We start from the raw sequence: 144179 nt of genomic DNA on the forward strand, positions 1-144179 counted from the left end.
AATATAAATACAAGCAGGCACACACACACACACACACACACACACACACACAGAGAGAGAGAGAGAGAGTGAGAGCGAGAGAGAGAGAGAGAGAGAGAGAGAGAGAGAGAGAGAGAGAGAGAGAGAGAGAGGGAAGCATGTGCATCTCCACCCAAAAGGAAGAAATTTGAAAAGAAATGTTCCTCTTTAGCAAGATTTTTGAACTGTTGATTTTTTTTCTCATATAGCTTTTATTATGTGCAATTTTATTCCTTATGTTTCCAATTTGTTGTGACTTTATCAGGAAAAGATACTGGATTCTTCTAAATCATTGTTTCTGCTTCTACTATTATGATTATATAAATTTTGCTTTCAGTTTGATGGTGTGCTCTATGATGTGAATAATGTTTGTGGAATTCAGTACCTGGAAACAATTCACCTCCCTGGAGAAGAAGACATACTTGGATATGTGGGGTGTGTGTGTGTGTTTGTGTGTGTGTGTGTGTGTGTGTGTGTGTGTGTGTGTGTGTGTGTGTGTATGCACAGAATTTCCCCTCTGAATCTCCAACATCTTAAACATTTTTTATTGGGAGACTTTTTTTTTTTACTATGGATTAAGTCTCTTTATTCATTATTGAACTGGAAAAGCATTCTGTCATCATGGTTCAATTTTTTAAACATTTATATCCATTTACTTTTTTAACGTATGGATATATAGTTGTGGATAAATGTGCTTAGTATCAATTGTAATCTATACTTATTTATTGATTGATATGAAAGAAAAGGTATCATTTAGCATAGGCTTCCCTGCAAAGTAATTAAGTATGTACCTGAAGATGCCTTTGAACTCTGAATTCTCCTGCCTCTCTCCACCTTCCAAGTGCTGGGATTATAGGCACAAGTCACCACATCAGATTGTGTATTTTTTTCTTCTCTTCCTTTTTTTCTTGATTAACAAGGCTAAAAGTTTGTGAAATCTTTATCCTTTGAAATATTAGCTCTTTATTTCATTGATGGTTCGATTGTTCCATTAATCTCCTTTATTTCTGATTTTTTCTAATTTTTAAGATTAATTTATGTTAGCATGAAATTGTCACATGTAAATATAAATGAGTTCTTACAATTTATTTTTATTCATAATCTTTCCCAACTGCTTTCTCCCTTAGCCCCATCCTCTTTTGATCTACTCTCTCTTCCCCAACATAACTTGTATTGTCTTCTGCTCCATGCTTTCTATAGTCCATAACATTTTCATTGATTCCCCAGTCACCTCACTTCATTAAGATATCATCCTCCATCCTCATGAGATCTTGCTACCTTTCTATACAACACACATCAGATTATTAGTCCAGTTACTAAGAGAATGGTTGTTTTCTGATATTCATTTTTTGCATGTCTTTTGCGATTGCAGGCAAATGACCCTAGGTTATTTTTATGTTTGTTGTTGCAGTTGCATGGATGTTTTACTCTTTCATCTTTTATTATTGTGACCTTGATTTGAATTTGTGGCATTTTGACTATGATATATCTTGGAGAGTTTCTTCCCTAGTGATATGTATTTTGGTATTTCAAATTCTTTTTGTGTGTGTTGATTTCTTTCTCTTGAGTTAAGAGTTCTCTGTTTCAGTTTCACTGAATAAATTGTCTATTTTTTGAGATGTTTTATCTTACCTTCATTACTACCCTGTGTATTTATGGGATTGGTCATTCAAATGTTTTCCAGAGTCTTTGAGAGATTTAGTGAAGCTCATTTATTATATTTCCTCAAATTTCTCCTCCCTTCATGATTTTTTTTGACATTTTGTCTTCCCTGTGATTTCTGCAGTATTTCATGTTGAATTTGTTGATTTATTCCCCTCATTTCTTGTTCGTATCATAATTTAATTTTTGCTGCTGAATTTTGGACCATGTTGTTTTATTGTTGTTTTAAATGTGTTTGAATGTTTTCTCTGTGTGTATGTGTGTCTGTGTGTGTTTGTGTGTGTGTTTGCCTTGTACTTTTGAAGGCCAGAAGAATGCATCACATCCACATCACCTGGAAATTGAATTACAGATAATTGTGAGACCATATGTTGGTTATGTGAATTGTACTCAACACATTTTGAAGATAGCCACGTGCTCTTAACACAGAGGCATCTTGCCTGTGCTGCTCCATGTTTTTTATTTTCCCTTCACCTGTTGTTCTTTACAGACACTTTGTTAACATTTTTTGTTTGTTTGTTTTTTGCCTAGGTTCTGGATTTGTTTTCCCACTTTACTTAGCTGACTTTGTGAATCATCTATGCTTTCACTGATCATTTGACTCAGTGGGTAAAAATACCTGATGGTAAGCCCGATGATTTGTGTTTGAGTCTAAAGATCAACTTAGAAAGAGATAATAGACTCCCACAAGTTTTCATCTGACTTCCATATGTATTTTTATGTACACCCCATTACTTACACACATACACATACATACATACAAACACACACATACAAACACACTTAAAAATAATGAACCCTGTGGCTAGTAGAGGAGCAATAGTGTGTAGAGTAGTAGGGTACATGCAATTTGAATAGAACATGGAGGAAACATGGGAATTCTAATTAGGGAGGAAAAAACTAATTACAGAAAAAGGGAGGAAGGTAAAAAAAGATAGTCATAAAGAATCATGTTAATAGCTATCTACATAAAGTAAAGCATACAAATGTGTGTACAAATGTACAAATATAGTTTAAGTTAAATGTTCTCAATGGCCTGACAATGCTTACTGCAAGAAACAAAGAACATCTTTTTAAAAAACCCTCAAACCAAGCACAGGAAGCCCTTGTGTGAAGGAATGCTGAGTAAATGTATCAATTGTCAATCAAGCACTGTTTAGCCAATCAGCTGGGCAGAAGGACAGGAAGTGGAAGGCAGGACTTCCTGGAGAGGAGAAAGGAGTTTGATGGTTGGAGGACAGGAAAAAAGGGACTTGACAGGACCAGCCCAAGGGTCATAGTGGCAAGTGCTTCAAATATATGTATGTTATAAGGTTTAGAGTAGTTTGTTTAGTTTACAAGTAGATTAGAATCAGTTTAGACTCTGTCCGGCAAAGTGCTGGCAGCTTTAAAACACATTTCACTCTTCTTGCGTCAGTTATTTGCTTTGTGTGCTGAACAGATACAAATTACTGTAACACCTTTAGTTGAGTGGTTGGTCATGGTTGTACAAGAGCCCCTAAAACATCAGGAACTATCTGCTGCTACTCTTAGCAACCCTCCAGATTTGTATACTAAGTCCTTGTTGAAGACAGGACTTAAGATATTGAGTTTTTCTTATTCATTTTTTATGGTATTTATTGTTTTTCAAGCCAGATGTAGAATCTTTATAGTACTTCTACTATGGTTGGTCTAGTGATGGTACATCCACTCACTTTTTGCATCTCTGAATGATCCTATTTCTACAGTAATCTTGAAGGATCCTTTTTATTTCCATTTGAAAGTCTTTTTTTACTTTCTGCATTTTATTTTTTTCTCCTTTATTAATTTATTCTTGTTACATCTCAATGGTTATCCCATCCCTTGTATCCTCCCATTCTTCCCTCCCTCCCATTTTCCCCTTATTCCCCTCCCCTATGACTGTTCCTGAGGGGGATTTCCTCCCCCTGTATATGCTCATAGGGTATCAAGTCTCTTCTTGGTGACCTGCTATCCTTCCTCTGAGTGCCACCAGGTCTCCCCCTCCAGGGGACATGGTCAAAGGTGAGGCACCAGAGTATGTGAGAAAGTAATATCCCACTCTCCACTCTACTGTGGAGAGTGTTCTGTCCATTGGCTAGACCTGGGTAGGGGTTTAAGGGACTTTCTGCATTTTAAGCAATATAATATTATGTCCTCTTGAATGATAAGTTGTCCACTAAGAAATCTGCCATTATTCTTGAGAGGTATTAGTTTGACAAGCTACGTTAGTATTGGTGGCATTAAATTCCATAATATAGTCTCTCTACAGGTCCCTCAGGCTGTAGTTTATGACAGTAGCAGGCAGAGTACAGGTATCAGAATGCCCCTTCTCAGTTTTGTAGTATTTTGTACGTAGTGTGGCCATTTATGCTTTGTGAAGCATCCAGTCTTGTAGTGGCTCACACACTGATGCAGGATTGATGGAAGGAGGGATATGGAGTAAATCATCTTATTCTCAGTCATTTAACTGTGAAGAAATAGGAAGGTATGGATCTTGAGTCCCCAGTAGAAACCACCATGGTGTTTTAGACATTGGGGGTAGCACATTATTCTGTTGCCATTAGCCATCTCCTTTTAGTGTAGAGCAATGCATAGACTTGGATTCTGAAGTTAGAGCTGCATTTCTGGGTAATTTTGTGACTAGGGGTACAACTCTTTTTATTTGTGTTACAAGCCTCTGGAAACAATGAAATCTGAGTGCAAGTCAGTGTCGATTCTAAGAGTGATTGTTGGATGTCACTCAGTCTTCACTCTGTAAATTTAAGGTAGGCAACATGAGTTCTTATTCTGAAGCTAAGCCTCTATACATGGTCAAGATACATAGACAACTGGCTTTCCAGCATGTGACAGCTCTACCTAGATTTGCCTGTGTCTGGTATGCACAGGAAAGTGTGAGTCCTTTCTCATCCCTACCTTAAGTTTCTTTCACCCTCTACCTGGAGGCTGAAGTAAGGGTTGTGATTTTTCAGTACTCTTTATTTCTTTGTACTGATATTTTAGGTTTTTATGTATTTTAGCATTCTTCAGTCACCCATGCTGAGTTCCAGTATTTTCCTTCAGCCACTTATCTCAGCTACAGCTTTTTGGTTGTTTCAGTTTCTGTTTATGGAGCAGAGGGCAATATCCAGGTAAATTCTCTTCAGCAGTCTTAGAATCTGACTCATCCTTTTTAACTTGATCCTAGGCATTTCTCAAATGTTCTTGGTTTCTTTCATAATGTTATTGAACTATGATTACGATTTAACTCAGAAGTCTAGGCCTGTATGCCATTAGCATGCACTATTTTCTCATTTGACTAAGGAAGTCATGCTATTATAAATCAGCTGAATATTGATAAGAGAAAATCCATTTTGTTGATGATATTCATTATATATTTTGCATGAAATATCTGTCTTTTTAAAGGGTAAAAACCCATAAATATAAAAAAGGTAAATATAATCATAAAGATTGTTTTTATAAGTTATTTTTAAATGAATGAGTTTAAAAGCACTAGCTGCTCTTCCAATAGACCAGGAGTGGATTCTCAGAACTCACACAGTGGCTCACAACCATTTGAAACTCCAGCTCCAGGAGAACTGATGTCCTCTTCTAGCTTCTGAGGGCACCAAACACACACATGGAGCACACATATGCTTGCATCCAAAACACTCATACACTTAAAAAGTAAGAATTATCGTGAAAAGATTAATGATACCTTCTATGTCAACGCTCAAGTTTAATTTAGGGTCCATGCTGTACAAATTGGTGCCTCCACACCAAAGGCTCTATGTTTGCTTCCATTTACCAAGTGGTTTCCTGAGCTCCACCTACATTTAGTTCCCACACCAGGTCTGCAGCCTTTTATAATAGAACAAGTTTTATACATTTATATGTACTTTTTTTCCCCTCATCTTCATACAATTTTATAGCAGGTTGTGCTACATAGACTGTAGACAAGAATATTCTCTCCAACTCTTATGAAAGCTAATTTCCCTTCCATTTGTAATCAAATGAACCTAGATTTGGTCAAGTATTATAACAATTAGTCATTTGCTAATTACTAGAACACAATAATTATTTCTACTTCTTAAAAATAAATTTTGGGTTCCTTACAAACAACTCAAACTTTTTGGAGATTTTCTTTGCTGAATCATAAAATTCTGCTATATGTACCTGGAACATGGTCAGCCTGGATTCAAATTAGTAGGGGAAAGTGATGTTAGTCTCTCCTCTCTCTCTCTCTCTCTCTCTCTCTCTCTCTCTCTCTCTCTCTCTCTGTGTGTGTGTGTGTGTGTGTGTGTGCGCTCTGCCATTAAATAGTCACAATTGACTTTGTTTTGTTTTGGTTCTAAATCAGCCTCTAGTTACATTTACTTAGCTTCTCAGGCACTACAGGAACCAGCATAGGCCTTAGTATTCTCTCTTAATGTCTAGAGAAGGTTACCAAAACCAAAGAACAAAACACTTGCCCAACAAAGACAAGACCAGACCTTAGCACCTAGAATTATAAACTTCCAAAAGTCAGATGTCTATATGGCAATGTAAAAACAAAATAGATAAAACCAAGGATAAAGTGTCTCCATTAGAGCTCAGTAATCCTACCACAGCAGGCCTTAAGTATTGCCATATAGGAAAACCACAAGAAAAATGACATTAAATAACCTTTATAAATATGATAGAGTTTTAAAGAAGAAATAAGTAAATCTGAAAAAACAAACAAATAGTGGAGGGAAAGTGAATAAAACACTTTAAGACCTGAAGGTAGAAACAGAATCCAAAAAAAAAAAAAAAAAAAAAAAAGTCAAACTAAGAGAAATCTGTAAATGAAAAATTTAGAAACTTAAACAGGAACCTAAGAGGTAGCCTGACCAATAGAATGAAAGAGATGGAAGAGAGAATCCCAGACACTGAAGACAAGATAAAAGAAGTGGATACCTAAAAAAAAAAAGAAAAGAAAATGTTATATCTAAAAAAATTCTTGTACAAAAAAATCCAGAAAAACTAAACTGAGACAATATGAAATGTTAAATATTAGAATTATAGCAACAGAAGAAAGAGGACAGTTGTAGAAAATATTGTCAACAAAGTCATAGAAGAAAAATTCCCTAACCTAAAGAATATGTCTATTAAGCTGCAAGGAGTGAGATTAAAGATGGCGGCACTGATTGCACACTGCTTCTGATTAGTAGGACAACCAGGAGTGCACAGTGACCTAAAGACCAAACTGAGATCTACAAAACACCAGTGCTGCAGATTCCTAGGAGAGAGGGATCCACACTGTGTGGTGTACAAGTGAGTCCATCCCCTGTGGGTACCCAGCTAACCCACAGAAAAATCCCAAGGGAAAGCCCACATTAGCCACCTTCTTGAAAAGGACTATGAGATATCCATGCAGCTTTGGTTTCTCACTGGCCATCTGTCTATTGCTTGCTTGATCTGGAATGGGGAGCAGACAGGCATAGCTAAGTCCTGGCACCAGACACAATCCACATTAGCTGCCTCCTAAGAAACAATGCAATGCACCCTAGTATCTTTGGGCTCTGACCTCTCTCAGCCCCCAGCTGCTTGCCAGCCTATCCCAACTGAGTCACAGAACAGAAAGGCAGAGCCCTGCAATCTCAAGAGGTCCTCTGGAGCTTTTAAGCAACTTTGGGTTCTAACCTCTTTCAGTCCCTCAACTACTTACCAGCCAGGCTCATCTCTGACACAGAGCTGAATCCAGGTTCCATCCACAATCTGCATTAGCTGCCATCCTGTGAGCAGCTTTGGACCTGGGTTGATCTGGCCTGCCTACCTAAAGCATACTGCTCTGACACAGCTAATACACAAAGCAGACATGCTGAACAGAGACCTGCATGGGTCACTATCCTCATTAGCTGCCATCCTGCTACCAGCTTCTGCCTCTGATCTTACCCTGTCCATCTGCAGCTTATTGGTCTGATCCATCTAGGGAACAGAGCAGAGAAGGCAGACCAGAGAGCTGCGTGGGCCACATCCCACATTAGCTGCCATTCAGTGTGCAGCTTTGGGCTCTAATCTCTCTCTGTGAGCCAGAGGTTTACTGGCTTAGCCCAACTGGAGCACAGAGTAGATAAGCAGAGCCCTATCATCTCAAGATGGCTTATAGAACACCCCAGCAGCTTTGGGCTATGGACCCCTCAACTTCCCAGTTGCTTACCAGCCTGGCTCATCTGGGATAAAAAGCAGACCAAGACTCACATTTGCTGCTATCTCAAAAAGGTCTGTGGGACACCTGAGCAGCTTCAAGCTTGAATATCTCACAGCCCTCCTGCTGCTTAATGGCCTAGCTCATCTGGAACAAAGAGCAGATAGGCAGAGCTCTGTAATCTCATGAAGGAGTGTAGGGCTCTTGAGGAGATTTGGGCCTGAAAATCTATCAGGCTACTCCTTTCCTGCCTGAACCAGCTGGGATACAGACAGAGCACCTAGCTGAGAGGATATGGTGCAGTCTCTAACACCCACTGTTCAACATGCTGAATGGGCCTCTGAAGATCCCTAGCAAACAACTTTGGGCTTGGATCTCCTTTACTTACTCCCAACTTGTCTGGCCCATGTGGGACACAGACTGAGATCCCATTGGAGGAACCTCTATGCCTGCTAACACCAGAGACAACCAGATACCTAGAGGGCAGCACAAAAGTCTATCAACAAAACTCAGCTCCATATAACACCACCAGAAACCAGTGATTCTACCATGGCATGCTCTTGAGATATGAGCACCCATGAAGCAAAGGAGGAGACTTTAAATTTGAGGTGATAAAATGGAGAGAAGCCTTGACAGAGGAAAATAAATCCCTCAAAGAACACAGGAAAATACATTCAAACAGAACCAGAATTAAATAAATCCTATAAAGAATTACAGGAAAATACATCCAAAGTGATGAAGGTATTGCATAAATCTGATAAATAATTACAGGAAAATTCTATCAAATAGGGGAAAGAAATGAATAAGACTATTCAAGACCTAAGGAGGGAATTAGGAACAACAAAGAAAACACAAGCTGAGGCAATGATTGAGTTGGAAAATGTAGGGAAGAGAACAAGAATGATGGGTACAAGCAATACCAACTGAATACAAAAGATAGAAGATAGAATCTCAAGTGTGGAAGATATGATCAAAGTCATCAATACATCAATAAAATAAAATGTTAAAACTAAAAATTTCAAGACACAAAACACTCAGGAACTCTGGGATGCTATAAAAATAACAAATCTAAGAATAATAGGGATAGAAGAAGGAGATAGAAGCTCCAAGGCCCAGAAAACATTTTCAACAAAATTGTGGAAGAAAACTTCCCCAACCTAAAGAAAGAAATGCCCATTAACATACAAGAAGCATACAGAACTCCAAATAGATTGGACCAAAGTAGAAAATCCTCCTACCACATAGTAAAATATTAAATGTACAGAACAAAGAAAGAATATTAAAAGCTGCAAGAGAAAAGTTCAAGTCACATATAAAGGCAAACCCATCATATTTCTCTATATGAAAGCTAGAAGGCCAGGACAGAAGTCATACAAACATTAAGAGACCACAGACACCATTCCAGACTAGTATGCTTAGCAAAACTCAATCACCAGAGATGATGAAAACAAGATATTCCATGACAAAACCAAGTTTAATCAGTACCTAACCACAAATCCAGCCCTACAGAAGGTACTAGAAGCAAACCTCAAACCCAAGAAGGATAACTACACACAGGAAAACACAGGAAATAAATAACTCCACACCCACAAATCCAAAGCATAGAAACATACACACTCTGCCACCACCAACATCAAAACAAAAGAAACTAACAAACACTGGTCATTAATATCTCTTAATATCAATGGCCTCAACTCCCCAATAAAAAGACACAGGCTGAGAGAATGGATGCAAAAACAGGATCCATCATTCTGCACCACACAAGAAACACATCTCAGCAATAAAGATAGACATTACCTCAGAGTAAAACGTTGGAAAACTGTGTCCCAAGCAAATGGATCCCAAAAGCAAACTGGAATAGGCATTCTAGTATCCCATAAGATAGACTTTCAACCAAAACTAGTAAAAAGAGAGAGGGAAGGCCACTTCATCCTTATCAAAGGAAAATACACCAAGATGATGTCTCAATTCTGAACATCTATGTCCCAAATGCAGGAGCGCTCACATTCATAAAAGAAACATTAGGAAAGTTTAAATCACACATTGAACCCCATACATTAATAAGGGGAAACTTCACCATCTCTCTCTCTCACTAATAAGCAGATCATCAAGACAGAAAATAAATGGAGAAACAAGGACACTAATAGATATCATTAAACAATTGAACCTAACTGATATCTACAGACCATTTCACCCAGACAAAAAAGAATACATCTTCTTTTCAGCACATCATGGAACCATCTCCAAAATTGACCATATACTTGTCCAAAAGGAAACATCAACAGATACAAGAAAATCAAAATAATCCCTTGGATTAAAGCTGGAACTCAACAACAAAAGAAATAACCGAAACTACAGACTCATGGAAACTGAACAATTCTCTACTCAATGACATCTGGTCAAGGGACAAAAACAAAAACAAAAACAAAGCAAAACACAAACAAACAAAGAGCTAAATTAAAAACTTCCTAGAATACAATGAAACTGAAGGCACAACATACCAAAACTTATGGGGCACAATGAAAGCAATGCTAAGAGAAAACTCAAAGCACTAAGTACCTTTATAAAGAAACAGGAGAGATCTCATACTAGCAATTTAACAGCACACCTGAAAGCTCTAGAACAAAAAGAAGCAGACACACCCAAGAGTAGACTGCTGGACATCATCAAACTCAGAGCTGAAATCAATAAATTGGAAACAAAGAAAACAATTCAAAGAGTCAATGAAACAAAGAGCTGGTTCTTTGAGAAAACAACAAGATTGACAAATCTTTAGCCAAACCAATTAAAAGATAGAGGAAGAGTATTAAAATCAACAAAATCAAAAATGAAAAGGGCGAGATAATGACAGACACTGAGGAAATCCAAAGAATCATCAGAACTTACTTCAAAAGCCTATTTGCCACAAAATTAAAAAACCTAATGAAATGGAAATTTTTCTTGCTAGCTACCAAATACCAAAATTGAATAAAGATCAGGTAAAGAAATTGAATAGTCCTATCATACCTAAGGAAATAGAGGCAGTCATCAAAAGTCTCCCAACAAAAAATTCCAGTACTACATGGATTCAGTGCAAAATTCTACCAGACCTTCAGAGACAAGCTAATACCAATTCGCTGCAAACTATTCTGTAAAATAGAAACAGAAGGAACATTACCAAACTCATTCTCAGGCTACAGTGGAAGAGGTTATAGGTAATACAGATGAGACTTGATAGTCTGAGGTCAGGTGATAGGGAGAGGTGCCCCCCTTTCTGAGGACTAGGGAAAGTAGGGAGAGGGAATGAGTTTGGGTGGCGATATCAAGAGAGCTGAGGGAGGAAGATACAGTCGTGATGTGAAGAATTTAAACTGCAGAACAATCAAGTAAGTTATACTGCTAATCCCACTACATGGGAATAGCTCTGAGACTGGCTGAGACATGAATGTCTAGGCATAGACAATGCTTCTTGTTGGTTACAGAATCCCTGCAACTTATTAGATGCCATTCTTTTTATGGCATGAATGAAGATACAGAAATATTTTTTTCTGCTCATACAAAGAGCAGAAACCCAGCCTTAATTGTTCTGTGCATCATGCACATCTTATGCATTTATAATTTTCACACTGTATAATGGTTGTGAGAAAGTATATGTTTTCAGAACAAAAGAACAAGACATTTACATTAGATCAGACCTGACAGGATTCATTCCTCTCAGCATGCTGGACACTGACATGCTGCATCCTTCATGTTCCAGCACCAAGTGCTTCAGTTGTTTTTCTTTATCAGAACAAGACAGCTCCCAGGACACCTTTGAAGAAAGCTTCCAATCTCAATTGGTCCAGAGTTTCAGTCTGTCCCACACAGGGCAGCCTGGCATTTCTCAACATTTAGATAATGGGCCACAAATGCTATTTCTAGCTCATTTAATCATTTCCCCGATTTTATTTGGGTCCTTACAAAGGTATTATTCACCCAAATCAGCAGGAAGAAACTTTAATAGAACAACAACACCTTTCCTTTAAGGGGGTTGGGTAGGTTTTTCTGTTGCTTTCTTGGGCCATAGAGGGTTATTTTCAATGGGAGTTGGTTATGAGTTATTATCGGTCTTATTTAGAGAGAAAACAAGGTTGGACTCCGGGATGTCTCTCTTTCCCTTTATTTTCCATTCTTAGGTCTAGAGAGGGGTTGAAGGGAATAAAGGGAGAATATAGAAATATATAGGAAACATATAACAAAAAGTAGATAGTGAATCTACTTCTTAACTCTGCATTAATTGTCACTCACAAGGTTATTTTTAATTCACTGGTATAGAATTTTGTCTATAGCTACAAAATAAGTTTAATTATAGATACAGTGGTATAGAATTCAAATGTAAGACTATTCTTCACACACATTATATATTTCTACTGTATTATGCAGTATTGTACCCATGTAACTCAATTATAATTCAAGGATTACTTCCAATACTTGGAAAGTGCTATTGCAGGCTGTTAAGGATAAATAAGTTATGCAAGTTAATTGTTAGTTGATCAAATCATGGTCATATCAATTACTTGTCTATTTTTATCACAAGAATATACAACTGAGGTGAAAAGATAGATATGGACTATAGAAAGATAAGGTAAAACAGATAAAGTCTTCAAAATCCTCAGAGACATACAGAATATGGCATTTAAAATGTTTTTATTACTTTAAAGATTCACTGACAATGAGACAGGTTAACTCCTTGCAACATCCGGAATACCTCAAAGAGGATGATTAGCGTCAAAGAACCTCCTTACGGAGATGGTTTCAGATGTGGCAAACAAGGTCCTCATTTCTACCACAGACAGAATTCTGCCTAAAAAAAAGGGCAAGCTTGGATGCAGGCAGAGTTGACGGCCAAACTGGGCCCAGACAAGGTAATAAAGTCCTCAATAGTTGCTGCCTCACAAATATGTCTGTCTGGTCTACTGGGCCAGAAGGTTGAAGATGATACTCCAATGTTATAGAGAGTTTTGTGCAACTGTTCAGCAAGCAGACTGTTCTGTCATCTTCTCACTGGTGAAGCTGCTCACCTGCACTCCCAGTATACTCAGGTAATCAATTTTATTCCTTCTCAAGTCTCTGATGGGGTTGAAGATCAGATAGTTCCGTTTTACAGTTAAGTTTAGTTGTTTAAGGGTTAAAATATTTTTAGGTCTAGATGAAGGGTTTACGTTGATAATAATGAGGTATGATAGATCTTGATTTAAATTCAGAATTTTAGACTCACTGAGATAAGATGAATGTTACTGTCCATGAAAAGAAAAGGAAGATACAAGGAGAATACAGAACATCAAATTGATTGGACCAGAAAAGAAAGTAGTCTCAACCCATAATAATCAAAGCATTAGTCATGCAGACCGAAGATATATTATTAAGAGCTAGAAGGGAAAAAAGATGAAGTAACAAATAAAGACAAACCTATTTAAATATCACCTGACATCTCATTGAAGATAGAAACCCAGATGGACCTGGGAAGATTTTCTACAAAATCTAAGAGACCACAGATAATCAGCATAGACTATTATACCAAGCAAAACTTTGAATCAAAATAGATGGAGAAAATAAAACCTTCCATGATGCATCCAAATTTAAACATTCTTCATCTACAAATTCATCCCTATAGAAGGTGCTAGAAGAAAAACTCCAACATAAGGAGCTTACCTACATTCAAGTAAACATAGGGAATATATAATCCCAGAAAGCAAGGAGACATGCACAGACACACAGAATCAAACACACATATACACATCACAACAGCAAAATAACAGGAATTAACAAACATTGCTCATTGATATCTCTTAACATCAATTGTCTTAATTCCCTGGTGAAAAGTCAAAGACTAACAGAATGGGTAGGTGTCTAAATAAGATCCATTCTTCTGTTTCACCCAAGAAACATACTTTAACATTAAGGATAAATCAGGAAGAGATGAGGGAGGGGGCAACAATCAGAATGAAAAGTGAGCAAATAAAACATAAAATAAAATTTAAATTAAAAAAGATGGTCCAGTATGAAGTAGACATCATCCCAGTGATGATGCAAAAATGGTACAGCTGTTTCAGGGAAATGAGAATTAAGCTGCCTCAAGATCTAGATTTACCATCTTGGGCATATATCCAAAAGACACTTTATTCTACCACAGAGACACTGGCCTCTTGTACTAAATAAGTGCTGATATTGTTATTGCTGGGCTTTCTCTGATATTTCTTATGGTTTAATTAAAACATGGGGACTTCTATATAGTTTAAAGTGATTGGTCTTTCGTTGGGGTAGTCTCTCAACTAGCTATCTAAACTTGTCCTGACCTATCTTCCATCCCATCTCTCCATTTGGCTCTCACTGTCTGCTTCCATCTCTATCCAGCCCCCTTCTGCTTTTTCCCTCGTCTCTTGCATCTCCTGCCTATCTGAGTGCCCAGAAGTCCCACCTTCATTCTTCTTGCCCCAACTCTAGACTTTCACCTCTTCATTAAACAAAAAGCCACTTTCCAGGCTGAACCAATCAGTAGCATGACAAGGTCAGGTCCACCTTATGGATTTCCCTTTGGCAGGTGAGGAAGGATAAGCATTTACAAATAGAAAATCAGTGATGGGCCACAGAAATGAGAATATAAAAATCCTGCCAGCACTTAACGCTCTACCAGCAAATACAGAATTAATTGCAAAAACAAGGACACACCTTAAGGCCCGTTCCATGTGTTGTAACCCATATGCAACATTATTTGTGTGAAAACGTATCTGGAACTAGATAGAGCAGAGATGTAGGGTTGAAGAGGAGTAAGAAGGGAAGATACAAGCAAAGGATATAAGGGCAAATTTGACCATGTGCCCTGCATGAGTAGGCCTAGCGGCACTCAGAAGAAAGATAGCAGGTTACCAGGAAGAGACTTGATACGCTATGAGCATATACATGGGGAGCAAGTCCCCCTCAGTCACAGTCATAGGAGAGGGGAGTAAGGGGAAAATGGGAGGGAGGGAGGAATGGGAGGATACAAGGGATGGGATAACAATTGAGATGTAATATGAATAAATTAATAAAACGTATTTAAAAAGAATAAAAAGTAGATAATTGAATCTACTAGCCTCAAATATTTTCCATTGGTATTCAAATATTCCACATTGATATCATAGATTGATGGATATTTAAAGTATTATTTATCAATTTTTACTTTATGTATTGTATACGGTATGCTGATGGAAACTTAAACCATATTGTATGTTGGTAGAAATTTAAGATCATTTTGTTTGACATTTATTTAATGTATTACACATGTACAACTTATTTGAAAAGGTGAAAAATAACTGTTATAACTTGTTCAGGATGATTGGTCACTTGTAAATCTTACTAGATACTAAATTTCTTCTTTACAGAATAAGCTTTATTTAGTTTCTTGTATATGTTTTCAAAAGGAATAGATAAGTAATAGATAGAACAGACAAATAGATGGTCTTCAAACACTTCAGAGATCCACAGAATATGGCATTTAATGATAAAGGCCTTGTATGACAGAGAAAAACATACACTCTTGGCAGTAGCACCTCTAGTCTAATTATGCAGGCATCAAGAAACAATAGTGGCAGGTAGCCACTGGACTGAGGAACTGTGCTTATCTCTACTGCTGATGACAGACTGACTGTCCACTATGATCAAGCCTGGTACTGAGAAATTGGCTGCCCAGATTTACAGGCACCGGCTGAGCCAATCCTTCAGGATTTCTGCTTCACAGAACAGTCTGTCAGGTAGTTTTGGGCCTACAGGCTGAAGACTGAATGCTCCAATGATGGAGAGGAACCTGTGACTGTCCAGCCAGTCAGCTATCTCTGTCCTGTCTTTACTCCTGTCTATACTCTTAGAAGTTAGTTGCCTGCACTTCCTTTATAATTAGATGGTATTTCATTCTAGGGCCTCTGATGGGGTTGAAGACTAGACAGCCACAGTGTTATTATTTTTGAAAAACTTTTGACACTAGGATAAGACTCAGTAGGATAGGATAGATATTAGAATAATTTCTCCAAGATTGTCAAATACAAACGGACTTAATAGTCTTCTGTTAAGTGGACATAATAGTAAACTGCCTGCAGCTTATATATTTTTCAGGGCATTTCTTTTATATATATATATATATATATATATATATATATATATATATATATATATGTTTTTAATTAATTTATTTATATTACATATCAGTTGTTATTCCATCCTTTGTACCCTCCCATTCCTCATATCTTTATAGCTATAAATTAGTTCATCACCAAACCACCATTAGAGAAGTTTCCTTTTGCAGAAACTGAAGATTAACACAGAAAGCCACAATCATCATGCAGAGAATAAAAAAGTGAAGCACTTATGTTACACCTATACACCAAGGCTCAAAGCTTGTCATAAAAGAGGGGAGAGAAAGATTTTAAAAGAGAGAGGTATTGTATACCTGCAACAAAATAGTATTTTCTGACAAGGCAATTGTACATCTGAACTCCCTGCAGCTGTGACTGTATGCACAAGGGCCGACCAAGGTCAATCCGGGATGAATGACTGATAGGTAACCCTTTCCTACTCACCTGTTCACATTTCCTCATTAGTTCATGGTTTCTCTGGAATGCCAATTGTTTTTGAGATTTCCTATAAAGCATGAACCAATTAAAATAGATTATTATTAAAACTGGCTGGGTCAGTACAGCTGCCAGTGATGACATGTGTTCATTGCAATTCTACAATGACATATATGGGTTTATGGAACAGGCTTCTACCAGGACATGAAGTTAATGTCAACAACCCATGTCCTGTATGTAGCATGAGTGAGACTAATGACTACAACTATCTATTATTGCACTACATCAATGTGATAGGAACTTGGCAAGTGGAATATATGTGTTGCTAACAATCAAGAACATTTCCTTTCATTCTTCCTTTGCACTTCTTTGCATTCTTCTTTAAAAGTTTCTTTCCTTTTCTTATTTATTTATTTCACAGAGATCTGCCTACCTTTGCCTCCTGACTGCTTGGATTAAACACATGAATCAGAATGCCTGACATTTCTTTCATTATTAACAAAAATATGAATTACACACACACACACACACACACACACACACACACACACACACACACACACACCCCTCTGCACCTTTAAAGTCAATTTATGTTACCATTGTTTCATCAAAAGTCTCTGTAAGTTCTTTATATTTTTATATTTCAATCACTAAATTCACACTGAATTTATAAATATGTTAACATATCTCTCATTTTCCTCTAGTTTAATGTAGTATTTATGTTCATATATTGCTTATTTACAAAATATTTGGAAAATTGTAATTAGTTACTATTTTTGTGAACAATCTTCAAGTGACATACATATAGAAAACAAAGGTTTCTACTTTATAGCTAACATATTTGCTTGCATTAATTAAATCAATGCTGTGATATAAGAAGTTAGAAATGAAGCCGGGCGTGGTGGCGCATGCCTTTAATCCCAGCACTTGGGAGGCAGAGGTAGGCGGATCGCTGTGAGTTCGAGGCCAGCCTGGTCTACAAAGTGAGTCCACGACGGCCAAGGCTACACAGAGAAACCCTGTCTCGAAAAACAAAACAAACAAACAAAAAAGTTAGAAATCCCTTCAAATTAATAAATTTAAAGTAACAACCATAATTAATTGCTTGATATTGGGAACCTACTTTTAAACAAACTATAATTTATTTTAAAACATTCTAACAATTTAAGATCATAATTTTCTGTAAAGATTCATATATAAACAAAAACATTGTCAATATAGAAATGAAAGGTGCTAAGTTTAGCTTTTCAGTCTTTCAGGAAATGACAAAATGTTCAAATTATGAAAGAACTTTACTTTGTGTTCCAGTATGTAATGTTGACACTGTTGAAAATGAATCATTAAATATGAGAAGGTTAAAAAGAAAAATGTTTAACCAACTGTCTTTTCTTAATGTTACATTTAGAAAAGATAACTTGAATATATAGACTACACTTGAATATCCAGCACTTACATAGATGGTGCTTTTGTTGACCACTTGAAATCATAACAGCAATTTTATATTAATATAATTGAGTTTTAGTGATGAGAATGGAATTAAGAGGCATAGGGATTCTAAGTCTATTCATTAACAGGAGAATTTCCTTGTAAACTGAAGATATAGAGTTTATTACACAGCTGAAAACAAGAAAAGGAATTCAACAGGGAATGATTAAAAACCTCTTCTACTCCCCTTAATAATTTCATGAGTTTTTGGTGTGTGAAATATTACACTTACTTATAAAGAAACCAATACATTTAGTTCCCAGAGTTCGCATTTGAAAAAAAATAGAGTACTAAAGAACTCAAAGACCGTTTTCATGTATATTATCCCAATATATGAGGAATGATGCTTGGGATAATTTGTTTTTAAAAATATGTTGCAGTGCCTGGGATGAGCCAGGTATGGGATAAGACTTTTAGACAAACAGTGATGCAGGGAGTTATGGTTGTTCTTGTGGCATTAACCGTCCAATGGAAGGCAAAGATACGGAAAGGGTGTCTTGAAAAATTAGTTAATAATAAATTGGGAAGTTCTCTGCCGGTTCTAGAGGAATCTAGGATACTAGCATCTAACTACATAAAAAATGAGGGGAAAATTTTTAGTGAAGGGACAGTGGAGCCATGAATGGAAGGATGATATAGTGGTTTACATGATGAATAAACACAGTTTCAAACATCTTTGTTTTTGAACATTAAATGCAAACATGTGACTAAAAGCAAGACATTTTATGGGAAATATTTCCATCTTGACAAATAATTTTGCATTGAATTTTACCTGGAAATATTGCAGGAAAAAGGTGTGTGTGTGTGTGTGTGTGTGTGTGTGTGTGTGTGTGTGTGTGTGATCATGTATGCACATATACACATAAGCCTATCCATGCCTGTATTTGTGTTTCAGGCCTGGATAATAAAGTTGGTTCTACTATTGAGGTTACATGGACATAACTAATATTAAAGGAAAAGTCAAGAAATTGGAGAGAATTGATGTGAATTCTAGTGGGGATATTAAGAAAGCAAAAGCCTCCTTTCAATACAGTGGATGCTTATTTCAAACACTTTGTTCTGAAAGGACTGTGTGGTCAGAACATGATGACACTAAGAGAATTGTAAACTGTGGTAAAATGTTTCATTTTTATTGATTAAATTTGCTCACTGGTGTGCTTCTAAACAATTTAGCAAAAGTACTAAGTCAAAAAGAATATATATTTCAAACTTAGTATAAAGTTCAGTATTACATTTCAAGTGTTTACACCATCCTCACGCATTTCCATGAACAAGATGCTGATGTGCTTATGTAGTTGCTTTAAACAAATTATATAGGAATATTTCCTCTTTACTACTTCTGTTTTGGAGTACTCTATTTAAATTCCTTAATATGTAAAACTATATGTATTTAATATATGAATACTGATGATTTTGTTGACAAATATTTGCATTTAAAACTATGACCATTCACTGCATATATTGGTTCCCAAATTTTAGCCAGTTTCTGGCTATTATGAGTAAAGATGCTATAAATGTAGTTAAGCAACCATCCTTGTGGTATTGTGGAGCATATTTTGGATGTATTCCCAGGAATGGTAAAGCTGGGTCTTGAGGTAAAACTCTCCCCAATTTTCAGAGAAAGCACCAAATTAAATTCCAAAGCAATTTTACAAGTTTGCACTCCCACCAGTAATGGAGGAGTATTTCCCTTGATCCACATCCTTGCCAGAATGTGTGTTACTTGAGTTTTTGACCTTAGCCATTCTAATGGGTGTACATTTGAATCTCAGAGTCATTTTGATTTGCATTTACCTGATGCCTAAGGACATCTAACATTTCTTTAAGTACTTCTCAGTTATTAAAAAAATAAGGCTACTGATGTTTTTTAAGTTAATTTTTTATCCAGCTTCTTGGTGAAGGTATTTATCAGATGCAGAAGTTCTCTGGTAAAATTTTGCGGGTCACTTATGAATACTACCATGCATTCTGCTAATAACAATACTTTGACTTTTTCCTTTGCAGTTTTCTCTTAATCTCATTTAGTTATCTTACTGATCTAGCTGGAACTTCAAGTACTATATTGAATAGATACAGAGAGATCATGTGGTTATGGTTTTTTGTGGTTGTTCTTTTTGTTCTTTTTTTCTTTATGTTTGTTTATATGGTGGATTACATTGATGACTTTTCTTCTAATGTTGAAGCATCCTTTCATTTCTGGAATGAAGCCTACTTGATCATTGTGCATGGTGCTCTTGATGTGTTCTTGGATTCATTTTGCAAGTACTTTATTACTTTTTACATCAAAGTTCATAACAAAAAATAGTATAAAATTTTCTTGGTTTTATCTTTGTGTGGTTTAGGTATCAGGCTATCTATAGCCCTATAGAATAAGTTTGGCAATGTTTCTTTGGTTTCTATATTGTGAAATAATTTGAAGAGTATTGGTATTAGCTCTTCATTGAAAGTTGGATAGAATTTTGCACTAAATCTATCTGGCCCACTTTTTTTTTTTCAGTTCAGACACTTTTAATGACTACTTCTATTTTCTTAGGGGTTGTAGGTCTATTTAAATTGTTGACCTGATTTTGAGTTAACTTTGGTAAATGATATTTATCAAGAAAATCATGCATTTTATTTAGATTTTCCAATTTTGTGCAATACAGGTTTTTGAAGTAAGACCCAAGAGTTCTTTGGATTTCCTCCATATCTGTTGTTAGAGCCTCCCTTTTCATTTCTGATTTTAAAGTTGGATACTATCTCTCATCCTTTTGGTTACTTTGTCTATGGGTTTTTCTATCTTATTGATGTTCTCAAAGAACAAGCTCTTGGTTTTGTTTATTCTTTGCATTGTTCTCTTTTTTTCTAATTTATTGATTTCAACCCTGATTTTGAATATTTCCTACTGTCTATTCATCTTTTGTGTGTTTACTTCTTTTTGTTCTAGAGATTTTAGCTGTGCTTTCAAAGTTGTTAGTGTAAGATCTCTTCAATTTCTTTATGAAGGCATTTAGTGTCATGAAGTTTCCTCTTATTATCACTTTCATTGTGAATGCTAAGATTGTATATGTTGTGCTTTAATTTTTCATTGAATTCTAGAAATTCTTTAATTTATTTCTTTATTTCTTCCCTGACCAAGTGGTCCTTGAGTGGAAAGTTGTTTAGTTTTCAAGAGTTTGTAGTCTTTCTGTTGTTTCTGTTGTGGTCTGATCTATAGTGATCTGATAATGATAAAAGGAGTTATTTCAATTTTCTTTTGTCTGTTGAGGTTTGCTTTGTGATCAACTGTATAGTCAATTTTGGATAAATTTCCATGAGGTGCTTAGAAGAATGTATAATCTTTTGTGTTTGTATGGAATGTTTTGTAGAATCTGTTAGGTCCATTTGATTTATAATGTTAGTCAGTTTCAGTATTTCTATATTCAGCTTCTGTCTTGATGACCTCTCCACTGGTTAGAGAGGGATGCTGAAGTCTCCAACTATTATTGTGTGCTTTGGTGTGGTTTAAGCTTTAGTTATGTTTCTTTTCTGAATGTAGGTGTTCTTGCATTTGGGGCATAGATATTCAGAATAGAGATGTCATATGGTGGATTTTTCCTTTGATGCGTATGAGGAGTCCTACCTTATCTCTTTTGATTAATTTTGGTTAAAATTCCATTTTATTAGATATTAGAATGGACATTACAGCTTGCTTCTTGGATGTTTGTTTGGAAAATCATTGTCCAGTCCTTTACTCTGAGGTAATGCTTTTTTTTTTTTTTTTTTGCTGAGGTGTGTTTCTTGTATGCAACAGATTGATGGATTCTGTTTTAGCATCCATTTTGTTATCCTTTTTATTGTATTTTTAATGGGGAGTTGTATCAATTGATGTGGAGTGATATTAATGACCAATGACTAATGTTTGTTAATTTCTATTATTTTGATGTGCCCCAGATGGACCTGAATGTTATGGTCCCATAGGCCTCCTCAGGAAGGCAGGCAGAGTCTTGGACCTGATAATGGATCTCAGGGGACAGAATATATTTCCCCTCTGCTAGCTATGCCCTAGGAGGACTATCCAGGCAGGGAATGTTGGTGAAGGAGTAGTCTAAACTGGATGTAACTGGAACCCTGAAGTCCTCCTCAGGAAGGCAGGCAATGAGGCTAAGGGAACAGTATGTAGCTCACCTCTGCTGGCTGTGCTGGCTGGCTGGATCTGGCAGACAGGAGATTGCTCAAATGTTGTTGGATTTCTCATATTATGCATTCTTTAATTGTTGATGCTGCTTTGGTGTTAAAAAAATCTTAAAATTTCAATGTACACTCAGTTAGAATTTATGAATTAAGTTTAGAAGGCAACAACATAAAATCAGTATACAAACAATACCTTTTTAACAAAGTAACACACGCAAAACAAACAAACAAACAAACAAACAACAAAATGTAAATTAGTGCATGATGGTGGCTTGTGTAATAACTCTCAGGACATCATTCCAACAGTCAGTGAGAAAAGTATAAGTAAATTAATGAAAATGCCCCACTTGTAAGGTTTGTCCTAGCCTGATATAATGAGCAGACCAAAGAGACAGTCCACATATTTGTGTAATGGAAATATATGTTTTAAAATCACAGAGCCAATAACAAACCAATATTTAATGTACATAAAGAATTTAAACAAAGCAACATGGATATATGAGGTAACCCCTCAGGCAACGGTACTTGCCACCAAGGCAAAGGCTTGAGTGGTTTAATATTGAAACATCCCTGAAGCACCTGAATTAGAAGAGATCTAATTTCAGAAAATTGACCTTTCACCTACACACATGTACTATACTATGGTATGGGTATGACCACAAGAGAGGAGAGGGGTCAGCAACAGGCAGAGACAGAGGAATAAGGAGAGGAGACAGTAAGTAGGAAATATAATGATCAAAATAGCATTTATTAAATAAAGATATTACAAATCAGCTTGTATATGGAAAAAGAGCTTAACTAGGTGAAAGAAATGACATTTTAAAAAAAACTGGCATTATCTCACTCTTGTTAGAATAGTTATTATTAAAAAGATGAAGAATAACAATGCTGGCAAAGAAACAGATAAAGCTAACCACCTTTTGCATTGTTAGTGGGGATGCCAGTATAGACATTATAGAAAATAGTATGGAATTTCCTTAAAATGCAATGTTAGCCAAAGTGGTATAGTATTTAGTAATCATTTTCTTGATAACTGTCTGAAGAAATGCTATCACCCTTTTTACAACACTGTTCTTTGAAAGTACAGAACAACAGCGTCGTTGTTCATATCTGTGTATATGAGAGGAGATGTGGCAACTTACATAAAAATTGCTTTGGGCCCAAAGTACATTAAAATTAGTTAAATAAGCCAGAAATTGAAAGATAAATAGTGTAAAATTCCATTTATTTGCAGAATACAAACTCATACATTATACAAACTCATAAAAAACAAAACAGAAGTAGTCTATCATGTGATGGTGATGTAGAGGGAGAAGAAAGGTGGATTTATTTATGTAAGACAAGTCCTACAGCATGGAATCTGGAACTGACAGTGGTGCACTCTGTGCTTAAAATGTGAAACAGTTCACATTTTAACATGAGTGTACTAATAAAGGGTGTCACATGAGCTGTCCCTCAACCAGAGACTAGATAAAGCAAATGTGGTACACTTATTCAATGGAAAGTATTTCAAAAGCTATTTCAAAAAGTGGTATATTGAAATGTGTAGGCAAATGGATGAAAACAAAATTAAAAAGGTCATCCTGAATGAAGTAATCCAGACCCTAAAAGACACAAATGTTATGTACTCACTTAAAAGTGGATATTAGGCATAAAACGTAGGATAATCATGTTACAATCCATAGACCCGAAGAAGCTAAGTACCAAGCCCAATAGAGGATGCTTGAATCTCACTCAGAAGGGGAAGTAAAATGGACATCTGAAGTAAACAGACTAAGAACTGGGTGGAAGAGGAGGTGGGGATGATACCTGGGGTGGGGATCAGGTGTGTGGAAAGCAGGGACTTGGGAGAAAGACCTAGAGAGAGAATGGAAATTAGTGGGAGGTAAACTGTTGCACTAGGAAGGCCCCTGCGAGCCTGTGGTTTTGACCCTAGCTAAGAATTTTGCACACCTTCTGTAGCCAGGTGTGACTTCCAGTGGAGGGAGGGGGACACTAACTCACTCATAAAACCTTCAACCCCAAACTTGTCTTGCCTATGTGTCGGATAACGATGGAGCAGAGACTGAGGGAATGGCAAACCAATGACTCGCCCAACTTGAAACCCACCTCATGGGAGAGAGCCAACCATTGACACTATTAATGGTACTCTGCTCTGCTTGCAGACAGGGACCTAGCATAACTGTCTTCTGAAGCTTCATCCAGCAGCTGATGACAACGATGCAAAGACCCATATCCAAACAATAGGCATAGTTTGGGGAGTTATGTGGAAGATTGGGAGGGATCCTGAAGAGTCAAGAACACCACAAGAAGACCTTCAGAGTAAACTAACTTGAGCCCATGGGGGCTCACAGAAAGTGAACCACCAACCAAAGTGCATGTATTGGCTAGACCTAAGCTCCCTACACAAATGTACCATATATGAAGCCTGGTCATCATGTGGGTCCCCACAATTTGATTAAGGATTTTCTCTGATTCTGTTGCCTGCTTTCGGAGCATTTCCTCCTAGCTGTCTGCCTTGTCTGGCCTCAGCAGGAGAGGATACACTTAGTCCTGATTTGCCTTGATGTGCCAGAGTGGTTTTGTACCCATGCGGACTACCTTCTTCTGAGGAGAAAGAGAGGGAGGCCTGGGGGAAGGCAGTATCGGGGTGGGACTGAGAGGAGAGTATGGAGAGGGTATGATCAAGCTATAACATGATTAAATAAATAAATTAATGAAAATACAAACAAATTTCTACATGCTAGTTTTTAACTCTATTTTATTTGGGGTTCTTTATGCCTCTACCACTCTTTGAAATCCCCAAGCTAGTTAGGAGAAAAAGAAAGTAGAAAGGACAGGGGATGGAACTAGAAGTGATCATCCTGAGTGATGAAACCCAGATCCAGAAAGACACGCTTGGTATATACGTGAATATTAGCCCAACATTGATCTCCTCTGAGAGACTCACCCAGTGGGGCATTGAGACAGATGCTGTGACCCACAGCCAGAATCTCAGAGGACAGATTAGAGTGGTATGTAAGAGTGGGGGAACATAATGACATAGAGGGTTCAAAAGCCCCACAAGGAGACCATCAAGGCCAGTGGATCTGGATACAGGCATGCCTGAACAAACTGTTGCACCAACCAAAAACAATGCATGCAGTGAACCTAGACCCCTATTCAGACACCGCCAATGACAGCTCATTCTTCAGGCTTGTGGGGGGAGCAGGGACTGCCGCTGACATGAACTCTAGTGTCTCCAATTTGATCACTTCCCCTTGGTGGATAGGCCTGGTAGACACACAAAGGAAGAGGAAGCAGGCCATGGTCATGTGTTTGGGGAGGAGGATCCCTTTTGTCAGAGGTCTAGGGGAGGGGAATAGGGTAGAAGAGGAAAGAGGGTGGTAATGGGAAGATACAATTGAGGTGATAACAATTGGGATGTAATCCGATGAGCATATACAGGGGAGGAAATCCCCTTCAGGAACAGTCATAGGGGAGGGGAAAAAGGGGAAAATGGGAGGGAGGGAAGAATTGGAGGATACAAGGGATGGGATAACCATTGAGATGTAACAAGAATAAATTAATTAAATTTTTTTTTAAAGAAGAAGAGACAGGGTACATAGCCATCTTTAAAGTTAATGCTGACTGGTTAGGGTCCTCCGGTTTTTGGGGAAAATACCTATCTCTGTAGTTAGGATATGTAGCAGTTAAGCAACAACAAAAGGCAAACACAGCAGGACAAACAAGCAGCCTTCTTCCTCCTATATTCATGCCCTCTGGGCTCCTGTATTTATATCCTTCCAGAGTCTTCAGAATTAAACTAACTGCAGCTGTCAGAGACCACACCCTTCTCTGAGCTGAATAAGGATGTTAACAGCTGGCATAGACCATACCCCACATAAAGCAATTATTAACTTTGGACAAACTAAATCATGCCAATCTCTCACAATTTTGATTAAAATGAAAACATGCTTAAATAACATAAGCAAGTTTTTTAAAGAATCCAAAACTTCCATTATACAAAATGACACAAGAAAAGCAATGGATAATCTCAAAAGTTAGAACAATTTGTGAATGAAAAAGATTGTGCTTAGAGAAATGTAATGTTGGGTTAGTGTCCATAAATTCTAGCACATTCAGTCTGAACCCAAACATAGAGATTAAATATCAAGGCAAAACAAATAAAAAGAAACAAATAAATACTAAACTGTATGTGAATGTATGGAACAATTGCATTTCACCATTATCAGTGGATCAATCATATATCTGTAAAACCCAGATTTTTCTTCACTATATAAACAATCATATTAAGTGTTCTATGAATACTTTAAAAATTCCTATGTGTGTTTTAGGTTTAATTCATTTATTGTATTCTATTTATGATATTGTCTTTAAACTTTATGATTTTTCTTTTAAAGAAGAAATATATTCTGTTGATGGCAAAGCAAATTCAAATAATTAAAAAACATTTCTCCAGTGTCTTATTATTTGCATAAAACACTTGCAACTTTTTAAAGCTCCATGGTGCATGTGTTATACACACACACACACACACACACACACACACACACACACACATATACACACACACACATATATATGCAGATATTGGTTTTGTGTCAACTGCTATTGTATTGCTATTAAACATTTTATGATACATTAAAATTTTAAAATATCTTTTATTGCTTTGTTATTACTTTTTGCTTAGGTATTTAATAATCTTTACTCTTTATATTGTTTCTTCCAAAGTAAATTTAATTCAATTTTCATACTATGGTCACATATTTTAATTTTCATCTTAAAATATTTATGCATTCTCTAATATATGTACATTCATTCTTTTATTTTGGCTAGTTTTTAGGATTCCCATTTAAGTGCTAAAACAAGAGATATTTTATTTCAAGTGATTATCAATTTTTTTATGTTTTTACTTATATGGTGTTTGCAAAATTCTTTTTACATTGTCTGTTTTCTTCCCTTAATTTTAGTTTCTTTCAGAGATTAAAAAGAACAAAAACCTATTTTTAAATATTCCTTTGGCATCATTTGTGTTTTGTCTTATATTGTAATCTTCAAATTCAAGAGAAAAGCAAAGTAGTAACTTTTGCATTTCTCTATAAAAAACTGAAGCTTATTCATTTTAAGATTATTTGTTAGTATGCAGATATAAGTGAGTATATACCATTTGAGTCTTTCTGCTTCTGGGTTAACTCACTCATTATGATCATTTTTAGCTCAATCCATTTATCCATAAATTTCGGGAATCCCTTGTTTTTAATAGCTGAATAGTATTCCATAGTGTATATGTACCACAGTTTCTTTATCCATTCTTCCAAGGGGTATGTCCCATGAAAGCTTTCACTTACCAGGAAACTGAGACAGAGGGGAGGACATTCTAGTGGGACTCTAGATGAGAGAATCATGGGAGAATGGCAAAGTAGAAGGATCCAGAGGGTCCTAGAAGCCTACAAGTAGAACATTATGATAGGCAGATTTGGGCACAGGGGTCCCGCTCAAACTAAGGCACCAGCCAAGGACAATACAGGCGGTAAACCTTAAACCCCTATCCAGATCTAGACAATGGACAGAACACTCTCCACAGTAGAGTGGAGAGTGGGATATTACTTTCTCACATACTCTGGTGTCTCACCTTTGACCATGTCTCCTGGAGGGGGAGACCTGGTGGCACTCAGAGGAAGGACAGTAGGTTACCAAGAAGAGACTTGATACCCTATGAACATATACATGGGGGGGTAATCTCCCTCAGGAACAGTCATAGGGGAGGGGAATAAGGGGAAAATGGGAGGGAGGGAAGAATGGGAGGATAAAAGGGATGGGATAACCATTGAGCTGTAACAAGAATAAATTAATAAAGGAGAAAAAAATGAAAAAAATAAATAAAAAAGATAATACAGCATAAAAAATAGATTATTTGTTAGAATGCAAGTCTATTCTATATCTTGCTGTTCTGGCTTCATTTATGATTTGGGAAAAAATGTCCTGAACAAAATCAATTTAAGTGAGAAAGGCTTATTCCATTCATAATATGTGATTTCAGCCCATCATTTGAAGAGAAGATAAGACAGATACTTGAGCAGCCAATTACCTCACATGAACAGTCAAAGACAGAGGGAAATAGATGCATGTAGGCTGACCTCCTTGCTTGCTTCCTTGCTTATTTGATTGCTTACTTGATTTCTTTAAACTAGTTTTTTTTTCTTTTATGCTGTTTAGAACCAATGCACACATGGTGTTGGCTACCGTATAAAGGGTTTCCTTACATCAATTAATAATCAAGACAAATGTTCACACACATACCTACTGCCCAATTTGATCTAAATAAATATCTAAGACACTCTTTATCTAGGTGATTTAAATTTTTTCAAGTTGACACTTAAAACTAACCTACACAATATCTTTTAGAATTATCTCAATATTTTTTCCAAATATACATTGCTTACAATTTGAGTATGTTTATTGACATAGCTTTTGTGTTTTTTAAATAACTAAATTATTACTGTTCATAAATATATGGCTTTGAACCATGAAAAATGCATTCTTATATTTTTTACTTGAATTTTCTTTAGGAGCTGGTAATATGTTAATAGAAAAGGGAAATAAAGAGAGAAAATTATATATTAATTACATTTGCATGTCAATAATCATAGAATGTATTTATAAGGGTTAATATAATTTATAACATAATTATTCTAGTAATTAATAATTATATAATGTAATTAATAATATATCAACATTAAGTAGTTCCTAGTAATATAGGTAAGGGAATACATTATTTTATGACATCACTACAATGTTGCATGATCAAAAATCAATAACCATCAAGTGAGCACTCTAGAGACAGTACAAAATATTTGATATCTATTTATCTGATAAGGAATTAATCTGCAGCATCTGTACACAACACTAAGAACTGAATCCAGAAGAATTTAAATCAACCTATCAATTTATGAGCTGAAGAATTGGAGAGATAATTTTCAATGGGAAAAGACAAGTGTTTGCACATGTTCAAAATCCATAGACAAATGTAGCTTCTGACATTTCTCAGGACAGACTATCCCAACAAATTGGACATTCATGTGGTTTTATAATATATCTGCCCCTTTCAAAATGACCTTTGAACATTGTATGCTGGAATTGTGTTGTATCTATATCAGCTGGGACTGAACTCCACAATTGGTTGTAGATTTCTCTAGTGGTCTATTACAAAGTTCTCTTGATAAGGAGTGCTGCTAAACATGACCTTACCCATGACAACATGGAAGGGAGACAGTTCACAAATTCTCAATCCTAGGCAAAGAACTACAGGCAACTAAGAAATTCTGAGAGCAGGAAAAATAGTCTTCCCAAAGAAAAAGCATACCAATTAAATATGCAATCCCAAATACTAAGCCTTGAAAAAAACATATTCATAAAAGGAAGTAATATAATACTGATCAGGTTGTATTTGTGTGTGTGTGTGTGTGTGTGTGTGTGTGTGTGTGTGTGCATGTGTGTTTGTGTGTGTGTGTGCTTGTGTGTTTGTGTGTGTGTGTGTGTGTGTGTGGTGTGTGTGTATGGTGTGTGTGTGTGTGTGTGTATGTATGTATGTATGTTTAACAACAATGAAGGAAAAGAAGCCATGAATCTGACTGCAAGCAAGAAGGCATTATATGCGACGGTCTGGAGGGAGGAAAGAGAAGAGGAAAGAATTTAAGTATATTGTAAGAACAAAATATTAAATATAATTTAAAGGAAACTAGGGAATATAGTAAAATAAGGGCAAAATTATTTTAAACATTTGCTTTGGAAAGACAAAAATGGGAGAATGAAAGTTGAAAGTAAAATACAAAGTAGTAAGACAATAAATTGGATTAATAGGAATACAAATTGTTTAACACTGGCTATTAAATAAAACATTGCTAAGGGATCTATTGTAAAAAGTCAGAAAAATTATTGATTAAAAACACTAAGAAAAAAGTGCATACAATTTAACACAGTGGACAAATTTCAATCAATATACATAATAATCAAAATTAAATAAGCAATTATCTAGAAATTATTAATTCATGAGTAGATAGAATCAAATTTTATTTAATCCAGTGTATATTGATTTCATTTCCTTTTAAAAAATTGGTTCAAGAAGTAAAGAAAACTAGAAATAATATCAATAAAAAGGGACTATATTTTCAACCTAGAAAAAGAACAATAAAAAATGTACAAACTAATTACTAATGATATATAAATGCATTGCAAACATAATTATATATAGTATAAAGAGAAAATTATATATGATAAATGAGTATATTGTATAAGAGGAAATAGAGATGTTTGTTTTCAAAAATAAAGGAATAGTAGTTCACAATGTTCAGTTTAATTCTACTTACTGGATCAGAATAAATATCTTATGAAATTAACAATAAAATTCCAAGACCTAATACACAAGACAACAGCAATTTCTGACAAAGGAATCTAAAAATGGAAATGCCATTTTCTTTCTTTTTTATTGTCTATAGTTTTTATTCCTTGAATTTAAAAAATAGAACTAGGAATAGGGAAGATGGCTCAGTTGTAAACTGGCTGTCTATTTTTTTAAAATGTGTACATATACATTTATATTATTATACATATATATAATAAACTACATACACCAAGAAGGACCACAAAACAATCAGGATTTTATAAATGTGATGCTGATAATGTTTTGCCTATGTGTATTTGGCAACTTGTGAGACGCCTTTCCTATCTTGGTGAGTTTACAATTCTGACTATAAATCAATATCTATCATATCTCATCTCTATCAACATACAAACTTCTGTTTAGACCTTAAAACATCTTAACCCCTAAATAACTAAGCTTAACTTTAAACCTAAACTATCTTGTCTTCAACCCCATCAGAGACATGAGAAGGAATAAAATTAATTACCTCAATAAACAGGAAGTGCAAGTTAGCAGCTTCCAAAATGAGAACATGACGGAGACAGTTTGCTGCAGGAAGAGTCACCTCAACCTCTCTATCACATTGAAGAATCATCTACAGCCTTCTTTCCCAATATATCTGTCAGACATATTTGTGAAAAATGAACTATTGAGGACTTGCTTATCCTGTCATGGCAGAGTTTGTCTATCAACTCTGCCTGTGTCCAAGCTTGTCCACTTTTAGGCAAAATTCTGTCTGTGGCCTAAATAAGGATTTTGCCCAGTGGTTGGTTTGCTACATTTGAAGCCATCTCCATAAGAAGGTTCTATGAACATATGCAGGGGGAGGTAATCCTCCTCAGGAACAGTCATAGGGGAGGGGAATAAGGGGAAAATGGGTGGGAGGGAAGAATGGGAGGATACAAGGGATGGGATAACCATTGAGATGTAACAAGAATAAATTAATAAAGGAGAAAAAAACCAAAAACAAACAAACAAAAAACCTAGGATGTGTATTCTTGTGATGAAAATAGACTAGTAATTGACATGACCATGATTTGATCAAATAACAATTTACTTGTATTACTTCAAAGCATTGGAAGTAAACCTTGTATTATAATTGAATTGTATGGGTACACTACCATCTATTAGAGTATAAATATATTTAATGTGTGAAGAATAATCTTGAATTTAAATTCTATACCATTGTATCCAAATCAAACTTATTTTGCATCAATATACAAAGTTCTATAGCAATGAATTAAAAATAGTCTTCTTTGTGAGTAGCAGTTAACGCCTTAAGGGGAGGAATACATACAATAATCCATTTTTTGTCCTGCCATCCCTATTTATTTATACATCTTCCCTTCTTTCTTGTCAACCCTTATCTCCATACCTAAGAAAGAAAGATAAAGGAAAAGAGAGACATCCCTCAGTCCAACTTCATTTTCTCTCTTATTAAGATCAATGATAACTTATAACCCACTTCCAATGAAAACAAACATCCATATCCCAAGAAAACAACCAAATCCTTCTTCATTCCCTTTAAGGGAAATTGGACATTGTTCTCCTTTTAAGACTTCTCCAGGATGATTTGGGATAAATAATACCTTTGAAATAATTTCGCTATATCACTTACAGACTCCATATTCTAACTATGGTGGAAAATATATTTGGCAGCATATTATTAAAATTAAATATGGAAATATCTGATCAGCAAGGTACATCACAACTTGTGAATAGAGGATCTGTATACATACATACATACATACATACATACACACACATATAGCCCATGTGTGTGTCTTTCTCTCTGTATCCATCTCTCTCTATTTCTCTATCTTTTTTAAAAATTAATTTATTCATATTACATCTCAGTTGTTAGCCCATCCCTTGTATCCTCCCATTCCTCCCTTCCTCCCACTTCCCCCCTACTCCCCTCCCCTATGTCTGTGTCTGAGGGGGACCTCCTCCCCCTGTATATGCTCATAGGTATCAAGTCTCTCTTTGGTGACCTATTATCCCTCCTCTGAGTGCCACCAGGCATCTCCATCCAAGGGACATGTTCAAATATGGGGCACCAGAGTTTGTGTGAAAGTTAGATCTCCTTCTCCACTCAACAGTGGAGAATGTCCTGTCCATCGGCTAGTCTGGGTAGGGGTTCGAGGTTTACTGCCTATTTTTTCCTTGGCTGTTGCCATAGTTTGCGGAGGACCCCAGGGCCCAGACTCGCCTGTAGTTTCCAGGACATATGCTCAACCGTGTTCAGAGCTGCCTTATTCATAATAGCCAGGACTTGGAAACAACCTACGTGTCCCTCAGTAGAAGAATGGATAAAGAAAATGTGGTACATCTACACTATGGAATACTACTCAGCTATTAAAAACAAGAAATTTCCAAAATTTGTGGACAAATGGATTGAACTAGAAATTGTCATAATGAGGGGGTTCACACAGAAGCAAAAAGAGCTAAATGGTATATACTTACCTATATTGAGACACTAGTTCAAGGTGTACGTCTCCATGAAAAACTGTACCTACCAGGAAAGTGGGTAAGAGGGGAGGACATCCTATTGAGACTTTAGGTGTGAGAAGCCTGGGAGAATGAGGAAATAGAAGTATCTCTTTATCTTTGTCACTGTCTCTCTGCCTCTCTTTCTCTCTCTCTCTCTCTTTGTGTATGTAGGTAGAATTGTGAATAATTATAGTAATCACTATATAGAGTAAAATGTTTGTAATTGTATTATTCATAGTTAATGTACAACACATGACTTCAAATCAACATCTATAAAAAATTAGGTCAAATTAACTCAAAGATGTAATATAAATGTCATTTAATCAAGTAAAACTATGTTCAATAAATACATTTTTATGAATGTCTAATAAATATCTCAAGGATGCAGTATAAAATATTTTATTAAAAATTTGGAAATGTTAAATCGTAAATATCAATATGAGTTCCCTTTGAGAAGGGCAATAGTACATATTAGGATGGGTTACAAAGTGGTTTCTTGTAGATGAAATTGCTATGTATGTTGACATGGACATATGAGCAAGTTCTTCTTATAATCATTTGTTGAACTGTATCCTTAGTTGTTGATTTACTATTATGTATATTTAACATACTACAATAAAAAGAATTAGTGAGATAAGCAGACAAGAAAATGAGGCTCTAATATCATAGGAAAGTCTTGCTGAGGAATTTGAAAACTATATTAAAAACAGAGATAATTTTGACTTCACAAATCTGAAGTCTTCTATATTATCCAAATAATGAAAGATAAGTGGTACCCAAAGAAATGATTTTCAAATATAATAAGCTTGGTTTTAAGATTGAATGATTTCTAAAAATTCTACTTATAAAGTACAAAATGAAGACACTTTTCAAAGGCTACAATTATTAGGCCACTAGCAGGAGAAATATATTTGGCAAATAATGACAGACATAGATATGACATAAAATTCAGTAATAATTGAGAAAGCAAAGTAATACAAATGCTAGTCTTTCATAAGAGACTTCTAATTTCAAATATTCATTAGTCTGTAGGGTATGGTATTAGAGTTTAAGGTGTATTCTTTTTTAAAAAATATATTTTATTAATTTATTCATATTATATCTAAATTTTTAACCCATCCCTTGTTTCCTGTCATTCCTCCCTCCCTCCCATTTTCCCCATACTCCCCTTCCCTATGACTGTGACTGAGTGGGACCTCCTCCCCCTGTATATGCTCATAGGGTATCAAGTCTCTTCTTGGTAGCCTGCTATCCTTCCTCTGAGTGCCACCAGGCCTCCCCATCCAAGAGACATGGTCAGATATGTGGCACCAGAGTTCATGTGAAAGTCAGATCCCACTTTCCACTATACTGTGAAGAATGTCCTGTCCATTGGTTAGATCTGGGTAGGGGTTCTAAGTTTACTGCATGTGTTGTCCTTGGGTGGTACCATAGTTTGAGCAGGACCCCTGGGCCCAGATCTGCCCATCATAATGTTCTTCTTCTGGGTTTTTAGGACCCTCTGGATTCTTCTATTTCCCCATTTTCCCATATTTCTCTCACCTAGAATCCCATTAGGATGTCCTCCCCTCTGTCCCACTCTCCTGGTAAGTGAAGACTTTCATGGGACATGCCCCTTGGGCTAGTGTCCAAATAAAAGTGAGTATATACCATTTGACTCTTTCTGCTTATAAATGATCATAATGAGTGAGTTAACCCAGAAGCGGAAAGAGTCAAAAGGTGTACTCTTTTTAATATTTTAAGTTAAAATACATTAATTTGTTGCCTAGTCTTTATCATGATATTTTTATTGATTTTCTTTTCTCTTCTATATCTCTAGTCATTGCTTTTTTGTTTATGTCTTTTTCTGTCATAGATTCCTCATATATCAAAACTGTATGTATATGACTTTCCTTTGTGAATCTGGCTTATTTCATTTTAAATTATGACTGATATTAGTTTCATCTGGTTTCCTTTAAATAGCACACACATTGTGTGTATATATGTATGTGTGTGTGTATGTGTGTGTGTGTGTGTGTGTGTGTGTGTGTATAGTGAATAAAATTCTTTATGCAGCATACTGTCCTTATTTATTACAGAATGGGCATCTAGGCTGATTCCATATGTGAGCTATTGTGAATATCTGCATGATGAAGATGGGGGTGCAGAAATCTGTAACAACGCCTAGCCGCAAGTTATCTTTGACCAAGCAATTGCATTTTAAGTGCTTTACTGATAAGACTGTGCATGCACAATCAATCATGTGTGTGTATTTTCACTCATAATTTTAAAAGACTGCATAACACTTAAATGTATTAATTCATAACCATGTATATAAACTCTGATGAACTCATTTTTTCTAATTCTCAAATGTGATAGTATGTTACGACTGAACATGAAAAAAGAAATAACCTGGGACAATGAAAATAGCAATTGAAAGAAAAATATTTCTTGTTGGATTCCATTTCTCTGTAAAAGGAAACATTCAATAAATACCTAGGATCTTCCATATCCCTTTACATGTTTTCTTTCTTTTCTAAAAGATAAAGAAAAGAGACAGCAAAGCAATGAAAATGGATGAGGATGGAATCAGAGAGGAGAGACTACCTGAGAGCTTTCACTTTTTCTGTACTATTTGAATTTGATTCAGTTTATGGAATCTTTTCTTATACTAATTGAATATTTAAAGGGGAGGAAAAGAGCATCAAATAAATCCAGGACAAACGTGACTCCCATTTCCATTGTAATATCTGCATTCTACAGGATCTTTCTTCAGTGGTGTGCTGAAAGGGTTAGTTAGCACTTACAAGAGTATTGAGCCATGCAGCAATAGGAGCAATGCACAGATGATAAACAAGTGCCCACCTGTTGTGATTACAATTCATTCTCACTGAATTCACACAGGAAATGTCAAGAAAAAGTGTACAGTGCAGTCACGTTACTGCTGAAGAACGCAGTCAGATCCTGCTTTGCCATCGTCCTTGTACGAATCTTACAATTCCCCCATAATTATCTTCCTCTGAGGAGCACATTAAAAACGAAGCTGTTTCTTGCCACTAAACTACTACTTGAAAATAACTATGCTAAATATGGATTTTGATGAGTGCCTAAAGGATTTTTTGCTGCCAAGAAATATTCATCTGAACATTCAGTATATGTTTTTTTTAATTACATTAAGTGAGACTTCAGAACATCTGACATCTGTTTACTAGTAAACATTTAATTAAGTATTTGCGTATAACAATGCTAAGTGAAATGTTTTAAAGAAGCTATTAGAGTATGCAGCTTTATGTTCAATCCTCACAAAGTCAGAGGAGGATTATAGAGTCTATTCTGCCATCCAGAGACATTTGTTCCCTGTTATAGCTTCCTTTCCATGTTTCCATGACTGATCCACGTGACATCATTCCACCTTTTCCTCAGGTTTGCTTCTTTATATCAGAACTGTGGGTCAAAACTTGTTTATTTATGTGCAAAACTTGTGCATAAGGCATTTAAAAATCATTTGTTTCCTCAATAAAAGAATGAGTCTATCATAATTGCCATTTTCAGTATTACAAAAAGCACAAACTCAGCAGGCAGATGGCCTTATTTAATATCCAATCTGTTCTCTACCTATGAGACTTAAAAGTTCCGTGGCCTGTATTTTGTCGGTCCTCAAATGTCAGTTTAGTATCTAGCAATGGTTTGAACCTATCTCCACAAGAGAAAAGTGTGTTGTTTGTGTGTATCTGAACTCTAGATGCCCTTACATGTTTTTTTTTCTGATAATAATAGTTCCTTTATATCTGCTGGTGTCTTGACTATACCGTGTATCATATCTACCGTTTATATGGATGGTTCTGTTTAATCCACAAAGACTAAATTCCATGAATTAGCTACTCTGTTTCACAGGTAAATCATCCATATGTTAGAAAATTGGTTACTTTTCTAAAATCATATAACTACTAAATATAGAAAGAGAATACTACCTTACTCCTAGCTATTAAAAACAATGCTTCAATCATTCTTAGAGTTGGCCTCACATCAGCTTCCCTAGCCTGGTGGCAGCCTGCCTCTGACAAGGGAGGCATCTTCCACCTATGAGATGGAGAAGATCAGCTGTCATAAGGGGAATTTTAGGAAAGTAGACTGACCTGTGGGTACACATTCCCATCTTTTGAGCATTTGAATGGAATTAGAAAAGAGAAGTGGGTTTAAATTTTGTTCTTGATTGACTTGACTCCTCCCCCTGTCCTCTGAGATCCTGGCTCTCAGACCTTCAGATACGAGATATAAAATATAGTGCTAGCCTCTGCTCCATGTTTGCAGGCCTTTCTAAATACTTCTCTAGACTTTCTGGGTCCTAGATAGTAGATAGAATATTAGACTACTAATCTCCATAATTATGAAGGTATATTTTATATTACATAACATATAATTATGTATAATCCAATATGTAATTTTACATGCAATTTACACATTTACTGTTAGTTTTGTTTCTCAAAAGAGCCTTGACTAATGAAACCTGATTCCTTATGTTCCTTTTGAAAAAAAAAAGTTAGACATCACCAGCATACTCTGTGAGTAAGAATAAAAAAAGTATACAATCAACCAGTAATCTTAATGTTAAGTATCAGATATCTTTTAGATAATACAGGCATATAAATACTAGGAGAGGACAATGAATAAGGGGAGGGATCAAAAACACAGTAAAATCATCACACCTAGTAAAAGCTAAGTGTGGGGAATCCATGAGCATTTCCTTCCCATGCCTTCCATCTTCTCATCTTCCATTGTTCATATTGAACTGATTAATGAGCAGGCTGATACAGAAAGTTGTAAATAGTAGTTCACAGTGGTCTGCTCACCTGCAGTGAGTAAAGAAGAAAAGATGGCTCATATCACAGACATTGAACTTTAGGATACCTTTACGCTGCACTTAGAACTTTAGCCTTTATTCCCAGTGTACTAAAATGTCTCTGGAGGATTACCCACCACGTACTGAAATGGTAAGTTATACAATAAAATAGCATTACCCTATCATCTGCTAAAATATATTCCATAAATTGGGTATAAAATGGGAAAGAAGATACTTCAGAATCTAGTTAAAGGATGCTTAGATTGAACATAAGTTTGTGACAGGGCTAAAAACAATTCACACTATGACTTTTCATAAATTATGTATAAGATATATACAGAAGGAAGTAACTGCAATATTTGAAGATTTTTTGACCTATTAGATATAGAATTATATGGTTCACTAAGATATGAAACACTTTAGTTGAGACCTAAAGGAAGACTAGAGATGGAATAGATGGTTCAGCAGCTTCTTGAAATGCCAATTGTTGTTGGATGTCTAAAATAATACTGCACTTTGCATATAGCAATTACATGTTTGACACTATGGACTGTTGTAGTTCATTAGTGATAGCTTTCTTGAATGGCTGCCATCTTTCCAGGAAAAAGAATATTTTCATAGTGTTGTGATGTTAACATTTCACAGCATCATTGTGCCATGAAAATAGTGTCAATTGAATATAGGCTTCTTTGGTAGACAGATTACTCTTGTCACTTTCTAGTATGAACCCTCAAACCCTTAGCTGTCTGTTTTGTGTTTTTTATTGCAGGTGCACACACATATGCCCCAACAACCTTGTGGCTGTGAGTCTTTGAAATTGCAAGAGTAGGCATAGAGCGAGAAGGTAGAAGATCAGGGTTTCTATCAGAGGACAACTGAATCAGGGAGTTGAATACTGAAAGTAATTTTAACTTCTTTCCAGAGAACTGGAACTAATTACTCTCTAAAATATTTAAATCAAGATAAGCATGACAGTAGCTACATGTAAAGCCCTGTGCCTTTTAAGATTTCTCCGAGGCTCATGAAGCTGCAGCATCCTTTACATCTTTATACTGTTCACATCATATCACTTTTACAGTACTACTCCTTCAAATAAGTTGTCTTAAAATAAATCCTTGTGTAAACAAGGCTAGACTTAGCAATAAAATGTGACTGTTAGCCCATCTCTGCATTGGCTACTGCCATTATGTAGTTCCGAATTAGTCAGTGTTCCAGATAACTAGTAGTGTCTTGAAGTGGACACAATAATCCTGATGAGGTATAAATAAGGTATCACATAGGGGCTGGGACTGCACAGATGTGCATGGCCTAGTAATAGAACTTGGAATCCTGTGGTAATTATAGTTGCTTGTGTAATGTTAATTCTTTTATCCGATCCTAACTGCAAATATGACTTGAATCATTTATATTTTTGTTTTAAATTTTCCTTTCATAAAAAGAAAAGCAAAAAAAGGTGTCCTAGGAAACTTTTCATCACAGCAACTGAGTAATAGCTCTCTAGAATCAGAATTCTTCTTCAAAAACTTTAAAACCAAAATGGAGATCTTATGGCTTAGAAGAAAGGTCTACTAAAAGGAACTTTCCAAGAAAATGAAATTTTAAAAAAAGGATGAAACTAGCCAGCACTTGACTCTAGAGCATATATTGGATATGTGGTGAGATTTGTTTGCTTGTTTTTGCTCTAAATGTAGTGCAGTTTCACTATCCTATATTAACCACCAATTTCTCCAGTACGAATTATTGATAACATATTTTGGAATATTATTCTATGATGTGATTAAAGTTTACAAGCAGGGCAAGTGTTTACAAGCTTGACAGTGACTGAAGGGGTGGAAGATGTCCGTACTCAGTCAGCAGAGTGTGGGGACAGCTGTTTCATCAGTAATGCCACGTATGATATAAGATTGATTAACTTTACTCCTTTATAAATTTAATTAACAAACATCTGCATCTACAATCTATTCCCCATGGTTCTGACATTTTCTTCATGTTGAAATATCTTTAGTTTATTGACTGAACTTTTCTCCAGCAGCTATTCTGACAAGGTTAACAATTGATTATATGGTAGACTAAAACAATGGATGGAAACAATACTTGAGATTTAATGTAAGGCTTTCTCTCTCCCCCTCCCTCCCTTTTCACCATTTTCTTCACTCCTTCCCCTCTATTTTTTTCTTTCTTCTTTCACAGATGTCAAAAGATAAAACCTTTATGTTTCCTTCCATGTCTGTAGTCTGTAGTACATGTATAAGGAAATTTCAGATCAATTTAGTTCCAGTTTCAAAAAATAACCTGTGATTCATTATACAGATCTTGGATGTATTTTTAACACTCCTGGGCATATTCCTTTGTCCTTTAGTGTTCCTTCAAAATCCACCCAGGGTTTGATCTTCAATAATGGGAGATTTATTGCTGTGATAACAAGGAATAGACGAATCTTTCTGCTTCCCCTTTTTGTGAATATAAAGACCAAGATGTAGATTTTGATGGAGCTGTGCAAAATTATTTTACAAATGACCTCTAGTGAGTCTAAAAGCTCTCTCAACTATGTTTCCTTCTCTTAAGATTATTTCAAAGAATATTCCTGACTACCAGCTCTACCTGCCTTGTCAATGGTCTGTATAGGAGCCACAATTTAAATTGGCCCCCTGGTGTCTCTTGATAATGGCTAATATTCATATGGATATAGACCCAGGCCAACGGAATACTGTTTGGAAGCGGAAAATTACAGACATATAGGTTTTTTTTTAAAAAGGTCTTCATTTTTATGGAAGGAAATATGTTCTTTTAATATGCTGTGATTATTTTTAGATGTTGAGATGAGAGCATGACTCACCACCTTCCACTGCTTCCACTCCGTATGCTGGTCCCCACTCATCTTTCCTGACATATCGTGCTGATGAAGGGAATGACAGCCTGTTCCCCACACTGTGGTCATCAGTGTGTGCTGCAGCTGCTTCTGGAAATATAGGTACTCTATATCTTCAACAGATATTCTCTCATACAATACATTAGTATTCTGGGGATAAGTTCACATTACAACCAAAAGTACACAGCAGCACAAAGGGCATGTGATGAGAATACTTTCCAAGTGCCTAACAAGCTAACAAAATACCAGAAAATGACTTTTCAGTCTGACTTTCTCCTCATTTTTTTTTTTAGATTTGAAATATTTTTTATACATAACAAATAGTAAAAATAGAATTACTAGTATACAGATAATGTGATCACTTGTATAAACCAAAATATTGCTCTAACTGATAATAATCAATAATCATGAGCTTGAAAGGAACTGAAATAATTAATTTTGAGTTGTGAAAGTTTCTAGACGATATTATACCTTTTAATGTAAACTCTAGTAGTTAAATTCTGTTACTGCTATTGTATGACATCTTGAAGATAAAGTATAGACACAGGTTTATCTTATAGACACAGATAATTTGATTAATTAAAATGTAGGTAGTACTTGAGATCCAGAAACTACTTCAAAAATCTGTGCTTAAAAACAGTAACTGCATGAATTTCTTGACACATAGTAATTTTCACATTTTCTTAACTCTAATTAATATTGAGATTTTTTAATTACTAAAAGTTGCTTATTATGAGATTAGGATTGTGATATCTTTGATAATTTTATTAAGATAATGAATATTATTCACCGAACAGTGTTATTTGAAACACTAAATAATATCACAATTATGAGGAACTTAGTACAAATTTACAAGGCGTTGTTGTCACGATGGTGAATGGAACAATAATGGTTGGGGCTTAGGTGATGTCCCCAAATAGAGCACGTTGACAGTTGAGAAGTCTGCAGAAGCAAGGTCACTCTGACCTTCTTCAGCCTGTCTTCCCTGAAGCATGGTCACAAAGGTTTCCTGGACTTATTTCTTAGTGGAAAGAAATATCTTGTTAAAAAAACAAACAAACAAACAAAAAACAAAAGAAAACAAAACAAAACCACTGGGAAGAATGTGAGCAATAGGTTTTCCGAGTTCCCATTCTTTATTATCTTTTATTGTGCTTCATATGTCCTGACTTGATTCTGCACAACTAAGCACATTCTTTTTTAAAATTTTAATTTATTATAATATATTCAGAGTATATCTTGACTGTTATCCCATCCTTGTATTTTCTTGTTCCCATGCTCACTCCCTCTTCTGCCTCATTGCCTTCTCCTAGACCTCTGACAGAAGGGGACCTCCTCCCCCACCATATGACCACAGACTATCAGGTCTCATCCGGATGGCTTGCTCCCTCTTCCTCTGTGTGCCCAGAATCCAGCTGCATGGCCTGGCATTGGTCCCAGTCCCCCTGCTGGGTGGAGTATCTCAGAGGACATGTTGGCCTAATATCCACTTATAAGTGAGTATATACTATGCATGTCTTTCCAGCTCTGGTTTACCTCATTCAGGATGACCTTTTCTAGTTCCACCTATGTGCCTGCAAATTTCAAGATTTCCCTGTTTTTAGTAGCTGAGTACTACTCCATTGAGTAAATGTACAACAGTCTGTTTTCCGTTATTCAGCTGAGGGACATCTCTAGGTTGTTTCTAGGTTCTGGCTACTACAAATAAAGCTACTATTAACATAGTTAAGCAAATGTCCTTGTTCTATGGTGGAGCATCTTACTGGTATGTGCCCAGGAGTGATATCGCTGGGTCTTTTGGTAGCACTTCCTGATTTTCTGAGAAAGTGACAGATTGATTTCGATATTGGTTGTACAAGTTTGTGTTCCCATCAGCAATGGAGGAGTATGCTCCTTCCTGACATCCTACCAGCATGTGGTATCACTTGAATTTTTAACGTAGCTAATCTGGCAGGTGTAAGATTGAATCTCATGGTTGTTTTGATTTCCATTTCCTTGATAACTAAGGATGTTGAACATTTATTTTTGGTGTTTCTAGGCCATTCAGTGTTCCTCTGTAGAGAATTATCTGTTTATCTCTCTACCCCATTGTTTAATTGCACACTTTGATTTGGTAGTGTTTAATTTCTTGAGTTATTTTTATAATTTGGATATCAGCCCTTTGTTGGACATAGGGTTGTTGAAGCTCTTTTCCCAGTCTGTTCTGTTGACAGTGTCCTTTGCCTTACAGAAACTTTTCTGTTTCATGTTTCATGTTTCTGTCCCGTTTGTTAATTGTTGATCTTAGAGCTTGAGCTGTAGGTATTTGTTCTGTTCAGGAAGTTGTCTCCTATGTCAATGAGTTCAAGGTTCATACCCTGTTATTCTTTTAAAAGATTTAGTGTGTCTGGCTTTATGGTGAAGTTTTTAATCCTCTTGGACTTGATTTTTGTGTAAGATGAAAAATATGGATCTATTTGCATTTTTCTACTTGTAGACATCCAGTTAGATCAGCACCATTCACTAACGATGCTGTCTTTCTTTTATTGTATGGAGTTAGCTTCTTTGTCAAAAATCAAGTATGTGGGTTTTTTGGGGATCTTCAATTTGATTCCATTGATCAACTAGACTATTTCTATTCCAGTACCATTCCATTTTTATTGTTGTTGCTCTCATCTTAATATCAGGGATGGAGATTCCTCTCAAAGTCCTTTTATTGTATAGGATTGTTTTAGCTATTCTGTGTTTTTTGTTTTTCCATATGAAGTTAAGAATTGATATCTCAAGTTCGGTAAAGATTTGTGTAGGTATTTTTATAAGGATTGCATTGAATCTGCAGATTGCTTTTGGTAAGATGGTCATTTCTACTATGGCCATTTTCCTAATGCACAAGCATGGTTGATCTTTCCATCTTCTGATATCTTCATCAGATTCTTCAGAGATTTGAAGTTTTTTTTTCATACAAGTCTTTCACTTGCTTGATTAGAGTTATACCAACATACTTTATATTAATGTGAAAGCTATTGTTTCTCTAAAATATTTTTCAACCTCTTTATCATTTGTATACAGGAGGGCTACTGATTTTTTTAAAACTAATCTTGTATCTGTGCACTTTGCTGAAGGTGCTCATCAGGTGTATCATTTATACAGTGGTATTTTGGGAGTCATGTACACTTTCATATCATCTGTGAATAGCGATACTTTGACTTCCTCCTTTCTAATGTGGAGTCTCTTGATCTCCTTTTGTTGTCTCATTGCTCTAGGTAGAACTTCAAGTACTATACTGAAGAGATAATGGAGAGAGTGGGAAACTTTTTCTTTTTTTTTTTTTTTTGTTTTTTGTTTTGTTTTGTTTTTTTTACCTTTTGCTACTGTCCCCATTCTTTTTTTTCTTTTTTTTAAATTAATTTATTCTTGTTACATCTCAATGGTTATCTCATCCCTTGTATCCTCCCATTCTTCCCTCCCTCCCATTTTCCCCTTATTCCCCTCCCCTATGACTGTTCCTGAGGGGGGATTACCTCCCCCTGTATATGCTCATAGGGTATCAAGGATCCAGAGGGTCCTAGAAGCCTACAAGTAGAACATTATGATAGGCAGATCTGGGCCCAGGGGTCCTGCTCAAACTAAGGCACCAGCCAAGGACAATACAGGCGGTAAACTTTAAACTTTTACCCAGATCCAGCCAATGGACAGAACACTCTCCACAGTTGAGTGGAGAGTGGGGTATGACTTTCACACGAACTCTCGTGCCTCATATTTGACCATGTCCTCTGGAGGGGGAGACCTGGTGTCACTCAGAGGAAGGGAAACCTTTTCTAGTTGCTGATCTTACTGGAATTTCTTTGAGTTCCTCTCCATTTAATTTAATATTGGTTATTGGCTTGTTGTATATAGCCTTTATTATGTTTAGGTGTGTGCCTTGTAATCCTGATCTCTTCAAGACTTTAAACATGAATGGCTGTTGGATTTTTGTCAAATGTTTTTTTCAGCATCTAAGGAGATGGTCATGTGGTTTTTTTTCTTCCAGTTTGTTTATATGGTGGATTACTTGATGGATTTCCATATATTAAACTATCCCTGTACGCCTGGGTTAAAACCTACTTTGTCATGCTGAATGATATCTTTGATGTGTTCTTAGATTCAGTTCAAGAGTATTTTATTGAGTATTTTTTCACCAATGTTCATAAGAGAAATTGGTTTGAAATTCTTTCTTCATCAGGTCCTGGTGAGGTATTAGGTATCAACTTTGAAGGTCTGGTAGAATTTTGCACTAAAACCATCTGGCCCTGGTATTTTTGCGGTTGTGGGACTTTTGATGACTACTTCTATTTTTTCAGGAGATAGAGGATTATTTAATTTTCTTAATAGGAGACTTCAACACTCCCCTCTCACCAAAGGCTAGATCAGGAAACAGAAGCTAAACCGAGAGATAATGACATTAACAGATGCTATGAACCAAATTTGCCTCACAGATATCTATGGAACTTTTCACCCAAACACAACAGATTCCACATTCTTCTCAGCACCTCATGGAACCATCTCCTGACTTTATCATACAGTTGATCACAAAGCAAGGGTCAAGAGATACAAGAAGATTGAAATAATACCTTGTATCCTATCAGACCACTGTGGAATAAAGCTGAACCTCAACAACAATAGATATAACAAAAAGCCTATACACACACACGGAAACTGAACAAGTCTCTGTTCAATAATAACTGGGTCAGAGAAGAAATAAAGAAATTAGTGACTTCTAAAAATTCAATACAAACAAAGGTGCAACATACCCAAACCTCTGGTACACAATGAAAGCAGTGTTCTGAAGAAAATTCATAGTATTTAGTGCCTTCTTAAATAGATTGGAAATATCTCATATAAGAAACTTAATGGAACATCTGGAAGTGGTAGGAAAATGAGGCAGACACATCTAAAAGGAGTAGATAGCTAGAGATAATCAAACTCAAGGCTGAAATAAATAAATTGGAAAAAAGAGAATAGTTCAATGAATCAAGGTATCAAAGAACTGGTTCTTTGAGAAAATAAACAAGATAGACACACTGTTAGCCAAACTAACTATAAGGGGGAGAGTCACTATCCAAATCAGAAACATAAAGGAAGACATAAAAACAGATATGAAAGAAATCCGAAGAATCATTAGGTGTTAGTTCAAAAACCTATATGCCTTATAATTTGAAAATCTAAATGAAATTGACAATTTTCTTGATAGATTCCACTTACCAAAGTTGAATTAAGTGCTTTCTTTTAAGAAGAAAAAAAATTTTATTTAATAAATTTATTCAGATTACAACTCAATCGTTATCCCATCACATATATGCTCCCATTCCTCCCTCACTCCCAGCTTTCCCCGGTTCCCCTCTCCTAGGTCTATGACCATGGGGGACCTCCTCCCCACTATATTGTCATAAGCTATCCAGTCTCATCTTAGTAGCCTGTACTCTATAAAACTCTTATTTTGTCTATCTATCTATCTATCTATCTATCTATCTATCTATCTATCATCCATCTATTTGTTAAGACAGAATTGCATGTAGCAAAACTGGCCTAAACTTTGCTATGTAGCTGAGGCCTTTAAATACCGGATACTTCTGCCTCCTCCTCTTGAGTCCTTGAATTGCAGACACACATGGTCCCTCTGATAAAATTTCTATAAAATAAACTCATTATGTTTTTCTAATTAAGTATGCTTTTAAATTGAGGTATCGGTAGTAAGCCTCTCAACTGCTAAGTTTAATACTAAATTTTTCTCCCATACTTAATCATAATAATTTTAAATTCTGTTCCAAAATTTCTCAACTATGAAACTACAATTTACCTATAACCACCACTAAATATGATAAAGGTAGTTAGGAAGTTATCAAATAAGTGAAGACTAGTTAAGTACTTCAGACTCAATGAGGAGATTATGGTATCTGATCCCTTTTTGTTAATGACTTATATTCACTAGGGAACTATCTTTCAGTCACTGACCTCAAGTATAACATTTTTAAAAATATATTGCTATATCTCAGATAGGCAATTAATCTGGATCTTCTACAACATACAGATGGAATTGGGTGCTATGAGAACTCCAATGTTCAACCAGTAAATTTTTTCTCTTTATCCTCAAAAAATTATATATCACATAATAGAAGAATTGTATATTGAACTTTTAATGTTATTAAGTTCAAACCTAGATAGCTGAAAATTAAACTACAATAAAATGAGCATGGGTCACATTTGAAAAAATTATGACAAAGGTAAACATTTACATTTTTATGTAAACGGTATGCTTTCTACAGGAATGTTCCAAGGAATATGCACATTATTACAATTATTGGTATTCAAATCTGGTAAGTAAATTGTTTGGTAGCATTGAGAAATAAGTTCCCTTTGCCATTTTATTTTTCTCATATTTAGGAGACGATTATTTATTTGCAGTCAATTTTATCAAGACATAGTCATGATTCATGTTCTACCCCATGCCCAGCCAAGATGCCCACCCACTTGCTCCCCCACACTCCCTAGTTCTGTCTCATTTCTGGCCTACTGCTCATATTTAAAGAATTATCCTTTGCCAACTTTTCCATTATTCCTCTGCCCACCTTGCTACTTCCAAAAGTAATCTGTCCTTAGCAATTTTCTTAGACTGATCAAATAAAAGATCACAATTGTAATGCACTTTTACAAAACAGAATACAGAGGGTAGAGAAATGGTCATACTCTTGTTCATGTCATCATCATCACACCATTCAGCACTCCCACCCTTGCAATGTCCCTGATTTTTATTCTCTATGTGACTGATGAATAGATAAACGCTAAAATATCTTTATTAGGTTGGACAAAAAAAATATTTTTCCAAGGTTGTTTAAACCAGGTGATATTTGACAACAATTTACAGCTTTATTCACATAATTCTCTCTAGAGATATGCTTTTTGATACGAATTTTAAAGTTTGAAATGTATGGTAGAAAGCAAGAAGAATGGTAGATGTTTCAAGAAAGCAAGAAGAAGGCATACCCATGGTGATTTGTCTGGCAGCTAGGTTTCTTCACCTCCTTTTCTCTCTTAGTAAAGATAGTTAAGGATGAACCTTAAAACTAGCAGTATCTTGAAAATAAAATGCAAAAGCTCCCCTCTGTCTTAAAGAATGTGGAAATAAGTGTTAGTAATTCAGAATTGAAATTTGAGCATATTCAAGTCCATTATTGAAAGGGAGATGGGACAAATAAAACTTAGCAGAAGCACTTTTGAGGAGAAGTTTTCTTTTTTTTTTTTTTTTTTTTTTTGGTGCTTCACCATTAACTTTAATTTTGTGACTTTTGTCAGTTGATGTCACAACCTTAGTATTATTATTATTTTTTTTAATACATTTTTATTAATTTATACATATTACATCTCAGTTGTTAGCCCATCCCATGTATCCTCCCATCCCTCCCTTCCTCCCACTTCCCCCCCATACTCCCCTCCCCTATGTCTGTGTCTGAGGGGGATCTCCTCCCCCTGAATATGCTCATACGGTATCAAGTCTCTCCTTGGTGACCTATTATCTTTCCTCTGAGTGCCACCAGGCATCTCCATCCAAGGGACATGATCAAATATGGGGCACCAGAGTTTGTGTGAGAGTTAGATCTTATTCTCCACTCAACAGTGGAGAATGTCCATCGGCTAGTCCGGGTAGGGGTTCAAGGTTTTTACTGCCTATTTTTTCCTTGGCTGTTGCCACAGTTTGCGGAGGACCCCAGGGCCCAGACTCGCCTGTAGTTTTCCAGGACCCACTGGATCCTTCCATTTCCTCTTTCTCCCAGGCTTCTCACACCTAAAGTTTCAATAGGATGTCCTCCCCTCTTACCCATTATTCTGGTAGGTACAGTTTTTCATGGGGACGTACACCTTGGGCTAGTGTCTCGATATAAGTGAGTATATACCATTTAGCTCTTTTTGCTTCTGTGTGAACTCACTCATTATGACAATTTCTAGTTCAATCCATTTGTCCACAAATTTTGGAAATTCCTTGTTTTTAATAGCTGAGTAGTATTCCATAGTGTAAAGGAGAAGTTTTCTTTGCATTCTATGTTACTGAGGGCATTCTTTGTAGGGAAATAAAGAACAGTGATTCCCACTGCTGGTTCCAGTGCCCATGACATAACCTATTTGTAAATATGACATTCAGCAATGATTCTACCTAACTCCTCAATCGGAATCCCATTTGATATCCCAAACTCACAGAAGTCTTAAATAATGTAAATAATTCAGCACTCATTGCCACTGCCCTGTTTTAAAGCTCCAAACCGAATAATACTAAGGCTTAAAACATAAAGATTGACTGAAATGCTTTCCAGGGAATATTTTTCCCTGGAAATCTAAATCTGGGCTTTGTATAGATACTCACTCATGTAGACTTGAACAGTTCAGTATACGCAGGCTAATACATTGTATTGTGAATATAGGAAGACAGCTTCAGGGTAGACTTTTACTCTTTATTGAGAAACCTGGGGAACACTGTCTAAATTTTAAAGGCTTATAAGGGATATAGAAATGATCAAAGGAATAGCATGGAGTTATAAGAATTAGGTAGGCATTGCTTTATACATTTCAAGTTTTGTTATCAAAAGTATTTGAACTTCTACATCTTAATAATATCACTATAAACAGTGTGGCCAAACATCAAAGTCAAGCTTATTTCTCCCATACTCCTTTAAATTGAAATTTTGCAACATGTAGTAGTATTTGTAGGGAGGTAGAGAGACTTCACATACAAAAACTACTAAACAAGACAAATAGTAGAGATACAGCCAGTCTCCTCTTGTTATCATATCCTTAATTATTATTGTGATTGTTTGGTTCTTTGATTATGAAAATTAATAAAATATTAAAAAGGAAGAATGTCATAAGAATCAGGGTATTATTTCTTGTTGCTTCAAGTCACAGTAATGATTCAGGGCTATTAAAAAGACATTCAAATAAGCCATCATGAGTGTGACTTGCCTTCATCATCACTTTGATGGCATTGAGGAAAGTTTCAAAATACTGTGTCAATGTTAGTGTGGAATTAGCAACGTAGCTTTAGTTGTTTTAATAAGGTAGGTTATTATAGAAAACTTAAAAAGCAATGTCAAACTAAAGGTTTGAAAGCAATAGTAGATATCTTATTTCATTTCTTAGACTATCATAGGTTATTGATTTCATGTTAATAAAAACTGGATTTTCTTCATTATACATATTGAATAAAATCAACAAATGTAAAAATATGAATTTGATGAAAATAAAATACAAATTTAGATAGGTGGCTTAGAAGTTAAGAGCATATGTATTCTACCTTACGGAGGACCCAAATTCAGTTCTGGGTTACTCCAGCTCCAAGTCATATAATACACTTTTTGTCTTCCACAGACACTGCACCCACATGCACAGCCCCACACACATATTTAAACCCACATACATAATTAGAAATATATCTTTTAAAATAAATAAAATATAAGTAAATATTTAATATCCATAGGACATTCACAACAAAATTTTATCAGAGTTTGATGATAGTCACATTAAATGATAATGTTTATAATGAATCAATTTAAATTGTTCATCTTTAAAGTATCATATAAACTTTTAGTTAAAATATATGGATAAGGTGACAGCGTTCACACATGCACATGCCTCTTCACTAAGCAAAATGTGTCCTACTGACATTTTTATCTAGTCACAATGTGTGTACACAAATTTAAAAAAAGCTCACCATAGTGTATTTATCCTGATAATAAAGTACACACACACACACACACACACACACACACACACAGAGGCATAAATATATTATGACAATCTGCTGAATGTGTTTAGTGTTGTTTGTGTGAATATTCTTTCAGAGATGACCAGTCTGTACTGGATAACCAGTTATGGCATTCATCCTTGTGAAAGACTAATTTTCTTTTTCTCAGCAGTCCTTAGTTACTCTTTGTCTAGAGTCAGGGCCAAGTGAGGTATTCTTCCTCGGTGAGTATCTCTGTTTGTGTTCTCATTGTATGGGTCTTATTTTGACATTATCATTGATGCTAATGTCCTTATTTTGCATCAGTTATGAGAGACACAGAAATATATAGGAGTTTGGAACATTTAATAGGAAGGAAACTTTTAGGGTTTATTTTTATGAGTTTGTTTGTTTGTTTGTTTATCAATTCTTTGAGACAGGGTTTCTCTGTTAGCCTTGGTGTTCTGGAATTCACTCTGTAGCCCAGGCAGGCGAGGAACTCAGAGATCAGCTTTCCTCTGCCTCCCGACTGCTGGGATTAAAGGCATGCACCACCACAACCTACCTAGGGTTATTTATTTTTTTTAACTTACAAAATGTAAGTAGTTATAATTTCTTAGAAAATAGATAAAAGTAAATCTTAATGTTTAATCGGGTCCTCTACATTTTAAAGAGATTACTCACTGCTTCTTCAACCCAGAAATGAGCTATTATCTCAGACAGGCTAGGTGGTTCACAACTCACTATATAATTTTTTTTCTATTTTTTAAGTTAAATTTGTTTATTTTTAATTTATTCACTTTACATCCAGATTGCAGCCCCCTCCCTCATCTCCTCCTAGTCCCATTCTCCCCCCTGGTACCCCATCCTCCCTCCCCTAGTACCCAGAAAAGGAGAACCCTCCTTTCCTACCATCTGACTCCAGCCTATCAAGTCTTACTTGGACTACTTGTAACTTCTGTGGCCACCCTGCCACAGGGAAGTGATCAATGAGTGTGCAACAGAGTCCACACCAGAGGTCAGAGGCAGCCCCTACGCTTCATATTTTGGGATTATTATTTAAAAATTATTCTACTGCTACTAAATATGAGGCAAGAGAACAATATTTTTATGTCAAGTCTTTCAGTTTTTTTTTTTTTTTTTTTTTTATCCAGAGGCTCAGAAAATAAGCTATCACTCAATCATTAAATTTTGGGTCAAAATATGAATCAACCAATTCTAAAAATTAGGAAATAAAATAAGTTCAAAGAGACTGAGTAAGTGGCTCAGTGGCTCAGTTCCTGTGTATGTGTAAGCTCCATCTGAAGACTCAGAGTAAGGAGTGAGGAAAGGTGGCTTATTTTACAAATTATTTATTGAAAATTACCCAAGTAATTGTGTTGTAAAACACACACCTAACATTCAGGTTTAGTATCTTGTGTGCATTACTTGATAGAATCTAAATATATTTCTTTCAAATGTATTTCCCTTTGTTTGTGTGGGCCAAAAAATTAATGTAACTTTTTCCATACCTGATATTAAACCCAACTTGTTTTGTTATTAAATACTTAATATTGACATTTCAGAAGCTTTCACATGCTTACCGATGGTTGTATTAGTTGACATACTTGAAAAAGTATTCTATGCTATTACATATTTCACCATTTTAAAATTAATATGACATATCACATATGTAGATAGGAAAATTGATATTTGGTAGACCAAAGAGTCTACACTGGTAGAAAATAATTCTAGAATACTTTCCAATATGTTTAAATATAGGAGTCAGTAAACCTATAAGACAATATAAAATAAAACAAAACCTTGAACATAGTTAATAATGCTTGGTTAAGAGATAACACAAGAATGGTATTTCATTATTTATGAGAGTCAGCTAAGTTCTACAACTATTGACAAGTAGCTTTGCTCTTCCTTAAGATGCAAGTTTTAAATATCATTTTAGGAACAATACTGTTTTCTTTGTTTCCACAATATACTAGTATATACATACGCAGACATGTACACAAAACACACACACACACTTTTTTACATAAATTTATTGATTTGTTTGCTTGCTTGATTTTTGTTTGTTTATTCACTTTACATCCTGGTCATAGCTTCATCCTTCCTCATTTCCTGGTCCCACCTTCCCTTCCTTTCTCCCATCTCCCATCCCCTATTCCTCAGAACAGCTCCCCTTCCCATCCACCCCAGCTCATCATGTAGTATAAGGACTAATCATGTGTTCTCCTGCTCTGTGGATTGCAAGGCAGTCCTTCTAGAGAGAAGTAATTGAAAACCTGGCAAGAGAGTCCGTGTCAGAGAGAGCTCCCTCTCCTCTTACTTGAGGAGCCACATGAAGCCTGACTTGCATATCTGCTACATCTTGGTAGGGGTAATATGTTCAGTCCATACCAGGTACTTGGTTGGTGTTTCATTCTTAGCAAGCCTTTCTGGGCTCTGGCTAGCTGGCTCTGGCGGTCTTCATGTGAAGCTCCTCTCACCTCCAGATCCTTTTCTCTTTCCCCCACTTTTCCACAATGCTCCCTATGCAGTACTCAATGTTTGGCTGCCTCAGCATTTGTTTTAAAGTGCTGCTGGGTCGAGCTTTGTAGGGAGCCTTGCTAAATTCAGCCATGTTAGAAATCTCTTGCTTAGGCTGCATGCTGTAACTTTTGAGTTGTTGACCTCTGCTGGAGGAGGTCTTGTGTTTAGGCTATCTTTGGATTGTTTACCTCTGAAAGTAATAGGGAAGTTCTTACAGGGAACTATCCAGAGGATTAAGGAAGTTCTTACAGGAACTACCCAAAAGATTAAGGAAGTTCTTACAGTCAGAGGATTGTATTCTTGGGGCCTAGAGGAAGTGAGATTACAATAGAGTTTATATTATCCTTACTATATAATGTCTACTTCCCAGCATTAAAGATAGTTTTGATCAGAAATTTCCAGACTTCACTCAATTTTCCTCATGTCTCTGTCTCCCACTTTCAAACCGCACCCCGTCTTCCAGGGAACTCTGTTCGATTTGTCCTGTGGGCCTGGACAGAGCTTCTCAGAAGACAACTCTGCTAGGCTCCTGTAACTCTGCTAGGCAGAGTATCTTTAATAATGTCTTGGGTTGGTTTTCTCTCATGGCATTGGTTGGACATTTCCTAAATCTGTATCGATGCTATCTATAACCCTGCACATCTTGCAGGCAAGCATTCCTCTCATATCCCCCCCTCATCCCAGTCTTGGGAACCTACTGTAAGTTAGGTCTCTAACTGGTCAGAGAGCTGCCCCACCCAGTTTCTTTTTTCTTTATAGGACTTTTGTCCTCCCGCCCTTGCTCTCCCCATATTTCTCTGTGTTTTCTCTCCTACCTTGTTCCATCTCATCAACCAATAACTCCATCTATTCTATTACCCTTCCTGAGAAAGATTTAAGGAAGGTCCCTTGGATCCTCCTTACTTATCTTCCTCGTATCTGTGAATTGTAGTATATTTATCCTGTAATATATGGCTAAAATCCACTTACAAGTGAGTACATACCATGTGTGTCTCTTTGAGTCTGCATAAACTTACTCAGAATGATCTTTTCTAGTTTCATCCATTTGCCTGCAAATGTCATGATTTCTTTGTTTTTAATACCTGAGTAGTATTCCATTGAGTAAATGTACCACAATTTCTTTACTCGTTCTTTGTGTGAGGGCCAACTAGGTTGTTTTCAGATTCTGGCTATTACAAATAAAGCTTCTATGAACATAGTGGAGCAATTGTCCTTGTTGTATGGCTTAAAGTCTTTTGGGTATATCTATATATGAGTTTTGTGCTGAGGTAGAACTATTGCCAGTTTTCTGACAAAGCACCAGATTAATATCCAAAGTGGTTTTACAAGTTTGCATTCCCACCAGCAATGGAGGTGTGTTTCCTTTTTGCCACAACCTCAATAGCATGTGCTGTCACTGTGTTTTTGACCTTAGCCATTCTGACAGGTGTAAGTTGGAATATCAGAGTAAACTATCATTTAGTTTTATTGGCACTGTCCTTGGCCTTACAGAGATTTTCAGTGTCAAGGAGTCCCATTTATTGATTGTTTGTCTTAGACCCTTAGATGTTGGTGTTCTGTTCAGGAATTTGTCTCCTGTGCCAATAGGTTAAAGGTGCTTCCACATTTTCTCTTCTAATAGATTTAATGTAATCGGTGTTATGCTGAGGTCTTCTATTATTTTTTTTCTTGAGTTTTCTTTAGGGTGATATATATTGATCTATTTGTATTTTCTTCATGTAGGGATCCAGTTAGACCTGCACCATTTATTGAAGATGTTTTTTTTTTCATTATATGGTTTTTAGCTCTTTTGTAAAAAATAAATTGCCCATAGTGTGTGGGTTTATTTCTGGGTCTTTGATTTCTTTACATTAATCAAATAGTCTATATCTATGCCAGTACCATGAAGTTTTTATTACTCTTGCTCTGTAGTATAGCTTGACATCAGGGATGAAGATATCTCCAGAATTTCTTCTATTGTATAGGATTACTTTATCTATTCTGGATTTTGGGGGTTATTTGTTTGTTTGTTTGTTTTCCCATATGAATGATGTAGTTCCAATTTTTTTATGAAGGTACTTAGTTCTGCAAGCTTTCCTTTAAGCACTGTTTTCTTTGTGTTCTGTAAGTTTGGATATGCTTCACCTTCATTTTTGTTGAATTATAGAAAGTCTTTCATTCTTTTTTTATTTTGTCCCTGATCCAGTGGCCATTGACTAAGGCATTGTTCAGTTTCCATGAGTTTGTAGGCTTTCTGTTGTTTTTCTTGTCATTGAGTTCCAGCTATAATCCATGGTGGTCTCACAGATGCAATGGGTTATTTCAATCTTCTTGTATCAGTTGAGGTTTGTTTTGTGACCATGTATACGGTCAATTTTGGATAAAGTTCCATGAAGTGCCGAGAGGAAGGTATATTCCTTTGTGTTTAGATGAAATGGTCTGTAGATATCTCTTAGGTCCATTTGATTCATGATGTCTATTAGTTTCATTATTTCTCTATTTAGTTCTGTCTCAATGATCTGTCCATTGGTGAGAGTGGGGTGTTTAGATCTTCCACTATTAATGTGTGGTTTTCCATACTTGATTTAAGTTTAAGTGATATTTATTTTATGAATGTGGGTGCTCTTGTGTTTGGGGCCACAGATGTTTAGAATTGAAACATAGTCTTGGTATATATTTCCTTTGATTAGTGTTTGGATGAAAGTCTATTTTATTAGATACTAGAATGGCTACTCCAGATTGTTCTTGGGTTTTTGGCATGGAAAATCCTTTTCCAGCTTTTTAATCTGAGGTAATGTCTATCTTCATTGCTGAGGTGTGTTTCATGTATGAAGCAGAATAATTGATTCTCTTTTTGTATCCATTCTGTTATCCTGTGTCATTTTATTGGGGAGCTGAGGCCATTGATGTTGAGACGTATTAATGACCATTTGTGGTTAGTTCTAGTTATTTTGCTGTAGAGTATGTATGTGGTTCCTTTCTTTTTTGTTTTGCAGATGTGTGGTTTTTTTTTTTTCAGTGTTATCCTGGATGTAATTAGCCTCTTTGAGTTTGGGTTTTCCTTTTAATATCATCTGTATGGCTGGGTTTGTGGTATCATATGGCCGTGGGTTTATTTTTTGCATGGTTAAGCTGACCTTTAGCCATCTGGTTGTCTGGTGATAGCTAGCCTGGTAGTCTCAGACAATTCAGGAGTAGGTACAGAGGACTGTGGCTACACAGGCCTCCTTAGTTTGGCAGATAGATGATGCAGTTAGGGCCTGAGTACTGCTCACCTCTGATGGCCTAATTTCAGGTGAGGCAGGTGGGTCTAGAGTCAGCAAGGAGATGACTCTAAACTGAATGCTGCATGGGTAAACCTCTAGCTTTTTCAGCATGGCAAACAATAAGGGATGTGTCCTTACAGGTCATCTCTTTGCTGGCTTTGTCCAAGGCAGGATGAATAGATCAGGAAGCTCACAAGTGAGCTTTGGCATTACAAAGTCATCTGGAGAGCTAACAGATGCTGGCTTTTCAGAATTTGATTCAGCAGTGCAGTTGTTTGATGGCCAAGCAGGGCTGTATTTTTAACACTCAGCTGGGGTCTGCCATCTTGGATCCATGTCCTGTATGCTCATATTGTCCAGCTGGTCTCTGCAAGGGGAGTAGTAGAACTGTGGATTATGGTTGGAATGCTGACCCTGGGTAGTTAGGTGCTTTCTTCAGGAAAGCAGGGGGTTCCAAAGTCTGATTGCTGGAGCAGATCACCCCTGGAACTGGAGACACTTGCTTTCTATATGCACAATACACAGGATGCTGAGAGATCTTGTGCAACTCCTGGACCTCAGAGACAACTGTGGGAAACCTTGAACTGTGTGTGCATCACCAGTTCCTGGGATGTCCAGTCCCACCAGTAAAACACCAATTTTGCTGTTTTGGAGTTAGCTGTTAGTTTACTCACCATAACCACAGTCTCTGGTGTTCTGCCCCTGAGATACAGTACACCTTGGCCTCCACCATTTAGAAGTCTCCATACACACATTTCATTAATCAATTTTAATAATATAAATTCATTAAGCGGGATTTTAAATGGACTGGAAATATAAATAATAGCAACATAAAGATTCTGGAATAAAACAGATTTTCTAAACAGTTTAAACAAAAAATTATTTATGTAGAGTCATTGAAAAAAATCTTCAATATAGCCTTGCTTACTTTACAATGAAGAGTTCCTCTGCTCTCCTGTATATTGCCTGGCCATAATGGTTAAACAAAGCACATGATCTCGACATTTCGTACTGAAGCACACACACATGTAGTGGACGTAAACATGTTTTTGTTTTGATCCCAAGTGTGGGATGGGGAACAGACTTGTGAGAGAACAGGTGAATGTTTATCCACATAGAAGTTGAACCTTTTCATGGGTGGGGGCTTGGTTTTTGCCAGCTGAAACACATCCTAGTACAGACTCAGAGATATATATATATATATATGCCCACAACAGGTGGTGGGAGCTTTTGGGGTCTTGATATTGTTTGGATATTCATTGCTCAACTTCAAAATGCTCCTAGAGAGACTTCTCCAGGGAATGCTATGGGGGCTCTGGGTTCCAGCTGCTGTTCCACATTCCAGTATCAACTTTGGTGAAATTGCTGGTCTGCTGAAATCTTGCCAACTACGCCAGGGGAATTGCTTCCAGTTACTGAAATAAAAAAGGCCTACTTCCCCTGTTCTCATTAGCCTCTTTTATTTGCCATCTAGGGCATGTGGGTTGGAAGGGAGGGATAATCATTTAAAGAACCTCAAATAAAGTAGGTTTGAAAAAAGGTGAAGCCCACGCACATGCACACAAATACAACGGAGAATAGGAATATATAATCTAACAAAAATTTTTACAGAAATTTATAATACTGTTCCAAGAATATGGAAAGTGTTGTTCTCTACTTTGAATATATAATCTATATATAATGAAGAAGAAATGAATGAAGATGTCGAGGTAGAAATGTCTCACATATGATAGCAAATGAAGGAGTTTCTCAACAACCACACTTTTCATATAGACATTGAAAGTAAAATCATAAAAGAATTCCCTGTTTTGAATGGTAGAAACTGACCACATTACCTCTAACTTCATGAAGATATAGAAAAATTACTAAACACAAAGTGCAAGATTATATTTCAAAGCATGAGCTTGATAAATTATTTTAATGTAATTTTAAAGAAAACATAGTCTATATTTATGTAAATTTCACTATACTGTTACTGTAACAATACCTCATGCACTTAGACATTGAAGAAAACTGAGTTCACTCTAACAACTACTCTTCATCTTAGCTGAGAAGATACAAATTTGAAAAATTAAGCAAGAGAAATTTTCCAACTTGGAAAGAAAACATTACATTGTTTTCATTTATAAATAGTATCACATGTATAGAAACCTCTGAATTGTTTCCCCAAATTTTATTAATAACAATATCTACTGCATATTCATTTTACAAAGTTGACATAAAAATTTATTAGTTTTGTATACTCAAATAGTATATTGTATGATAAATAAATAAAACCATAAGTAGATGGAAGCATCTTGTACATAGGGAGGGGGAGGAAGTCCCCATCAGTCACAGCCATAGGGGAGGGGAATAGGGTGAAAGCAGGAGAGAGGGAGGAATGGGAGCATACAAGGGATGGGATAACAATTAAGATGTAGTCTGAATAAATTAATTTTTACAAAATAAAAAAAGAATTAATATTATTAAATTACTTATGATATCCCAAGTAAAGTATAAGTTCAGTGTAATCCTATCAACATTTCAGTGACAATTTTCATGGAAATTGAGGAAAGACTGTAATTTATTTGTAACCAATAAAGACTGATTAGTCAACGGGATCTTAAGCAAAAAGCACAAGGCATGAAGCATCATAATATCCAAGTTTAAAATATTTTGAAGTTTTTGTAACCAAAGAAGCATGGGCTATCATAAATATAGACACAAACTATTGCAACAGCTTGGAGAAACCAAAATAAATACACACATTATAGAAAAATTATCTTTAACAAAGGAACTCCAAATGCTCATTGTCATAATGAAGAAACTAGCTATTCCTAATTAAAAAAAAAATGAAACTGGGCATAACGTCATAAACTCATTTCAATTTGATTAATGCTTAATATAAGACCAAGGTGGTAATGAGACTAGAAGGAAATATTGAGGTGATATTTCAGAATAATAGAATACACTTTTATCTATGTTCCAAAAACAAAGGCTGCAGAGGGGATTCTAAAAAACCTGGGATGTAATAAATATTTATAAACTGCAGTCCAGTAATGAGCTCAGAGACAAAATATATGGAGAAATTAAATAAATCTACACTGTAAATATGAACCCTCTCCTTAGAAAATGCCTAAAGATATGAGTAGAATTTTCTCCATAATAAACCATATAATTGTTTAACAGGCATATGAAAAAATTCCTAATTAATACCAATTGTCAGAGAAATTGTGCTGTTTTGTCAACTGGATACAAACTAGAGCTACATGTTAAGACAGAGTCTCAATTGACAAATTGCATCAGTGAGATTGGTCTGTAGCTATGACTACAGGAGAATTTCCTAATCAATGATTGATGCAGGAATTACCTGGCCTTCTCTAGGTGGTGCCACTCCTGGGAGGTTATTCTGTATTGTATAAGACAGCAGGCCAAATAGTACATGGCAAGTAAATCAGTAAACATTACTCGGTAGTCTCTCCTTCAATGATTGTCTCCAGGTTCCTACCCTGTGCTCTGTCCAGGATGGACTAGAAGCTGAAAACCAAATATACCCTTTTATTCTTCAAGTTGCTGTTGGTCTGTTTTTTTTTATCAAAGCTACAGAAAATCAAGATAGAACAAAAATGCAAAATACAATGAGATATCATCTATTAGAACAGTGATTATTAAGAGGATATCTGGCTTCAAGTGATGGGAATGGCATGAAGAAAATCATAGCGACACCCTTGCCACAACTTTTGGAGTGCATTATGATATTTCTTTAAAACCTAAGGACAGAACTAGTTTAAGAGCCTAGTCAATAAATACTGAAGTCAAATTTTCACTTTCATTAGCAGCATTTTTTACAATGTCCAAGTTTTATGTCAACCCATGTATCTACTAACAGATGAATGTTTACCTGTAGGACAAATACAAAATGAAAACTAGAGTTTCATAAAAACAACAGACTTTTGCCATTGGTGATAGTGGATTGAGCAGAAGAACCTTGTTTAGCTAAGAAAAGGCTTAGCTAAGATAAACATCATCATTCCATGTGCAATCTATAAAAGTAGATGTCATAGAAACAAAGAATAGAATAGTGGCTTCCATATTCCTGTGAAATCAGTTTGAAAACTCAGGGAAAAAGTAGTCAAAGGCAACAACATTCAGTTAGACTCAGAACATTTGTTCAAGAGGTCTATTGTACAAAGAAAATACTATAGATAGGAACTTGTTATGTTTTTGAAAAGTATTTAGTGGATCTAAAGTGTTCCCACAGCAATATGATCATAGGGTATTATTTACCCTAATTTCATTATATCAGGGTACATATAATTAAATTGATCATGTTAAGCACCATAAAAAAGTAAACATGTACATATATAGAAAATTTATCATTCAATATAATAAATTAATAAAAATTATATTTTATTTTTCTGTTTGCAAAATCATGAATACTTTATTTCACATCTGCAAAACTGCATGATGTAGATCATTATTATAAATTGCATATTTATTACAGTCGTTGTAGATTGCTAATTGTTTTATTTATTGGTTACTGGAGTTTCCAGTTCCCTGAGTCAGTTTTTCCTATATAGTGTGTCTTTTGCTTTGGATTGATCATTGCTATAATATTATTTTGATAATGTTTTTTTTAATATTATCTGGCAGGGCAGTGTAATCACTCAGTCATTAAAATGCTTGTCACACAACGTTAAGACCTGAGTTTGGCTAATATCTGCTTATGAATAAGTATATACCAGGTTTGCTTTTCTGGGTGTAGGTTACCTAACTGAGAATGATTTTTTTCTAGTTCCATCCATGTTCCTGAAAATTTCAAGATTTCCTTGTTTTTGATAGCTGAGTAGAATTGTATTGTGTAAATGTACCACACTGTCTTTATCCTTTCTTCAGTTGAGAGACACAAAGGTTGTTTCCAGATTCTGGCTATCATGAATAAAGCTGCTATGAATTGAGCAAATGTCCTTGTATGGTGGAGCATCTTTCTGGTATATGGCCATGAGTGGTATGGCTAGGTCTTAAGGTAGAATTGTTTCCAGTTTTCTGAGAAAGAACCAGATTGTTTTCCAAAGTGGTTGTATAGTTTGCACTCTTACCAGAAATGGAGGAGTGTTCCCTTTTCCCTACATAATACAGGGTTGACTATACTACAATACAAAGACAGATGCACCAACCAAGTACTGTGTATGATGTGGACCTAGACCCTCTGCTCAGATGTAGTAGCAGATATGCAGCATAGTCTCCTTGTGGGTCCCACAATATGGAGAGTAGGGACTACTTCTCACATGGACTCTGGCCCCACCATGTTGATCACTTCCCACTGCTGGGATGGCCTTGGCAGGCCACAGAGAAAGTGGATACAGATAGCGTAGATGAGTCAGTAAGATGAGGTCAGATGTTAGGGGAGGAATGCCCCACGTTCTGAGGACTATAGGAAAGAGGGAGAGGGTATGGGGGAGGTTGGGTGATTAGGGAGGGGGATACAATTGGAATGTAAAGTGACCAAATTAAAAAAAATAAAAATTAAAAAATTACCTGAGTTTGGATCTACAGCATCCAAGTAAAAATTGACCACAGCAGGTGGCGTCAATGTAAAGCTATGCATTTTCACATTAAACATTATTTTCTAGTCTGAGACTGGAATCCATACCTAATGTCTCTCCTGAACTAACAGATAGAAAATTTATAATCCCTCATTCTTCACTGGGAAAATTCCTAGGGTCTGGCATTATTCACTCTCAGCCTAAATATTCCTACTTCATCTAGATGGACAAGCATGTTTGCTTATTTCATGTCTTACGTGCAGTCTTAGACATTATAGATAAATTCTGACTAATATATTGCAAATATCCAATCACCATAGCATTGAACTATAACCTTGTTTCCTTCTCACTTTTGTCATATGGTAATTAGGGGACATTTTCTTTTTTAATTGCTTGCTCTGCTACATGTTCAAAATTTCCAGTTGAGTTAATTAATTTTCAAATTAAACTAATTCAATGAACATACTTCATTTCCATTAAACTTAGTCAGAGATTGGGGGTGTTATTGGTTTTCCCATTATTCAAATCTTGTATAATTTAAACTGAATTATTTTTTTAATATCAAAGGATGGAGCACTCTAATTGTTATCTGGTTTGCGCTTGATTAAGACACAACTTTTTGCTCTAGAAATCAAAAGCTGGAGTTCACAGAAAGCATATTTGTGAGTTATATTTGACATTATAAAATATGTCAACTATAAGTTTCGAAGAACAGATGACAGGAGGCAGGTAATGGTGCTTACTGAAAGATTAACAGCTTGAGTTCATTCCAGAGAATGCACTTAGCAGAATGGGAATGGTGATTCCTGCTTATCCTCTGACCTCGACATGTGTAATCTGGTTTGTGGGCACACACAGACACACACAGACACACACAGACACACAGACACACAGACACACAAACACACAGACACAGAGAGAGATTGAGAGAGAGAGAGAGAGAGAGAGAGAGAGAGAGAGAGAGAGAGAGAGAGAGAGAGACAGAGACAGAGACAGAGACAGAGACAGAGACAGAGACAGAGACAAAGAGAGACAGAGAGAAAGAGAGAGAGAGAGAGACAGAGACAGAGACAGAGACAGAGACAGAGAGAAAGCTAAATGCATTTATTAGATTGTATTTTTAAGTCTCTCTCTCTCTCTCTCTCTCTCTCTCTCTCTCTCTCTCTCTCTCTCTCTATCTCTATCTCTCTCTCTCTTTCTCTCTCTCTCTCTTTCCCCACCGCGGGCGCGCGCGCGCGCGCGCGTGTGTGTGTGTGTGTGTGTGTGTGTGTGTGTGTGTGTCTAGGGCTTACTACTTGGGACTGGAGTGGGGTCAATTATCCGGTAGTTCATCCTTGTGCATGCCTCATTCTCCCAGTCTTCTCCAATCATTGCTTGTGCTCTTCATCTCAGACTGGAGCTTGGGAGACTTTTCCCATCCATGTTGGCATGTCAAACAGTACTGTTATTTTTCAAGTCTTCTTTCAGCAACCGCATTTGTGAGATTTCATGTGCAGCTTCTTTGTTACATATAGAAGTTGCTATCTCACAAGTTTTCCTTATGCTATTTTACTGCTGCTATGCAGCCTTAACACTTCCTTCTTGTGCTTTGTTTACTATACAATAGGCCTGCTGAGATGTGTTTCTGAATCTCAGACTCTTGGGTGCCTAAATTAAGATTTTATACTCTTTCTTTTTCCTGTTTCAAATGTATCTCCTAACCACACACATGCTGCTTCCATCTCATTAGCTGAGTTTCAGTTTCATATATTTAATACTTAGCAATCATATTAGAAGGTAAGCCTCAGGAAAGAATAAACTATCTCTATTTATTGTTATATCTCCAGAACTTCAAATATTGCCAAATAAAAAATGATGCTTCTCTCTAAATGACTGCTAAATAAAGATTAATTTATCCTCTTGTAAATATCTGAGCCTACATTGGATGCCAAATCCTTTAAATCAATACTGAAAGATGAACTCTCTTCATTTAAAGGCAGCAGTGTAATATAGGTAAATGTTTAACACAATAACATCTGAAATAGCCCCAGAGAACTCACAGTTTGGACATAGAACATAAAGAAATCATGCTATAAATCAGAAATGAAGAAGAGATACTTGGAATTTTAGTATGATAAAGACAAATTTTCTGTCTCACATTTTCATTGGTTTGGTTTTGGTTGCCAAATTCTATCTGAAGCAAATTGCTTTTATAATGAATGGCATTTTAAACCACATTGGGTTCAGAAGATATACTCTAGAATATGCATATAGAAGAGTGCCTTAAATTATAGTTGTTTTTGGATATTTCTGGATGTAAATATTTCCAGTGCCAGGTAGATATCAGCATCTTATGTCACCCAGTAACCCACATCTGGTATAGAGTGAGTACAACTATAGTTATAATAGATGTCAGATTTTCTCTTCTGTTAAAGATAGTTATTCAACTATTTCCCATATATATTTACATGTATAAGAGCAAAACTGGATAAGCAACATCAAGATAGCATTTAACAAATTTTACGGATATCAGTTTTTATCGATGACACCTAATATAAGAGTTCAAACAACCCTGATATTCACCTGCAGTTTATCAATAAAACGATGTCACAGAAAGCAAATGAATAAACCTGCATTATTTTCATTGTCATCATCAACAACAACAATATTATTGAAGGGTTTTAAAAGTTGTGTCTGAGGAATATTTTTTATGCTTTATTTTATTACACGTGTATAAAACAAACTACATACAGCAGGGAGAACCATGTGATAATCATGAGAATAATGAGTTCCATACATGTTACATTCATAGTGAATTGGCCATCTGCATTCGTCCCACTTGAAGTAAGTGTCTTTCCTGTCTTGTTGGGTCTAAATTTCTGAATGAGATGCAATATCTATCCTATCTCAACTCTAATAGCTTAACTTCTTTATCTTAATCGAAGACGATCTTGTCCTCTAATCAACTAAACTTGGTTTTAAAACTATACTATCTTGTCTTCAATGCCCCTCAGAGACTTGAGAAGGACTCAAACTTAAATTCCTAAGTGAACCAGCAGAGTGAGTTAGCAGCTTCCAAAATGTACAAATTGACTTAAGACAGTTTACTGACTGACCAGTCACCCAATACACTTTATAACATTGGAGCCTCATCTTCAGCTTTCTGGACTAATATCTCTGCCAGACTTGTTGTCAGGGCAGGAACTATTCAGGAATTGCAGGATGTCAGTGTCCATCGTGCTGGGAGGAATGATTCCTGTCAGGTCTGATCCAGCTGGTTATTTTGTCCTGAAAACATAATTTCTCAAAAGCATTCTACAGTTCTAACATTATAATTGTACAAGGTGTGAGGGATGCACAGAACAATTAAAGCTAGTTTTCTGGTCGTTGTATGGGTCGACATAAGGCATTTGCAAATCTTCCTTCATGCCTTATTACTAGTGACCTCTAATACTAAGTCACAGAGAATCTGTGGTCAACATGAGGCCTCTCTATGACTTTACATTTATATCTCTGTCAGTCTCAGAACTGTTCCCATATAGTGGGATTAGGAATATAAACTACCTGCTTGTTCTGTAGTTTGAGTTCTTTACATTTCAATTGTAGCCCCCTCTCTCATCCCCTCTCAATTCCACACCCTCCCTCATCTACCCCCATCCCATCTCCTCTCTCATCCTCTTTCCCTCCCTCCCCTAGTCCTTAGGTAGGGGAGCTCTCCTCCCCTGACATCTGACCTTAGTTTATCTAGTATCCTCTGTACTACATATGACCTCTTCCTCTGTGGCCTGACAGGGCCACCCTTCACTTCCAGGACTCTGTCCAGTGTCCAGCTTTAAGTCTCTGTAACTGTCCCTATACTCTGCTGCGTGGAGTCTCTCCTATGATGTCTATGTTGGCTTAAAGTCTACATATGAGTGAGTATATTCTATGTGTGTCTTTTTGGGTCTGGGATCATCTTGCTTAGGATGATCATTTCTAATTCCATCCATTTGCCAGCAAAACTCAAGATTTCCTTGTTCTCAATAGCTGAATAGTATTCCATTGTGTGGATATACCACAGTTTTTTTTTTTTAAATCCATTCTTCAATTGAGGGACATCTCAGTTATTTCCAGGTTCTGGCAATTATGAATAAGGCTGCTATGAACATAGTAGCACAAATGTCCTTGCTGCATGGTGGGGCATCTTTCAGATGTATGCCCTGGAGTGATATAGCTGGGTCTAGGGGTAGAGCTATTCCCAATTTTTTGAGAAAGCGCCATATTCCTTTCCAGAGTGGTTGAACAAGTTTGCACTCCCACCAGCAGTGGAGAAGTGCTTCCCTTTCCCCACCTCCTCTCCAGCATGTGTTGTCATTCCAGTTATTGGTCTTCGATAATCGGATAGGTGTAAGATGGAATCTCAAGGTCATTTTGATTTGCAGTTCCCTGATGAGTAGGGATGTTGAGCATTTCTTTAAGTGTTTCTCATCCATTTGATACTCCTCTTTTGAGAATTCTCTGTTTAGTTCTGTACCACATTTTTAATTGGGTTATTTAGTTTGGTGCTGTTTAATTTCTTGAGTTCTTTGTATATTTTAGAAATCAGCCCTTTGTCAGATGTAGGGTTGGTAAATGCAAATAGATCCATACTTATCACCCTGTATGAAACTAAAGTCCAAGTGGATTAAAGACCTCAACATAAAACCAGACACACTAAATCTGTTAGAAGAAAAAGTGGGTAAGACCCTAGAACTCATTGGCACAAGAGACAATTTCCTGAACAGAACACCAACAGCTCAGATCAACAATTAATAAATGGGACCTTATGAGGTTGAGAAGCTTCTACAAGGCAGAAGGCACAGTCAGCAGAACAAAGTGACCCCCCGAATATTGGGAAAAAAATACTTGCCAGTTGCAGCCGGTCACTGAGACAAGGCGACGGTCCACTCTCTGTCATCACTGCTGCTGGTCCTGGTCCCTTGCAGCCCCTGTTGCTTGCTACTTCCAGAGGCTGAGCTCATAGATCCACCCCCCAGCCCCAATCACCTCTGCTGGTGGTTTTTTTTTTAAGTGTTTATATATAGTAAAATAATGTTTATTTCGTGAAGATTTTTCAAACATTCTTGGTCTTGTTTGCCCCTTCCCTCGCCCTCTCCTTCTCTCCTAAATTAAACTCTTCTCCCCATTTTTCCCTTCAACATCTGAATGGATGATGGAAACCTGGTGCCTATAATCCCTGGAATACTATTCAGCTGTACAGAAAAATGAAATCAGGAATCTGCTGTTGTTTTGTTCCCTGCGGCCTACCTCACTAAGTGCCGCTGGTGTCACTGGCTGTGCCACTGCTGTCATTGGCTCTGCCGCTGCTACGGATGGTCTGTTCCCCTGGGGCTTCATGCTTTTTCCCGTGTTCGGGTGTACACATGGTTGTCCCTAGTTTGTTCCTTGTGCACTATGGTTTATCTCGCTGTAGTGGGGTGGAGAGCTTGGTGTTCCTGCTTAAAAAATAAGTCCAATTTTCTGACTTGATTTCTCTGGCTTCTAAACAAGGGCCACACCGCTCGCCGCCATTTTATTCCTGAGGAATTGTTAATCTGAAGGAATACAGACAGCAAAAGGCAATCAAAAGAGAGTAAACATATATGTATATGTACAAATATATATATAAATACATATATGTGCATATACATACATAAGTACATAACACAGCACACAAGTGCATATATATGTATAAATTTTCTATCTGCAACTACAAAGTAAGACACCTTTCATTTATATGTATATTCATGTGAACAGAGAAACCTACTTTAACATAACTGAGAACTGTCTTCACACCATGGGGAAGCACCCAGTAGAGAGTAAGCATTTTTAGGCCTGATTCTGACTGCTCTCCTGTAGCATTGCCATGCTGTCATCCAGCCACATGTGCCTTCTGATGCAGATCAGCATGCATATGCATAGCCATATGTTTCTTCCTTATGAGGCTCTTCATCTCCTCCTTCCCATCCCATTCCTTGTATTCCACACATTGTATTTCACTCACTGCACCGTTAGCCAAACATAAGAAAAACTGTTGCTCTCCAGAGGGAAACAGAAGTGCCTGGGACATGTGAGGCTTGTGATCTATTCTGACCTTGTATGCTAGGACTGTGTTTCTGACTGACTTCTCTGATTTGTCATCAGAAAGGATAAATTGGTGTTTTTCCTCTGCTTTGTGAGTTGCGGTGTAGGCTGAAGCTCTTTGCCACCCCTTCACTTTTCAAATGAATTAAGGTTCTTAGAATAGCCTAGAGGAATTGAGTTTTACATGTGTTCCTAGCAGCTTTGTCTGCAATGTAGGTGATCTAAACTGCTAGGACACCCAAGAGAGCGCTAGTGAGAAATGCCATCTGACTCATTATCACCCATGAGCTCCAAGTGTGAAATGTAGGGTGGGCTCTAGTGGGCAGGGAACAAGACAAAATAGAAATGTGAAAAGCCATGGAGACATCTCTCTTCCTCCAGGTCAAGAGAAACTACATAAAGATTTAAGTAATAGGTTATACTGTCTTCCCTTGAAGGAACATCACTCAGGAAATACCACTGCCCTTTAGGACAAAATGCCATGTGGGTTTACAGGAAAAGGAAATTTCTGGGAGGGACACTAAGTGGTGAGTAATGGCTCATAGGTTTGTGTCAAAATTCTCAGTTGACATTAAGAGTGCAAAATGTGTCTATATAATTTTTAGAGAAAAACATTAAATAAAAATATGGTTTTCATTACATATAAAAATAAATTTTTATAGCAAAGTGACAATTATTTTTTTTCCTTTTTTCTGTGCTCTTGTTCTTAACATAGGTTTGTGCATATTACTGGATGCTTAATATTACACTAAAAACAAATAATAAATCATTGAATATTAGCATACATTTTAGCATCTTAATTTTGTGAAATGGCATTTTAAAGAAATTTTAAAGATACTCACTATTTTTAAAAACCCTAAAATGACATAATTTAGATTTTCCACCTTATACATACAACTGTATATTTATCTTACAACAACATTAGAAGTGTTGCATAGAATTATTTCAATTGTTTCAGTGCTAAATATTGAACTAAAGTGTTTTGCATAATAGACAGGGATCTGCCATGGAATATGCCCTTAATTCTATTTTACTTGACATACACATATAAATTAGCATTCTATCATTCTGATGAATAATAAAAGGCTGAAAAACAGAACTATGGAGTGTCCTTTATTTTCCTTTCCATGTGACTTTGTTAGACTTAATGGTTGACTAACACAGAGAGGTTTTAGATTATTATTCAACATTCTTAAAGGAGGAGATAATGTGTTATGACCTGAGTCATGTTTAACCATGCTATGTAAAGTGAAATGAGCTAGAGAAAGCGAAAAAATATATGACTCCATTGATATGACAGATATAAAGTAGTCACCCATAACATACAACAATAAAGTTGGCCAGCTTTTCAATGTGTATAAAGAATGGTCCATTCTTTCAAGATCAGCAAACTCTAGAAACCTATACAACATCCACCTGTGGAGAATCATAGCAAGTTATACACGTAAATTTTTCTAAAGGGATAGATACCTCACATGTTAAATATCCTGGTAGGAAGAGGGACAAAGGAAGAAAGAGACTGTACAGACATTCCATAAAAATTGATCTTTCAGCAATAAATAAAGACTCAGTAACTAGAGATCGGGTGCAAGAAGCCTAGTTCTGGCAGATCCAACAAGCTATGCTCAGTCTCCTTTCCCAATACACTAATTAAGTAGACTCAGCCACCCATTCCAATACACTAATTAAATAAACATGCAATGAAAAAACACAGAGGAGATTTAATCAATATGCATTTGAAAGAGGAACAGATGAGGGAATCCGATGTCCCAAAGTTAGTGTGCAGAGCGCAAAAATGACTCTTAGGCTTAAGCAGAGAAAACATTAGAATGGAGGTGGGGACAAGATGGATGAAAAGTTCAATAGTCCTGGGCAAGTTAAAGTCTGGCTTGTCATTGTCTGTTCTTTTACATGGTTGTTTAAGGCACTGTAATTGCTTACGAGCCCAAGCTGATTCTCATGGTCCAGGTGTTGGGTTGCCAGTATAGATAATTGCCCTCTTATGGGGCATGTCCTATCTTGTGAGGCCTTCATGCTTCTGGCATCCAAGGTTATTGCTGGAATCTAAGGTTACTGGAGGTTTAGGTCCATGACTGGAGCATTCAGGCACACATTGATAGTCTGGAAGAAGGCACTGCAACAATATAAAAAATGATGTCGTTATCCGTATCTTTGTTCTTTCTGTTGTGAAAGGGAATGAGCTGTTAGGTACTACAGGTTCCTAGATGTATACTCTAGATATATGTAGGTAAACAGGTGTCTCAAGGAGGTAGCAAGGCAAAACAAAGATGGAAAAAACAGGCTTTCATTCTGCTCTCAGATATCTTAGGACTCAATGCTTTTCAAAAGGGCAGCCTCTATAGTGTCTGGTATAAGGTCTATATCATATGGAGAGTGTTAGCAGATGAAGACACCTTCCTGAGATATTGAAGGCATATTATCAAAAGAGTTCTATGCTGTAGAACACCTTTTCTTTAATAGTGAGTCACAAGATTGCAGGGATTGCTTGAAGACAGCATATGGCACACCTAACTGTCTGAAGCAGTCTGAACTAGACCCACTGGGTCTGGCATACGGAATATGTTCTCAGAGAGTGAACTGAGTGAACTGAGCTTGATGTAAAGATTGATAAGAGAACTCTGATGTGATGTCATCAGGTGAAAAGATCATGTTTTTATGTTAACCCAATAAAAAAATAAATGACTGGAAGAAAGAGAAAAAAGAGTAATTTCTTTAGCTCTCATGATATATTTTAGTTATAAAAATTATATGGGGACAGAAGGATATGTCTATTAAGGTATCTTTGGTTAGTAAAATAGCAAGAGTTGGACATGGATAACTTTTAAGTTTTCATATATATCTATATCTATATATCTATATCTTGTGTTTATACATCAAAATTTCAAGAGTACATTTTAAAGTTTTTACTTATTATTATAGTGAATACTTCTGTTTATGATGCTTACAGACATTTATGCTATAGTATATTGTGGAATTCAGAACACAACTTTGTGGAATTGGTTCTCTCTTTCCACCTTTTATAAAATGTAAATAGTTTTTAAACTTTTAGAGATTATAACTAAATAAGTTAACCCTTCCCTTTTCTCATTCCATACCCTCCATAAAATCCCACTCTTTTCTTTCAAACTCATGACTTCTTCTTTATTTCTGTATGTATACATATATGATTTTATATCCAATTATGTGTGAGAAATATATGTATCTATAAATTATCAATGTATATATCAATTAATAAGTATGTTAATGTAACATTACATACAAAGTGAAAGAGAGAAGAGCTTTTCATAAAGAAGTGATGGATATTCAAGATTCTAGAGACAAGAAACTGTGTCAGCCTGGTGTTTTCAAAAAAGGCAAAAGACTTAGTATAACTGTAGTTCAGATGGGAATGCCAAAGTCAAGGGAAAAGCAAAGAACTCTGACCATGAGGCACAGGAATAGCTAGGGTGTGATGAAGTCCAAGAGAATCTTACGTTTCACCACTGCAGTTCTCAACCCTCCTTGCCATAGTTCCTCATGTTGCCATGACCCCAACCATAAAATTATTTGTTGCTACTTCATAACTTTAAGTTTTGCTACTATTATGAATCATAATGTAAATACCTAATATGCAGTATATCTAATACGGCCACAGTGAAAAGGTCATTGGACCCCCCCAAAGGGGTCACAGACAATAGGTTGAGAACACCTCACTTAGAGTGCCCTAAAAGTCAGTGAAGATCTAACCAGGAGGATTACCTCATATCCATTTGTGAAAATGTTTTCAATGACCTTGAATCAACAATTCTGCCTAAAATTGGGCAAGTTTAGACACAGGCAAAGTCGACAGCGAAACTCTGCCAAGACAGGGTAAGCAAGTCCTCAATAGTTCCTGCTTCACAAATATGTCTGTCAGATATATTGGTCCAGAAGGCTGAAGATGATGATCCAACATTATAGAGACTGTTGGGTGACTGTTCAGGCAGTAAACTGTCTCAGTCATTTTTTTTTTTTCATTTTGGAAGCTGTTAGCCCACACTCTCAGTTCACTCAGGTATTTAAGTTTTATCCCTTCTCAAGTCTCTGATGAGTTTGAAGACCAGATAGTTTAGCCTTTCAATTGAGCTAGTAGGTTAGGGGTTAAGATATTTTTAGATCAAGATAGATGTTTTAAGTTAATAGAGATAAGATATGATAGATATTAATCTCCATTCAGAAATTTTGGCCCAACAAGATAGGAAAGATGTTTACTTCAATTTTGCCAAATACAAATGGCCAAATCATTATGAATGTAATATTTATATAATTCCTGATTGCCTCATGGTTCTTTCTGCTGTATATAGTTAATTTTACTCATGTGTAATAATATAAATATATATATATGTTAAAAAAGAAACATAATAAATTTTTTTTAAAGAAAGAAACAACATTTCTAAAGTGCTTGATCAATGGAATCAAATCAAAGACCCAGAAATACTCCAACACACCTACAGATAATTGACTTTTGACAAAGGAGCCAAAATTGTACATTTTTTAAAAAAGTGTCTTAAACAAATAGTCTCCATGTAGAAAAATGCAAATAGATGCATATTATCACCCTTCACAAAAATTAAGTCCAAATGGTTCAAAGACTTCACCAAAACACCAGATACAGTAAATCTATTAGAAGAAAAAGTGTAGAAGAGCATTGACCTCATTAGCATAGGAGACAACTTCGTGACTATAACTTCAACAGCTCAGGCTTTAAGATTAACTATTAATAAATGAGACTTCTTGAAACTGAAAAGTTTCTGTAAGGCAAAAGACACTGTCAGTAAAAAAAAAAATGACAGGCTACAGATTGGGAAAAGATATTCACCAATCCTACATCTGACAAAGGGATAATATACAAAATATATAAAGAACTCAAAACATTATACACCAACACACAAAATCCAATTTAAGCACACATACCTAAGATACAAATCTAACATCCACATATGAAAGTGTTTGTTTTTCTGGGTCTTGGTTACCTTACTCAGAATTAGAATGACAACTTCCAGCTTCATCATTTACCAGAGAATTTCTTAGACTAATGGTAGAAAAATATATCTCTCATATAGTATAGGGCATTATATAAAAAGCCCTCTTTTTTTTTCTTTTTTTTTCTCCTTTATTAATTTATTCTTGTTACATCTCAATGGTTATCCCATCCCTTGTATCCTCCCATTCTTCCCTTTCTTGTGGAGACATTTTTCTTAAGTTATTAGTCAGTATTGTCTCCTAGGAGCTCCATGTAAACATTATCTATGGTCTTGTTTATCTTTCAGAGCTTGAAGGTAAAAAGACATTGTTGTTGAAGACAACACAAATTTGAGTAAAGGACGTGAAGAAATCAAGATTGTACTGGCCACTCAACTTCATTACAACTCACAACTTTTGTAGTGCTTGAAAGTACTATGTGCATTACTGGGGAAGAAAATAATCAAAACCTTGGATAACTGTGAACCCCATGAGCTACAGTAACAGTGGGCTTGGTGTAATACACACATTAGTGCAAGACTATGGGAGTAACTCTGCTTTCTGATTTGATTTAGGACTTACTCTATGATACAGAACTCATCCTTGGTACTATTAAATGGCCTAAAAACACTCTATGCTGTCTAGATTATAGTCCCCTTTGGGGTAGCCTAATACTGTTACCTATTGAATGGACATAGTGTTAAACTGTCCCTATGTTTTTATCTTTATAACCATAGATAAGTAAATCTAATCTAATGAAAAAGAATTTTTACAATAAATGATGGTTAATACAGAGACTCACAACTGCTCAACATACATAGAGTAAACAAACAAACAAAACAAACAAACAAAATTGTAGAATTCTCAGCTCTAAATAGGACATCTATATCATACCCTTTTCCCTTAACACTCAGAGAACAGGGTGGAAGAGGAGACATAATGATTGTAATATCAGTGTCAGTAGACATCTGCAGTAACAGAGTATCTAATGGACATGATATAACCATTACACACATGAACTCATAGCTAGTGTGACAGCATGCACAAGATAAAGCCATACAAAATGCCACTATGGGTACTGGAGGAGCTCATGAAGTCCTGCTCCCAGCTAAGGACCTATTTGGATTCGGTGGCTGCTGGGGGAAGGATAGTAATTTTTGTCAGGAGAGCAGCTAGTGCTCTACCAATGCTCTGGTGGATTTTCCTATACTCATGAACATATAGCACGCACTAAGTGGACTCATTTTTAAAGACAATATACAAAGTTTGGAGGAAACAGTGGTGGTGGTCATGGAAATAGAAGATGAATTGGAAAGGAGGAAATTAAGGATAGATTGAGTAAAAAAAACTGTAAGAGTTTAGGAAATTCTTAAATAATGAAACCATTTGAAATAAAGGAAAAAATTACTAAAAGAGTATCTAACTGAGGAAAGGCAGAACAGCAGATAGTTGGAAGTCAAATACTTTGTGTGAGAAGAAAAGCACACAAAAAAGTATAGTGTCAGAGAAAGGCTTTTGGGGAGTGAATGTTTTCAGAAGAATTTGTTTTAATGGCAGCTTGGACCATAATCACATTTCCAATGTCAGTTTCCATAAAAGAGACACAGTCTTCTGTACTTTTTCCTGTTCATGATGTTTATTATTTCAAAGCCCAGGAAGAATGGTTTCCTACATCCTCTAATGTTTCAGCAGCTTGTGGGACAAATATGTTACCCCATTTAATAGCCTTATCAAGAGACAATAAGAGGAGGAAAGGGGATCAAAGAATCTTGTCACAACATTATTTTCCTAACTCTATATGAAGTTCTTATTGGTTTTTTTTTTAACAAATTTAATTCTGAAGTAATTATTTCTTTTTTTCTCCACTTATTCACTTTATATCCTGACTGCTTTCCCTTCCCTATTCTGCCCCCAGTCCTATCCTCACACATCCTTTTCCCCATCCCCCCTTCCCCTTTGCCTCACAGATGGGCATCTTACCCCCACCCATGGCTACCAACCTGCCATGGCACATCAAGTCATAGTAGGGCTAAGTGCATCCTCTTCACTGAGGCCAAACAAGGCAGCCCATCTAGGGGAAAGGGGTCCAAAGGCCAGCAATAAAGTTAGACACAGCCCTTGTTCCAATTGATAGGGGACCCACATGATGACCAAGCCTCACATCTGCTTTATATGTGTAGGAGATCTAGGTCCAGCTCATGCATGCACTTTGGTTGGTAGTTCAGTCTCTGTGAGCCCTTATGGGCCCATGTTAGTTTACTCTTTAACTCTTCTTTTGCTGCCCTTGACCACTCTACCTCCCTTAGTCCTTCCCTCCCTTCCTCCCTTCTTCCACAAGGGTCCTGTTTTCATCAGCTGTTGGGAAAATCCTCTCATAAGACACTTATGCTAGCCTTTTGTCTGTAAGAAAGGCAAAGTATCATTAATAATGTCAAGGGTTGGCTCTCTCTCATGGGGTGGCTCTCAAGTTAGGTCTGTCATTGGTTGGCTATTCACTCTATTTCTGCTCCATCTTTATTCCTGCACATCTTATAGGGAGGACAAATTTTGCATCAAACCAAATGTGAGTGGGTTTGTGTCCTTCTGTCTCTAGTGGGAGTCATGTGTAGCTACAGGAGGTGACTACTTTCAGGCTCCATATCATCTGCTTCTAGAGTCACCCCCTCTGGGTCCTCCCAGAGAAGCTTCCCAATTCAGTTCTCTCTCCTAGCCCCATCCCTCATTTCTGAGCATCACTTGTATAGCTTTGTGATGAGCACCTTTTATCCACATTATGAATGGATTAAAACTAAAATAACTGGTTTGGTAAGGAGGCACATTTATATGTATATGCCTTTGAGGATTAATCCACAAAAATATAAAGAAAGGCCACACTGAAAAGTGAGCAGTGAAGTCTTACAGGCTGATGTCTTAAAGTGAATCAAAGGGGAAAAAAGAGGTAATCTGTCAATACTCTACTTCCTCTTTCTTATGATTTTTGCTCTGTTCAGATATGAGCAAATAGTCTCATGTTCCTGCTGTGTTGGGTCTCCTGCCATTGATCCCTGCCATATGGAGTATATTGTCAAACTGGAAGTCAAAACACTTTCTTCCCAGAAGTTGTTTTGTCAGATAGTTTGTTACATCAACAGGAAAAATAATTAATTTTACACATATTAACTACAAAGCAGTCACAGTTTCTATGTGAAAAAAGTGGTAATCAATTATATATTATTTAAGTTGATTATATCTAGCATATATGTGGCATAAAATATGATGTTAGTCAAATATTGCACAGTACACTGGAGTATATTAAATTACATATAAATGTGTATCTATCTATATATTTATTATGTACACATTTCATGGGATGCTTGTGGTGAGAAAGCTCACTGGCCTTCCATTATCAACCAAGTACTGTCCAGGCGTTCGAAGTTCTCTCTTTTTACCTTAGGGCTAAACAACATAGCTTCTTACCTCTCTTTTAGGCATGCTGATAGTTCCAAGAGTGGGCAGAAAACATACATAACTCTTGTCTTTTCAGTATTCTAACATATATATGAATTCCAATACATCTAAATTAATTATACCTCTTGATACAAAAAATCAAGATCTACTAAACAAAGTAATCTTACACAGTTGCCCATGAGTGACAAGGAATTATTCCCTCCAATAAAAGGTTAAACTTGATTATTGAAATCTTCTACCAGGGCTTTCTCTTTAAAGGGTTTACCAAATCTCCTAAGAGGCAAAGGTATGAAAAGGCTTAAAGTACTTCTCTGAGTTTTCTTTTTATATAAAACCAACTAGAAAGTAATAAACTGCTAACAGAGAAAAAATATTTTTGAAAATGAACTGAGGTTGGGCAAGGTGTCACCTTTTATTCCCCATTTTCTCACATCACAGAACCCAATATTGACTGGATTATACAAGGCATTAAAATATATCTTAGAAAAATGTTTTATGATTTTTAGTTTAATTCAAGAGTTTCTCAAAAACATATTTGTCCTAAGAAGACTCAAGTCAGTGCAAGAATCTTTTACATTGGCAAATGAGTTTTCTCCACCCATTTATAATGACTGAGATATAATTCACCTTATGCTGAACTAGAAAAAAACATCAAATAGTTTTTTTCTTTTAAAAAACTTTTTATTGATTCCCTGTGAGTTTCACATTATGTACCCCAGTCCCACTCATCCCCTTTTCCCCTCATATCTGCCCTTCGCTCCTGCAACTTCACTACGCACCTCCAGACACACACAAATGAAAACAAAGCTTAGAAAACATCTCATCATGGAAGCTGTAGTGTGTCACACACTATACCCCTCTGCCTACATGGCCTCTGTCACTTTCAAATGTGCAATGCATTGAGTCATTGGTCTCATTTGAGGCCTTTGGCTCTGTAACACCATTAATATTAGATCTTCATGGGATTCATCCTCATTATCCTGTTCTTGCCCTGTGTCATGGAGAGCCTGCAGCTTTGGCTAAGTATGACTCGCTGTTTCATGCACCTCAGTCAATCGCAGATGATATTGATTTGATTTGAGGGTGGACCAACTCAGAGCCCTGGATCTGGGCGTGGGTTGTAACTGAGCTGATCACACCACCAGGGCAAGCTCTCCAGCACTGCTCTGGCTATGCTACCCAATGCTGCCATCTGAGGAAGGCAGTATCAGCTCTCTTGCTCTCCTGGGGCTGGTTCGCCCACACCCACACCTCCAGAGGCAGCTCCACTATGCTTTCTAGTCAAAGCGCTGGACCCTCACCTGAGCAACAGATTGGGGCTGGCCCTAATATTGAAGGCATAGTTGAATGTGTCCCAAAGATGTAAAAACAGGAGAGCTAGCTTAGCCCTGAACACTTGGAAAAGTGGGTCCAAATAGGTTTTGGTAGCTGTGATGAACAACAAAGGTCTCTAATCTCCTTTTTAATTCTATATTTGTGGTAAATTATTCTCATCATGATCCTTTAAAGGTACTTACCATGTTAAATGTTTCAAAGTCCTTAAATAGGTTTTCTGTGATTACCTAGTTTTCATACTGACCTCATTAAATCAGAATATTATTGCTGACTTACACTTTTTATGTGATTAGTTATTTATTAAATAGGCATTGATTATGCTCCAAATGTTTATGGTATCCCTACTAAGATAAATCGATAGATCCTAAACATTCAGCCTTGCCCCTAGAGGCTCTCAGTAATTTAGAAATATAAAATATTGACATCATTATTTTTATGAATATATAACAATGACAAATGAAAACCTTAATTGAATAAACATGTCAGAAAAACATATCTGAGGTGCTTATTAATATTTAAAAAATAAAATGACATTAATGAGACTTTGTGAAGTTTAATTACTTTAACAAATTTGAAGGATTAATTAACTTAAAAAGGGTAAATGCTTCTGTATCTTAGGCATTGTGACAAGTATTGGAATGTCTATCCCAAAATGAAAATATATAGTAACCTTTTGACTATAGATGGTCCACAGTTAAATTTAAGACCTAATGTAGATCTTAAAGCAAATTACTACTTAAATTAGGGCAAATTCTATTGATGGGTCAATATTACCATGGGTTTGCACCAATGGGGACCCTGGTTCAAATGTTAATTTAGATAGAGAGGAATCATGCAATTGAATTTATTGAGCATGACAAATTGTATCAAATCAAGGAGATCTAAGGTAGAAAGATAAAAAACCATTTTGAAAAGACAAAAGAAAATTACTGCATGAAATATAATCACTCAAACCCAGTGGACTAAAATGACCAACGATTTCTAATGGTTAAGATATTTTCAATAATAAAAAGTTTGATATCAAAATTTCATATTCTAATTTCACCCATTGTTATTGATTTCACATTTACTATTAAGGTAATGAGTATCTCTAATCATTTCAAGTAATAATTTGCAAGAAGTACTGTAGATATATGTTTTTGATGTGTCTGCAGTCTCACTAAAATGACACTAAGCTTGAAACAAATTCTGAGTTAATTATGATTTCTGAAGAATGGTGTTACATTTCATAGACACAGTTTTACTCCATTCAAAGAAGGGGTCAACTAAAGATGAATGTTGATGACTGAAGACCAAACACTAAAAGAGAGGATAAAACAATATGCAATGTAGAAAGGATTGGATTGCACTTCTAGTTCCTCTAAAAGCTGTTGAAGAATTGGAGAATTGCACACTCATTTGAGCCATGATGGGAAGGCATCTCCGTGTACTCAAGAAGGAGACAATGGATTGGATTAAATATAATGAAAATGCTGCAAGCCTGAAGCACTTTTCTCTCTGATGATAAGAGTTTTTGTAAAAATGGACACTGATCCCTTTCTACTGAAAATAGGTGATATGCAAGCTGAAGTTGCACAGTCTTAAATGGGGATAATCTTTCATTGTTATTTTCTCTATGTTTGCATAACTCAAATGATGCAAAAATATAAAATGGATGTTGCTTATGAATGATAAGTTTGCTTCTGAGATATGTGTAAAAATCTTTAAAAGTTCATGATAAATCAAAATATAATTTGGCAAACAATTACTTATTACTGATAGAAATTTTGGTCGGTGTTTTCCATCTTTTCCAGTTAGATCCTTATTTGCTTTGTATTTTTCTATTATTTTTAATTGTTCACTCCTTCTTAATACTTTACTTTTCTTGATTTGAGCCAGTACCTGCTGAGTAATTATTTTCTTCTTTCCATAATTTCACTCACTAAATAAGTAATGCAGAGTTCTCTGACGTTTTATTAACCTGTATTATTTATACATGATAATGAACTTGTTATAAAATTTTTTAATTTATTTTAATTTATAATAACTTATTTAGATTACATGCTGATTGTTATCCCCTCTCTTGCATCTTCCTATTCCCATTTTCCCTTTCTCTTCTGCTGTATTCCCCTCCCCTAGACCTCTGACAAAAGGGATACTCCTTTTCTAGCATATGACCACAGTCTATCAGGTCTCATCCAGATAGCTGGCTTCCCCTTCTTCTGTGTGCCTACTGGCCTCAACACCAAGAGTATGTGATCATATAGGGGGCACTACAGTTCATGTCAGAGGCAGTCCCTGCTCCCCCAACAACCCTGGAGAATGTGCTGTCCATTAGCTGCAACTGAATAAGGGGTCTAGTATCACTGCATGCATTGTTCTTTGTTGGTTCAACAGTTTGTGCAGGCCCTCTAAGTCTAGACCTACCAGCCTACATGGTCTCCTTGTGGGGATCCTGTACAGTCTAATTCCTTCCATTCCCCCCACCCCCACATTCTTCCATACCACTCTCAGAGCTCTGCCCAGAGTACAGCAGGGTATCTCAGAATCTGTCTCAATCCCCCACTGAGTGGAGTCTCTCAGAGGACATCTAAGTTGACATTTTCATACATGTATGTACTGTGGTTTTTATAATATCAACTCATTGCCTTCTCTTGTCCTTTTACCCATCCTGCCATTTCTCTTTCTTTTTTGAACTAGGAGTATTGTAGTCTCCCTTCTATATTTTTGCTTTATTGTGATCCACTGCTTTTTTTTTTTTTAGAGTTGCTTATAAAATTATTGTTGAGGAATTGTACACAGGAGTATAAGCGCTTTCTCACTGCTGACATCATTAAAGAAAATGCACCTCCCTCTGATCTTTGACTATGGATCAATTTTCAGGGAATAATGGCACCTGTAAGCCCTCCCTTCTGCTTGTTAAGGTAGTCACTGTACATAGCTGCCGTGGGTTCAGTGTGCTGCAGCCATGTTGCATAGAAACTGTCACTCCACCACACTTCTCTGCCTTCCTTGAACTCCTACATTCTCAGCCACTTCTTTTTTTGATGTTCCTCCTGAGCTTTGCAGGATGTATTGTAAAATGACTACTGGATGCTATGCAATAAATGAGACATCTAGTCACATAGACTTTTGCTAGAGACAACTCTTAGCATTTATACAGCATAGAAACTGTGATATTCATTACAAGAAAAAATATGGCTTGTAGAAAAATATTAGGAGTGATTGCATGAATTTTAGTTCCATAAGGTGCAAATAAATAATATACTCAATTATTATAACCAAAGAATTGTGTCCTCAAATTGTAGTCACAGAAAAGCTAGTTGAATATTCCGTAAATAAAATCATACTTAAAAATTATAAATATAAAAACAAAATAAATTTCAGAAAAGGCTTGCTTACATCGCTTTCAGAAATTATTAAAAAATTAGATTCATAAATTCAGACTTTGGTAAAAACAAATGACTTTATTTAGTGAAGGGTGGAATACAAGAGAAGAGCCTTTTAGATTATTAAAAGAAATTGTAAACAAATACATACAACTTTATGTGTGGTCTTTTGTTTACTCATTAAAATTTGTAAATTTCAAAACCAAGTTTCATCATTTTTTTAGATGAATTTGCAAAAATTTCTAAAATACAGAAGCAAAAAGTAAGAGAACTGGAAATTAGTAGACACAGAAGTTACACATTGTTAAGGGAACGCTACAGAACAAACATTTTTTTCAGCAACCTGTAGGCCATCCAGTATGTCCAGTTACCCAACAAATACTGATAACTTCCAACGTGGGAGACGCTACTGTAGACACCCCAGACACACTGAAGAGACCCACAAGAGCTTCCTAGCCACATGGAACTGCTGCAGGGCAGAAAGAAAGTAACAAAATAATGAAGAAAGTTTGAAAGTGGAAATTTCAGAATAAATATAAGAAAAAAGTTGCCAGATACATGGTGGGCCCCAGCCAGATCCTAGGTTGAAAAAAGAAATCATTAGGAGGAACTAGTTAGCACAAGACCTAGAAGGTCACAAACAGAAACCCCTAACTTTGATTCAGAAATGAGCAATGAGGATTCTAAAACAAAATTTAATAAAATTTGTAAAGGGCAAAGCAACAGATTAAAAACATAATCATTCACAGAGAAGAATATACAAATTGTTTACCCAATAACAAGCGGTGAGCGTACACATACAAGTAACATTATACAGACTAACAGCATGTATTGGCGTTTAGGAGTGTATGTACACTAAAATACATATATGTATTTAACAATGATTAATGAATAAAGATGCCAAGATTTTTTTTATTTTTTAATTTTATTATATTATTCATATTACAACTCAATTTGTTACCCCATCACTTGCATCCTTCCATTCCTCCCTCCCTCCCACTTTCACCCTATTCCCCTCCCCTATGTCTATGACCAAGGGGGACCTCCTCCCCCTCTATATGGTCATAGGCTATCAAGTCTCATAGAAACCAAGATTTTAAAGTGAGCAAGGTGGGGTATGTAGCAGGATTTTGAAAGAGGAAAGGGAAGGCAGAGATGATGTACTTATAATTGTAAAAGATTTTTTAAAATTATATTTATCCTTCTAGTTATTATATTTCAGAATTTTACCTCAAAGACATAATCAGTTATATAATAATTTGTGTCCAAGGATATCATAATCATAGGGGGTTTGTTATAACAGACAGTTGTAAATAACCTACCATTCCAAAGGTAGAGAAATGATTAAATAGAACATATAACATGTTTAAGTTTCAAAAATGTACACTTAATAAAACAAAACAAAACAAAAAGCACACAATATAGAATTCATTTTGTTTGACAAACTACTCCTGAGTATGTGTACTGCTGTATTGTTGATATAACCAATGTCACTCCACTGGAGAGAACTGCTTTTTCCTTTTCCTTTCTGATAGTTGTGAAAAAGTCCTTGGTTAGGGGCATATTGGTTTGTTTTATTTGATTGAGGGGAGGAAAGAGAGACAGACAACATGTAGTTGGGTGGTAGGGGATGGTGGGGATCTGAAGGGGGCTAGTTGAGGGGAAATAACACTATAAAATATTTGCATGAAACAATTTAAATGACAAAAACATGTAATTGTACACTTAAAATATTAATAATTTAAACTTTCTTATGAAATGAAAGTTGGTAAAATAAAGATAGACACATGTAATTATTTTTATTTTCATTTTTATTGTTTATTAAGAAAAGATTATGATGTAGTTGAAGCACAAGTGATGACAGACGAGGCGAATGTCCTCAGGAGGATGGTAGAACACTCCCTAGAGACTTTTAGGCATCTAAAGGCTGTCACCAAAGGTGCAGTTTTAGTTAAAGCCCAATTAACATATGCTAATTGTTAACTGAAATTTAGTAAAAAGTTAAAAGAACAAGCATGAATTCCTAGTAGAGTTAGAAGTGTAGGTCATATCTATGGACTGAAACATGTTCCCTAGTTATATTTTCTGGTTTATCTTTGGTAAACTAGTGCAGATTTGAAAGCTGTACTAAATAGTTTTTCTGTATAAGAAACTGATTGTGTGGAGACTGTTCTGACCATTGGCGAGTGGGATATGACTTTCACACGTACTCTGGTGCCTCATATTTGACCACATCCCCTGGAGGGGGAGAGTTGGTGGCACTCAGAGGAAGGACAGCAGGTTACCAAGAAGAGACTTGATACTCTATGAGCATATACAGGGGGAGGTAATCCCCCTCAGGAACAGTCATAGGGGAGGGGAATAAGGGGAAAATGGGAGGGAGGGAAGAATGGGAGGATACAAGGGATGGGATAACCATTGAGATGTAACAAGAATAAATTAATAAAAAAAAAAAGAAACTGATTGTGAAACAAATAGAATTTAAAAATCTGTTAAACAGACAATTAGCTATCTTAATAATGAGGATAAGTGATAAGGAAGTAAATACTGTTCTAAATCTTTTTGTTGTTGATCAATTTACTCCCTGATCTAAGCCCCCTCCCTCTTTGTCTCTAGGTCCCCTCCCCACTCTTATCCTCCTCCCCCTCCCCTAGTCCTGAGAAAGGGGGCACCCTCCTCACCTAACATCAGACCTGTGCATATCAAGGCTCATCTGGACTGCTTGTATCCTCTTCATTTATGGCCTGTCAAACTGTCCCACCAGGGGGAAGCGATCTACAAGTAGGCACCAGAGTCCATGTCAGAAGTGGTCCCTACTCCTGATGTTATGGGACACAAAAGGAGACTGTGCTGCCTATCTACTACATCTGAGCAGAGGGTCTAGGACCTCACCATGCATGGTCCTCGGTTGGTGCATCAGTCTCTGTAGCACCCCCTCCTCTGCCAGAATTTGTTGGCTGCACTGGTCTCCTGGTGGAGGTCCTGCCCCCTCCAGGTCCTTCTAACCCCTAACTGTTCCATAAGATTGACTGAACTCCATCCCAAAGTTTGGCTGTGAATCTCAGAATCTGCTTGGATCTCCTTCTGGATGGAGTCTTTCAGAAGACTTCTATGGTAAGCTCCCTTCCTGTTCCTTCTCTTCAACTGAATTTGGTGTCTATTCTATGACTCTTCTGAATGAGAATTAAACATTCTCCCTAGGGTCCCCTTGTCATTTAGCTTCTGTAAATCTGTGTATTGTAGTGAAGTTATTCTGTATTATATGGCTGATATATGTTTACAAGTGAGTATATAACATGCCTGTATGTCTGGGTCTGGGTTACCTTACTCGATCATTTCTAGTTCCACCCATTTCCTGCAAATTTCAAGAATTCTTTGCTTTTAGTAGCTGAGTAGTATTCCATTATGTAAATGTACCACAGTTTCTTTATGTGTTATTCCCTTGGGACATCTAGGTGTTTCCAGATTCTGGCTATTACAAATAAAGTTGCTATGAACATAGTTGAGCAACTGTCCTAGTTGTGGTGGATCATTTTTTGAGCATATGCCTAGGAGTGTTATGGCTGATGTAGAACTATTCCCAGTTTTCTGAGAAAGTGTAGATTGATTTCCAAAGTGGTTGTACAAATTTGTACTCCCACCAGCAATGGAAGAGTGTTATCCTTTCTCCAAACCCTCACTAGCATGTGCTGCCACTGGAATTTTTTATCTTAGCCATTTTTGTAGTTGTATGATAGAATATTAGGATCATTTTGATTTGCATTTCCCTGATGACTAAGTACATTGAGCATTTATTTAAGTGTTTCTCGACATTCAATATTTTTTTGTTGGGAATTATCTGTTTAGTTCTGTACTCACTTTTAATTGCATTTTTTGGTTTAGCAGTGATTATTTATTTTTTTTAGTTCTTTATATATTTTGAATATTAGCACTGCAAAAGATGTATGATTGGTGAAGATCTTCTGCCAGCCTGTCAGTTGTTCTTTTGTTGTTTGTTAGTATCCTTTGCCTTACGGAAGCTTTTCAGTTCCATGAGGTCCCATTTATTAATTCTTGATCTTAGAGCCTAAAATGTTGGTGTTCTGTTCAGGAAGTTGTCTCCTGTGTGAATGAGCTCAAGACTCTTCCCCACTATTTCTTCTGGCAGATTTAGTGTGTCTTGTTTTATGTAAAGATCTTTAATCCCCTTGGACTTTAGTTTTGTGCAGGGTGGTAAGTAAGGGTCTAATTGCATTTTTCTACATGTGGACATCAAGTTGAGCAGCACCACTTGTTGAAGATGCTATCTTTTTTCATTGTATGGTTTCAGGTTCTTTGTTAAAAATCCAATGTCTGTAGGTGTGTGGGTTTATTTCTGGGACATTGGTTCCATTTCATTTGTCAACCAGCCTATTTGTACACAAGTATCATGTCATTTTTCTTAATATTTCTCTATAGTACGGTTTGAGATCATGGATGGAGAATCCTCCAGAAAATTTTATTGTACATGATTATTTTTGATATTTTTGGGTTTTTGTTTCTCCATATGAAGTTGAGAATTGTTAATCCAAGGCATTGTGTTGGCATTTTGATGGTAATTGCATTGAATCTATAGATTGCTTTGGAAATATGGCCATTTTTACTATGTTCACCCTACCAATTCATGAGCATGGAAGATCTTTCCATCTTCTGATATCTTCTTCAAATTCTTTCTTCAGAGACTTGAGGGTTTTTTTCATACAAGTCTTTCACTTGCTTGGTTAGAGTTATACCAAGATAATTTAAAGTTTTGGTGAATATATTAGTCTGGGTTGGCATTTGTGGGCTCTTTGTGTCTGCATGACATCTGTCCAGAGTCTTCTGGATTTCATAGTCTCTGTTGAGAAGTCAGGTATAATTCTGATAGGTTTGGCTTTATATGTGACTTGGTGTTTTTATCTTAAAGCTTTTAATATTCTTTTGTTGTTATTCACATTTACTGTTTTTATTATTATATGGCAGGAGGATTTTCTTTTCTGGTCCAATCTATCTGGAGATCTGTAGGTTTCTTGTATGTTTATGGGCATTTCTTCTTTAGATTGGAGAAATTTTCTTCTATGATTTTGTTGAAAATATTTTCTGGGCCGTAGAGCTTTGAGTCTTCTTATGTTTTGTCTTTTTATAATGTCCCAGATTTCTTGGGTATTTTGTGTCAGGGAATTTTAGTGTTAACATTTTATTTGACTGATATATTGATAACTTCAACTGTATATTCTACACTTGACATTCTGTCTTCCATCTCTTGTATTCTGTCACTGTTGCTTATATTTATATCTTCTGTCTCTTCCCTAGGTTTTCAAAGTCCCAGATAGCCTCAGATTATGTTTTCTTTCTTGATTCTAATTCTCTTTTTATGACATGAGTAGTTTTATTCATTTCTCTCATTTGATTTTATTTTCCTGTAATAATTAATAGGATTTACTCAATTCCTTCATCTGTTTGAATAAATTTCCTGCATTTATTTGAGAGATTTATTTTCCTCCTTCAAGGAGTCTATAATTTTCATCACCTCAGATTTAAAATCTTCTTGCTCTCTGTGGGTATTAGTATCTCCAGGGCTTGCTGTGGTAGCACCACTGGTTTCCAGTGGTGTCATTTGGCTCTGAGTTTTGCTGCTTGTGTTCTTGAACTGACCTGTAAGCATCTTGCTGTCTCTGATGTTAGCAGTAATGGAGGTTCCTCCAATGGTGTTGCTGTCTGTGTCCCACTTGGGTGAGACATGTCAGGAGCAGTTGAAGAGAACTCCAAGCTAATGAATTTGCTTGGGCTCCCCATAGGCCTCCTTAGAATGGTGGACAATGAGTGTTGGAGGCTGGGTCCAGCTCAGCTCTCCTAGGTTCCCTGTCTTAGTTGAGAAAGGCAGGAGAGAAACAGGCTGAGAGAGCTCCAATTCAAATGCTGCTCAGGTGCTCTTAGACCTCCTTGATTTGGTTTACAATGTGGGTGGCAGCCTGCACCTGAATCACCTCTGCTGGTTCATTCTCTGTGACCCAGATGTGCTAGGTTGGTAAGCAGCAGGCAGAGAGTGATCCAAGCCCAATGTTGCTCAGGTACCTCACAGTCCTCAGGATGGCAGCTAATGTGGGCTGTGGCCCTTGCCTAACTCAGCTCTGCCTATTTGCTCTCTGTGTCCCAGATGGGCCAAATAATTAAGCCCTGCTCTAAATATTTAACTAAGGCAATCTACTTTCTAATCTGTGAGATTCAAATCTACAGTCTAATCTGTGAGTTTGACTTCGTGATTTTTTACTGTACTATAAAGCAATAGTAATTAAAACAGCATGGTACTGGCACAGCAACAGGCTGGTTGATCAGTGGAATCGAATCAAAGACCCAGATATGAATCCACACACATATGGTCATTTGATTTTTGACAAAGAAGCTAAATCCATTTGATGGAAAAGGGATAGCATCTTCAACAAATGGTGCTGGTCTAACTGGATGTCTATGTGTAAAAAATGCAACTGGACCCATATTTGTCACCTTGTACAAAACTCAAATCCAAGTGGATTAAAGACCTCAACATAAAACCAGAGACACTAAGTCACTTAGAAGAAAAAGTGGGAAAGAGCCTGGAACATATTGGCACAGGAGACAACTTCCTGAACAGCACACCAACAGCCCAGGCATTAATGTCAACAATTAATAAATGGGACCTCATGAGGCAGAGAAGCTTCTGTAAGGCAGGAGACACTGTCAAGAGAACAAAGCAACAGCCTACAGACTGGGAAAAGATCTTCACCAACCCTTCATCTGACAAAGGTTTAATATCCAAAATATATAAAGAACTCAAGAAATTAAACACCATCAAACCAAATAACCCAATTGAGAAATGGGGCTTGGAACTAAACAGAGAATTCTCAACAGAGGAATATCAAATGGCTGAGAAACACTTAGAGTAAAACTTAAATATTCACTTCTGAGACGGGTAAGTGCAAGGAAGGGTGAGTGATGCCATATCTAGAAGGGGCGTGGAAGTCCATGTAACATTCTCACCTGTCCCCTAATTTTATACATTTCTCCAATTTATTTGTTTCTGAGGGACATCCTTTATAAGAAAGCAGTGAGTTGAATACAGAAAAAATAACCATATGATTGTTTTAAGCCAGAAAATAACTTAATACACACAACTTTCAGTTCAACTTTCTATCTCCTTAGCTGTGTGACTGTGTACATATTCCCTCTTCTTCTAAACTCTTCACCTAGAATGTATATAGTGGTCCTAATACCTCCTTGACCTCACATTAATGAATTAATGAAAATTAATGATATGTAATGTATCTAGTATGCAAACATAGGATATACAAATCCTATGGAGACAAGAAGCAGCAGGGTTGACAGTTAAAGATGATCTCATGTGTACATGGTTGTGTGCATATACATAGAGACACGGATGCTCATCCAAATCAGCACAGAAGTGTTATTCAAAATAAATTTAAGAAAGTAACCTATTTATATATACACAGGAACTGTTTAGCTACTCTTATATAGCTTAGACCTACTACCTAAGAAGAATTATTTTAATATGAAAGTATTTAGTTTGGCTAACAGGTTAAAGGTGTCAATCTACCATGGCAGGTACCTGTGGAAGATCAGATCATTTCACATCATGGCGAATGAAAAGCTGAGAAAAGTGTCAGTGGACAGTCAGGAATGAAATTCTCCTAAGAACCCACCTCTACTGAAATACTTTCTAGCAAATTCTCACTACCTAATGTTTCCAGAGCATCCCCCAATCCCAGAAGTACATGAGTACCAAACTTCCAACATATGAGCATTTACCAGGAACATTTGATATCCAAACCATAGTAAGATATTTGCAATTATCTATTATATGAAAGACACTATGAAAAATTGTACTAATGATGTAAACGAGTGTCATTATTGTTCTTTTCTTTCCTTTTTTTATTAATTTATTCTTGTTACATTTCAATGGTTATCCCATCCCTTGTATCTTCCCATTCTTCCCTCCCTCCCATTTTCCCCTTATTCCCCTCCCCTATGACTGTTCCTGAGGGGGATTACCTCCCCCTGTATATGCTCATAGGGTATCAAGTCTCTTCTTGGTAACCCTAGATCTAGCCAATGGTCAGAACATTCTCCACAATAGAGTGGAGAGTGGGATATGACTTTCTCACATACTCTGGTGCTTCACCTTTGACCATGTCCCCTGGAGGGGGAGACCTGGTGGCACTCAGAGGAAGGACAGCAGGTTGTCATTATTGTTCTTAAAAGTACACTGCAAAATTGAAAAGATGAGGTATATGCATTATGTACATGAAAAGTTACATAATTGTCTGACAGTAATGCTGAATTCGGCCACAATGTAGTGGGATATTATTTACCAAATAACTTCTGTCACCAAGATGAAAAGATTTTACAAAAGTATTTAAACTTTTTCCAGGTAATGGATGATCATGATTACAATCCCATTACTTGGGAGGGTAAGGCAGGAAGATAGCCATGAATTTTAAACTATCCTATGTAGTATAATGAGGTCCAAGCCAGTCTGAGGTAGGATAAATCCTTAACTCAAAATTACAGTAATAACCAAAACAATGGGAACATCCATATCTTCAACTGAGTTACTACAAATTTAATTAAATGTAGTCTTAAGAACAGCTTAAATTCAGAATAGAGGTCACCTATTCTGTATGGGACTGTTGGAAACTTATCTCTATCCTCATCTGCTGCTCTTCCAACTCTCTGATGTAGGTCATGTGCTTCAAGTACACACCAAGTGCTATCTTCCTATAAAAGCAGTTGTTCTAAACTGGAAACCTTTGTTTTTTCCATGTCTTCACTGGTTCTGTTCCTTCTTTGACCATCTCAGTAACAAACTTCTACAAGTGTAGAGTTGACACACTTCCAATATGTACCACACCCATACCATGTGAACTCAGCTAACTGAGGCATACTTTGAACTTTGTGACTACAAGTCATGAACCCGGAAAAGAAGAGGCTCTGCTTACATCTGTCTTTGAGTAGAAGTCTAAGTAACTACTAAGAAGCTACTAAATATGTTGTCAGTCTGGACTAAAGGTATAGCTCAGTGGTTATAAGCCTGGTCTTCCAGAGGGCCAGAGTTCAGTTCTCACCACCTACAACGTGTGTCTCACAGCGTTCTGCAACTCCAGCTCCAGCAGACATGAAACCCTCTTATTATCTGTATAGAGACTAATGAGAATGTGGCATATACTCAAAATGACATAGAGGAGAAAGGTGGTGGGGGGGATAAAAGAAAGAAAGAAAGAATAGAAAGAAAGGAAGGAAGGAAGAAAATCTGCACATAACTAAAATTGTATGTTTTTGGTGAAGAGTTTCTCAGAAGGTGGTATTTTTTACTGATCTAGGTATAATTAGAAAGAATGGCTCCTGCCTATTAACTTAAAGGATAAAAGAAAGTATGGCAAGAATTATAATTATGGGTTAAAGAAAATTCAAGTGAGTGGCTTAGAAGCATCATTTCTCAATTGTAGCCCACTGTAGTTACTGAGTTTAACTATGTGACATCTTCTTCAGACTTACTCAGTTAATACTAAAATTTAACTTTTGAAAACATTAAACTTTTGAAATATAATTTCTTCTGTGCAAATACTGATGGGATGGTATGTCTACATTTCTCATTCTCTGAAAAGAGTATTAAAGACTTCATTTAATTAGAATATTCATTAAAATTAAATCCTGGCCAAATAATAATTTAGCAAAAATAATTTCTTTTATCACTGTTACTATTCTGCTTAAATGTAGTTATCTTAACATTGACAAGAATATTATGACAAAGAAAATATTCTTATTTTCCATAAAGACATGCTGAAGATATAAGAAATTGTATGAATAATTATATTCTCTAATTATAAATACATATATATTTTCATTTGTGTATATATACTGCAACCAAATAGAATAGGTGATAAATTTTAAAAATTGAACAATTTATGGCTGGAAAATTAGAGTCATTTTCTATTTTTATGCGAAGTCAAGTCCTTGATTTATGAAAAGGTATACATATTACGATTATAAATAAATGAAGCTCTTTTATGTAGCAATACAAATTAAAGAGTACAGGAATAATTTTTTTCCTCCTTTATTAATTTATTCTTGTTACATCTCAATGGTTATCCATACCTTGTATCCTCCCATTCTTCCCTCCCTCCCAATTTCCCCTTATTCCCCTCCCCTATGACTGTTCCTAAGGGGGATTACCTCCCCCTCTATATGCTCATAGGGTATCAAGTCTCTTCTTGGTAACTTGCTGTCCTTCCTCTGATTGCCACCAGGTCTCCCCGTCCAGGGGACATGGTCAAAAGTGAGGCACCAGAGTATGTGAGAAAGTCATATCCCACTCTCTACTCTACTGTGGGGAGTGTTCTGTCCATTGGCTAGATCTGGGTAGGGGCTTAAGGTTTACCGCCTGTATTGTCCTTGGCTGGCGCCTTAGTTTGAGCGGGACCCCTGGGCCCAAATCTGCCTATCATAATGTTCTACTTGTAGGCTTCTAGGAGCCTCTGGGTCCTTCTACTTTGCCTTTCTCCCATGATTCTCTCATCTAGAGTCCCACTAGAATGTTCTCTCCTCTGTCTCAGTTTCCTGGTAAGTGAAGGCTTTCGTGGGACATGCCCCTTGGGCTAATATGCAGATATAAGTGAGTATATACCATTTGAGTCTTTCTGCTTCTGGGTTAACTCACTCATTATGATCATTTCTAGCTCAATCCATCTTACACCCATCAGGATGGCTAAGATCAAAAATTCAAGCGACACCACATGCTGGCGAGGATGTGGGGAGAGAGGAACACTCTTTCATTGCTGGTGGGAATGCAAACTAGTACAACCACTTTGGAAATCTATCTCAGAAAAATGGGAATAGGGCTTCCTCAAGACCCAGCTATTCCACTCCTTGGAATATACCCAGAAGATGCTCCAGCACACAGCAAGAAAATTTGCTCAACCATGTTCATAGCAGCCTTATTCATAATAGCCAGAACATGGAAACAGCCTAAGTGTCCCTCAATAGAAGAATGGATAAAGAAACTGTGGTACATATACACTATGGAATACTATTCAGCTATTAAAAACAAAGAATTCCCAAAATTTGTGGATAAAGAGAACAGGAATAATTTTTGAGAATAATTTTTTCAAACATGTATAGTCCTGAGTCATTACAGAGTAGCAGAAATAGATATTTTAAAAGTTAAGTATTATCTGTAGATTTATGTTTTAGTATTTTCTTAGTTGTATCATTCAAATATGTGACTTATCAAAACGATACTTTTGTAAAAGTTATGGATCTGTAGGTGTACTGACTAGTCTTGTTAATTTGACACAAGATCGTCTCAACTGAGAAAATGCCTCCATAAGATCAAGCTGTAGGCAAGCTTGGAAGCTGTTTTCTTATTTAGTCATTGATAGGGAAAGACACAGTCCATTGTGGGTGATGCTATCCCTGGGCTGGTGGTCCTGGCATCTGTAATAATACAAGCTGAACAGACCATGAGAAGCAAGCCAGTAAGCAGGACTGCTCTTTGGCTTCTGCAGCAGCTGTTGCTTCCAGGTTCTGTTCCTGCTTGAGCTACTGTCTTATCTTCCTTTGATGATGAACTGTGATGTGGAAGCATCAGTTCCTCAAGTTGCTTTGGCCATGGTGCTTCATCATAATAATAGTAACCCTAAGACAAGGTGGTACCAGGAGTGTATTGCTGTGAGAGACCTAACCTGCTTGTTTTTGGAAGAATTGTGGACGAACTTTGGAAATTTGGCCTAGAATAATCATTGAGTATTAAGAGCTCAATTAGCTGTTCTATAGGTGCTTGGAAATAAAGAATGGTGAGAGCAATGCAGACAGTAGAGGCCTGGCTTGTGAGCTTTCAGGGGGAAACAAAGACTATATGACCTTGAAGAATCTGTGGTTTTGGTTAGCTGGCTCTGAGGAGTCATCTGTAGTTAGCAAGATACCAGAAACTCTGAAGTAAAACATTTGTTTTGCTGGAATATTTGAAACTGATCAGCCTGAGCTGAAAAATTAGCAGTAATTAAAAAGAGACAAGCACCACTGAGGTGAAATCTTCCTCAGTGTGTTTTCTGAAAGCATATAGAAATTGTGTTTGAGACATGGCCAAGTTCTGACAGCGGAACTTGGCAGTGTACAAGTCTCCCAGGTGTTGCTGGTCTTGAAGGTGTGAAAGGTCATGGGGAGTGGCTGAGTGGCTGAGGCTTGGCACTCTCTGTCAGTACTGGAGTCTCTGAAGAAAGTTCAGGAGAGCTTATTGGTGGAAGTGCAGCCTAGTTGCAACAAGGGACCCCAGCAGTTTGGGTGATGCCAGTGCCATGTGATTACTGCCAAGATTTGTAGTAGCAGTGGAGTGGAGCGAGGTAGAGCCGAGAAGACAGGCTGTATGTCTGCAGAATGCAGAGCTGGAGAAGTGGCCCAAGCCTGCTGCAGGAGCCTGAAGATAGCGGGTGAATCCCAGATAACTTGACAAGGAGTTTTTCACACTCTTTGAGTTTGGTTTTGCTCTATTCAGAATCAGACTGTGCCCTGGATATTCTCTACTGAACAAAGTATTTAATGTTAAATTTTGGTTTTACAGTAGCCCATAGCTGAAAGACTTTGAATTGTTTTTTTAAAAGATTCTAGATTTTTAAAGAGTTTAGATATTTCAAGGAAGACTTAACTTTTAATGTTTGAATTTGTAAGAATTATGGAATTTGTCAGGACTATGGTCTTATATTGTGACATTAATATTAACATGCCATCTTGGAGATAAATGAGAAAGAAAATCTTCTAATTAAAAATTTACCTGTTCATGTGTTCAAGTGACCAGGTATTAGTTGTACTGGTCAGTATTACGTCAACTTGAAAAAAAGATGGAGTGGTCGGAAGAGAGAGCCTCAGTTAAGAAAATTACTCTACAAGATTGGCCTCTAGGCAAGCCCAGAGGGCATCTTATTAATTAGTTATTGATGAGGGAGGATGTAGGCCATTATGGGTGATGGCATTCCTGGGCTGGTGGTCCTGGCTTCTATAAGAAAGCAGACTGAGTAAGCCATGAAGAGCAAGCCAGTAAGCAGCACTTCTCTGTGCCTTCTGTCTCAGCTCCTGCCTCCACGTTCCTGCCCTGCCTGAGTTCCTGTCTTGACTTCCTTTGATGAGGATCTGTAATGTGGAAGCATAAGCTGGATAAACCATTTTCTCCTCAAATTGCTTTGAGCACAGTGTTTTATCACAGCAATAGTAACCCTCATACAACAGTCTAACTTTGATGTCGCCCAAGTCAGGAAGAAATAAATTCCAAATATCATCCTAGTGAAAAAGTGTATTTTTGTTCAGAGGTATTCTAGTGCTCTGTGCAGCATTTCTCACTTCAATGCTTAGCTATCAAAAGGCATACTAGAGAATCTACAGGTAGGCAACTCAAGAGGCAGAGGCAGGCAGATCGCTGTGAGTTCGAGGCCAGCCTGGTCTACAAAGTGAATCTAGGACAGCCAAGGCTAGCACAGAGATACTCTCTCTCAAAAAAAAAAAATCAAAATCAAACAAACAAAGTCAAGTTTGTTTTTATGGTGCTTGAAATTGTACAAATAATCCCATTCCATGACAATAAACAAACAAAAATTAGGCTCATTTAACTTGTTTTTCTGATTGTTAGTTTTCTACCCTGATAGCAAAATACTGCCTAACATTTGGCCAATTCTCCCATGATATTTTTTTTTTCGAGACAGAGTTTCTCTGTGTTAGCCTTGGCTGCCCTGGACTCGCTTTGTAGACCAGGCTGGCCTTGAACTCACAGTGATCTACCTGCCTCTGATTCCCAAGTGCTGGGATTAAAGGCATGCGCCACCACAGACGGTTCCCATGACATTTTTTAAACATTGTTTTGAGGCTTCCCTAGGCTAAAGTATTGAAGACTGAGACCAATTTGGCAAAGAGGATCATATAAGTCAAATGTTCCAAAATTAGTAGCAAGAAGCAAACAAACATACAAAAACAATCAAAACCCAAAAAACCCCACAAACTTTAATTTGCTAGGTATCACCTTCAAATATTCCCCAGATACTTGGAATTCTTGTCTTTTACTCTCTCTGTGGGGTGGTGATGTGAGCATGACTTACATATAAAGTGGCTTATGCTGGTAATCAAGAGGCTGGTCACTAGCTATGGGACATGAAGGAATTTACATAATGAAGTTGAGAATATTGCTGTGAACAAGGATGCGTTAGTCCTTATAATACAGTATAGATATTTACACTCAGTCTTAGGGAAAATCCTGAAAATTATGCATTTGCACAACTATTGAGCACACTATTTTTATAGCTTTAAGACTACATGTCTACTCACATTGGAATACCTACCTACTCAGGTCTTGTATTCACAAACACTCAAATTTCATGGTATAATCACTATCTTAAATCTCTACCTCCAGTTACTGGAATATTTCAAATTTAAGGTTTTGCTAGTCATTTTTGTCACTGTGACCCAGCAGCTGACATGAGGAACTTGAGAAAAAAAATGGTTTGTTTGGGGACATTTTTATGATTTTTCAGTAATGTTAGGTAGATTTCATGTCTCTGAGACTGTTGTGAAGCCAAGGCAGCTTTGCTTCGTGGTCAAAAGGAAGCTAAGAAAGACAGGAAGAGACTGGGAAAGATGATACTTTTCTTGTCCTTATCAGCCAGTTATCACCTCTAAAATATTCAGAACATTGCCAAATTATGAACCTGTAGGAGGATTTAACATTCAAATTCTATCAGATTTCAGCATATTAAAACATTAAGGGGATTCAACTATTCATTCTATAACATTCTATAGGAGGCTTGTAATATGAAACTGTAATTTTTATATCATTTATTAGAGAAAAATAGGTACTTGCTTAGAATTTTAAACTCTTTATAATACACACAAGAATATTTTCCTATTAAGTTAAATGATAAGTAATTTAGAAAACATCACTAATTTAGATTTAATTAACTCAGTGTAAAAGGACTTTAAAGGTATTTAATTATATTGAAGAAATAATTAGAAGAATATTTAATCTTCATAAAATATATTTACAAACAGATAGTTTTTAGATAAACTAGAGAACCTGAGTATTTTCCAACTTGTGATATGAAATAAAACATATTTGAAAATAATATTTTGCATTAATATTTCTAGATTAACTATCTAGATTAATCTATGGCTCCTCCCCTCCCTGCAATATGTTGATTATGCTCTTAGGAAACTGTAGTTTCACTCCTTCTAGATGGGCACCAAATCGGAAATGCATGTTTTTTCCCAGTGAAGGTTCAGGACCCACTCTCCCAAGTGCTGCAGCCTGTGAGCGTAAAAGCCAGTTCTCTAGCTCCCACACCCCAATGGCTGGCTTACCTGTGCCTTTGCCATTAGGATCAGCTCCACTGTGCTATCTAGGCAGGATACAGGGCCCTCTCTCCTGAATGCTACACCCAGGGAGGGGTTAGGGCTAGCTCTCCTCCTCTAAAGACCCCAGGGCCAGCTCTCCCAGCTACTGCAGGTGATGAGGGACAAGGGGGACATCACCCCCACAACCATACCACCTCATACCAGAGGAGTCTCCCATGCTCTCTACTTCAGGGAGGGCTGACCTGTGCCCCCTCAAATAGGGCCAGCTCTACTCTGCTTCCTAGTTGAGGCAGAGGGCTACAGCTTATGAGGGACAGTGGCAGCTCACATGCTCTCATGACCTCAGGGCAAGTTCTCCTGACTCTTGAAGAGGGTAAGGTGCAAGTGAGGAGGAATCACTGTCACACACATACCACCTCTCTGCTGATGAGCAGCACAGCCAGCTCACTCCCACTCTCACTCTCAGGGATGGCTCATTCATGTCCCCTTCTTTGACCAGGTCAGCTCTACTGTGCTGTTCAGGTGAGATGCAGTGCCCACTGTCCAGAGTGCTGCAGCTGATGAGGGCCAGGCCTAGCTTTCTCAAGTTCATGATCCTGTGGGCAGCTTTCCTGACTGCTGGATATGGCAAGTGTTGCCAGGGAGGGCATGAGTATAGGAGGTCTGGAGGAGGCTGATGCATCACCTCTGCACCCTACCTGAGCCACCCCATGGAGGACTAATTGTGTGGTTGCCTCTCTCATGGTCATGAGCTCAGGACAGGCTCACCCATAGCTCAGACACCAGGACCAGCCCCACTCTGATGACTAGCTGAGGAACAGGGCCTGCCTTCCCAATTTCTACTGCAGAGACATGAGACCAGCTCTCCAAAGCATCACATCCAGTGAGGGGAGGACCAATTATGCATAGCCCCCAGACATCCACGCAGTCCAACAAGGGACAGCAAACTTCTACATCCCTTCCACTTTGTAGCCACAAACTCAGACAGGGACCTCAACATCAGCTCTGGCAGGGACCCCACTATGGCCCTAGGTGGCAGGGCTGGCCACTCACCACAGGCTATTCCTCTCCATCCTCTAGTTTCCAGTTCCATCTCTCTTCACAATGCTCAATCTGCTGCACTTCTCTCTCTCTCTCTCTCTCTCTCTCTCTCTCTCTCTCTCTCTCTCTCTCTCTCCCATCTGACCACTGTATACTCATACACTGCGGCAGCTCCTGCTACAGGGTAACAATGTGGCTGGCAGGCCCCTTGGTGACATCCCCCACCCATGCTACATGGCATGCCTACAAGCAGGTATCTATGGCCTACTTGTGCCATGTGCTGGAGAGCAGTTCTAAGGGTAGCATGCAGGTCCACAGGCCTTTGTCTTCATCCTCCTGTGCTTTACTACCCAAATTGATTGGATTAGATTTTATTTTTATGAGTTCTAGGCATAGGACAGCTTTGACCACCAAGGGAGGCATCAAGCTAGAATGAACAAACAACTGCCATCTGCTTTGCCCCTTACTGATATAAGATCATCAACAACAACAAAGTGTCTCTTTCCCCATTGACTGGAGAGCACTTTGCTCTTAATAAATGATGCAATATGTGTTGTCATAAAAAGAAAAATTTCAGATACTTTCTACAACTATAATTCCATGTTTCTTGCTTTACATTTATATTTATTTTTATGTATGTGCCTGAAAAAGAGAGGACTAAGTTGTTGCAATGAGTGGAGGTTTCCCATTTAACCAAATAAGGAAAATCTTTCAAACATACAATTAGACTAAAACAGATATGCTTTGAGCATTTTTTTACTACTACTTAACTCTGAATTTGAAATATTTTTCATAATATCAACTGCAAACACACACACATATATACACACAACTAACTTTATAATTATGTCATTGCCGCAACAGATAAAGATTTTCATGGCCTTGAAAGTCATTCAAATATTTGTTTCACTATACAATTGCACACTGAATATTTTTGAAAAGAATTTCTTTCAAATTCCAGGTAATTAAGTTGAATCTTCTGTTCGAGGAGTGTTTGTTCAAGCAGTGAATTACTCATTATATAAGATGCCTTTGCAAGAAATATGACCAATTTTGATCCATATGTCCAAATAATTTGAAAAGAACACATTTATTAAATTCTTCCATTATGTTCTTGTCATTGTTATTAGTATGTTTGCTTTGACCTTTGAAAAGGATGAACTATTCAGAAACTCAACATTACAAAGCAACATTCAACCGTGATAGAGGACAAGCTGTTTTAATATTATTGATTTTTGGAATATGCTATTTCCGGTAGCTATTTGCTACCATTTTAATCTAGGCTTCTCAATAAATATAAATATATAGCCACTAATGCAGTAAGGCAAGCATGTGGGACTTTGAACAATTTTCATGGGGAAACTTTGAATTATTTTTTTGTCTCAACTACAATGGCTTAACAGCAGAAAATGTCACTCACAGAATCCAGCTAGAGGCTAGGGTTCAAGATTCTCATGCAGTACAATCTTCTACCTCAATGTTTTAAGTACAAACCACCTACACACAGGGATTGAATGCAAAATCACCTTCCAAGAATTCTAAGATTAATTGGATGTGACGTATTTTTTTAAATAATCACATTACTTACAGTAAGGTGTAAAAAACAACTAACAAATCTAAAGTATAAATGGAATTTATTCAGTCAGTGATGGTATTATAGAAAGATATTATATGTGATTACATGGGGTCCTAGTACATGCGTTGGGATTCACAGAGCTGTGGGAAACAAAAGAGATTGTAGGACTGACATATATAACATGTGAAGTTGTCCAGTGCCTTTGAGAATACTGGATATTTTTGACGTTTTACACATATATAAATTGAGTGACGCTGGCTTGTATGTGTAGAGGGGAATTCTTGTTCAACAGTTATCTTAATTAGGGCTTTTATTGGTGGGAAGAGAAGCCATGGAATGCTTTTAAAGGAAAACGTTCAATTGGGACTGGCTTATCTTTCAGAGTGTTAGTCCATGATCATCACCCAGGAAGCATGATAGCACATAGGCAAACATGCTAGGTGTCTGGAAGTTCTATATCTGGATTGTCAGGCAGCAGGAAGGCAGAGTGACAATGAATCTGGCTTGGACAGTTGAAACTTCAAAGCCCAGTGACATACTTCCTCTAACAAGGCCTCATCTACTCCAACAAGGACACATCTCTTAATAGAACCACTTATTATTAACCTATGAGGACAATATTCATTCAAACAACCACAATAATTATTTTTAAATTTTTATTGAAGATGTGGAATGCCACACTATCTCCAAAGATTAAAATGGGAATAAAGATTTGTAAAATGCATGTGAATTGATGTCATGAAAATTATAACAACAGCTGTAGGAAACTGCATTAATTTATGAAGAGTGTTCATTGAGTATTCACACAGCTCACTGATTGTAGAGAAGTCGAGCTGGTACCTGCATGGAGTTTTCATCCTTATGTTTTTGTATCCTTGGCACAGTAAGGTACTCTAGAGGGTATGGAAAGAGAAAGCTGGACACCAACCTTGTCACAAAAATGCTAAACCTAAAATCTGTCATACTGCAAGATGAGCTGGGGCACTACTGGTACAGAACTCATGGGATTGGCCAATTAATGACTGGTTTAACCTGAGGTCCATGCCATGAGATGGAGGCCATGCCCTCACACTGCCCCAGTGGCCAGGAACTGGAGACTGCATAGCCCAAAGTCCTAGGGTAGAATTAACATGACTAGCAAAAAGGAAAATCATGAAATTATTCCTAATGATATTATGCTATTTCATAAATAAGTGGCTTACCCTGTCGTCATCACAGGGGTTTCCTCTGTCAGCAAAAGAGAACAGGTGCAGAGAACCATAACCAGACATTATGCAGAGAATCTGCAGTGTAGATCTCTAGCAGATCATGACCTAGGAGTTAGAGGAACTCCACGGAACTGAAAAGACTGTAAGAATAGGAGGGGATGGGGAGTCAGGAGAACAAGGCCTATTGGATCAACTAAGTTGGGATCATATGGCCTCAGAGAGACTGAAGTGGCAATCATGGGAACTGCATGGATCTGCACCAGGTCCTCAGCATATGTTTTGACTGTCAGCTTGGTGTTTTATGGGACTCCTAACAGTGGGGAAAAAGTATATCTCTGACTCTTTTGATGCTCCTTAGACTCTTTCTCTCCTACTGGGTTGTTTTGTCTAACCTCAACATGAAGACTTATCCCCTGTCTTATTGTGTATTGTTTTGTCCTGTTTGATTGTCATCACTGTTTTTGCTCTTTTGCCTCTGGATCTGGGGGAAAGGGGAGGTGGGGAGGTATCTGGGTATGTTATAGGGAAAGGAAACCATGTTCTGAATGTATTGTATAAAATAAAGGGGTAAAGGAAAGAGAATAAGAAAGAGCGTCTTGTAATGTGTTAGCAAAAATGAAATTGTTTTTCTCATTTTCGTACTTTTTATATAATTGATACAATATAAAGCATAAATGTACACTTTTAATTTAATTTACATACTTTATTATGAAATTAAAAGATACACACTATAGTATATTTAAAAACACAGAATATATAACTAGAGGGGGGAAAGCCACAATCACATAAGTGTTATATTTAACTAAATCCCAATCGCTCGATTTTTACCAATAGATTGAGGAGCCAGATGCTAGGCTTATCTTTATATAAAAAGACAAATACAACTATCATTCCTCACCAAACAAGCCTCTTTTTATAGCAAATGGACATCAACATAGAAAAGCCTCAACTAGATACAATTCACAGATCAATGAGCTTTGGGGAACCCAGCCCCAGTGGATACAACTACATTATACCTCCTGAATCTTGGACTCAGACAGCGTCATGGAAGAGCAGACAGAAAGGGTGAATGTCTACTAGCTCAGAAAGGCAGAGAAAGCACATCCCAAAGGAAAAAGGTGTTCTCTCTCCATGCTCTTTCAAAATCAACTCAAACTGAATGTTCCTGGGTGTCTCTCTATCTGGCCTCCTGATTTCCTCTTACTCTCTATGGTTTCTTCCTCTGTTAAGTTCCTGTCAACTAACTGGTTAATGCTCTACCTTTGACATAGGGTTAATTTTATTTAATCTTGTTTGCAATACTCAAGCAGAAATCTTGTTGTTTAAAGGTGTGTATTAGGGTTGAGCCACACCACAACTATAAACAGGTGTTTCCAGGAAACAACACAATCTCAGGGTTCACAGTGTGATCAAACATCCTGCAATATTCCCCCTTTTGTCTATAGAAAAAGAAAATATTTTAACTCTAACACACTAAAATTATTTACAATAATAAAGTTATTTCTACTTGGCAGTGTGAGCATTAAGTATTCTTTTTGGTTCACACTTCTGTAAAATGTTTGGGTTATGTCTCCTATGAACAAGCAATTTGGAAGTCTTGAGCAGTTTGAAATCTGAAGCTCATCTTTGGGTGGTGTTCATCATCTTAGTGTCACCCTAAATAGATAGAACACAGCAGTCGACCCAAAAGGTGCCCACTGTTTACTCAGAGCATAGAAGCAGAAGCGGCATCGGACAATTTTTTGCCCAGTGATTAACATTATCACAGTCCATGTGGATTCATCATTGCAGGGCCCATCCATACTGGATTTTACTGAGATTGCTCTCAGATATCCTGTTTCTGCCCTGTGTCATGGAGACTGGCAGCTTGGGATCTGTAGGACCAGCCCTTTCATGTACCTCAGCAGATCATAGAATGGGTAGATGCTAGGACTGGCCAACTCAAAGCCCTGGAGCTAGACTTGGGAGGTAGTTGAGTTGATCGGCCGGCTACCTCTGCTGCACCTGCAACACCAGGGTTGGCTCTCCAGAACTTCCCTGGCTAGGTATTGCCTCAAATGGCAAGGAGCAGGATCAGCTCTCCTGCTGTCATGTCCTTGGGGCCTGCTTACCTGTTTCACCCCACCCTACCCTACCCACCCCACAATCAGGATCAGCTCTGCTGTGCTGCCCAGGCAAGGGGTAGGGCCAGCACCCCAAAGTGTGGTTGTCTGCAAGGGGTAAGGGAAGCTCAGCACAATGCTTTAGGCAGCAGTCCAGATCAGGTATATCTGTATGGCTGTTGGGGGTAACAGGGACATCAATGCAGACCCTGGCTGCCGTAGGATCATGTTCCCAGACATGGCCTCCATCAACAGCCTGGACCCAGATGTCCCAATGATCTTAGGTGGCAGTAAAGGACACTCAGATCAGCATGTCCACTCTCAGCAGCACAGCCCTTGGATATCCCATATGGTCTCTGGTGGCAGCCCAGACCACAGATATCTGTTTAGGCTTTGGTGGTAACTTGTGCCACGGACATAGACACAGACCAGGACCGTGGGCACAGACATGACCCTTGGTGGCTGCCTGGGCCAGGATCTCACCATGGCCTCTTCATATTTGCCTATTCCTAACAAGTCTCCAGTTCCACCCCCCACAATGCATGAATCCCTCAGCTTTGCTTTCTCTACCATCTCTCCACTGCGTATATCATCCCAACTCTCCATCACTCATTAGCTCATCTTAGGGGTACCTGTGGCAGATGTTTAGATGTCCTTCTTCTGTCTGCCACAGGTGGGTCAGCCTGAGGCAGGTGCTTGGGTGTCTTTTCCAGCCACCCCACTCAGTGTAGCTGGCATGTGCTCCTATGTTCCTTCTAATGTCACATTTTATTTGTCTTTAAAAATGAATATAATACATTCTATTTATCTCTTCCTCAGTTGGAATATATTCGGACTGATCTAATTTATTTCCTATTATATACTTAAAGGTATAAATTACATACATTTCTCAAAAAGTTAAAAAGAAAAAGGACCTCAACACAGTTCAACATACCTTGAGGAAATGTCTATCTTTGTGGCTGTGTTTCTTGAATGCAGAAGAATGTTAGGTCTTGTTAATGCATCCATTCTGTTCTTCTCTGTCTTTTTATTGGAGAGTTGAGACCACAGATGTTGGCAGATATTAATGACCAGTGATCCTTTGATTTTGATGTTGGTTGTGTACTGTGTTTGTGTGTTTTCTGATTTTTTTTTCTAAAGTGAAGTTATCTGAACCTGGGGGTAAGGGTGGGGGTGGGGCTGCACTAACTGATACATCAACTAAGGACAAACATTCAATAAACCTAACACCACCACCACCACCACCACCCCGTTCAGATCTAGCCAACAAAAAGCTCATTCTTCATGGTTGTGAGGAGAGTGAAGACTGAAATAAACTCTGGTTCCCTCAATTTGATCACTTCCCCTTGATGGAGAGGCAGGCTGCACACAGAGGAAGCGGAAGCAGGCTATCTGATCGAGACTTGATAGGCTGTGGTCATAAGGTGTAGAAGGAAGTCCCCTTCTGTCAGAGGTCTAGGGGAGCTATAGAGAGCAAAAGAGGGAGGGAGGGGAAGAGAAGATACAAGTGAGGGGATACCAATCAAGATGTAATCTGAATAAATTATAATTACAAAAAAAACCTCAAAGTTCAACAAAATGTCATGAAAAAGACCTGGAAGAAACATACCACAACATCCACAAGCTGTATATTATACTATATTATACTAAATTGAAAAACAAACAAACAAAACAAAGCAAAACTATTTTCCTTAAAGTCATGAAGGTGTCCAGTTTTAAGTTGAGGTCTTTCATCCACTTGGACTTCAGTTTTGTACACAGTGATAAATGTGGGTATATCTGCATTTTTCTAAATATAGCCATCCAGTTAGACCAGCACCATTTGTTGAAGATTATATCTTTTTGCCATTGTATGGATTTGGCTTATTTGTCAAAAATCTAATGTCCATAGATGTGTTGGTTTATTTCTAGGTCTTCTATTCAATTCCTTTGGTCAACCATCATATCTCCATGCCAAAACATGCTGTTTTTATTACTTTTGCTATATAGTACAGCTTGAGATCTGGCATGGAAATTCCTCCAGAAGATTTTTTATTGTACAGGATTGTTTTAGTTATTCAGGGTTTTTGTTTTTACATATGAAGTTAAGAATTGATCTTTCAAAGTCTGTAAAGAATTATATTGGGATTTTGATGGGAATTGCATCAAATCTGTAAATAGGCCTTGGTAAGATGGCCAAATTTACTTTGATTCTCAAAGACAGGGTAAGAAAGTCCTCAATAGTTCCTACCTCACAAATATGTCTGTCATATGTACTGGGCCCAAAGGCTGAAAATGATGCTTCTCAGTTATAGAGAGTTTTAGTTGACTGTTCAAGCAGCAAACTGTCTCTGACATATTTTTATTTTGGAAGCTGCTAACCTGCAGTTCCTGTTTACTCAGGTAATTAAGTTTTATTCCTTGTCAAGTCTCTGATTGGGGTGAAGACCAGATAGATTAGTCTTACAATTAAGCTTAGTTGTTTAGGGGTTAAAATGATTTTAGATCTAGATACATATATTAAGTTCATAGAAATGAGATATGATAGATATTGTTTTACTTCAGGATTTTAGACTCATCAAGATATGAAAGATTTTTTTCAAGGTTGTCAAATACAAATAGCCAAAACACTCTGAATGTAACATTTACATAGTTCTTGATTTTTTTCATTGTTTATTTGCTGTATGTAGATTATTTTATTTATGTGTAATAATATAAATATATATGTAAAAAAGAAATATAATAAAAATGCAAAAAAAGTCATGAAGATTTCAAAGGTACACACTATCCACTTTTACTCTTAGAAATATAATAAAAATGCAAAAGATGTCATGAGCATTCAAGAGTATACTTTATGCACTTTTATCTATATGGAGCTGCATCTTAGCTAAAGCAATAAGAAAAATAAATTAAAAGATAAAATAATAGGAAAAGAAAAGGCCAAACTATCCCTATTTGAAGATGGCATGATGTTCAACTTACACGACACTAAGACTCTTAGATATGGTAAATACTTTAAGCAATGTGCAGTTTTTCTATATACCAATAACAAATATCCCCATCATGTTAACTATAGACAGGTCTATGGAGCATACTCTTGATTCGTGATGGATGCCATCCCCTCTGGGCATGCTGCAACCCCTGAGTAGGTAGAACTGAGTTATATAAGAAAGCAGACTGAGAAAGCTATGAGGAGCAGGCCATAAAGAAGCACTCTCCATAGCCTCTGCTTTAGTTCCAAACTCCAGCCAGGTTGCTACCTTATGCTCCTGCACTGATTTCCCTGCATGACAAGCTACAGCATTTTTCCCATATGGTGGCTATTGGTCATGGTTTCTGTCACAGCAATAGAAAGTGAATTAAGATTAGGATGTGAAGAATTTAAACTGCAGAACAAGCAGGTACCTTATATTGCTAATCCCACTATATGGGAATAGCTCTGAGACTGGCTGAGTCATGAGTGTCTAGGCATAGACAATGCATCTTGTTGGCTATAGAACCCTTATGAATTACTATTAGGTGCCATTTTCATATGACCTGAATGAAGATTTACAGATGTCTCTTGAAAAGCAGCCTTAATTGTTCTGTGCATCATGCATACCTTATACACTTAAAATTCTAAGACTGTATAATGCTTGTGAGAAATTATATGCTTTTAGATAAAAAGAAACCTACACTGACATTGGATCAGACCTGGCAGGATTCAATCCTCTCAGTATGCTGGACACTGACATCCTATATCCTTCATGTTCAAGCACCAAATGCTTCAGTTGCGTTCCTCACCAGAACAAGACAGCTCCAAGGACATTTTCAAAGAAAGCTCCAATCCCAATTGGTCAAGCATTTCAGACTTTCCCAACCAGACTCTAATTAAGCCTGGAATTTCTCAACATTTAGACACTGGACCACAAATGCAATTACTAGCTTGTTTAACCATTTCCCAATTTTATTTGGGCCCCTACTAGGTATTATTTATCCCCAGTCAGCTGGAAGAAACCTTAAGAGAATGATGCACCATTTCCTTTGAGGGGAGTCGAGTAGGTTTTTGGTTACTTTCTTAGGCTATACAGGGTAATTATATATGGGAATTGGTTACAAGTTATTATCGGTCTTAGAAACAAAACAAGGTTAGATTCAGCAATGTCTCTTTTCGCTATTTTACATTCTTAGGTTTGGAGGTAGGGGTTGAAAAGAGAGAAGGAGGAATATAGAAATATATAGAGAAGATACAACAAACAACTTAATGCTTCACAATAATTCACAAAGTTATTTTTAATTCACTGGTATAAAATTTTATATATAGATGCAAAAGGTTTAATTCTAGATACAGTGGTTTAGAATTCAAATGTAAGTTTATTCTTCACACACACACACTACATATATATATATATATATATATATATATATACATATATATACATATATATATTTCTACTCTAATATAAGGTATTGTACCCATATAACTCAATTATAATACAAGATTTACTTCGAATACTTTGAAAGTGCTATTGCAGGCTGTTTAGGATAAATAAGTTATACAAGTTAATTGTCAGATGATCAAATTATGGTCATGTCAATCACTAATCTATTTTTATCACAAGAATATGCATAATAGGTATAACAGATATATATATATATATATATATATATATATATATATATGATTCTATAGAAAGATAAGGTAGTATAGTTAGATAAGGTCTACAAAAACCTCAGAGGCATGCAGAATATGGCATTAAAATTTTTTATTATTTTAAGGATTCACTTTCAATGAGACAGGTTAATTCCTGGAAACATACAGCCTACCTCAAAGAAGATAATAAACATCAAAGAACATACTTATAGAGATGGCTTCAAATGTGGGAAATTAGCCATTGGGGAAAATGTTCTCATTTCTACTACAGACAGAATTCTGGGTTAAAATTTGGCAAGCTTGGATGCAGGCAGATTCAACGGCCAAACTCTGCCAAGACAGGGTAAACAAGCCCTCAGTCGTTCCTGCTTCACAAATATATCTGTCATATATATTGGACCATAAGGCTGAAAAAGATGCTCCATCATTGTAGAGAATTTTGAGTGACTACTCAGGTAGAAAACTGTCTCTTTCATCTTCTCATTTGGGAAGCTACTAACCTGCACTACCAGCATACTCAGATAATCAAGTTTATTCCTTCTCTAGTCACTGATGAAGTTGAAGATCAAGTAGCTTAGTTTTACAATGAAGCTTAGTTGTTTAGGGATTAAGATGATTTTAGGTCTAGATAGATGTTTTATGCTGATAATGACAATATATGATGGAAATTGGCCTACATTCAGAATTTTAGATGTACCAAGATAGGAAAGATGTTTTCTTCCAGGCTGTCAAATACAAATAACCAAAACATTAAGAATATAACATTTATGTAATTCCTGATTGTATCATGGTTCTTCTTGCTATAGGTAGTTTATTTTATATACATGTGATAATACAAATGTTTATGTAAAAAATAAAAAATGTTTAATTGATAAAAAAAAGAGAGACCTAATAGAGAAGAAATGTTGAAGAATAGATGATGCCCTAGAGAAGAATATGGCCTTGTAAAAATGGGTAGATATTAGAGTGTTTGCTTTCAGATCATAAAGATAAATGGAAACTTTTTCTATTGCAAAGTTTAGTTTCTGAGATGAGAGTTAAGTGTTTACAGAACAATTTGAGAATATGTGTTTCAAAGACACAGTCCTGGTTCTTCCTTGTGCCTAGATGGATGGGCAATCAATCAAAGAACTTTCTAACTTTTCAATGCTTAACATGGCCCCCCTATGAATTTTATTACTCGATACTGAAGAAATTTAAAACTTTCAAATATTGGCTACTCCATGTTTGTAGCACAGGAGCTACATGCTTCGAGGACTTGACACTTATTATTTGGATGATCTATATGTTTAGTAAAATACTCATAAGTCTTTCATTTCAAGAAACAGAAATTGAACTAAAACAGCTTAATGAAAAAATGGGATTTATTGCTTGCACTTTACCCTATTTCCATTTTGATTTGAAAAAGAATAAATCTCCCTACCATAGCCAAATACTCCAGAACACTTCCTTCTTTCTCATCCTTAACTTTATCTGGATGTTTATTATTATTATTATTATTATTATTATTATTATTATTATTATTATTATTATTTATTATTATTATTATTACTGCTATCTTTTTACTACAAAAGGAAACTCATGCCTACAGTAATTCCAAGGGGGTAAGAATCAATTGAAATGGCTGAGATAGTATGTTTCTCTTTCATAGACACAAATATGTTCTCCTGGAGACAGGATGATATTGTTTGTTCAATGTGGGCTATACCAAGGGTCATAAATCTGGAATTATATCATTGATAGTATCTAGGTGAAACCTTGAGTACAAATAGAGAAATACTTTACTATAATACTGTATGTGAAGTTATCAGAAAAAAGAGGAAAAGAATTTTCCATGCTAAACTAAGAGATGACTGTTCCACTGAGAAATGGGAAAAATTACTAAAGACATTGTGTAATTACTGTGTAACTTTAATGTATTAACATTTATAGATAACATGTCATTATATAGGGAAATCTCAGATGAAATAAATTTACGTTAAGACAAAACATGTATACATTGAACGACTTTTATGTGCATTTCTGTGCTCTCTCAGCTGATCATCTTATTTCTAGTTTTGCTTTGGGATCCATCTGTGGATGGTTTGGCCTTACCACATCTCAACATAGCCCAACTCTATACTTACTTTGTGCTCTCAAAATTCCACTCCGCTATTTAGGAACCTCAGAAGAATTATTTGCAAGTCAATTTCTGTTCAAAAGGAAACAGCTTCACTCTAAGAATTCCTCTGACCCTACAAGCAGAGATTTCTGCAATCCTTCACATATGAGGAGACCCATCCTTTCTTGAAACTATGACTGGATTAGAGATCTGAGAGGCTTCTTTGGGTGATATGTGCATTCTGATTAATTCCTAGACAATTAAATGGCATAAAGTTCAACTTCCAGGTTTGACCTTTGGATATTTTCATGGCAAAGGTTCCTTGCTCTTTCTTCACTAACCAAAAGTAAAGAATCTCCTTAAGTAGAGGTAAACACATAGGATCAAAGAACTTTGGTCTCTAAATATCTGCTAGGAGTAAATCCTGGCATACACTCACACAAAACCAACAAACCAACCAAGTAATCAAACAAACAAACAAACAAAAAACCAAACAAACAAACATCAGCAACAAAGAAACCTATCTTACCCTGTAATATGATATGAGTAAGACTTGGGAATCTATTAGGCCATTGGTTTTAGACTTTATGAAAAACATATTGTATCTCCTTTAAAAAAAAACGTAAAGAAATATATAAATAGGCATTAGAACTTGAATCAAGAACATAGACAAGCATAAATGACCCAAGAAGAGGGAAAGTACAGTTCTGTAAGAACTTTTCATCCACTGACTTGCTTACATGTCAAGGAACTCTTTGTGTGGATGTAGAAAGTGAACCACAGGGAGATGAAGAAACTTATGTCAAGTTGTAAAAAAAAAAAAAAAAGTGGAGCTGGAGAGATGGCTCAGAAGTTAAGAGCACCAGCTGCTCTTCCAGAGGTCCTGAGTTCAATTCTCAGCAATCACATGGTGGCTCAAAACCATCTATAATGTAATCTGATGCCCTCTTCTGGCCTGCAGGTATACATGCAGGCAGATCACTGTATACATAATAATAAATAAATATTTTTTAAACCAAAAAACAGTGAAAGGCAAATCCTTATTTCTTATCACAAACCTCTCTCTCTCTCTCTCTCTCTCTCTCTCTCTCTCTCTCTCTCTCTCTCTCTCTCTCTCTCACACACACACACACACACACACACACACACACACACACACACAGTCTTTTTTATTGCCATGAAAATCATAATGGGAATTTTATCTAGGACCTTATGCATGCCTGCAAGTCTCCCATAAAGCTATACCTCCATGCATTTTATGTTTTTCTTTTGAGGTAATATCTCATTGAGTTACCCAGGCCAGCCTTGAGCTCATTCTGTAGTTCAGTGAGACCTTGATTTCACAATCCCTTGTGCCAGCCTCTTGCATAGATTAGAATTATAGGTCTGTATTAATAGCAATGGCTTACATCTTTATCTTGACTTGTGTCTAGTACAAATGTTACTTATATTTTCATTACATTTATTTATTTACTATTTATTTATTTAGTGTGTGAGAATATACACTTGTGAAGGTCAGAGAACAACTTTCAAGAGATGTCTTATCCTTCCATCACCTGGGTCTGCAGATAGAACGCGGGTCATTAGACTTGGCTACCAGGAGTATATCCAGCAAGCAATCTTGCCAGATGCATTTACACTTTCATACTTTTTAAGTCCTACTCCATTAAAAACATCCCTTCCACTTAATTTTACAATGAAGCTTAGTTGTTTAGGGGTTATGGTGTTTTTAGGTCTTGATAGATGTTTTAAGTTGATAATGACAAGATGTGATAGATACTGATTTACATTCAGAATTTTAGACACACCAAGATAGGAAAGATGTTTTCTTCAAGGCTGTTAAAGACAAATAGCCAAAACACTAAGAATGTAACATTTATATGATTCCTGATTGTGTCATGGCTCTTTGTGCTATAGGTAGTTTATTGTATTTATGTGTAATAACATAAATGTCTATGTAAATTTTTTTAAAAAAGGAATTAAGAAAAGGTCTCTTCCAAGATCCTTGTTATGATCTTGCTGCTGAGGATGTGATGGAAGTATGTTCATCTATTATAATTCCAATTTCATTAGATACCTTATCAAAATGGTGTTGGTCCTTCACAAGGATCAGTGAAGACCGACAGCTTAAAGTTCAAGATTCCAGAGCTGGCCTGAGCAGCTGTTCTTGCTTCATCTTAAGACTTAAAAAAAAATCGTGTTTTTCAAGCTGTGATGTGTCATCTACAACCTGTGGAACACTGTCTTCCTCGCAGCTGAGTGTCTACATGACAGCTCTGTGAGCAGAGTGATGTATATGTGCAAACCAGGAAGCACTGAGCAAAGATAAGACACTGTTATTACTGTTATTACTTAAGTCTGAGAACAAACCATGGCAACATGATCACGTGTACTTCCTTATTGTTCAGAGGAAAAGAAATGCCTGGGGGATTTTGCACAATATGACTGTACACTCTGTAGTCCATTCAGAATAGTATGATTTGGTGGCACTCCCCGCCCCTCACCAAGTCTGCTTCCCAAGTAATTGGGTGATATCCACTTATGTGCAGTGCAGAAGGATCACCTCTGCCTCAAGCACCGTGCCTCATTTCCTCAGTTAATGCCTTCTCAGTTCCGTTATTTATTTTCTTTAATATTACAGCAGTTCAGTGGGATGAGTCACGCTGCCATTCCCAGTAGCACCCTCTAAGGCCCATGGAACAACAAGGTGATTTATGAGGCCCTTTCCACCCAAGAATGTACAATCAGGAAATCTTGCTTTTTTACTGCTCTGCTCTTCAAACAAGGAGCAGGTTTCAGTCGCCAGGATCAAGAAAGGGCTTGGAGTCCTGTGCTGAGTTTTATAGTGGAGGCCCCTTGATGGAAGATGGCATAGCTAGCTAATTGGGGAAGGAAAGATGGAGATGATAGTTTAGAAGACAAACAAAGTTCACAGAAAAGAAACAATAATCTCACAGACAAAACTATATACTAAAGCATGAAGCAAGATGGCTCCACACCTATCCTATGGAGAACTTTGTTTCCTAAGGGGCAAAAGGGAAATCTGGGAGACATTAATTTATCAACTGTTGGTTGAGTGTTGCTTACATCTAGTAGGAATTTTCGATTTGTCTACTTTGGGGGTTTTATTTTTATTATTTAAAACATATGTATGTATGTATATGTATATATATACGTATATACATATATATGGGGGTTGAGTATGTACTCACTGATACAGATGCTAATGAATATCAGAAGGGGCAGTTACCCTAGAATAGGTATTATAGGTGGTGGTTGGCAGCCACCTGACATTCATGCTGAGAATTGAACTTGGGTACTCTACAGGAATAATAAATAGTCTTAACCATTGAGTAATCTCTGCAGCTCCTGTATATTTAATTTAAAAAGTAATTATGGCATAAACATATTGTTTTGGTATATGTGTAATGAAATGTGCATATCCAAATACAGCTGAGCCTATCCATTGCCTTATAGAAATCCCTTAGCACATATCCCTACAACAAGTTATTTGACATATCTATTACACACATCCTTTTAGTGTACATTCTTTCTAAAGCACGTGATACACCTTTACTGACTGCATTCACCATGTGTGTCAAAGATCATTTAAACTAAATTCCAAATAACCAAAACTTGTATTCTTTGACCAACATTTCTCAAATCCCCATTCCACAATCCTCAAATCAATTCTTGGTAACCACTATTCCACAAAGCTTCTATGATTCAATGATTGTAGCAATTTTTCCCTCTTAATGTAATCATGCATTATTTCTCTGTGTACGCCTAAGTTAAACTCAAAATAGGACATTGGGGCTTATCATGTGGTTATAAATGACAGTGGTCCATTTTCTAAAATGCTGAATCATATTCTATTTGTATATAACATAATCTCTTTTTCTGCTCATACACCAGAGTCAGCACTAGATTGCTTTCATATTGTCAGCCATTGCCAGTAATTTTACAAAAACCACAGAAAGATGATGTTTCTTAGATGCACAGGTTCCCTTTGAACTTAATAAATGAACTAAAATAAATGTGACAAAACTCCCACAAACATGCTCAATTTCAACCACGAGGTTCTGGAAGAAAAAATAGCCTTCTTTAAAAATCAGGAGTGGTTTAAAGCTACTCAGATTTGGCAACTAGAGGACAATGAGAAGGGACTGTATACTTAGGACAATACCAATATTTCATTTACAAATATTACCTGTTATTAAGCTTCAATTTAGAGTGTACTAATTACTATCTTAGGGATTTTGTGAACTGAAAAAGAGTTAAGGACATTTGTATTGAACCAATTCTAATTTAAATTCTAGCCCAACTGTATACTTTTATGCCTCAATTTCTATCTTAGTACAACAGAATAGAAATAATAATTAAGTCTTATAGGAGCACTAATATTCAATAAATTGCTATAGGTTCAGATGTTCTTTTTTTTTTTTTACTTTATTTTTTTGTTGTTGTTATTTTTTTTTATTTTATTAATTTATTCTTGTTACATCTCAATGGTTATCCCCTCCCTTGTATCCTCCCGTTCTTCCCTCCCTCCCATTTTCCCCTTACTCCCCTCCCCTATGACTGTTCCTGAGGGGGATTACCTCCCCCTCTATATGTTCATAGGGTATCAAGTCTCCTCTTGGTAACCTGCTGTCCTTCCTCTGAGTGTCATCAGGTCTCCCCCTCCAGGGGACATGGTCAAAGGTGAGGCACCAGAGTATGTGAGAAAGTAATATCCCACTCTCCACTCTACTGTGGAGAGTGTTCCGTCCATTGGCTAGATCTGGGTAGGGGTTTAAGGTTTACCGCCTGTATTGTCCTTGGCTGGTGCCTTAGTTTGAGCGGGACCCCTATGCCCAAATCTGCCTATCATAATGTTCTACTTGTAGGCTTCTAGGACACACAGACAGAAGAAAAACGAGAACATGAGGCCTCAGAGAAGAAGGCGAATGACACAGTGCTAAGCTTTTCTAACAGAATCCAAGAGATGGAAGAACGAATCTCAAGTCTAGAAGATACAATCTCAGATCTTGAAGCAACCATTAAAGAAAATGCCAAATCTGGAAAACTCCTGACACAAAACATCCAAGAAATTAAGGACACCATGAAAAGAAGAAATCTGAGGATAATAGGCATTGAAGAAAGAGAAGATATCAGACTCCAAGGCCCAGAAACTATTCTCAACAAAATCATAGAAGAGAATTTCCCCAATCTAAAGAAAGAGATGCCTATAAATATACAAGAGGCATACAGAACACCAAATAGAATTGACCAGAAAAGAAAAACTGCCTGTCACATAATAATCAAAACACAAAACATACAGAACAAAGAAAAAATATTAAAAGCTGCAAGGGAAAAGGGCCAAATAACATTTAATGGCAAACCTATCAGAATTACACCCGACTTCTCAGCAGAGACCATCAAAGCCAGAAGGGCCTGGACAGAGATCCTGCAAACCCTAAGAGACCACAGATGCCAGGCCAGACTACTTTACCCAGCAAAACTATCAATAAACATTGATGGAGAAAACAAAATATTTCATGACAAAACCAAATTCAAACAGTACCTATCCACAAATCCAGCTTTACAGAAGATACTAGAAGGAAAACTCCATCCCAAAGGGGCAAGCTACAACCAAAACTACTCAGGAAATAGATAACTATACCATGGCAAAAACACAACTACACAAACGCTCAACTGGAACCAACATCAAAATTAAGACTCTTAATAGTAACTGGTTCAGATGTTCTAAGCCAAAGTACAAGTCACTCATTTGAGGTATGATATCCAGGCCAATGACAAATGGTTAGGAGGCATTTGATTTACATATTTGTATATTTTGGCTTTGTCCTAAGTTTTCTCTAGTGTTGCCTTATTAATATGCATTCTAACACTAAATGAGCTAGTGCATGCAAAATCATGCTTTCAACAGCCATTTATCGTATTTCTAGCTCAAATACGCATTTTAGTTAATATTAATAAGAGTTAACGTCTGCCTTCAGTATTACTCAGCTGTAAGAAAACACAGACCTCAAACTCACCAGAATTCTAGTGACATTTTTATTCTGGCATGTACTATATTGTACTTAGGATTTAACATCTATAGCCTTCATGGTTAAAATAGAAGGAATAGTAATAATGGCATCATTAAATTTTTGTGATGATCAATAAGTGAAATTCTCATTACCATTCCTAACTTGTAGTTACCTCACAGTATATTTACTAGTGTGGATATCTCAAGTGTAGTTGTTTACAGGTAAAAATTACTCCTTCTGATCTTCCATTGCCTACATAGAAACATGCCCAATCTCTCTGAACTTCCAAATAAAGGCCCTTAACTTTAGTTCTATCCTGATGCTGCTTTGTTTAAACCCTGTGCATTCTCTGCTTCTTCCTTAGAGCAGACCTTTATTACTTCTAATCTTGATTACTATAAACAGCTAGAGATGTGGTTCTTAGCTTATGCTCCTTCCACTGTCCTATTGCTCTAAGTCATCCAAAAATATCACCATCATTAGAAAATAGAGAAAACCACGACCAATAAAGAGAAAAAATTATGGAGCACTGGCCTAATGCATACATCTACAAAAACATTAAAGAACAGTGAGGAAAAGGAGACAGTGAGATTGTAACAGCCAGAGGACCAGGGAGTTTGCCGTGAGGCTGTGTCTCCTACAAATATAAGACACTACACCCATGAAGTCTCACCAACATTTCCCTCCAAATATGAGATGACAAAGGGATAGCAACAATAGAGATGTCAAGCTGGATTAGAAAGTCAAAAGGCCTCATCCCTACACAACGAGCTACAGGCAACTCAAGAATGCTGAGAGGAAGAAATAGTCTTTGCCAGGAAAGACCACACCAGGTTTTTAATCCAATCCCAAAAGGTCATACCTGAAAAAAAATACACATGAATAACATTATACCAACTGAGCAGGTTATATTTTTTAAAATATAAGTACATACATATAAACATATGCCCGTAACAAAAACTTAATAAGAAAAAGGCCATGAATTTTAAAAAGAGCAAGGAGATACACATATGGGAGGGTTTGAAGGGAGTAAAAGAATGGTGAATGATATAATCATAATCTCAAAGATAAAAGGAAGTGTGCAAATGGAAAAGATTAGTTCTTTTTATTTTAATAGCCATATTGCCTCATCTGACTTCCAGCTTACAGTTCAAACTATTCTGAAGGTAATGTTTGTGGACAAGTTTCAAGTCTCCCTTTAATACCCTTTAATACCCTACCGCATCAGGAGATCTCCAATATTGTTTTCTGCTCCTTATCCAAAGAATGTGAAACATCCCCTCCTCTGTCTTTCTCCCTACCTGTTCTCCCTCCAACTTCAGCACTCATCACAGTGTTGTAATTACATGCAATGTGTCTGGCTCAGTGCACTGACTTTATAACAAGAGTTTAATCAACATCTGTTTGTCAAATAAATCACTGGTGAATGAATTTGTCTCCCATGATTAAAGTCAGTACTGACTGCTATCCTTGCCCTTGGAGTATAACTTTACTTCAGTACATTGTAGTAGACTGAGCAAGTTAAGGGGGGAATATCATGATTTATTCATGTCTGGTTTTTATGGATAAAACATAGAGAGCAAATCACATATGCATACACTCATATATACATATAGAAATCTCAGTATCACTGTAGCCACTATAGGTATTTGATAAATAGTTCTTAAATTATGTGAAATTATCTTTCATACATGCAATCTGCATCTCCAAGGAGTCATTGCCAGGAAAGTAATTCTCCATAATTCAGCCTTTAAAGGTGTTCTCATGAAATGAATTGTTCTCATGAAATGAAATTGTTGAGAAAATTAAACGTATGTGAAATCCAGACTTCATAGTGTTGTAGTTTCCTTTGGTACCCATGTGTGTCCAGTGCAGCCTGGTACAGAAGGCAGCTCCAATCTGGCTTTGCAGCAGGCTAGCTGAGACTCAAACTATGCCACTTACTAAGTTCAAATCCATAAGTATGTCAATCATCTTCCAACTCATTGTGTTACCATCACATCACTTTGTAAGATGTTTCAGGGTTTCTCGAAATTAGTATTATATTAAGGTTTGGGCTCTGTAATTTTGTGTCTGGAGCTTCTTTCTTGTGTATTGCATGGTGCTTAACATCAACTAAAGAACATTAGAACATACATGCCAGATGTGATGGCAAACTATCTTTACAGGCATTTCCATATATCCCCTGGAGGATGGAAAGAGAGCTGTCCTACATGGATAAGCATAATGCTATACTCTGCAGTAATGCTATACTCTGCAGGAATATGATAATATTCCCAGTCTAGGGTAGATATTGTATCTTTCATTTCTCCACCAGGACAAATCAAATCCTGTAGTCACATCTATTAGAAATGGTGCTTATGTTTAATGATCTCCCAGTCAACATTTTATCTGAGATTTGTCCTAATATATTATTTTTTGCCTGTATTATTTTGCCTGTATACAGCAACTTTACATAAGAAAACCTAATTACCAAGTCAAAGGGATAGTCTGCATTTTCCAGTGGTAATGTTTGGAATCTAATACGAGTTGTTTGAGAATAAAGAAAACGCATACTTTCTTGAGATGGAGAGGAAAGAGAAAGCAAAGACACTCAAAGCTGAAACAAATTGGAGGCTGTGGGTGTCATGGCAATGTGAGTTGATGGATGATCGATTCCCCTAGATTCTTAGTGGCACATTCTGTGCACGGAGTGCTGGCTGACGTCAATTGGATTAAGTGGCCTCAATGGGAGCACTGCATGCAAGATGAGCATAACACAGGCCCTAAGATTTCTCACTAACTCCGAGAGAAGTGTCTTGCTTCACAGTGAGAGGAAGGAGTGTCTGCAAATGTGAAATGAGACAAGTCGTGTTCTTCCTTAGGAGAAGGGTCTCTTGCTTTGAATAATCATTGCAACTGAGGGCAAAATCTGAAAACATATGACATTTATGCACATGCATCTGTTCAGAGTCATCTCTTCAGAAAAATTATAGACTTTGCTTTTAAACCCAGGAATATACCTACTTTTCTGGCACCATTTTATTAAAAGCTGAGAAATGTTCACCATATTATCACCTTAGGACACGAACTGAGGAAAATATATGATCATTTTTTTCATAAGTACTTTACATTTCCTCAATTAAAGAATGAAATTAATTCATCTGTTCAAGGCATTTAGAACAATGTATTCATATTTAATTTTATGTAAGTATTAATATTCTATTACCACTTCTACAATTGCTTATGCTAATTTCATTCTATACTATATATTCTTCATGTTCATTTGAGAAAAAAAATTTCTTTAAACTATGGATTTAAGGCCTGTCTCTCATGAATAAATTATATACATTAGTCTGGGGCAGGCCTTATTTATATTTTGAAATTTCCACACATGCATACTAGTCACTCTATGTAAATTGATTTAAGATTCTCCAGAGCTCTGACTGCCAGAAGCGGCCTGGAACCTGCACAGACCAACCACAGGAGAAGGAGGAGGATTGCTACCTTTTTAATGGGAGCATGAGATTTTGTTTCTAGCACGTGACTGGGGAGCAAATACCTTTCAGCATGGAGCCACTGACCCCTTGGACTAGGATTAGTTTGCAATTTGTGAGTCAGAGGTGGCCACAGTCTTTATATGTCAGTATATATTGTAGTCATTTCTCTGTATAGCTTCCATCTCAGCCTCATAAAACTGTGGCTTGGAGAAATCTTGTCCTGGAATGTACAGTAACTTCCACAGGCATGCTATCTTGTGGAAGAGAGTGATATATAATTTTAGAAATACTGAGCTGTTAAGGAACCACTGAGGTAATCATATCTCAAGCTATGTTGTGTGTGTGGGAGGGGTGTTTTGCTTCTCCATGACTTTGGCTCTTAGTGTATTTTCTGTATCTCATGGTACTAACTACCTTAGTTAATGTTTCATCACCACACCATCATCCAGAAAACTAATTAGATAGTATTGCTCCTCCAGCCCCATATTCTTCTTTTACAACGTTTCTGCCAATAGGGTAAATTTTCTTCCTACTTGTAGGCAATATATATAATTGCACATTAACACTGTGTGTGTATGTGTGTGTGCATGCATGTGGAATAAAAGCTTCTTAGAAAATTGCTTCTGATAGTCACATTGCATATTACTAACAGTTATTTACCTCTATTCTGTTTTTGATGATGTCTGTCAATCAAAAAAATTATGAACACTATTAAATCATTACACTGTATTTGAGAAATTATGTTTTGTTTACTTAGGCTGTGGTAATTTTGGGTTTGCTACTGACGTGGCCTTTGGAAGGAATGTTAGAATTTTTTCCACTGTCAAGTCTTGGAGCCAGTGATCCAGCAAAGCATGCGATTGAAAAAGTCTGTTGCAGAGGAAAATACTAAAGAATGCCTGATGCTTACGAAGTCACATGAATTAAGATGATATCTTTGAGAAACTGAAATTAAAAGCTTTATAATTATTTTTGGATTAGTGGCCTTGAGTTTCACAGCATCACTTTGGCATATGTATAATTTGTACTGTTTTATTGATGAAAAATAAGCATGTAAGACATAGTGAGAAATTTAACACCCTCAGTGTCACAGGAAAATAGAAAAGTCATCCAAGAATCTATATCTATATCTCTAAGTTATTATCCTAACTAATTTTATTTATTTAAGTAATTTTTCTTTTTTCCTATTTTTTATCCACCTATTTATACATTTTAATGAAAATATAATTTTATCATTTCCCCCATTTCTTTCCTCTCTGAAGCTCTCCTTATATCATATCTTCTCTCTCCAAGCCCTCCCATGTCTCCACTACTCTCTGATTATAGTTTCATTTTGATTTTATATGTGGGCCTACATATGCATGCATGCATGTATGTTTGTATGTATGAAGTAAGAATGCATGTATATGTGTGCAAATATATGAATGTGACTTTGTGGGCCAATTTCTGTTTTTTGGGTGTATATGATTTCAGGATGGGCCACTTTGAAGAGACTCATCTGTAGGAGAGGCTAACTTTCCTCACTCAACAGTCATTATTTACCTGTGTTTTTTTGTCTAGAGGTTTTAAGAATTTTTTTCTCCCTTTTAGGTTAGCATGTCTATTGATATTGTCATTGTTCAGGTCTTGTTTATGCAGCCATTTCTAAAAGAGGCAGTCTCACAATGGACTTCCTGGTATTCTGGCTCTAATAGTCTTTCTGCGATGTCATTTGATCCATAAATGCAGGGGCTATGCTGCAAATGTATGCATTACAGGTGAGCTTCTCACAATTTATTGATCTTTGTATTATGTCCAGTTGTGCTTTTCTGTGATGGTCTCCATTTGTCACAGAAACATGCGTCTTCGATGAGAGGTGATAGTTACACTTGTCTGTAAGTAGAAGAATAAGACTTAGAATGTCAATGAGGAATGGTGCTGGTCTATCAAAGTGGCAGTAGTACATTTGTCCCCTAAGATCCATAACCTTACTGGTCTTGAGTAGCTGGCTAGGTTTCTAGTCCCAATCGTGACTTCTCTTCTCTTAATGTAAGTCAATGTCCACATAAACATCTTTTGTTTACTGTCAGTATATGAGTGCCACTACTTCATCTTTATGGACATCTAGCTATGCTGGCCATTGTTGTGGATCAAAGCTGTTACAGTTGGAGAAGGCTTTAGTTGATTCCCTCTCTTGGGAAATATGTTCTTCCTTGCATGCCATTTTCTTATACTATTGAAACTAGATGATGGGCAGAATGCTCAAATAGTCCAAGTCTTGTCTCCTAAAGGCAAGCATCTTCAGGAATAAGGCCTTATCTTCAATCTCTGAGAGGCATCCAAGCACAATGGCAATAGCTTATATTGCTTTGGTAGTCACTTGGCTACCCCTGACCAACCATGTGAAAGAAAGATTCTTTTGATTGGTGCTAGAGTTTGTATTCATCTATGCTTTTCTGAAGAGCATTTTCAGCTTAAGTGATATAACATCCTATATACCATATATGTGTATATGTATATGCACTTAAGGGTTGTTTGTAATTTCAGATAAATATATATTATATGATTCACGGAGATTTTTATCAGGCAACCTTAGTCTTATTTGTTCATTGTACCTAATTTTCCTTGTATCAGCCTACTGCAACCATTTCTGGTTAGAATCCCTCTCTTCTCATTCTCCCATTTTCCTCTTCCTTTCACATGTTTCCAGATCTTCTCCTATCAAGTCACACCCCAATGGTACAGTTGTACTTTACTGGTTTCAACAGTTACACAATGTGATATGCTCACATATGAAATATGGAGATGGAAACCAGAGATGAGAAAGTGTATGTCATTTGGCTTCTGGGTCTGGGTTACTTCAGTCAACATAATATTTTCTACAAATTTCATGACTCCACTTTTTTCTTACCTCTGAATACTATACCACAGTGTTTAGAGACCACATTTTCATTATTTCCTCATTTGTTGAAAAACATTTATGTTGTTTCCATTTTCTTGTTATTGTGAACATATACAGGAGAAAAACAGTATATGTGGAAGAATATTAGGCCCATATTTACTACCCTGCACAAAAAGTATCTCTAAGTAGATGAAAACTTCAATGCAAAACTAGAAACCCTAAAACCACAAAAGGAAAACATAGGCAGTACTCTACAAGGTGTAAGTATAGTAGAGGACATTCAGTGACACTCTATTGTCCTAGGAGTTAAAGCCAACAAATGACAAGTGGGACCTCATAAATTGAAAGGTAAGGAATGAATCAATGAAGTAAAAAAGAAATCCATAGAGTGAGAGATCATTTTTCTAGGTACACATTTGACATTGGATTGAAATCGATAATATACAAAGAATTAAAAACAACAACAACAAAAAGAATTGAGTAGTCAAATATTACCCAACTTAAAAGTGGGACTGTAGTTCTTTTAAAAAGGCCACAAGAGAAGAAATAGAAATCCTAAGAAATAACTCAAAGAGTTTTCATCATCCTTGGCTGTTAGAGAAGTACAAATTTAAACAACAGAAACTTTTATCTCACCCCAATCTTAAGGACTAAGATAAACAAAACAAGTTAACAACTTGTGACGTTGTATTCAAAGGCAACCCCTCATTCGATGCAAATTGATGCACTCACCCTGGAAATATGTATGGAGAATCTTAAAATAAACTAAAAACAAATCTATCATATGACCCAGCTATATCAGTCCTTGGAAATGTTCAAAGAACTTGATAGCCTGCTCCACAGACACTGGATTAGCTATGTTTGTCATTGGATTTGAGTATTTTTAAGCTTTATGGAAGTGCCATTTATGGACTTATAAATTTGCATATCCTCTGGAGAATGTTGAAATGCACATGACTATGACACTACAACTTTATCTCATTATCCTAAAGAAATATCTGAGTGTGTAAAAGTAGTTTTAGTTATAGACGTGGTTTCTTAAAATTTTGAGAAAAAAAAAGAAAAGAGAAGGTACTTATTCCAGATCAACTACCACTATAAAACCACGGCTTTTCAATGATTCATTTAGACCCTTAATGATATCAATAAAACATGTGTACATTTTTTCATTTTATAGAAAAGAAAATTAAAACAAAATAGGTTAATATATTTCCTTAGTAAAATGTTGGTAATAAAAAAGCAAGGATTTAATCTGAAAAGGCCGAAGATTCTTTAGGGCAGAGTGCCGTCCCAAATAATTAGGTTTTTTTTTGTTTGTTTGTTTTTGTTTTTGTTTTTTAGTATCTTATGTAAATTTGAATGGCAATTGTGACAATTCTAAATAGTATATGTGTTTTTAAATTTTTGTTTAAGTTTTTACGTGAACATATATTTATGTACTTAATAAGATCTACAGTATTAAATAAGTAATTTACAGCAGAAATCCAAGCCTGTAATCCTAGCACTCAGGAGACTGAGACAGATGAACTGTGACTTCAAGGCCATGCTGGGCCACATGTGGGACCCTGTCTCTTTCTGATAATATGGTCATACAATGAAATAATGATTTTTGCCTTGGTATCTTTTGGTTTCTCCTTAAATTTATTTCATTAGTTCAGGAAATTCTTGGAGTACTTGGAACAGCTGACTGATAAAAATTTTTTAAGATATAGACGCAGATAAGAAATTTATGCAAGATTCCAATAGCACTGTGAATATTTCTAATTTATGTAACAAATAGTGGTACATAAATCTTCTGTACAGAAGAGGAAAGTGACCGAGAGAGAAGAGGAAGAGATTTTCAGGGTGTGGGAAGAGAAGGTAGTAAAGTGTAACATACAATGAAATGTACATGTAACATGGAAGAGGGAGGAGCAATAGTGAGAGAGCACACCATCCAGGGATGGGCTGAAGAACAGGGGAGGGACAAGTGGGAAGGACAGAGAGAAAGTGTAATGTTACATGTGCATATCAGTTTGAATATGCCATAATAAAACTCATCAGTCCATATACTAACTTTTAAAGGAATGGAGACATATCTATATATAAGCCGAATAACCATGGAAATATTGGTGTTGGTTTTGTTTTTTACGCCCATTGCTGCTTAATAGGCTTTGTGCCCTATATAGCAAATCTCTTAATGTTTTCTAAATCCCTCCTGTTCTACCCCTACGACCAATGGACCAACCCATAATTGAAGTGACAGATACAGATATTTTATAGCACTACTAGATTGTGGTTCTGATATCCATAAAGTGCAAACCAAATTCTTGACTAATATCCTGCTATAATTACTTTTAGTTAGTGTTTACTCTGTAATATTTATATCTGTGCTTGTGGTGTGCATACCTTCAGACATAAGTGCAGGTACCCATGGAAGCCAACGGTACCCAAGGAAGCTCCAGATCCTCTGGAGCTGGAATGACAAGAACTTATGAGCCACCTAATGTGAGTTCTTGGAACTAAACACAGGTGTTCTGAAAGAGGAGCAGACAGTCAACCACTGAACCCTCTCTCTCTCTCTCTCTCTCTCTCTCTCTCTCTCTCTCTGGCCCCCTTAAATAAGCATTAGTTGTTGTCCCTTTATGTCACAGATATGTACTAAGGTATATTATATTATTCATATGTTCACCTATTCTATTCAATCTTTTACATATTTATTAGCCAGCCCATCTGGTGGAGATTCTGAGCAAGTGTTGCAATGGAGCAGGAAAAGAGAACATAAACATTTTTTAAGTCCCAAATCATCCGCCTAGCTAAATAATGTAATAAGCACTCAAGTTGTGAAATATGGTATATAATAATAGCTTCCCAGTGTGACTGGTATCCTATGGTGTGGGTCCTGCAACGTTATTCTAGAACACAAAGTGATTTGCCTTGAAGCTGTGGATTCCTTTGAATGAAGATGAGTCAGACAGTCTTTGGGGATAGGAACAGAGGATATATATTACTGCATTTCCTGTGAATACTCTCTTCCACAGAACCAGCCTTTGTTCTCCAATAATTATTTTAAGATACTTTGCAAGATGACACCATAGTTTGGCATCTTCACTTTTAAAGTTTTGTTTAACTTGAAGCATAGAGAATATCCAAGCCACATCTCATGGCTGGTACAGCAAGAACACAAAATGTTCTTCGGAAAGCTGGGAACAGGCAAAGGGATCTAAATTCACCCATTCACAAAGCAATCCAACAATTAAGCCTTCATAAGCATCTCTTGTTGACAATGACTGTCTTGTATAATTCAAATGTATCAATGAGTTAAAAACAACAACAAAAAGTTTCAGGCAAAATATTTTGTGCTTTCAACTGAGGAAATAAAAGTAATCCTCAAGATTTGAAAAGAGTCTGTGCTTTGATTTTATAGATGTTTTAAGGGATCACAGAACATTTCAGAGGCAAGGCCTGGGTGGACATAGATGTCCTCTGAGACACTGCACACAGCGTGGTATCAGGACAGATACGGGGAGTCAAAGCTGGACTCTGGGTGATGCACTGAGAGTTGTATGGAAGAATTGAGGTACGGAAGGGCCAAAAGGGATCAGGAGCTCTACAGGGAGACCATCAAAGCAGGAAGACCTGGACACCAGAAGTCTGCACAAACTAATGCACCGACCAAGGACAGTGTATGCAGAGAGCCTAGCCCCCTGTTCAGATGTAGCCCACCGACAGCTCATTCTCCATGTAGGGGCATGGAGAAGACTACCGCTGAACCTCTGACATGCACGCTTTTACTTAGGATTTGATCACTGCTCCTTGGCAAGACAGCCTCGAAGGGCACACATATACCTGATAGGCTGTGGTCAGATGGTGGGGGAAGAGGGCCCCCCCCCATCAGAGGTCTAGCAGAGGGCACTAGGGCAGAAGGGGGAGCGCAGATGGCTAAAGGAAGATAAGTGCAAGTGGATAACAATCAGGATGTAATGTGTATAAATTATAATAAATAAAATTAAATTTAGAAAAAGAAAGTCAGTGAGGGAGTGAGCTTATGGAAGCTTGGGTAACTAAGGGGAGAGAGTATCTGGAGATAGGCCACAGGGGCAAGAAGCACTGGCAGACCGCATGATCATTTAAGTGGGAATTATTTTGGCTGTAACACATGAGACCTGAGAAGCCATGAGCTATTTTTACTTGTAGGTGATATTATGCAACCTTATAAATCATACTATGGCACTGTGGATTTAGCATAGATGATGTGGATGTAGATTTGGAATCTATCATCGAAACACAGAAGAGAGATGACCGAAAGTCAGAACAAGATACACAAAATGATGGTGGCAATGCTCTTTCTTTATTTTACAAGGAACTATGTCCAAAGCCCCCCATTTCCTATTAACCTGCTTTCTCCTCTCCCTCCGGTTAGTGAGTTGAAGTGTTTAAGAACCCTAAATAAAGTAGGGGTAGAAAATCTTACCCTACAGGTGGCACCCAACATGGCCTAGGCATAATGGGTAGCTTAGCTTCTAATGTAGTAGAGGAATCTACAGATTTTGATGAGTTGACAATGATGTTTAAGGAGGTTGGTAAAATAATAGCTACTGCCTGTGGACTGAACCTACAGTGTGTCTTTGATTTTGTGACAGGATATCTCATTGGCTTAGTCCTCAGTACTTGGACTAGGCTGCTGGCTAGCAAGTCTGAGGGAACCTTCTGTCTCAGCCTTTTCAGAGATTATGAATGTGTATAACTATGCTTGGCTTTTTACATGGGTGCTGAAAATAAAACTCATATCCTCACACTTTCAAAGCAGGCCTTTATTGACTAAGCCATTAGTCACTTTTGCCCTAAGAAACATGGATAGCAGGCTACCAAGAAAAGACTTGCTACACTTTCATCATAAAGAGGGGAAGGAAGTCCCCCTCAGTCACAGACAGAGGAGAGGGGAATAAGGAGAAAGTGGGAGGGAGGGAGGAATGAGAGGATACAAGGCACGGGCTAACAATTGAGATGTAATATGAATAAATTAACTTAATAGTAAAATAAATAAAGAAATACAGTTTTTCAAAGAATGTAAAATGTGAGAAAGAAATATGAGATAATTTCAACACATTTGTTTGTAATATTGCTATTTAGAGAGATAAAGCAAAAATGGATAAGTAGATAATGATTACAGCTATTACAACAAAGTTGTTAACCTTAAATTATATTTTACACAATGGCATGTTAAAAAACAAGTATGTCCATCAACAATTCATATTCTACTTTGTTTTATTATCTGCACAACTGTCTTATTTAGTTGTGTAAAATTAAGGAAGACCCTAGCTCATTTTTTTTTGAGACCACTGGCTACAGCGGTATTTATTCCTCAAAATCATAGCTCATTCATTTACACCCGACTTTTACCCTGCATTTTACTACACCCATGCTTCGTCCTTCTCCAGGGACCTAAAACTGATATTACAAGACTGGCACAATATATCATCATTTGAATTATCATGACCTTTCTGGCATGTAAATATTTTTTCTTTTAAAGTGTGCTTCATTAATTCATGAGACAAATTTGTGTCTGCTCCTTTTTGATCTCTGACTATTAATTGTTTTTTGTTTTCTTTTGATGTGATTCCTTCTGCTTAACATACCGATGTGATCTCAAGATACAAGGTTAGTCTTCAAAATTATCTAATTCAACATGCTTTCCCTCAGACAATATTTTTGCCTTATAGCTTGAGCCTTCAGTAGATAGGCTAGTTATACTAAAGTATATTTATTACTGTTATTTTTTTCATTAGCTATAGATGCACTCAAATAATTGCGTTTTACTATTTATGAAGGTGTGAGCTATACATATGTCAAAATAAGTAAGCTCTCATCTATATGTGTTCTCATTGGATAAACACACACACACACACACACACACACACAGACAGAGAGAGAGAGAGAGAGAGAGAGAGAGAGAGAGAGAGAGAGAGAGAGAGAGAGAGAGGTTCCTTTATTTCTTAATGGCATTTATTTTCTCTGACTTTCCTCAACACAGGTATTTCCAAGCTATTGTGATCCATCTTCCTTACACCCTGTTCATACCACTAAAGTTAGTTTTGCTTGGATTAATATATTCTAAGTCTCTCCCCTTATTTCAATTTTTCAATTCTCGCCCACTGCTTTCCAATCCCTGAAGCCGGCATCCTATGTATCCTTTCTGATATTCCTGTACTTGATCTCATGAAGCTTCTATTGTGTGTAAAACAGCTTGGATTGTGTTATGTATAGTATGCTTTTTTAGAAGAATCCTTTGAAAATTCGTTACCTTCAATTGGTCATTTGAGATTTCTATTGTCTTGGGAAGAATGAAACAGAAACCAAAGATCTAAATCCTTCACTTTCAACCTTCAAAACATAATTCCTGTTTTTGTTTGTTTGTTTGTTTGTTTGTTAAAGAAAATTTTGAGGGATACTTAAAGAATTAATTTTTGTTGTTTTTAGAATTGATCCGTCGTCCTCCCTGAGCTGAAAATGAGATATTTAGAAGAGAGTGGAAATGTCACATTTCTCTGTTGTGTTTAAACTACTTGTGAAAGATGCAGTTTCCAAGCATATCTTAGTCACAGTATGAAGTACATTGTTAAAGTGTGGCTATGTGAACACACATGTGCATTTAAACAGGCATAAACAACCAATAGATTTCTAAGAGGCAAAAGAATGGGAGGATACAAGGGATGGGATAAACATTGAGATGTAACAAGAATAAATTAATAAAGGGAAAAAATGAAAAAAAAACTTAATCTTCCTTCTTATGACTCAGTTTTATGATATTTCTATTTGTATTTAAAAATATTCTTCTTGAAACATTAAATTGTTTTTATTATTTACTCATTAATGGGTCACCGAGACCTTCAGCTTGGAAAGCACTGATGGACAAAGTGACATAGACATATGTGAGAAGATTAATTTTAATCCAAAACTCAAAGCAGTTACTTAACATTTGAATCACCTGAATCATTAGTCTATACTTTGAGTGTTGTTGACTAGCACAAAAAGAACCTTGATCAGGGGTTCATGCTCTTCAGAATTACTAATGGTTTTTTAATTCCTGAAATGCAATAGCATATTGAACACTTGGATTAAGAGATGTTAGAAATCTCCTTTCTTGAAATAAATAGTACTCAGAAGTTGAGATGGATTCAAGTATTTTAGAGGTATGGCTTTTCTTGAGCAAATAAATTTGCAAGCTTAGTCATCCAAGAAAATAAAATTCGGTATTGTGCATGAAGTAAAAAAATCTCATTCTCCACAGGTTCTTATTTTTATTACTCTTGGTACAAAGGTATCTTGTATATTCTAATTGAATGCATAGTCGAACTTGTCATAGAATCAATTTGAAATTAGCCTTGTAGAAAACCTTCCACTCATGGATGGCTTCACAAGGCAAAAATCCAAACATATATTATTTGCTTTGGATCTGGGTTTGAGAAATGTTTATAGTTGTGTAGGATTTTCTTCTAGACAAGATCACTCACAGAGGCACACCTTGAAATTTGAATGATCATTTTAGCTGTTCCAGCATAAAATATGTGTTTTAATAGGCTTTGATAAGTTCTAGAAGTGAAGGAACCTACTCAAAGTCATGCAGCACGAAGGAAATTATATTTCTCTGAAATGTATCTAACTTCAAAGTCCATGCTTCACTTTCCTCTTAATAGTGACAGTTTTGACAAAGCTGTATCCTCGGTAAGTTGAGCTATGAGTACGTGAAGAAGGGAGACGTGCCAGCAGCATTATTTTATTATCATTCTAGAACATATAGAAAAATGATTTATAATGCCAGTCTCTCAAAGGAAGTTTAGTAAACTTATTTCAAAGATATTTGCAGGTATTGAAAAAAATCTTTAAACAAAAATATAGTAATACTTATCAGGTATTAGAATCACTCTATTGTTATTTAATAATATGCCAATATTATGTCAAATTTTATATTTCAAACTGATTGATTAGTAGATCTCTTATTTATGCTTAATAGAATGTACAGAATACTAATTAAGCAAATAATTAATATATACATGAAGAAGTTGATTCTTTCTGATAGTTATAGTAATTTTTTTAAGAATAGAAATTTCATACCATGTTTCATTAAAAACTAAGTTCACCAAGAGTTTGTATTATATGTAATTAATTGATAGAGGAAAAATATATAAAAAGTCTGATTGGATATTATATTAATTGTGTCCTACCACATCCTTCATCCAGATAATGGTCACAGCACACTTTTAGTGCGATCAAACTAATCGATGGCAGAAGGTTTATAGTCTACTCACTATAGTGCTTCCTGTTTGTCACTCCAACAAAGTTCTTAGTGTTGTCTTTTAAGAGTAATCACTGCTTTTTGTCACCATTATTATTTTGTTACAATTACTGTTTTATAAACCACTATATAGAAATAATTAAATGACATTTATATTCATTGCAGTTCTGTTTCGCGGATTGGGGCATAGGTAGCTTAGTGATAGTGTACTTAGCTACCATGTCTGCAGCACTTGATTCGATCCTCAGCTCTGAAAAAAAATTCTTACCTGTGGGTCTAATTTTCAATTCTCATAAAAATGATAATGATAATGGCCACTGCCCATTGTCCATGAGTTCATATGTACTTTTAGATTTATGAACATTGTCTTAATTTAGTCTTGCTGTGTTTCTATAAGATGTTTTTTTAAAATGAACTTCTTTTGGCAGTTGATGAAATTGAAGTTCATGTCAATTAAGATATACTTTTAAGTTAATGACCTCATTATTAGTTGCTTTTGGTTTTCTTCACACCACTTAATGTCCACCTGCTAAGCTGCTTCTCCTATGTAAAATAGCATAGCATAAAATTTCCTATCCCTGCGAGGTTCATAGCAGGAGAAACTATTCAGCAGGAGAAAGCAGTGAGGTTTTGAATTCTCTCTTTGACAAAACAGGCATCTCTATTATTGTGTATATTATTGCTCAAATTGTCTGCCCTTTCTTGAAAGAACATGAGGTTCTACCCAAGACTGGTATCCCTGTGGCTCACTTAGCCTTTATTTTGTACTGTATTTGTGGCTTGAGAAAGGCTAGCCTTCTTCCTTAAATATACTACACCAGATATGTTACTTTCAGTCACTAACTAAAACACTTAAATTTTCCTACTATTTGTATTTATTCCCTGCAGTTGAAAGAGTCTTGAAAATAAAAATACTGAGCAACTAAGCCTTTAAGCTATTATCAAGCTCAGGTAAACCTGTCCCATGATGAAAGTGAGGCTTTTACTCTAGGGAATAAGTGTTGCCATCAAATAATATAAGAAATTGCACTGAGACTAGAGCAAATTACAGAAGGAACTGACAGTATTCTACATCCTGTTCCAAGTTGGGTCTGACATGCTTTCCTTGTGGGTGACCATGTGTCAGAACACAATTCATGAGTGATTGTTGTTCTACCACTGGCATTTTCTTTACTGCTTTAATGAGGCAGTGTTTAAGGAACTTCTTGTGAACAGGTATTCAGAAAGGACTTCAAACTTCTTTCTCAGCACCTCATCCACATTCTAAATATGGCTGTTATTGAACACCAAACTTCTGTCAAACAAAGTCAAATGGCAAAGCCATTTGTAGTTAAGTGAGCTAACACTTGAACTTTACATGTGTCAAATATCCACATATGAATGTATTTAGCCCAAGGCAGGAGGTACATTTCTTCTCATTCTGTTTCCTGGTCTTATCATTTATTGTCACTCACTCTCTAATTTCTACTGACATAGAGAATAGTTTGTCATCTTACTGCAGGTCATTTTTTTTCTGATCTTACACTGTACCCACTAATGCACAGTGAGATTTGTTCTTATTTATGTGACTATAATGAAAGACGTTTAGACTGTGTTTGCACAACGATAACTCCTTTAGAGAAAACTGATAGAGGCACACTTATTACAAGAACACAAATAAAGAAAGAGATATTTCTTCAGAAAGAAGATAGTGGGATTCTTCCACAACAAAGGAACTTGGAGTTCCTATTTTAAAACTGTATATGCATCCATACTTGAAATTTCTTCTCAAATATTGCTCCAGCTTGAGAATACAATAAATCAATTTAGGAAGTCATGTCAACAAGAGTGTAAGGTACCTGGCCAGATTATTGTCTTTATGTTACCATGATATTCTCCCTTTTTAATCATTTGAAAATGTCATACATAATATGTAGAATTTTTTATATCTACTAATCGTTTTCACACACAACTCTACCAGAACTTCCCATTGTATCTCTCTCCCAATGTCATGTTTTCCTTTGTACAAATCAATTAATATTTTAACACATCAAAACCATTTAGCATTGCCCATATGCATATGTGTATAAAGACATACCCTCAAAAATAGAAGAGTTACCAACAGTAATACTTCAATGAAAAGTAACCACTACCTACTGCAACAGTTACTTCAACCAAGATAAAATACAAATGTTTAGACATCAGTATAAGGACATGATCATTTATAAAAAATAAAACCAGTAAGTTTTTTGGATGTAAGACTTCGATAGCCATGTGTTTTATCTGTTTAGACAGTACAAGACATAAGTTTCATCCTGTAAAGATATCCACAATCCAAACAAGAAAACAATTGAGTACTCCTATAAAGCATCTTGCCCTTACTGTGTCACTGAGCTCTTTCTGTCTGGCACCATTGATAATGTGATATACAAGGCGTGGTGCGGGATAAGACTTTTGACTTCTACTTTCCCCCAGTATTATCATCTTAGGTGCATGTATTTGAGGTCTGTCGTTCTCAACTTGATATTATAATGATGGCTAATCTCTATTATTAGTTTGATTGGATTGAAGAGTTCCTAGGAGCTTTGTAAAGCAGACCTCTAGTAATTTCTCAGAAGATACTTCTAGAGACAATATACTAACTTAAGAACCCCTATCCTAAATGTAAACAGTACCCTGAAACAGGCCTTGGAGACCTGAATGAAAAAAGTGCAGGTGCATCCTCTCTCTGTTTTCTGTGTGCTATGATGTGAACTGTTCTATTTGCTATACTCTCCTCATCACAATAAGTGAAAATCTCTGAAGCAATCGGTTAAACAAAAAGTCTTTTACTTCACCAGTTGTTTCTCTTAGATATTTAATCATAGCAAAAAGCTGGAATAGTCCCCTTTTCATCTCTGTGCTCCATTCTGAGTTCCACATAACATTTACTTATAACTCTTTTAGTATAGTAGTCTATAATGTTTTCTCAGATTACATTAGTAAACCTGTGTTTTTGAGAATTGCTAATCATGCACTCTGTACAACTTATATTCATCTGCTGTTTTTCTCATGGTTGCACCAGCACTGTTTACAGTTTGCAGGAAGACAATAGACATATAGTGCCATTTGCATTGCAGAATATATTTTATCAGCATGACTGGTTGCTGTTGGCATTAACTTTAATTAGTAACTAAGTCAGTGTTGGCCAAACATATCTTATGTAAAGATCCCTCTTTCCCTTTCTATTTTATAAGATGCATAACCCATAGTGACATAGTAGAGTTCTGTTCCCTCTCTTTGAGAGAAGAGTGTCTGCATACAGAGTTGGAATTCTTCTGTATGAGATGAGTAAATTCTCCCTAAATGTACATATTAGTGTATAGACATTTAGGTTGTTCAGGATTAAGCAGCCTCTACTATTTTGTTGATCAACATATTTTAGTTTCTAATACTTTGTCTCCACTAAAGCTTTTAGAAATCCATTGAGAAGTGGATGATCCAGAGCTGAGGTAGAAATACACAACATGTGTCTCAAATACAATATCTTCTAACAACAAAAGTAAGAATTTCTGGATGCATACTCATGGACACACATGCCACACACAGTTTGTCAGAGAAACACAAAAGACACAAAAGGAAGAGCTCTCACTTTTCAGAGCTAAAATATGTTCATCAACAAAGTAGTAGTTGTTTACTCTTGAACAAGCTAAATGTCTCTCTACATAGACATGTGTGTATTGTTTTTTAAGATTTGTTACTTGACAGTAAATCAAATATGTAAGTAAATATTAATAAATGTAAATGTGTATAGATGATGATATTATACATGTAACCATCTGTGTCCTGTGTTAAAGTGGAACATGAGTTCAGACATATACCAAATTTTAATTTACTAACTCCTGGATCTTTCTAGATTATTGCACTTGCATGTGTCTAACTGCACTAAGGGTGATAAACTTGACATTCACATTGCCATATATTTACATAATTGTTCAACTCTTCTTCACATTTATAGCAGTATAAGACTCATTAACATTACTCTTGTGGGAAACTATTTTATTAACTAAAGTGCTATCCTACATACAATTCATATTGCCATTAGTTTTACAGATTCGTCTCATTGTTTCTTAGGTCAGCATTTTCTACTCCACATTATCCAGGGATTTTATACATTTTTAATACATTCAGAATTCAACCATAAACTCCTAAGAGGTTTTAAAATTTTTACAGGCATTAAGGTTAAGGTTAAGAATGCTTGGGTCTCCTTGACTGCCTCAGAGTTACATCATTGGCTATCAGAGAATTTTTCTAGTCTTGCTGAACAAACGTGTAAAGTAAACAAATGGAATTATTTTAACTTTAAAAGAGTCTGTGTAGCAAAGAAACAACCAACAGAATGAACATATAATCCACAGAATGGAAGAAGACTATTAGCAAGCTGTATATTTTATAAGAGATTAATATCCAAAATGTATCCCAATAAACTAAAACAACACATTGATAAAAATACATGTAGATTTTTTTGTAAAAATGTGAGTGACATGTATAGACATATCTTAAAAAATAAATACAAAGGAACAAAAGATACCTGAAAATGTCCAATATCTTCAGCAGGAAAGTGTATACTAAGAAATCACCTCAAAACTATTAGAGTCTTATTATCAAAAAGAGTACAGTTGTTGGGGAAAATATGGAAGAAAATAAACACTTATACCATGTAGTTAGGAATATAAGCTTAGATATTAATTATGGAAAGGAATACATGCTCTCAAAATTCTTAGACATATGTGTTGAATAGACATATGTGTTTTTTATGTTCATTATAACTTCATAAACAATAATTAAGTTCCAAAATCAACTGATGAGTGAACATAGAAAATGTATCAAAATACTCAGTTAAATACAATTCATCCTTAAGCACAGAAAAATTGTGGTGTCTATATTTTATCTGGCATCCCTATATTGGTGTTGCATCAAAAGGAGTGAATTTGGGGATATGCAGTTTGTTGTCGTTGTTTTCTCTCTTTTTTGATTTTTTAATTTTTTATTAATTTATTCTTGTTACATCTCAATGGTTATCCCATCCCTTGTATCCTCCCATTCTTCCCTCTCTCCCATTTTCCGCTTACTCTCCTCCTCTATGACTGTTCCTGAGGGGGATTACCTCCCCCTGTATATGCTCATAGGGTATCAAGTCTCTTCTTGGTAACCTGCTATCCTTCCTCTGAGTGTCACCAGGTCTCCCCCTCCAGGGGACATGGTCAAATGTGAGGCGCCAGAGTACGTGAGAAAGTAATATCCCACTCTCCACTCAAGTGTGGAGAATGTCCTGTCCATTGGCTAGATCTGGGTAGGGGTTTAAAGTTTACCGCCTGTGTTGTCCTTGGCTGGTGCCTTAGTTTGAGCGGGACCCCTATGCCCAAATCTGCCTATCATAATGTTCTACTTGAAGGTTTCTAGGACCCTCTGGATCCTTCTACTTTGCCATTCTCCCATGCTTCTCTCATCTAGAGTCCCAATAGGATGTCCTCCCCTCTGTCCCAGCGCGCGGTACTTATATGTCAGTGTTGTATTCTCTTAAGAACAGCTTTCTATCTGGAAGTCCAATTAATACCATAGTATCAGTCTGAAGAAAATTCAAACAGTACAAACTCCTTATGATTTTTTTTTTCAGAGCTGAGGATGGAACCCAGGGCCTTGTGCTTGCCAGGCAAGCGCTCTACCACTGAGCTAAAACCCCAACCCTCTCCCTGTGATTTTTATGTTCAGGTAAATATCTGAATTATGTCATATGAAAAGGCTAATTTTAATTCTAAAGCGGTGTTCATAGGTTACCCCGGTACTCTACATGGCTCACAGTGTTCTCAGCTGTCAAACTAAGTAGAATGAGTCATAAGATGTACATTCTATTTTTCAAGTTTTGATTATATGTTTTTTTTGGTCCTGGTTGAAATATGTACATAAGGTATAATACATCAATATAAACTCCTCAACCAAGGTAGGAGAAAAGTACTGCTCTGTCAAGTTTATATAGTATTAATTTTGATAACTGATATTTTTATTTGCCAGTAACTTTAATAATAAACTTTATTTAAAAATCTGATATATTTTAATGTTTAGAAAAATAGAATGTTCATTATGTATATTGTACCCCAAAGCAAAGAGCCAGGTCAAAAAAACAACATGAATGACAGTCTGAAAATTATTATTAAAAGGTGATTATCCATTATGACCCATGAAAGAACAGTTGACTCTATTGGGATAACTGTCTTCCATAACATTTCTTCACCTCTTAGTTAGAAAAAGTGTATTCATATTTGCATCTAAGACATTTATCCCAGTAGCTAGGTTGTAAACCTATTCCTATAAAGCACTGGAAATTGTCTTATTTTGTTTGAATACCCACAAAAAGATGGTTTCAGACATTTCTTTTTTCCTTAGTATCTGTTTGATTCCAAAGTAGTTATTTACCTGTACACAACTTTTACAATAACTTTAAGCTATTGAAACTTTATCTCTATTTTATAAAGAACTTCGGCTCAGAATATTTGAGTTATTTAGCCAAAGTTCAGTGGATAATACAGGATGAATATGTGATTAAAACCGTTCATTCTTAAGTCTTCGTAATTAAGCTCATATCTCCTAACTGCTGACTATTTCCTCACATATAGGAAGAGATATTGAATCTGAAAATTAAGTGGCTGAACTGAACTCACACAGCTACTTAGTAATAGTAATAGGACTAATAAATATACTGTCTCTTGGATTTTTTCCATCCCGTAAATGTTCAATTATTCTTGTCAACTCTCCATTTTTATTAGTCTCATCTGATTCTCATTAAGTATTAAATTTAGAGATACTGTTTCTAAAGTCACAGAACCAATAAAGCTGTGTAATGATGACTTTATCACACAAATCATAATTCCTCTTACATTCCTCTATCTAAATGCCAATGATCGTACGCACTCAACCATGCCTGTTCAAAGATTGTCTGCTACATATTTAAAAATTGTCAATCTTGCATGCATAGATCCAGATTATAATTCTAAGTAAATTTTCTGTTCTATAGTCTATGACAAACTTTATTTTTGATTTTTTTTTGTGACATTGTAGAGGAACGTCTATCCAGCCACACGGCTGCTCTGGCAAAGGATTACATCCAAAGACATTCTAGGTCTATATAATCTAGAGGGAACACAGATGTGCTCTGGATTACTGCAGAAGCTGTCTGGAACACTGGCATGCCCTTAGTACACACCTTTATCCCAAGCAATGAAGATAAGATTAGTTTATAAAAGGAAGCATAGGATATGCCAACTCTCACGAGGACAGGACAGGAAAGAGAGGCTACTTAAGAGCAATGAGAGAAGAAAGAGGAGGGCTATACTAAAATTTTCTTACTGGGACAGTTTTACAGACACAGGTTACAGAGAGAATAAGCCAAAGAATGAGAAGAAGGCGGAAGATTAAAACATATTGCCAAATTAGTTTGAGGCTAGGCAAAGCAATTCAGTGAGTTTGAATCAGATTGAAGAGGAGTTTAGGCCAGTAAAAGCTCAGAAATTTCTTTTAAAACTGCCTGGGAATGACTCTCATCTAATAAAAAGCATTTACATGACATTCCTCAGAACTGTACATTTATTTGTAATCATAATTCTATATCACTGAAAAAAACTCATGAAATGAGCATCTCTTGAGGCCTTTCTGTAAGATTATTATTTATTCTTCTGAAAGAGGAATTAACAGTGTTCACATTTTTAATATGTGGCACAATATAACCAGCTGTTAACTGATGATTAAAACTACTGAAAGGTCAATGGTACCCTGAATGCTGAAAGTAAAGCAATTCATTTACGTCAACACATGATATTTTATGAACTTTTGACCATAAAATGGGGCCTGCTATCCATTGCTATTCAAACTTCACAGACTCATCTATGTCATGCTAGACTTCAACATCTTCAGTGTGCCAAGAATCAACAGATGCCAATATTACATGAAGCTCTGTGTCCAGTAGGCTGGTAAGTCTATGAGTTTAATAAAACAAGCCCGATAGTTCTCATCTGAATAGACAGATTCAACAGAAATGATCCAGGGAATTTACAAATTAGTCATCATTCTGTATAGAGTCAAAACCCAAAGTGTCAGCAGTGTGGCTTATGACAGCATCAGATCTCACATATGCTGTGCTCTAGGAAAATGGTACAAGTCACAATCGCCCAAACATATATGGTTTTCAGCAAGGTATACTGTAAGCCATATCTTATTATGAGATGAAGGCAGTAAGTTTAACGTATTGCATGTTAGTTTTTTTTTTTGTTTTTGTTCTTGTTTTTTAGCGAGAAGATTTGGAGAAAATAATCACCATGAAACAATCATTTCCTCTACTTCCTTAGGTCACTTATCAGATTATAGAAATATGAGAATATATTTGTATTTAATATTCAGAAACAATCAAATTAGGTAAGTCTTTACAAAGCCTTATAATTTTTTATATATAATCCATTTTTAATTAATTTTTCCTAGGATGTGCAATAAACATCCTAGGAGTTAAAGTGTTAAGAATAAAATGTGAAATAAAATGAATGTTTCTGTTTTTAACATTTATAAAATTGTTTCAGGTTCAATTGAAAATAAAAATTTCAACATGTGTTTCTGGCTGGAAAAAGTGAACAACCACAGGCAAATCAAGATGTCCATACTACCCTATATAAGTGCCAACAGTGCCAACTCAAATGATATGGACTTAATTTTAAAATATAAACAATCATCGTAAAATATAATCAATCATTTAGTGAATAGAATATCTTATATGTATTTCAGTGACGATGTTCTGCAAAAAGCAAATAAAGACTAAAAGCTTTGCAATGTAATACCTCATTAGAAAAAATGCAAGTTAGGTCCATGATGGCATATTACTATAAACCTATCAGAAACCTATCATTACTACTACTACTAGTACTACTACTACTACTACTACTACTACTACTAATAATAATAATAATAATAATAATAATAATAATAATAATAATATAATTGCACAAACGGCTGTTGAGGCAAAATCATTTACTGATGGAGAGACTGTGAAATGCAACACCCATTCTAGAAATTTATTCAACAATTTTCTCATGAAACTAAACAAATAGCTTTCATAAACCCCTACAATCATACTGTAGTCCATTTGCCCTAAATAAGGAAAAACTTAAACTTAACATAAAATTCTTCACAAGTTTGTTTTTAATCACTTTGTTCATAGTAGCCAATAGCTGAAAATGACCTAGATGCCTTTCAATGAGTGAACTGCTAAGCCAACATCGGTAACTCCACACCATGGAATGCCAAAGAACACTTTGTTGTGATATAACAATAGCCTTAATAGACTTCCAGGCGTATGTAGTAAGTAAGGGGAAGAATGATTGTACTGCATTTATAAGCAATGTGTTGCTGGTTGGAAAAAACACTGGACATTCACAGGAGAAGAGAGATTCCCATCATAAATTATATGCAAATCATCCAATGCAAATTATTAAATCCAGTATGATTCCAGCTATATAAAATTATTGAATGACAACATTAGAAAGTATATATATATATAATATATATTGTATTATATAAAGAATTCTAGTTGCTAGAGCTAAAGAATAACAGAGAGAGACTAATCAACTAGAGTTGTAACAGGTAACTATATATTCCTGTCGTGATCAAATATGTTTACCTGTATTATTACTTTATTTGTATGAGGTGATGGTAATACCAGTGTACACATATCCAAAATTGCATAAAACCACATGAACACACAAATATTCAAGTGAGTATGTGAAAATCTAATAAAATTTGCATCTGATTCAGAGACTGCAGCCTACTGGTGTCCTGGTTGTGATACTGAAGTTGAGGACACAGTCATTATGGAAAACAGGATGAAACACATGGTATTTCTTAAAGTAACACTGAAATTTCATTTACCTCAAACCAAGAAATGTATATGAAAAAACGTCCTCAAAGTGGAATTTTGGATTCTGAAATGGATGCAGCCAATATACACTACCAAGGTATTCATGGGTGTAATTTAAGAGGTATAAGAAAAAGTGCATTGTCTCTTCTAAATTTTAGTGAAAACCTGGGTGGTATTCCCCCAAAATTCATGGAGTTCAATTTCCTCAAAGGAATCATTGTAGCCTTTCTCAAATATACAAAGAGACCTCACCTACTGCTTCAAAATCCTACTGGCTCCCCCTTTGACCAATCTCTTTGCTATAGTCTGATCTTCTAGTTACTCACTATGTATCTGATCTGATGTTGTTATAAAGGTGGTTTCTTGTCATTTGGTTGGGCACAATCCAGCCATAGCTAACTGGAATGAGTCTTGAAATTCGTTATAGGTTAGAGTTTGAGGCAGTACTTGATTCCTCTTATGAGCAGCTGGTAAACCCTCAGTGTGTTTGGCTACAGTGCAATAGTTAAATTGAGTCAGACTGATTTGGAGTGAAAGCTGGAAGACTCAATAAAGTGTGATTGCTTCAAAATAGATAAGAAAAAAACTAATATTTATTGAAACTCTTTTTGAGATTAAGACACTATGTTCATCATTTTCCCCACAAAAGAAAGTTTTCCAGTCTTACATGATGATAACATGATCTGTATGTTTTAAATAGTAGAATCCAAGGCCAGGAATATGAAGAAAGGTTTATTTTTCTTGTAGTTCGCATTCATGTGTGTGTGTGTGTGTGTGTGTGTGTGTGTGTGTGTGTGTGTGTGTGTGTGTGTTGTACAAATATGTGTGTGTGTGTTGTACAAATATGTGTGTGTGCATGCACATGGGTAAGCATGTTGATATCTGGAATCATCTTTCATTGTTCATCAGACATCTTTACACATTATTCTACTGTATTTAAGAAATCAGGGTCCCTCAGCCAAACGTAGAGCTCCCCAATGGCTCATTTCACTTGCCACCTTGCTCTGGGGAAGCTGAAAATCACCTTATGAAGCTGACGTTTCACTCAGGCCACATCCACCTGGTGTGTGTATGAATTCCAGGATCTGAACTCTAGCCTTCCTGTTTGAGCTGAGAGCAGAATTCACCCCCTGGCTTTCTCCCCAGCTTCTCAGTATTCCATTTTGTCTTCTACTGTATCAGACTGTTTCAGAGACAGACATTCCCCTAGAGGCAAATATGCCAAATTTTGGTTTTGGATCCTCTCTTACAAAGCCTCCTCAAAACTGGTTTGTTGCTCCTTTGCAGTCTGCTGTCCCCAGCTGGCCGTAACTGTAATTACAGCCAAACCTACAACCACAGAGGAAATATCCAGGAGAGGCCTGAGATGCCATCAAGCACCAGCTAAGAATTCTAAAAATAAGGTATTTACAGATGAAAATCACAGTCCCCTCAAAAAAAAAAACAACAACAACAACAACAAAAAACAACCAGAGTGGAAAGGGAGGGATAGAGTGAGACAGAAATGAAATTTTATATTTTGAATCAATGATGGTATAGATAGGTAATTGTGCACTCCCCAGGCCTGCCTAGGAGAAAATCTACCCAGAAGTGAAGGGGGTACCTTAACATGATGATGGACATTCTTACAGGAACTGTATATACAAAATGAACTCTTCTCTACTAGCTTTATAGGGTATATGCTAAAAGGCAATGAATCATCCAATGAACGAAGACTGATCATTTCTCTTATAATAAAAGCACAGGCAATACAACTCAATTATAATATAAACGCTATTATTGCAAACAATACAATAAGATAAACTTTTATTTTTATTTAGGTAAGATACCTCTAGTGCAAGGCTTTATTATCATCATTTCACAGACAAGGACTTTGAGATTTAAAGGTTTTCACTCACTCTTAAGGGAATGTAGTAAAGCATGGCAGATCCACACCCCGTTGAATCCTATACCATGCATTTTTTTCCTTTGTACCTTGACTACTTATTGTACCTACCTTTCTGTCTTAAGGTCTATTCTAAACTACATGTTAACTTACTAGGTGACCTACTAGATTTCTATGATTTTTCTGGATATCAGTGCCTATTTCTATGTACTTGGTCTTTAAACTGCAGATGATTATGAGATTACTTCTGGGTAAGTATCACATAAATAAATGTTAATGAACCATCAAAAACTCATGTCATTGATAGCCTAGAAGTGATAAGAAAGATCAAAATTAATGGGTTACCTATTTTGTTCCTAGTCAAATCCCCCCATTAGCCAATATTTTATTGCAGGTATGGTAAAATTAGGATTTCTAAGCCCACCAATGAGTCATAAAATTAGACCAGAAGTAGTAAGCATGGCTCGGAGATATGGAATGGCATCAGACTGACAGAAGCAGCAAAGGACAGTTTGGAAGGGAGGACCTAGACTGTTTCCTCATTGCTTTTCCTGTCTGTCTCCAGTTCATTGTGTTCTTGAAAGTGTTGCTTTTGCAGTACCTAATGAATGATACATCAAGGCCTGCCATGAAACTGTAGGGGGAAACTTTCTGGTATGACTCATGAGCTGTGCTGAATTACAGATCTTTTCTCATTAGTCTGATTAAAAACCTAAGCTCATTATGGCTCAGGAAGTGATTTGGTTTCAATGCCTTTTGGTTATGTTCCTTTTCATATTTTCCAGGAGCACGCATTTTGGCTAAGAAATCATTTTCTATTTTAAATGTGTCTAAATTTCAATTCTTAAATGTATGTTCATTATCATATCATTCAAACCTGTAAAATGTTCTTTTTTGTACTTTTAAGAACTATTTTAAAAAGTGATTTTGATTTTTTTCTTCTTCTGTGGTATTTTGTTTCACAGATGAGACTCTTTCTGACAGTTTCTGGTATGTTCTTTCCTTTTGGAAGAAAAAAAAAGCAAATTTCTTAATTGTTGAAATAGGATGTTGAATTTGAAACCAGACTTAACGGATAACTATAATCTCCTCTGGGTCAGATCATTTAAACTATAAAATTCTAAATATTTGAATGAAATAATTAGCAATGATGGTAGCAGATCTAACAGTAGAGACCAAAAAAGTTAACATATATAAAGTACTTGGAAAACTACTGGCCCAAATATTGGCATATCTTACTTCATTTATAAATATGGAAGCACGCAGATCTTGCATTTTACAACAAACAAAACATTCTTTAATCAAAGAAGACAGTGAAGTGTTTAGGGTTAGAATATGTTCTATATCTATTAATGAGGACTTAAGGGCACATTTGTGTGACTCTTGCAATAAATGAATAATTCTAAATATGCACAGAGTTTACTGAAGCCCCTGAGTTCTTTCTAAGTCAATCTGGCACAACCTAGCAAACAAAATTTGGTACAAACATGAAGCAGTTCACAAAGTGTTTAGCTTCCCAGTCTCTGTATTTTCTGCATTACATCTCAGTGAAGGGCTTCTCAGAGCAAGCCATTTATCCTTCATCCCTACGTGAAATCAGACTGGTGCTAACAATGAGGGTATATACTATATCAGGATAACTCGGTTATCTAGTTAAGAAGCTGAAGAGCACAAGCATTCATTGGGCCTATAAACATGGCTCTGGCCATCTGAGAACATGTTGTATATAATAAACAATAGGGCTGTCCTTCCAAGAGATATTTGTGACTACTTGTAGAGTATCCTTTGAGTATCACAAATGGATAAATGTGTTAGTTATCTGGTGAAACTATCAAAATGAGTTTGTAAACCAAGCGTGGTGGCGCATGCCTTTAATTCCAGCACTGGGGAGGCAGAGGCAGGTGGATCGCTGTGAGTTTGAGGCCAGCCTGGTCTACAAAGTAAGTCTAGGACAACCAAGGCTACACAGAGAGACCCTGTCTTGAAAAAAACAAAAAAAATGAGGTTGTGTGACTTATAATATTTAGACAGCCTCTCCTAAAAATCCTGTGGCACTGCTGCATGGAACTCCAGGCTAATACAAAAATTTCCAACAAATGCTCATAACTTTTTTAAAAATTCGGTTTGGTTTGTCTTGATTTGGTTTTGGGCTGGTTTGGTTTGGTTTGGTTTGGCTTGGCTTTTTGAGAAAGGGTTTCTCTGTGCAGTATTGGCTGTCCTGGATTCACTTTGTAGACCAGGCTCTGGTCTAGAACTCACAGCAATCCACTTGCCTGTGCCTCCTCCCAGAACTCGGGAATTAAAAGGCATGCACCATCAAATCATTTTTAAAATTAGTTTGGAGGTTATAAATAGGAACAGTCAAAGGCATGAGAGCTTAGGGTGTCATGGATATTGAATTGGTGAAGGAGCAGCTGTGCATTATTTTCATTTTGGATTAAGAGAATATAGATCTAAAGTGAGAGAAATCAAGCTTACATACACCATTAGTAAAGAAATGTAGTGCTGTTAGTGCTGCACTAGAGTTTTTGGATTTTGTTGTTATCGTTGCTGTTGTTGCTGCTGCTCTTATTGTATGACTTCACTTTGTAGATCGTTCTGTCATCTCACATCCAATTTGACTACAAAAAGAGAACTTAGGAGTCCAGAGAGCCTTGCGGGCTCTGTGAACTTTTGCTGTCTGGTGCTTCTACTGTCTTAATGTTTTGATTTCACATCAAAGTGTCTTATCAACAGTAAGATATCAGGCTTTATTCATTTGCTGTCACTACAACATTGAACACTGGATAATCCATAAAGAAGTTTACTTGAA

Source organism: Acomys minous (genome assembly GCF_964271855.1).
Source record: "Acomys minous genome assembly, chromosome: 3".
NCBI lineage: Eukaryota > Metazoa > Chordata > Mammalia > Rodentia > Muridae > Acomys > Acomys minous.